The following is a 119,613-nucleotide window of genomic DNA, read 5'->3' as shown; positions in this document are numbered from 1 at the left end:
ATGTCTACAACTGCTACAACAGAAAACACTTCAACTGAAGCTCCACCGACTACAAAAGGTACGACTCCTCCCATTGGTACAGGTGGTATGACCTCTTCTATGCCAACAACTACACCTCCCCCTTCAAACGTCACTTCAGCAGCTCCTGCCACCGGTACAGGTGGTCCAACCTCTGTGCCGATGACTACAGCCTTTACTCCAACAAACAGCTCAACTATGACCAACCCGGCTCACTCTAGCACTGCTTATCCAACCAGCAACATGACAGAAATGACAACGACAACAATGACTTTCACAACCCAAACCATCACGACTGAAAACAGAGGCTCCGGAGTGGAAGCATCTTTGATGCTTTCTGTCGCGCCATTGTTGTTGTACACTCTCTGCCACTGAGCAGAACCCTGTAAATCCAACTAAAGACTGAAAGACCTGAGTAACTCATCTCTTTTTGAGGTATAAAAATTAAATGGATGATGCACTCCAAAGATGGTACCAAATTAACAAATAGAATCTAGAAAAATCACAACTTTTAACAGAACATTAACTAGAAATTTGAGCTGATTCTAGCTGTGCGTTGACTGTATGTGTAAACAAACTTTAGGTATTTGTTGAATCTGCTGCTCAGTCACTGTTCTGTGGGAAGCAGGAATTCTCTTACACTCTTTGTTTTTTAGTATTTATTTAAGGAAAAATGTTTTACCAACTGGTGAAATGTAGCTCTGAGACAAAAAAGGAAACAATGTTTCCCAAAGAAATTTAAAGAAACTACTTTTAAATGATTTACAGAAAAGGGGAACTTTTCTCATGAAAGCGCCACTCGTTGAAGACTTGACATCAAAGTGAAGAGGAAGTTTGGTAGCAATATTCAAAGCATGAAAAACAAGTAATTGAACTGTACTCAAATCTTCTTCCCTCTAATTTGATTGCAAGGGTCATTAAAAAAGTATATACAAAGAACAAAAGGTCATATGAAGGCAGTGGTGGAATATAGTTTTTAATTTTGCACCATAATTTGATTCAAAAAGGAAAGTAGAAATACAAAACAAATAAAAGTTTCTGGATTCAAGCATCTAAATTAATCTTCAGATCGACAGATGGCCAGCAGAGCTTGAAGATAATCTCCTTTGAACTTGCTCTGTTGGAAAAAGTGCACATGTAAACATGACTCTATGGTTTTGTACAATGTCTGTTCAAAAATGACTCTTCTCATTAAAACATTCTTAATACGAACAACACATAATCCCATCAGTGTGTGATTGGTCTGTCAAGGATCAGTACCGTGAGTGTGACCCACCTGTAGAGCTGTGTAGAGAGAGGTTCCTGTTAATTTAAGGAAGGCAGCTCGGATACACAGCAGGTCTTCCTCACAGTGAGACACCAGGATCCCCTGCACTACGGGTGCCTGAAAGAGTCAAAGTGAAGAATTGTTTTCATTTCTTTTATTTTGATGGGACAGCTGACAGAAAATGCGTGGAGGGGACCAGTCCTGGGCCAGAACAACAACAAAAAAATCTTGTCCCATCCTACTCCTGGTAAAATGACTCCCACTCCCATCCCGCTCCCATTTTTCCATTTTCTTTTAGTTTTTAGGCAAAACTTTGAATTTGATTTTCCTCACCATTCTTTTTTAGATTACTTCACAACAGGTACAGCTCATCTGCAGTAAAATTAGGAGCCATTTATTGCCTCAATCCAAACAAAAATGCCTACCTTACTGTAATAAACCCAAACATCTGAAGCTTCATTTTACTGATTTATTGAGCAGTTGGTACTGTTTAGCATAGGCAATAGCAATATTTCCGACTCCCCTGCCAGGTCAGTCAGCTTAATAGATCGGTTCTTACTTCTTACTTTGCTTTGCAAATGAATTCCACTGAACTGAAGAACTGTTGGCTTCTGGAAAGAGTAGTTCTTTTCACTTGTATTACAGTGTAGGCTAATTGGAAATAAACTAGAAAGTAGAGGCACATGTCACATATTATATTTTATCTTCCTGATTAGTTCCCCCTCCCGTTGCTCTCATTAACTTTTTATCCTGACCGTCGCAAACTTGTGCTTAATAGTAAAGTTGACTCCCATTCCATGGGAATCCTGAAAAAATGTCAGCCTATATAGGGGGAGTAAGACTTGTGTGTAAACATGTAAAGGCCAGGAATCAAACCTGCGATTGATGATGCTGATTGAGAAAACTTGTGTTTTTTGCTGTTGCTCTGCCTTGTATTTCCTTGCATGCCCACAAAAAGGAGGGGAGATGTGCTCTCCCCTCTTCAGCTTTTGGCATTCCACTTGTGCAAGGTCAGGGCGCTCCCAGAACAGTGCCATATTGTCAAATATAACTTGTTACACACACACAAAAAAAAAAAAATTAAAAAAAAAATGACAAGAATGGTCCCGACCAAAATTTCTGTTAAATTTCAGTTTTTCTTTACAAGTTTTACTATTGAGCCATTCATCATTGCATGTAAACATTAAAAAAGTTCCTTCCATGGTGTAGCAGTGTATGTCAGTTTACCTGTGTAGGACTTTTCGTACTCCAGCTGTATCAAAGTGGTCAACATGTGAGCTGAACATCTAGTGCCACCTAGTGGCACAAATGCACAAAATGGTGAGGTTGACATACAACTTCTTCACCATCCTTTTTAAGTTTGTAGGAGTGGTCAAAAAACCCAAGGGGTAGTCTTCTGCCAGTGGTTTGTCCATTCTGGACTACTGTAGAAATGTTGCAGTTTGTTTAAATAGAGGACCAACAAGAAACACAGATTGTGAAATTTAGGGCCAATGCTTTTACTCAACAGCTGGTTCCAGTGCCTACATTTTTTTTCTTTTTGCATTTAAAGACACTCACTGAAAATAAACGACAAGATATGATGTTTGTGACTTCTTCTACCCAATAAAAACCTCCTCTCTAACCTCTTGAGACTCAAGCCTTTGTTTGGTGTGTATAGTTTAAGTAATGATTATGACAACTAAACTTGGTCTTTGTAAATTAAGTTATGATTATTATTGTGTGAGAACACTGTTTTTTTTCCCTCACTGAAATGGGTTTAATGTCGTCATATCAACACAAAGATAACATGGGCAGTGTCCCTTAATGCAGCTAATAGGTCAGAGTTAAAAAAAAAGTATAATGGATCTGAAAGGCAGAAATGTGTACACAGGGCCTCGAGGCTAAACCATGAGCTAGCTTACTGTCATTAAACTGATACAACATAACCAACAAACTTCAGCTACAAGCTTTGGTTCATGACACACTGTTTGTCAGTGGCTGATGTCTGTCAACGTGGTGAACACCAGCCAATCCTAATGTTCATCTGAAACATTGGTGAATTGTTGACAAATAGCTCATTTTAGAGTTAGCGTTAGCATAGAAAGCTTGATGCAATACTTTCCATGGCTGTAACTAGGGGCATAAATTGGATACATTAATTCAAAGTTGTGTTAAAATGACTCACCAACCCATCAGTCATAGTGTTTTTTAATACATTTCATTCCCCATTTCCAAAAAAAAAATCAGAATGAGATGGAAATTTGATGCTTCTTACCTTCATTGTAGCTAGTCTTTTGGCGAGGTAGACATAAGGGGCCTGAATGCACTGAACTGTTACAACGATAAGTAATATTATCAGTGACCAATCAACACACAGAGGGCTGAATAATTTCTCATTTTCTGTATCTATGACAATATTTACCTAAAATGGATAAACCCAGTTCAAGATCTCCTGAAAAGCTTTTCTCCACAATCTGTTCCGCCATCTGTCCTCTCTCCAGCTCCACATGCATCAGCACTGTCAGGAACAGACGAAGTCAGTGGAAATTAAGTTGTTACACAGATGGACCAATACAAAAAAAGACCACACCCTCACCTTTGTCAAGATGGTTCATGTCTCTGGAGGTCAGGATGTCTATCCATGGACCTGGATCTGCTTTTTTTCCATTCAGGGACGCACAGAGGGCCTAGAAGAATAAAGACAATGTGCCTGTGATTATGAGAACAATAGTGTCGTGGTGTGCATGCTTTTCAAACAGGCCTAAACAAATTACTCAATACCTCCTTCTTTTTGAGTTGGTAATTAATACACAGCCTGTGACTTGCTGAATCTATAAACTTATGCTTAGTTGTCTTTAGCAGATGTTTAATCCGACTTCCAGCCAAACAGATTAAAATCAAGCTGATCTCAGCCAAGTATGGGGCATGTTTTAGGTCTGCTAAGGTGAGTAAACACGTCTCCTGTCACTAATGTATAGTGTTCTAAATCTGTTGGTGAATAAAAAATCAGTAAAATTAGGGCTGTTTTGAAGCCATTTATGCTTCAAAAAATAGTATAAATTCAAACTTACTGACTCTTTCAGAGGTGAGAAAACACTGGGTCACTGAGTCCGAAGATAATGTCAAATTGATTAACTTCAGTGTGGCTGATGATAGCAGAGCTTGCATCACGAACCCCCAATTGCAGATCAATGTACATGTCTGTGGTGATCACACTTCAAATAACTTCTCTCTGCTATAGATTAAAATCCTACCAAACTGATGCCATTACCTGATACCATCTGTCATCTTTGCTTATTTACATCTGGGTCATTGAGCATTAGCATAATGCTAGTAGCTATTCATTACCTGGCTGTGTCTGTCCTACACAACATTGTGTAGTCGACTTAACAATCACTTTTTTAAGCTTTATATTGTCCCTCTGGCACTCCTGTAGCAGCTTTACATGATTCACAGCTTTAAAAAAAAAAAAAAAAACCTCACACTGCAGTTTTCAAATACCCTTATTTCAGCTTCTGTCTGAAACTTTGTATTTGAGCTGCTGTCTCTTTAAAGCTCCCCACTCCACAAACCCACTTCCCTCTGATTGGTAAGACTTTTGGAGGTCTGTCAGGGGCAGACCTTGGTGTTTAAGGCCCACACTTCCTATACATGACCTCATCATCATTTCATTTAGTCACGTAAAGATCTTGAAAGCGGACCTTTCTGAGCAGTTCACAAACAGATTCAGGGATTTCTACAACATATGAATACATAGTGGTTTGAAAATCTCCTTGTGTTTAGTATGAACATTAAGCAGTGTTAAATTATATTTATACATGAAATGTAGGCAATCATACTACCCCCCTCTTTAAATTCATACATATTGGATTTTTAAAACTATTCGCCTGGCTTAGCTGCTTACTCAGAAAAACACTGTTTCTGCTAATTATAAATAACATTTCAAAATAAAACATCATTTATCAACCATAATTGTTGAAGAAAGGATTGTGTTATTGTGTTAAGTTATTACCTCAACATCTCTTTGGACCGAACTTGCAACACTGTCTTTCTGTTGGAAAAGAGGAGCAGGGCGACACTTTAGATCAGCATCATTAAAACACTTAAAAAATTTGATGTTGGAATGCTCCTCAAAATCATGTCTCATTTTTAATCAAAATTGGAAAATGTGAGAAACGATTGTGAGAAAATAAATCCTCAAATTACATTTAACAAAGCCACAACGAGCTTTGCGAAGTCTCCACTGGTTTCTCCTTTCAGCTCCTTCTCCAGGTCTTTCTTATACACTGGGAACAGACAAAAAAACAATATGAAAGAGGTTTTGGGAGGCAGGGAATTAAATCTTCTTTTCAGTCGTTAAAAAAGTTGCGGGAAAGTTTTTTAACTTACTCTGTTGGAATACTTCACTGGTTTCTTGAAGCTGCTTTCCAGAGCGTGTACACAGCATCTCTAGAAGTGTTTCCTCATCAGTGCCTAAGCCCTGCACACACACACACAGACACACGCACACATGAGTCTTGTGAAACTACAGACAGAATCAGAGGGTATTCAAGCACACAGGCCAAAAAATCTTTACCGTGCTGTACATTAATGAAAACTCTGTCTCACCGCCATGGCCTGCTGTAGGCGGTGAGCCTCATACTGCAGAGGAGGCATCAGCAGATCGAGTAGTAAACCTTCAAGATCTCCTGCCACAGCTTTCTTTACACCAGCAGAAAGATCCTAGAGGGGAAGAGCAAAGAACAACACGTTTATTTTTAACTGTTTGTGTATTTTTCTTTGTTGAGACCCAATTCATTGAATCAGACAAGAAACAAACATATCAATGTTTTGTTTTGTTTTTTAAATGCTGGAAGCTACAGTTTCCATTCTGCTACCCTTTCACAGATCTTGTTTTCACTCTCTGACCTCACAGTAATTCTGGAAATGGAGAGCAACAAAATGTCTGCTGTGTGGAATTTGCTGCAGGAGGATTTGGGTTTGAGTAAGCTGATCTTTGTAACATTTTTAACTGCAGATCAAAGGCGCTGGAGGAGGACACATCGGCTTGTGTGCTTTGACTGATGCCTTTCTGTTATGTGACCTAGACCTACACCTAGACCTAGGAGATCCCAGTCTTTCAGCTTTTGACCCTGAAAATAGCTATGCTAGAGCCCAGGTCCTCTTCAGTGGAAATACACAAAAAGGTCAATCCAGAAACACACAAAAACAAACACAAAGAGCCAAAGATAATAAATGGTAATTTATGTAGCAGCATGTCTGGTCTTTAACAAGCCCAAAACAGCACGTCACCCTGCTGTTAATCTCTCCTCACTGGCTTCCAGTAGCAGCTCAAATCAAATTTAAAGCTCTTCTTCTGACTTTCAAAACATTGACAAGAACAGCTCCTTCCTACCTGGGGTCCCTTATCCAGGTCTGCACTCCTTCTCGCCTGCTACGCTTTGCCTGTGACAGACGCCTGGTGCTCCCAGCCCAGCGCGTCTCCAAATCACTAGCCAGACTCTTCTCCTCCTTTGTGCCCAAATGGTGGAATGAATTGTCTAACGCTATATGATCTGCAGAGTCCCTTTCTACTTTTAAGAGATGTCTGGAAACTCATCTGTTCAGGGAACACTTAGCCACTTGAGCTGACCCTTCTCCTCTTTGTCCTCAGGGAGAGAATGAGTCAGAAGGTCTAAGACTCAGCTCTTGGTGAATTTTCAGCACCAATTACTGAATGTTGTTACAGGTTGAGGTATATTATTGCAGCAATTAATTGTGGTTTGTTGGCTAGATTATTCTATACTAATAAATAAATAAATAAATAAATAAATAAATAGATAAATAAATAAATAGATAAATAAATAAATAATAATAATAATAATAATAATAATAATAATAATAATAATAATAATAATAAATAAAATGAAATAAAGTAAAATAAATCCTGCACTTAATGGCAGCACCTGCAAAGCTGAATAAATTGTAGCACTGTTGTAATCATAATAAAAAGCTGATGGATGGGAATTAGACTACCATGTATACATATTTTTGTGTTTGTGTCAGATACTTCCTGTTTATGTGGTTACACATAAAACAAAATGTCTATTTTTGTTAATATTTTACAATACTTGATGGAATATGGAATCATAGTTTTATGACCCTCCCCAGGAGGTCCCGATCCTTTTATTAATAATTTCTTAGTTTATCCATCACATCCTTCAGCCCTCTCTTTAAAAAATTATGGGTTTTTACATCACATAAGGAGCTGCTCCCTGTCTAAACAAAGGTGTGTTTGACCCCTTTGGAAGCATGTCTGTAATGTTTGATCTGCAAACAGCTTGGAGAGCAAACACACAGGGTGTTACTATTGCAGCTCTACGTTCTGTTTCACTTGAGTGAATGTTGGAAACATTTGATATTAATAGATTTTCATATTCACCTTCTGTGTGCTTTCCTCAAAGGTTTGGGCGATCACTTGTCTCTGAGCGCTGCTTCGATTAGTCAGGATCCTCACCAGAGTTCTTGTGTCTGGGAAAAACAGTGTTTGGTTTTGGATTTTAATACAGAGTAATATTTGACAACAGGGCTGGGAGCGATTAGCAGAATAAAAATAATCAGATTGTGTACACTGCTGACTAACAAACCCAGTACCTTTCTTCTCAAGTGCTGTCCAGATCTCTTTGACATCTCTGTCGGGATGGAAATTGGAGAAGGGTCGGATTGTACCGAGGGTACCCCAGCACATCTCCTATAGGGCAAAGAAGAAGAATGGTTTTACTGAGACCTGGGTGTTAGGGTGCAGAGAGATCATGAAATAGGAAACAAAGCAAGAGATGATGTATTTAATAAGATAGACCCAAGTTTATCTTTTCTTTAGCTCATTTTCAATATATTAGGATCTACGTGAATATCTGTATTGCGTAATTTGTGTTGGCCAGGAGTCATCACCCACATCAAGGATTGTAGATAACACTGAAAGGCATGCAGATAAACCCAGAACACAAGCCAACGGTTTACTATCTACAACTGTGGCGTCTTGGAGTCAGAGGAAAGACAGGGTGGGAATGTCTACTTACGTAAGATCTGAAGTAATCAGGGTCCATGGCTTTGTTTTCACTGTGACAAAGAATGTGAGTGGTCAACACACTGAGATTGATCAAAGAAACATTGATTGAAACAGCATTACAAGATACACTTCTGACCCTAACCTCAAGTAAAGTGAAGGTGCTGCTAGGATTAAGACTTGTAAAGTTGTTGTTTTAATCACAAAATAACAGTTTGGTCTGAACCAAGTGGCCAACAACAAGCGTCTTTGACACTCTAAATTCAAAATGTCCCAAACAGGATTCAACAAATGCAAAATATTTTCCAGATCTTTAAAATAAGTATTAATCTATTCTTTTTACCTGTAACAGAATCCCAGGTGCAGCTGAAGGAAGGTGTGGAGGTGTAGTGGAGCTTTTTTACAACCTCCTCTAATCAGCTCTGTATCCGAGCCACTCCCACTCTTACTACAACCACACCTGCTGAACTTCAACACCCCCCGCTGTCACTGAAGCAGCTGACCAACCACAGCTCTGGATCCTCAACACTACTAGCTTGAAGAATTACTATGACAACCCACCCGTAAACTCCTCGCATTCCTCGCAGATGAGGAATCCAGACGGTCAGGTTTGAGTACGGTTGACCCGTGAAGTGACCACTGATTGATTCCAGAAAATATAAATCATGTCCCCTCAGGAAGTGGAGCTGCATTTTTAAGTTGCACCTTTGTTGTTAAACAGCTTTTTGAAGGAAAGTTATCTCTGTGAGATAGCTGAGGCGGGAAGTCTGGTTTCAGGAAAGACTGGACCGCTCACCCTCATGTATAACCTGATGGTCTATTTAGCAACAAGACCTGAAAACTGGATTGTGTCACAAGAGTGAACAAAAGGTCTTTCACTGCCTGCATTTGTGGCTGGCAGTGATTACATCTGATACTCCAAAACACCTTATCCGCCCTTTTCCTTCAGTCAGGAGAGAGACGGAGAGATCCCATTCACATTCAAAGCTAGAAGACACACAGCTACAAGTGACATTAGTGTTTGTGTCACACCCAGAAAACCTAGTGGGTCTCTGTTTAGTCATTAAGCATTTCTTTTTGTCCTTCCTCTTTTAATCTGTCAAATATGATAACCTGCTTGATGTCTTTTTCATGTTGATCTGCAGAGCTAGAGAAATATGAGACCTGTGTGTTTAGTGCAAACAAAGGTGATCTCCAACAACAGAACGATGTGATGTATCATGAGGACAGTTCAGTTCATTTCAGCTTATAAGTGCTCGGTGCTGATTAAAACAGAAGAAACGTTTTAAACAAATCAAAATTCGGAATAAGTTTAACTTCAGCCAGAATAGCAGTGGTGAATGATGCTGATTCAGAAGTTGAGACAGGCCGCTGTTAGGTGAGGTGATGATCAGTTGAAGCAGGGGTGTGTCTGTAATATTTGTATTTAGTGGCCCAACTGACCAAGGTGTGAACAAGAATGGAGGCACCAGGACTTTTAACCTCGGGGGAGGGAGAAACTGAGGGGTTATCATCGGTTAAGGAAAATCTGTTAGATTTTGTAAGCGTGGGTTTGGTATCAGTGAAGGGAATTTTGGTTTTATCACAGTTGAGTTTGCGAAAGTTGGACCATGATTTTATTTCCTGTGCAGTGAGGGAGGGAGGTGGATGGGAGAGTGGGGGTTGGTTTGGAGGAGAGGTATATCTGGGTGTCACCTGTGTAGCAGTAAAATTTGATAATAGAAGATAAATGATGGATAGATAGGACCCTAGAACAGAACCCTGGGGAACACCTGGGGGTGATTGGGATTTGGAGGTTTTAAATTGGTTGCAGTGTTGTAGTCGAGTCACCAGTTTAGTCTAGTCTCGAGTCTTCAGTGTTTGTGTCTAAATCACACTAAAATGAAATAAAATAAAATAATCAGAGATGTGTCCAAGTCAGTAAAGAACATTTAGCCCTGTTTCCACCAAGTGGTTCAGTTTGGTTCGTCTCGGCTCATTTTGGCATTTCCACCAAGAGATCCCAACAGATCCCTAAATAACTGAGATGCCCTTCTGCAGGGGTGCCAAACTAAACCGATCTGATCCCAAAAGGTGGAGCTACAACACTGCAGTCCAATAATTGATTGAAAGAATTATAACTGACATGGGACAGCGGCTGTATTTCTCCTGACCACACACAGTCTTTGAAACAAAGCTTGACTGGGCTGTGTCTATCGGCATCTAGCTTACATGCCAGCTACCACAAGGGTGGACGGTTGGCTGAGGAAAAGCAAACAGTACCAGGCCTAACCAAACCAACCCATGCTAAACGGTACTGATCTTAACCGGACTGCTTGGTGGAAATGTGGCTTTAGTATCGTATCAAGGTTTCAAGGTTCAAGGACCGAGGTTCAGTTTATCATGATTCAAAAAAATCAAAATATGAAGGAACAAAAAGTGTTACCCAGGTTTGGTGGCTTACAGACGAATAACATCGTATGTTATAAATAAACAAATAGATAATCTTAAAAAAGCAAACAAAAAAACTTGTAGTGAAGAGAAAACTGAGCAGCATGTGAATTTTACTGTGTGATTAAGTGAAGAGTCTCTACTAGAACCCTTTGTAAATGCACAGACTGTAAGTATTATGTTTACGATAAATGCTTAATTACATCAAACTTATCCCAGAAGAAATGATAAATGAAAAGGAATAAAGCATCGACTGATTAATGAGCCCTGGTCCAAAGGCAGCCCAAGCCTAAGTTCACCAGTGCATGAGCTCCAGTTCTGCAGCACTTGTTGGTTAAACTGAGGGAGGTAGCTCAAACTTTGAGTTGAGTGGTGGGCAAAATTATTAGAACATCTGACATATCTGAAAGTATTTTTTTCCCTCCAAATTTGAATCATGTGACATGTACAGACTATTTGCTTGAAGCACAAAAAATATCAGAAGTGACTTTAACGTTTGGTTTATCCGTCTTTAAAAGCAGTTACACCAGCACGTCTTGCCGTAGTGTCATTATATTCCCAGTGAACTTGAACACTAATGTTATCCCATGCCTTCTACAACTCAAGCCAAAGGTTTGGAACGTATAACGGAGCTGTCCAATTTATTTTCCAACTTGCCTTACTTAGTGGGATGGTTAAAGTCTAAACTTTAGGGGCCAGTTCATCCTTTCCAATGTTCCTTTCAATGAGGAAAATGACCAAAATCTCCTTTTGATGGTTCTATTCTATGGTGCATGGAGCATAAGGCCACATTTTGCCCACATTATTTTTGACTCCTTAACTCAGCTGAGGAGTTTCCTTGTTAAACAGATATTCCATGACTTGACTACAGTGCTGTTAGAAACTGAAGAGTAATGCCTTTATGAATCAAAATAGCTACTTAGTTTAATCAAGTTGTGATTGTGTTAACTGATGATTCCATCCTGAAATAAATCATACATTGCCATGGATACACAATACGAGTAATAAAAAAATTAAGAATAAGAAAGAAACAAACATAGATTTATTTATCATTTTATTTAATACTTTAAAACCACTCCCTCTTACATAAACTTTGACATATCTTCAGTATCAAATATTAACAGGTAACACACATCTCCTTGTAACAACTCGACTCATAACAAAAATACAATAAGAAATAGAGGAATAGAGTACACACAACCCATTTCATAACTATATCTCCCACATAATAATCATCTGTTCATACAATACATATAAAATATACCTTAAAAATATACTTATTTGCACACTACACTTTCCTTTGGCTTCATGTGTTATCTATAAAGGTACACAGCATCAGGAGCCTCTTGTTGCTAACTCAAGGAAACCAGAATAAAGCTGTAACATGGTTTGCTCTGTATTTACATGAGCAGGGAATTTTACAAACATCCTCAATAAAATACCCAAACTGTAACTTGGAGAAAGGTTTGAAGTCAAAGACAAAGTCTCAGTCATTGAAGAGAAATGACTGCTTCTTTAAATCTGGAATTGGAATTAAGGTAAAATATTCACAGGACTTTTTGAAGGCACCGATATAATTTACACTACAAAGGCAGCGGAAGTATTTGAGAAATACACTGTAGAGAGAAAAACCTGTTGCTGAACTGCTGAGGAAAGTTTTTTTCATATCAGGTTACAGCAGCTCAATCTCCCACTGTTGGCTCGGTCTCTCCTCACTCTCTGGCATTATCACCACATGGTCCTTGTCATAAGTTTTCCCACCTGGAAAAAAAGGATAGTTTGTTAAATTGTTGTGTTAGGGCTAAAACCAGGACCATTCTTCTGCAAAAGTGTCAAATTAAGTGAGTATCATGCTATGAACCAGTGTCCATGTTTTTTTTCTTTACCTTTGACATCCAGCACCATGCCAGGGAACGTCAGGCTGCTAATGAGGCCTTTCATCTTGGCTGTCCAAGTCTGGATGGGCTGCCGCGTCTCCGTCCACAAAACCACTTTGGCTGCTGGCTCAATGTTACCCATCACCTGGAGGCTCATGGTCGGGGACATCTGTAATGCCCGTTTGCAGTTTATTGTAAGGATGGATTCAATATTAGCATCTCAGAAAGAATTGAAAATTTCTATAGATCATACGTTACCTTGCTCTTAATGAAGCCGTCCTGATAGAACCAGATGTCACTGATGCCCTCCACTTCTGGAGTCACAACAACTCGCCCTGATTTCATCTCCTCCACGCCGCCCTGGATGGACAGGAAGTGGCCTCTCTCTGTGTTCTTGATGCGGAAGAAGGGTCTCTTCTGCAGTAGTACAAACAAGAAAACCTTTGCTTCAACATTTTCATACATATCAGGGCATTGCTAGTTGGTTTTGTTTTATGGCTGATACAACAGAATACAATACAGTACAATAGGGTATGACATGATGAGATAGGGTATGATACCCTAAGGTATGTTAGAAACATGATCCAATACGTACACTGAAAACCATTGTTAACTTTTTGGTCAAAAAACAAGGAACACCTGGTTTATTTTATTCTCTAGACTACACAACATATTATGATACTATGTAAGGGGTGTGAAATGATGTCATCTGGTAAAACACTGTACCATATGGTCTATACCGCAAGATCTGATATACGATACGGTATGATCTGTATGGTATATTAGATATGGTGCGTTAGATTCGTACCATATGGCCCAGTAGATACGGTAGATAGATATGATACAGATGAAATTCTCAGTAGTTGATGTGATTTGTTTCTGTGATGAAAGTTGAAATTCTATTCTGAAGCTGAAGTTATACTGATGTAAGCTAACTGCTAGCATATCAGTGCAGTTTCCCATATACGTTAGCATCAAGCTTGCGCTATTTTGTTGTTTTGGTAAATAAGGTGATTTATACCAATTTAAATGTACTGAATATGAATCTCCTGAGAGAGAGCAATGGACATTTCTTCATGAAGTCAGTTCTTCAGTAAAACTTCAAGCTGAAAATCCTGAATCAGAGTTCTTTTGGGAAACGTTATCTAACTGCTAAGCTAAGATAGCTGCAGCAGACTAGTCAACATAAGGCCCGGCGGCTCCCGCACAATGTAAAGAATTGAGAAGGGAATCGTTAAGCACAAAGGCTAACGATATCAATGGATTGAAATGTTTCTTATCGGTTCTCAACAGGAACCGGTTTTTGATTCCCATCCCTAAATTTGGTTTTATAGACCAAGGGTCCAAGAGTTCACAGATGATGGAAAACAAATGTCAAATATTAGAGGAACAATATTATGCAATTGTGTCAGTTCTGTTCATAGACATATTACATGCTGACTTAGTATGAACAAACATTGTTTTAACAAAATGCATGTGGTTTAACTATTTTGTCATTTCCTGCAATAAATTTAAAGTTTGGACTTGTTACATCCTGCACTTTGGTAAAATTGTTGGATTTAACAGGAAATATTTCTCACTGAAGGTTTAAACCATTTTCCCTGTCCACTTGATTTGCTGTTTTAGAGGGTAACTAGCTACCAAAGGTTTTTTTTTAATAAAAACTGACACAACGAAACATTTTGTCCTTTTAATTGATATTCGAAAACTCCTGTTGTGATTCAAACAACAAAAATGCACATTATCCTGAGTCAAAAAAAAGTATTTGGATGCTTTTTTTGTTGTAAAGAATTATTTCGTGATTGTTAGCTCTGATGCTAAGTGGTTATGTTGGGGAAAAAAAGCTGTACAGGTGATCTGTTGACAAACCTGTCTGACTGGGTACATCGATCCCACAGTCTGCAGTGAGCTGAATTTGGGCCAGTTGGTGATTTCAATTGGCTCTAAGAGGAACTGGCGCCCCCTGTAGTTGCTGTGCTCACATATCACCCAACTGCAAAAGAAGACAGAAAGAATACCCTGATGAATATCTCAACTTTGAATTTTTGAATGATGAAGTTGTTACAACTGAAGGTCTAGTACTGCTACTATCAAAATTCAGCAAACAAGTCTGATCTGAGTGTTTAACTTGGATCGCTTTAGTATCTGCAGTAACAGAAAACCAGACGCCCACCTGCCGCTGTTGACTCTAACAGACAGAATGTGGTTGTTGAAGCCTTCTTCCACCATGCTGACTACCTCTGTCTCTGTGGTGATCTCCCTGCCCTCCAGACACTCGAGGCCGAACAGAGAGATGGATGGAACTGAGAGCGTCTAGACAAGAAGAGATAGATGAGAAGAGGTCAGGTGTGAACAACACAAAGGGTGGAATACAGAGTGGTAGTTTTATTGGTGTGTGTTTTCTCACCAGTGGCACGACTTTGAGAGAGCGGATGGAGCTGCCAGACAGACAGCCCATGCTGGTGAGATTGGGGTAGTCTCCTTCAGAAAGGACGTACAAGTTCCCAGAGAACTTTTGATCCTCATAGAGCGCCCAGCTAAAGCACAGAGACATCAAGTGTGTGCAAGAAGAAATTAGCTTTTAAGGTCTTCCTTAACTAGTTTAAAACTTTCTTTCAGGATAAAATAGGTTAATGCCTACCTTCCTCCTGACACTCTGCAGGACTTTGTCAGTAATTTTTCTGGCACTGCTTCCTGGTTGCGATCAAAGACGTGACACTCACCCTGGAAGTCTGGCTGAGAGTAGAGCATTACCTGACAGATGGAGAGTGTTAAAGGTAAGACACAATCTCAAGCCCTTTACTCTTTTATCTTCCACCCTTTCAAGCACTGAATACAAAAATGCTGAGAGTGAATTATTCATCCTCGTTTTTTTTAGCCGTTGGAGTTCAAGTTTTGTCTACTTGTTCCCTGATTTAAAATTCTTCTTAGGACGCAGTCCACGGCGCTGACTGTTCAGTATTTTACTTGCAGTATTTGAATATTAAAAAGGTCCAAACAGAGACAAGTGTCAGGATAAATGATGCACCCCAAGGATTTGTCATTTCATGGCATGTTTCAGAAGACAAGAGTTTTCTTCTGCATGGAACTAAATGCAGATGTAGTTCCTGACCCAATACGTGTCAAAATAAGAGGTTGAACTTTTGCACTGTGCGGCAAGAGTTAGAACATGGGGGAGAAAAGGAGAAAGTTGGGGTAGTGATGCCTCTACATGTCAGATTTTTATATGACAAAATTCTATCTACAGCCCCTTGGGTATCAGAGATGTGCCTTTGCTTCGAAAACCTCCTGCATTCCAATTTTATTTAAGTTTATTCTGACAGAAACTCATTTTTGTGCAGGGACATGCAAGCCCAGTACATAAATTCAGATATTTACATGAACAAGATAGCAGTTTTCACCAACAAACACAAAAGAAGTAAACAAATATTTGCACATGGAAGACTTCAACAGCAAAAACTCTGCAAGCTAAGACAGTATACCTGAGCTCTGAACCTGGAGCTGCCACTTGGAGCCTGAGAGAAACAGCAAACAAAAAGCATGTCAGACATTTATACAATAAGGCCTTCCCGATAGATTTGTTTTCTACTCTTCACAGTCTTCCTCACCAGCAGGATGGGCTGCACGGAGCAGATGCGATTGTCTTTGGAGCCCCAGTCAGCACAGTTGTTGTAGAAACCTTTCTCTAAGATGTACTGGTGTCCAGAGAAGTCTACATGGGAGTAAGCTACCCACCTGGTGGAGGAGAGAAAGAGTCATATAGTGACTATGCTGTGTGCTGCTGATCTTTTGATTATTATTTATTTAAATACGTATTTGCAGCACTCGGGTCCAAAACAAATTTCCATTAGGGGATCAAGGAGTGTACTGTAATTGCATCATATGGTAACTTACTAAATTGTAATGTTCCCTTTTATATCATATAGTGTTATATGGTGCCATATCAAATCAAGTTCTATCATATCACACTCTATGGTTATCCTGTTATAATAAATTGCTCCTTATAATGTGTCTTATGTTATTATTATCAAGTACCAAAATGTGTTTCACATTGAATCATGATATATTTTTTCATTGTATTGTACAATACTGTATCATACCCTAATGTAACTTATCATAATGTACGGTACACAATTATATTGTATTGTATCATAACGTTTCATATCATATCATATCATAATGTACAGTACTGTACCGTATCATATCGTATCGTACCCTACCGTATCGTACCGTTCCGTACAATTCCATTTTGTACTGGATTGTACCACTGTACCATATACTGTACCGCCGTATAGCATTTTGTATTGTATCATACCATACTATATCCTATAGTATTGTACTGTATCACATTTTGTTATATAGTAACCTATCGTAACCTCTTGTATGGTATCATATCACATCACATAGTATTGTGCTGTACTGTACAGCATAGTACAACGCTATGGTACCATATCATCTATTATCATATAGGACAGAATCGTACCAAAGCCTTGCCCATATCATCCTTTTGTATAGTACCGTGTGATATTGCAGCTTAGCTTATTACACTGTATGGTACCACAGGGCAGCCTATCCTATGGTATCACATAGTATTGTATCATATCATACTAGTACATATGGTATCAGACTTGTAGGTATTGAATCATTACAGGTAAGTATTGTATCAGAAGACAGTTCCCGCCCTTTGGCCAACTTCCAAAAATAAGAACTTGAATATTACGACTTATCGGTCATAGACTTTTTCCAAGCAAATATTTGTGTGTTGTATCGAGTTGTGTTGTGTCCTACTTTATTGTGTCATATCCTGTCTCAACCTGTGTCATGCCAAACTGTATGTCATCCTATCAAAATGAATCCCATCTTATAGTCTGATTAGTGATTCATAAAAGAAGTCAATATAGTGTTATGGTACTTACGCCCCACTCAGCACATGGATAGAGCGTGTGTTGGTTTTATATTGGAACAGTTCAACGTCAGGAATGGCCTCCATCACTTCAAAGGTGTTTTCCTCCTGCATGCCCTCCTGGTCTTCTTCTGGCTGCTCAAACATCACCATTAGAGGGTCCATCAGGTCCTGCAGGGGAATGAAACAGTGGGTTAACTCAGCTGTAATTATATTTTTGGGTCAACATTTGCCTGGATTAAAATTCTACCCTTTGTTCAACTTGGTCTGATATACTTGGTTTCTGATACAAGAGAAAAACTAAGAGACCAAACTCTCATAATTGTGTCTTTGTTGGCTTATTTGAAGGTTAAACTGGTCTGATGATTTTTTAAGAAGAGTTAATCTGCAATTTTAAGAAGTACTCATTAACAAATATTAACTCACCGCTCGTATAACTCTGACAGATCGCAGCTCAGAATCACAGCCACCCCAAACCCTCCAGTCCTGGTACTCCCCCTCCTCCAGCAGGTACTGGTGGCCTCTGTAGCCCTCCTTCTCATAGCCGACCCAGCTGCACAAGCAGTGACACACACAGTTAACACAAATCTAATGATTCTCTGATAATTTTTGACTTTTCAAGGTTGAGTGATTACACAGCACTCACATTCCTCCGAGCACTTTGAGGGAGCCGACGCTGTACATGAAGGCCGTCTGCTGTCTGTCGACTCTGGTCATGAAGTCTTTTGAGTTGGTGGTTATGATCCTTGATTTCCCCGTGAAATAGGGCTTTTCATAGATCATAATCTGGAGAGCAAAGAGTCATTTCAAAATCACTCAGTGTTCAGCAGTTATTTTGATAAGAGAAATATAGCTTTGGTTCAGTCTTCTCAGCAGTTTCTCACCTTTGGCTCACTCATATTTTCCACTCTTGGCTCCCCCTTTAAAAGAAAGCACATCATTTCATAATCTTCACACAATAAACAGAGCAGAGGCCATTCACAGCACTAAAAATACCACTTACTATTTTTAGTGGGTGCAGTGACCCCACATAAGGGGTCTCTACCCCCCAAGCTGCAGGGGTGGGATACCCCCCAACCTCAAGGACTCTGGGTACACCCTGGAAGAAGGGGTGTGCGTACACGAGCCATCTGAGCAGGAGGAAAGGAACAACAGTGGAGTGATTGAAAGCGGCATAAAACAGATTATACAAAGCAATAATCAGAGTAGACGAGCAAACTCACAGTCCAGCGTTAATGATGATGGAGTTCGCCTTGATGGGGAATCCAAAGATCCTGGCGTCATCAGACGTGTCCCTGAAGACAACCTTCTTTCCTTCTGCGTTCTCCTCTGGGAACAGGCTAATGTCTGGGACGCTGTAGTCCTGAGGGAGGACAGAGAGCAGTTGTTAGTGTGTCAATGTGGAAAGTGATATCTGAGCCATGAGGGGATTGATACAGCAAACACAAAGTGAACTCAAGTGATTCAGACATGTTTATGTTGAAGCCCGACCGAGGACAGGTTCAGTATGAACATCCAGAGTAGTTACTTTACATCAGAGTTTCAAATACAGAAAAGTAGAATACTCCCTCTTTAAGAAAAACATGACTCAAAGATTATGTCACTGTTTCCAAACTAACTTCAATGTTTATGTAGCCTTGTTATGTGCGATCTGGATCTATGTTAGTCATGACAGACATTAAAAAAATTGATCAATTTGATGAATACTGTCATGATTATGAATTTTTCGTTTCCCCTCTAGTCTTGAATGTTCTGAAATGTGTTTTCACATTTCAGCAGAATTACTGGATTTGTTCATAAAGATAAAAAAACCTTTAATTGTCAAAAATACAGAATTAAATAATGGAAGTATATTTCTAAAAGGTTTTAACAACTTAAAGAAGAAGTTAAACCAAGCTAAACTTGGGCTTTTTGTGTCGATTTAACTGATTCCTTAAATATGTGTCATTTTGGTCATTTCCGCTTCATCACAGCAACAGGTGCTTGTGTCTACTTTTGACACTAGATGGTGCTATTGAGTTGAAGAACACACCCAATTTCAGCTGCTCATGCTCCAAGTAAAATGGATTTTGAACCCTAACCTTGTCATATCTGATTGCACTGAATAGTTAGGAGTTATAACTGATCTTACCCTAACAGCTCTTCTGAGAGATCCAATGATGAACTTCTTTGCTGGCTTGGTCTCCGTCTCCACATCACTCGTCTCTCCGTTCTGTGTCTCGGTGGCCTCCTGCTGTCCGTTCTGCGGCTGCTCCTCTGGAGGACCAAAGGGGTAGGTGAGCTCGATGTCACCCTCGTCCAGTGCGATTTTGTCCCCTTTGAAGTTTGGCTTCTCATACAGCACCCATCTGAAGAAAAGGAATAGAAAGAGCATGAAGATACAAACCATTTCCTTTAATAGTTGTGTCATAAAATTCACAGCCAGCAATAATATTTAATTTTGTTCATTTCTTCATTGCTTTGATTTAAAATGTTTACACAAATCATTTTGAAAGCCCATTTTATTAGCATCATGGTGGTCTGTGAAGTGACAAATGCAGCTAACAAAATTTGGTGGAATAAAAAAGTCTAATAATCCACTTTGGAAAAAGTCTTGAAAGTAGGATAAAGAAGTATCAGGTTGAATTGTGTCAGGGCCTTCCTGTCTGGCCAAAGCTAATCTTCTGACAATAGAAAGCAGATCCCTCTTTGAATCCTTCCTAATAGGACACAGTCTTCTCCTTTAAAACTCATTAATTACAGCATTAGCAGTGGTTTGGACAGAGCTGCAGAGTGTGACGCTGGTGTTGACAGCATAATTATCTCTTCACAGGAAGCCAAGCTAGTGTTGGCCTGCTGTGTGTACAAGTCGGAGCGGTACAGTGACTGTCACTGCAGACTCACAGTGCCGGCTGTGTGTGTTTGATAAAACATTCCACCTCTGACTGGTGTGTATTCAAACTTGTGTGTGGGTGTGCTAACTATTGAAGGCATTTGCCTGTTTGCGGCACATCAATAGCTGTTTTGTTTTGAAGCCAGCATCCAAAGACATGTTTTTTTTTTTTAATTTGAAAAACTAGTGTTTATTTTCTTGCTCCTATTTCAGGAAAACAAGATGTGTAGGTGGTTTTTGATCCAGCAAAGCCCACATTTTTTTCACTAATGAGATGAATATGCACCTCAGATTCTCAAAGACCAGGGCTAGGTACATTATAAAAGCAGCTCTCAGAATGCAGCAACTGCATAATAACAATTAGAAAATGCTGCAAAACAAGCTGCATACTTCATAAAAAATGCTGGCTTTTGAAAAACAAAACAAAACAAAAACTAACAAAATTAAGTTATGGTGATTAAACACATCCAGAAAATGTCTTCTATTATATCCTGCAAATGTAAAAACAATTATCTCAGTAGATTACATGTCGACTAGTTTCTCAAGCCCAGCATTTTTGAAGGTTATTTTTTGAGGTGATCTGTATTTTTTAACCTTTTGTTTTTCAGTTTGTAAAGGTTGTATTACCCTGTCGGTGTAATTGTTGGGTTTATGTAAATGTTGGTTGAATATTCAACCTTGTGTTTGTCAGATATGCAGTATTATTTTTTTTAATTTTCAAGTATTCCAAAGTCAAAGCCATAAACAGATATGCAAATTAGCTAAGGCTAAGTTTGTTACAGTAGCTTATATGCCATAGGGTTATTTCTACACAACAGCCAGGACACCATGCTCTGATGTGTTAGGGGAAATTAGTTTTAGTTTTAGCACGCTCACCCTCCTCTGACAACCCGGATGGAGATCGTCTCCTGCAGATCCCAGGATGTAGCATCCATGATATCACCGCGCAGCTCGATCCTCTGGCCACACAACCCTGGCCGGTCAAAGATATACATCTGGAGAAAAAGTAACATGATTTAAGAAACATTATTGATTTGCTCTCTTTGCTCTCTCTGCAGCCTCAGAAAGTCTTTTTTTTTCCTTAAGCAGAAAGACAATCAGATTGAGACTTTTCCACATTAGGAGATTCAGAAAATTAGATGGGTTGATTAGAAAGAAAGTTACAACACAAAGGTAAAGGGGATAAAATTGCAAGAATAACTGTGGGCAACGCAAAAAACCCCTTTTTTATTGTTATGTGAAGTTAAAGAATGGAACCATTATTCTTAATGTGTTATCTCAGATTTCATATCGGAGTCATACCAGACATTTGGCATGTCTCATTCACACATCTGCTACAAGAGTAGTGTGCAGGCAGAAATATGTCAACAAATTAAAAAGTAATAAATCATGGATATCTATTAGTAGCATTTTTAATATTGGCAAGTATTTTTCTTTGTGGTTCTTTGTTTCTTAAGGCTGAATTTGGTTACAGCCTCTGCATAAAAAGCCCACAGTTTACAGATCTGACAAGTCAGGTCGGGCCAGGCCCGGGGCACAGAGCAGAACCTAAATGTCAGCTCCTCCTCCAGTGTTCAGGATCCTCCATCAAAGCTCAATGGGAAAACTTATGCTCATCATGCTCATCCGCAGCATGCAGGAGCAAGCCTGACATTTGAAAATTAATAAGGCATGTGGCTTGGAAAAGGTGAAAGTAGCAGGTATGAAGTTATAATGACATCAATCAGGAGCTAAAATTCCACAGGAGGCATGTGGGGAGCTTTTGGTAATCTGGTGAAGAACAAAAGGTTCAACCACACCGTTTGCTGCTTCTACTGGGGTAAAAGTTATGAAAGGGCATTTATTTAAGAACACGTGCTGACAAATACAAGAACACAGAAGTCTGAGAATGAACAGGGAATTACATAATATGAAACCACATGAAAACCCGGTGCTAACATTTCAAAAATACCAGAAGATACAAATAACTAATTTGTTTCTTAACATTGAAGTTAACTATGCAATTTTGTTTTCCTTTGAGATCCTAGGGTGATCCTTTAAACCTGTTTATGCAACACACCAAAATTTGTAATGCCTTTTTATGAGCTACATTAAAAAGGCAAGTGAAAGGTTGAAAATCAGCTTTTTATCAAATAGAAAAATGGAATTTAAAAATTAAATCTCTCAAAACAAAAAGTGTTAGATAGCTAGCTAAAAGTAGCAGCAGCTAACAAACCAGAGCTCCTTTCAAGCTTGTTTTATTTTAAATAACTCATTCATATTGGTGTATAAAATGTATCTATCAATTTATTATGGTGTATTTATTCTATCAATACATTATAAAGGTTTGACTAAAAGTAAAAACTTTAAATCTAAAGAATTATTACTATCCCTTAAACATATATCAGTGTCTACAAATTTGCTAGCTTTAAGCTAAACACTAACATAGCATGCAGACACATTCGTCATTATACACCCAGAGTTGCCTACTCCCTCGTAAGGAAGGTAGCTATTGGCTGTCCTCGAGGTTGCTAAAACACATCATCCCCTAATTGTCCGTTTTCATTAATTGTCATGAACACTTTAGGAGAGAGAATAACTTTGTGGGCGACAAAGTTGGTGAGTGGGCAGCACTGTACACACTATCAAGCTGATGTAGAGTATGTGGGTTGGTAACCCTCTTTACCTTCATAGTGCACCCACCCTAGTGTACCCTAAAAGGTGTTTATTTGCATAATTTATAACATTAACTGTAGGTTAAAATTTGATAAATCAGCTTTTTAATGGAATGGTAATAATGAATTAATGAAGTAAATCTTTCTATCACAAGGTCAAGTGCTAGCTAGCAAGTAGCTGCTACGAAACAAACCTGCACTCTTTTGTAGCTTGCTATATTTGAAAGTACTCTTTAATTTTATCTTTATAACTTATTTACTGCTTATATAAAGGTATATGTATTTCATTATTTTTATATATCTGCAGTTTCACTTGGTTTATTGAAACTTAATGCAGCACACACTGTTCAGGCTCTAAAAGGAACAGCAGTTAACCAATGTGCCTAGATTTCTGTGCAACATCTTCATACTCTGCTTATTAACATTACAGGATCCTTATGGAGTAAAAAAACATTGACTTTAAGTGTCAAGAAATTATTACTTCTCTTAAGTCATGCTAGCTGTGCACTCAGGTACAGGGGACTTTATGCTAAAGCTAGCTTCATTCCAAACTTGTTGGTAATTACATGCTATCAAGCTGATGTAAACTAGGTATGATGGAGGTGCTTTTTACCTCGATAGTTTACAGTGTTAGCATGCTAACAGGTGCCTATTAGCACGGCAGAAAATATGGAAAATATGAAGTCTGTGAATGTTGTTTTGCTTGTATTAAGCCATAAACAAAGGCTTTCAAAAATGTTGGAAATGCACCTGAGAGCATCTTAAGTCAACAGAGTTCTGTAAGGTACAAAAGTTTGTTTCTTCACTCTAATTACTAAACCTGAGTCATTTTTCAGCGCAGGATTAAAGAGGTGACTGTGATGGAGCCCAGGCTGATGTAAACTGGACAGAAAATATTATCTCCATGTCAGAGGTTGAAGTTAATCAGTGAAAGCAGCTGTCAGCTTTGATAGTTAAGATGTAACAGAGATACTTGTTGTTAAGCTGTGGGAGTGCATTTTGAGTTGGGACTCACCTTTCCGGGACGAGGATTCAGCTTCCCATGCTCCTTCTCTTTGGTTAGCTATAGACAAAGACACAACAAAAAAATATTACAATTCTGACTAATAAAATGGAGCCAAAGAAATGCAAATGAAACTGCAGATCAGCATTACTGATAAGTATCACTGAAGAAATAAAACTGTTTCTTTCAGCCACCATAAAAAGTGAATCTGACTTTCAGAATATACACATACTGCGCAATCCAGACATTGTTTATGTGAATCTCAGTCAGGTTAATGGTGTCTGGGGGCGTCAGAAAGGGGAAGTGATAAAAGATGACACCCTTAATAACTGAACAAGCACCACTCTGACAGGTGGAAATACATTCCTAACCTCTACCTGTTCAACCGGATGCTTCGAGTGCTCCCCCAACTCATGACAACAATGTGAGCTCACCTGAGGTCTGGACTGAAAAATGTTCAGTTCACCCAGCAGGTGATGAATTAACTCACTGTTCCACCTGTGCGAGCTTTGATTGTGTGTGTTTCCTGGTGTTTTAGTCACGGCTGGAATGCTGCTGGAATTCTGGGGTGTTTACTCGTGAAACTAGGAATGTGGTAGCAACAGTGGAGTACATTCATGTGTAGCAGAGAGAAAGGTTTGTGTGTGTGGGTGTTAGTGAGGTCTCAGGTGTCTCTGAGCCTCTTCACTCTGGAAGCTCTGTCGGAAACAGGTTATCACATGGATCATGTTACCTGCTACTGATGCTTTGTTGTCAAAAACCTGTATCAGTCTCTGTCCCTTTAAATGTTTAAGTTTTTTTTTACTAAATAAGGTTTGATAAATACACAACACATCTGGGAAAAAGATGTGCTTCTTTTAATAGCAACAGGAGGATTTTAATATATATACAGCAAATAAACAAGCTTCTCCTCCAAAACTCCTCAAGAAAAAAAGGGAAAGAAATCAAAGTTTTCGGTGTGAATGCCATGACAGAGGAAACTATTTGTTTTAACAAAGCAGGCTAAACTGGACAAATAACAGTTTACTGATCAACAATTGTGAAGATGTAAAACCTGGAGATAAATAAAAATAGAGGAGAGGAGAACAGACATCCGTCACAGTCAAGACAGATGTCTGTCTAACATGAGTCTGGTTCTGTCCGAGGTTTCTGCCCGTTAAAAGGGAAGTTTTTCCTTGCCATTGTAACTTGCTAAATGCTGCAAAGTCCTGTACTCATGGTGGATTAAGATAAGATATGACTCCTTATCTTGTCTTGATTTGGGGTTTCTGCTAATACAATATTATAAACATTTACGGGTCTAGACCTGTAAATGTTTTTGTAAAGTGTCTTGAGATAACATTTGTTATGATTTGCAATATACAAATAAAGATTGATTGAGATTGAACACATTGTTATAGATTTTTATTAAAAATGATGGTCTAATCTTCCATTTTTATTTATGTTTTCTGTGTCTGTGCTTGCTGGAGCATTCTTGTTTGAAAAAAGGAAAAATGATGAGTGTTTGCCAGTTTTTAAAACTGTGTTTAGGACTGATGCCTCTTCATGACCTGTACAGTCCAAAAAGATTACCAGCAACAAGACTGGTTACTACTTTAAAATGAACTGATATGCATGTGTTGAAGGTAGAGATAGACCAATATGGATTCTTCAGGGCCGATACCGATACCGATACCAATTGTTTGTAGTCAAGAAAGCAGATAACTGATGTTTGAAGCCGATATTAATTTACAGTCAAAGTGAAAATACTTGTGTCGAAATTTTGATCAATACAAACTCCAACACTTAACTGCATTCAAATGCCTTCAAGCATGAGTTAATTAAACAGCTCCCAGGCTTAGCAGCATGTTTTGTAAGGTTTAATGAAAACTTAAAAAAACAAATAGCTACAGTTTTCTACAGGAAATAAAGTTTTCCAAAATTTCAATGCAACTGCAATAACTGTAATAACTGCACTGCTGAATGGCTCTTTCCCAAGCCATAGCTCTGCTTGTAACCAATCAGATGATACTGTAGGTGGGTCAGTGCTGAGGATTGAGTAGTGACTGCAGACAGCGGAGCGGCTGCATCAGAGCTGCAACAACAAGAAGTTTTAAATTTGTTTCTTATTGGCTGTCGGATTAAAAAAAAGGCAGATGCCGATATGCCTCAAAATGCAAAATATTGGCCCCAATAATCGACCTGGCTGATTATCAGTCTATCCCTGGCTGAAGGTTAAATTTCTGACTTACCAAGTCAAGCAGAAAGACAATCAAAGTCAGTTTTTTTTAATCAATTTTTTAATTCTTTATAAAACTCGTATTTCTTTAATACTTTTCTTCAATCACAAAAATATCTGGCAGAATGGAAAGTGATAATGTTTGGTATATCTATGCCTCAGGGTTGGATCGAAACCTTGGCTGCATAATCCAGGGCTTGCCTCACTGGGGACGCAATCAAACCACTAGCTCATAATGGTGTCACAATTCCTCCAATTGGATGGGATTTTTATTGTTGATACTGAAGCAGGATGAACAGAAAGTCAACATTTACTTTTCAGGTACTGTTTTAGGCTGTGACACACTTCAACCAGGGCCTTGCTTGGTAAAAGAGCAGAACAGATTTGAACTTGAGGACTGAGGAGTCAAACCATGTGCGTATTTATGCTTTTTAGGCATTTTTCAAAATGCCTCTGGTGACCTTCTGTCAGCTCACTGACAGTAATCAGTCAGAGGTTACAATGTCATGTAACGTTACAGATAATAATTTCATGTAGCTACTGATCAAAAGATGATTTCATCACTCTCCATCCTGCAAGAAGTTGTCTTAATTCAGTGGACTCCACAATAGAGGCACCTGTGAGCAAGAGCCACAACTTTAACAACAGTGAGTGATGGTACTCATGGGAAATGTAGTCTTCAACCTGGACTAATTTTACCAGCTCAGTTCAATGTGAATGTTATTTACAGCAGCTTTGAGTGTTAAAGTGATGTTAGTATATGTGAAGATGCTTTACAGAATCAGACATGTATTTTACATGCCTGTTACATGTCACTGAACATGTGTGGTGTTCTGTTTATGTGGATACTCCAGGCCTGAAAAACCTGATCCCCAGCGGTGAGTGACAAATGCTTAGACAAAAGAAGAGCTTTAAGGAGGTATTTTGGCATGTTCAGTCGGGACGCGCGAGTGGGTCTCACAGGTTTTTGTTACACATGACAGTCTGGTGTGAAGAGAGCATTGTTAGGGTAATTTCAGTCACATGAAAGAAAAGGAAAGAGATGATAGTTGTTCAATTTGTTGTTTCCCGTTGAGTACGAGGGCTTTTCCTTTAGATACACGTTACCAAATAATTATCTAAGTTATTTGAGCAAAAGATGGCGGTCTACCCGTGTCTGGTTCAATCCAAGGTTTAAGCCTTGTAAAGGAGATTTTTATTTTGCTAAATTTTTTGATCATTGGTGGATGCATTTTGGACAACTGTTGGAAGAAAGTCAAGTCGTGCACATTTGGGCTGATTCTTTGAACAGCTTAAAAAAATTAGCATTCCCAGGGCTAATCCAACGTCGTTTCAATGTTGCTCTACTTGCTCAAGTTCATACTTCAATTCAAATTTCCTTTTGCTTTCAGCATGCAGCTCAAAATTAAGGATGGGCATCATTCATGTGCAATGATGTGATGCTGCTGCACTGAAGCCAAATCAAATCATAAATCCAATCAGACACTTTTCCCTTCTGCTCCCTCTCCTGCAGCAGCCCAGGCACAAGATCTGCTCTCCCATAAAACAAGTCACCACAGATGGAATGTGCACTTTCAGCAAATCACATATGCAAATAACAAAATGCACATCAAGCGATGACATTCACAAAGCCGAGAACATCTCGAATCAAACCCTCACAGACAAGAACAGATAATCTTCTCTGTCGTCTCCTATTTGCACAGCCACCCTCAAAACTTTCCTCCTGTCAGCTCAGCTTCATCAAATATCAAACAAACCAGTGGAGAGACACAGGGATAAACACCGAGGGCGAGGTGTGGCTGTGTCTCTGCAGGAACGGGCAGATAGCTGGGATGGGTGGGGAGGCCCAGCGGAGACAGAAACAGGAAAAACAGAGAGAGGAGTTCTGCCAGAGCTTAATGATTGAGAGGCTTTACTCCCACCAGCCGAGAAAATGTCACTGATGGTTTAACTGCTTGACTGATTTATAACTCTTCTGAACAAAGCATTAGTTCTGCCAGAGACAAACATCAGTCCTACAGCATCATCCAAAAAGGCATTTTTCAGTCTAGTATGACATTTTAACAACAATAATTCAGTCATGATTTCCCTCTACTGTTCCTCTGTCAGCTAACAGGTGTGATTCAGGATAAAGCTGTAAATACAACCCTGTACACACCCACATGATAACTTCAACTTACTACTGTTATTAGCACAAGCTGCTTATTTTCTGCTTCTCTCAGTAAAAGCCAGGATTTTATATAAAGATGTATTTTTGTAAGCTAAAGCACAGTTTTCTCAATACTTTGATAAGATACATTACCTCTTAAACAGCTGGTTGCCTTTTTGCCTTATTCCTTAATTTTGCAGCTTGGCCATCCTTAAAGAGTGGGTATCGTACTTTTTTTTTTGGCTTTATTCAGTCCCCTTGGTACTCTCCTTCTGGGGTAGTAGTTTAACATGATTTGCAGCTCAACAAAAATATCTTTTTCTCATTATAGTGTTTGAAAAAATAAATAAATTCCAGCATCTGTCTGAAATGTTTCATTTTAGCCGCTGTCTTTTTAAGGCTCCCCCTTAATGGGCTTCAAAACCCCCCTTCCCTCTGATTGGTCAGCTCTCGGGACGCCTGTTGGGAGCTACAGTTAGGTTTTAGTGTTTGAGGCTCACACTTCCCATGTGCCATTAACTAACTAGGAGATCCTAATGTGATGACCTCATCATTTCAACAGGTCTTGTGATAATCTCGTGCTAATTTTAGTACAGACCTAAGCAGTGACTGGACAGATTCATTCATTTTTTACGCAATATGAAAATACTGCAGTTGGAAAATTTGCGCACATTTTACATCATTTTTTACTCTCTTTGTTTAAAATAAAATATAAAATATAAATATGGGAAAACTCAATACCCCCTCTTTAAGGATCCGTTCAAACTTATGCAGTGCATTCTATTCTTTTGTCACATAACTGACGACATAACAACCAAACATTAGACCAGCACATTACATAAGTGCTGGTATTTTAACAATAACCCTTTTCCGTTTACTTTCACTGGCCTTGTTTTAAGATCATGCAAACTAGCTGCTAGGTTGACAGCTTTAATTAGCTGCACCTGTGAAAGTTATCACAGAACTGAATTCAAATTTGTTAGAACTGCTCAAAAGGTATTCAAATCATGTGGGTTTGGCTAATGGTAAGACCAAAGTACGCCAAGTCAATCTAAGTCAATTTGAGCCAATTTAAGTTACATGAAGTTATGTCACACTGAGCTGAGCTAAGCTAAGTTAAGGTAAGATCTGCTCAACTTCCAGTCAAAGGGAGTTTGTCCTTGCCACAATAACTCACAACATGCTGCAAATTGCTTTACTTAAGATTAAATCTGCATCTGTGCTCTTTTTGTAAAGTGCCTCAAGACAACATTTGTGATGAGTTGGCACAATATAAAAGGAGTCTGATTGTTTGATTGACTTAATTTTTTTTATGTAAGACAGGACAGGTTCCGTGGCTTCAATCCATATAGAAAATTTCCTCTAATGTCACAAAAACAACTTTTTTGACATTCTTTCTTCATTTTCATATCTGTAATATAAGTCAGATAAAATCATTTTATCACTATCTTTGCATCTTTGTTTGGTGTGAAGACTTGTTCAGCTGCACTTTTACTTCCAACTTGGGATCTACAGAGGCTCAACTTTACTGTCTAGGGTTGTGTGTCAGCCTCTGTGACCCGGTCAGTAATTTGAGCCATTGTCAGGCTCTGTCCTGGAAAAAGGAGCTGCTGCAGCCATATAACTAAACATCACAGAAGCTAGCTGAGCATTGTTATCAGCTGAACAAACATCCTGTGCAAACACTGAACTGAGCAGCTAGAGACTAACGAGAGGTTAGTTACACTTCTCGAATCCAGCACTCCATTTGTATTTGCATCGACAGCGCAGCAGTATTACCATTCATCATATGCATGTAGCAACAAGTGACATACTGCAGAGCACAGCCTCATTAAAGGGGTAATGTAAGGATCTGGTTTCACTGTCTCAGGCGCCAGATCTGTGGTTTTTTGTTTGCTATCTTTCAGTGCAACTGCACTCTAATTACATAACGGTAAATTAAAATGTGTAATGGTTTTGAGAGAAAGCAACATTTAGTGTTTTATGAGTGAAACAGGAGGAGCAGCTGAAATGGCAGAGTTAGTCCAGCGAGGAAAAGAGGGTGTGTGCACCGCCATGTGTGCAGCACACGTGCCAGAAGCTGTCCTCTCCTCCGCTAATAAAAATCATTTATGACATGTTCTAATCAGCTTACACTTCTCATGCCCACTTGCATGTCAGAGCATGTGTGTACATGCATGGAACACACCCAATTCTGTGACAATCAGTGGGAATAGCATGTACCGGACGAGTGACGGTTTGGATCCGGCTGCTCTTGGATATTCTCACCAGAGCATGCCAACTTAAAGACCACTTTGATGATTTTAATGCACAAAGGTGTTGCAGCTGCCGCACCCGTTTTTACTGCATGTCATGGCCAACAAAAACTCAAATAAAGCAGCTCCATAAATGAAACTAATTGGTGCATGTTAGGTTGGAGGGGGTATGCCAAAACCAGTTCAGGCAATAGAAATCTGTCTGCATAAGATTTAATCTGTCACTTTGGCAAAGGTACTGCACAAATGCAGAAACAAAAACAGACGATTTTCTTTCTTGTTCAGTTTCTTTTTCAGAGCTTCCAGCTTAAGTCTCATGAAACACCAGACTGATATTGCATGCAGAGTTAGAACATTTATCTATTTATTTTTTGCTTTCCCTACAGTAATCCTTCGAGTACTTGCACGCCAGGAACAAGGACGTTGCTGTTGGCTGTGTTTTACTGACCTTTTCATAGTTTGAGCAGCATTGTTTAATTCATGTATCAGCAGGCTGCAGACAAGCAGAGTGCTGGTGTGGAAAGCAAGCATCATTTCAGGTAACAGACTGTACTTGGGTATGACATCATATTGTGTACCATTGGCACATCATATTCTATCATGTATCATATCATGTGCCATATCTCATATCTCATATATAATGTATATCACATCAAATTGTGAATCTTGTGTGTTTTATTTCATGTGGGATATTGTAACATTTCCCTCATCCTTTATTCAGTGTTTATTGTCATGTTTATACCTCATTGTGGCTTTTTTTGTGTTTTGTATAATTATGATATGAATTTATAAATTTATAAATTGGGTTAGTTACGGTATGGTATCCTACTGTAACACATTGTGTTTAATCATTATGTAGTGTATCATATCATATTGTGCAATGCTGTGTGGTGAGGTATCATAAATCCTATCACCCATTATTGATATCTTGCAGCATTGTGATTTAACACAACTTACCATGACTGGTATTGCACCGCATTATGCCATGTCTTATTGTACCGTACCATACTGAAATGTACCATATTGAAATGTACCATATTGTATAGTATTGTGTGTACCATATCATGGTTTAGTACCTTATCAGATTGTATTGTACTGTATGGTAATATAACATATTCTATAATATTATATGTAATGTATCATATTATATTATACAATGCCATGCAATATTGTATCCTTTCATACCTTATGAACTGTAATAAATGATATCATATGGTATCCTGCAGTACTGTATCATACATTATAGTACTGTATTTTTAGGTATGGTATGGTACCATACTGTATAGTAAAGTACAGAATATTTTAGTGTACTGTACCATGTTATTGTAAAGTGACAAACTTTACCCTAACCTATTGTATCCTATTGCATCGTACTGTACCCTATCATATTGTATCATATCTTATCCTGACGTATCGTACTGTATTATATGGTATTGTGCTGTATCGCATCTTATAGTTTGGTATCATAACCATATCATTGTTTAATTTCTTATAGTATTGTAATTTAACACATCTCACTAGGACAGGTATTACATCTTATATCGTACTGTATGTACACAATCCAATTGTTTAAAATCCTGACACTGATACTTTGCTTTGGTATTGACGATACTAAAACTGTTCTGTTTCAATGGATACCGGAATTACACTTATAATCTATTTTCCTTGAATAAAGATGAGGTATAGTAATTTTTTTGGCAACTTCAGGGTTTCCAAACTCAAGTTGAATAGATGAGCCCCATTTATCTGCTCTATGGGTTGGTCCTTTGCCACCGATATCTGATTTAGCTTTTAGAGTCTGTATCAAACCAATAACCCATACCAGGTATATATCGCTAGATTAATAACCCAGTTTTGTAACATTCCTCTCCTTAAACTTAATTTCTGTACTGTGTAAGTTTGGCTGTATCCAATACCCAGCCCAGATAACAGAAGAGACGTCTCAGCTACTTTTGTATTTTTCTGGTAACTTTCTCCTTAAAGTACAGAGAAATGTGCACTTATTAAATGAGATTTATACTTACATAGGCATCAGGGAAGGCTCTGTATTTGGACAGTATATTATTCTCCACTTCTTGGCTCTGGAACTGAGACCCTGCATGCACATTGTTGAACGTTGAAGTCTGCTGGATTCCCAAGTTGCCTTCTGCACTGAAGCTCCTTTGCAGTAAGGGAGTTATACCCATCCCCATTCCCTGAGTCTGGTTCTGGCCAAACATTGATAGGGGAGAGTCTGGGTTGGCGAATGGCCGCTGGAGGTCTATGGAGCCAGTTGGGCTGAGGAGGCGACTGGGGCTGTTGCTGGAGGTCGGTGAGCTGATGCCCATTGATGGAGGCCGACTCATACGCATGCTAGGGTCTTCAGCTCCGGTCAACGAGCCTGATGAGGAGGAGTTCAAAAGGAAGGAGAAACGATCAAAGCGAGACCCAGCTGGGTCTGCTACAGGGCTCATGTCACAGTCCTTTGATGCCACACTTATGCGGTCGTTGGAAACCCCTATTTCAGGCAGCGAGCCAGTGCGGAAGAGTGGGCGGTGGGCCTGTCGGTTCTCCTGCCTCTGGTCGATGGATCCAGCCCTGTAGCTGCTGAAGATCACACTGTTGTCCAAACGGGAGGTAGAGCCAGAAGGCTGAAGCACTCCATTACCGTTCAGCAGAGGGGATTTTAACTCCTCAGGAGAGGAGTCTGAGGACATTCTCATTACAATACTGTTGGTGGCTGACGCTCTGAGGGGGGAGTTTGCAAGCTGCTCCTGCACAGGGATAAGCAAAGGCACTAGATTTAGGAAAGTTAACTCAAAATGCAAGAACAGTCAACTCATCTACTTCTAGAAGTCATGAACACCACAAGATTGGAACATTTGCATCTGTTTTCAGGATAAGCAGCAAAAGTTTATCCAAAATTCCTGTTTTTTAAGACCACTTTATTTTAAGTTAGGTGTTTAGGAATTCAGAAAAAGTAAACACAAAATTACAGCGCTTCTATTTGTAAGATTTATGCAGGAATGCACTTTTCTTAGGGCTGATGCTTTAGCCTGGTGGACTTAAAAGTTTTACACTTCATGCACATTTTAGCACGATCAATTTTCCACGTCTGTTGCAGTTATTTGCATTTCTCATTCTGACACACCTACTTCTCCATTTCTGCAAAATGAGACATGCTTTTTGGCAGACACGTTTCATTTTTGTTCTTTTTTTGCTCAAACTAGACATGCATATAAAAGTAAGGAGCTATTTTAGGGAGTGCACTGCTTGTTAGGATTAACCCCTAAAGAACGAATGCAAGGATGCAATTTTTTCAGTCCCAAAAAGTTAGGGAAATCTTGTTTGGTAAATTATTTCTCTAGGGTAACAATAACTCTTAGACATAAATCTTATACTGTTGCAAAGTCTGTTTATTCATCTTAAAAAATGGGGCAACATGAACCTGCATTTGTATAGTGAGCAGCAGAAATGAGTATTCAGGTTGCACCAATGTTAATTTGCCAAACCATCTCTGCCAATGCCAAACAGCCAAATAATGGTTGTCTACCAAACAGATTCAAACTCTCATCTATGATGCACTGACAAGAGTTAAAAAAGTGAGTTAAAGTGTACTCTACCTGCTGGCTCTGCTTCATCAGCTCCAGTGGAGAACGAGAGTCTCTGATGGTGCTCCTCTTTAATCCCAGGTCTGGAGGCAGAGTGTAAAGTCCGTTCAGGGGCTCAGCAGGCTTTCCTGTTGCTTCATTATTCTTAACCGGGCTGCTGACAGAGTCACGAACGTCCAGGCTGATGGGGCTAGGAGCATCCTCCACGATCGGTGGCAGGGAGGAGATGAGGACCGGGGCAGGCGCACGTGGGCCGACGGTCCTAAGCCTCATTGCGGGTCCCATGCTCTTCAGTGTGTCCACCAGGCTGTCCATCTCAAACTGGTTGGGGGAGTCTACGTCAGGTGAGGCCGGGGGTGTGGAGGGGATGGGAAGCGCAGGGTCGGAGACCAGCTCGACCAGCGTGGCTTTGAACACTCCAGTGAAACGAGCCGAGTCGTCGTCCTCTTGGAAACTGTCTGTTTTGTCGTTGCTGGTCTGTGCTGGAGAGAGGGAGCTGGTAATAGGACCCTGCTGCGCCTCCCAGCTTGACTTGAACTTCTCTGACTCTCCTTTTCTCTCAGTCTCTCCTGCAGGTGCAGCAGGCTCCTCCCGCTCCACTAAGCCTCTCCTCCACTCATCTGCTGGCTCGCTCTCACGGCTCAGGTGAACTTCGCTCCTGTCACTCAGCTGGCTGCTGAGGGTGATATGCTGCTCTACAGCGGCAGCAGGGGAGGAGGAGGAGAAGGAGGCGTTGTCGGCATGTTTGTATGTGGTGGCCTCGAGGAGAGCAGAGGAGGAGGACAGGGAAGACAAGGAGGAGGGGCTGGAGTGGGTATCTGTGTAACTCAGAGAATCCGAACTGGAGAAATTCTCTGTTGTGTACGGTCTGAACTGAGACACCCCCTCGAACCTGTTCTTCCACCTGTACTCTGAGTCCACATCTGCCCCATTGGATTCAGTCAAAGGGGAGCTGCTTCTGACAGGCTCCACTGTGTCCTGGCTGCTCTCTGTGTTCTCAGAGTCACTGATCAGAGACAGTTTGTGGATACGGTACCTATTCTCATCCTCTTTAGGGGACGATGAGCTCCTAATGGACAGTTTGGTGCTCAGGCTGCTGTAACCTGTATTCATTTCGTCGTCCGATTCCTGGTCAGCCTCAGGAAGTGGGTTTTCTGAAGCAGCTGAAGCTGTCAGGGACCTGGTGGAAATAGAAAAAAAATACAAAAAACACTTATAAATGTGCTGACTTGTCCACAGCTTATAAAATCCTGCAGCATTTCCAGGACGTGCTGCTCATGCTGTGCCAAAAATGCAAATTATACAAAGCAGCTTCTAATATCTCAACTCTCAGAGCCAAATTGCTATTCTACAAAGGAAATGTCACTATTTGCTTATTTAAACTTAATGGTTCAATGATGTGCCAGACATTTTGAAGTTGAGGACCACAAAGTGGAACCTTTAAATTCAGCAAAGTGTCAGCTGAATCCTTTATACTGGAAAAAGTCATAAACAAAACACAGACTGGTTTGAGCTCTGAAATTGGTGTGCAAATAAGCAGTCAGCTGACAAGTCAAGGTAACTTTAAGTCAACATGTGTTTCTACTCCTGTGAGTCTCAGCAAGTACAACCACACCAGCTCACAACCAGCACAGTGATATCAGATGCCTGTTGCTTGTTTTTTTCTACAAGGGGTTGGATTTTATGGCCTCATTAGCATTATTTTTCAATGTTAATGCTATCAACATGATGATGTTGATGATAATGATGATGGTTCATTCGATTTAGTCAAGTCTGTGAAGAAGTTAGTTAGAATTAATGTGTCAGGTATGAATTTCAAAGGAGCAATAAACTGAATTCTACGATGAGATTCATGTAAGGATTAGTTTTTACAGATTGGGAAGTAAAGACACAACTCCATCTCAATAAACTTGAATATTTTGCTGCACTATTTGTTTCTTTTGACTGATTATTATAGCTTATAGTTAGTAAAACCCAAATTCCATATGGCATAAATTGGAACATCACAGAAAACTAACAAACTTTTAATAAACGCATAGGACTTGATTGGTGAGTCATAGCGTCATTAAAGGACTTTTGGGTAATTTTGGCAGTGTTGGCAGGCGCCAAGTCCTGCCAGGAAATGAAATCAGCTTCTATGTAATCTGCAAAATGCCACAGTTCCTATCAGATGATATAAAAGGTGGGTGTCTTTACAAATTTGTATAACTAGGGATGTGGCTAAATTGACTTCCAGGTAGTTGTGTTTGAAATGTTTGGCAGGACTAGAAGACTAACAGCCTGCCTCGGCTTAATTACTTTGCTTGTGGATAGGCTGACTAAAATTAGTTTGACTCAGCAGTTCGAGAAAGGTGACCGCCATTGTTGTTGTGATAATTATTACTTCAAAAATTTTTCAACAGCCAACTTTTTTTCTTTTGCTACAAAAGGTAACTTTTTTCCCCAACAGGACAGTTTCCAATATTTCATCCACCAATGATGTGCTTCAAAACACAATCAGAAACAAATGGGTGACATCACTGACACTACAGTATACTTAACAGTCCATAACAGACCATATAAAAAAGGCACCTCTGCTATGGCTTCACTTCTGAAACCAGAGCCTGGACCCACTTTTTTTTTTTTACAAAAGCCCATGCTTGAGGAGCAGCTAAACATCAAAAAAGAGTGACCTTACTCTTCTGTTTCACCATGCTAAGGTAGAATCAAAGAGTCAGAAGTTGCAACATGTAATTGGTTTCCCTTGCCCCGAGCAGTAATGGCTGTCAGAGGTGAAAAAGTCGTGAAGAAAATAAATCTTGTAAGCCTTAGATAGATCCCACTCATCATCTTTTTTGCACAAACTGTAATAAGTTTTCAAAAACTGGCTCAACATGTGATCTGTAAAATAATCTGCAAAATGTATGGCGTCAAAGAAAAAGATATCTTGAATTAGAACTTTTAAAACAAAATACCTACTTAAAATAATTTAAATAGTAATGAAATCTTCCTAATCACTTCCAGTAGTGTCAAAATAAGCACAAAGTCAACCAGGATAATCTTTTAAAGCTCATACAATAATTATACGCTGATCTGTAACACAAGAATGCTTTCACATTTGATAGATCTTTAATCCTCTGCATCACTGGGAGGTTTTAAGGAGTGGTTCGATTAAAGACCGCTCACATATGGCAGAGTTTTGTTTGTCTAACTGACTGCGTGGGTAAGTGCACCAGTAAAAAAAACTGAAGATATTATATAACAGCACAAATAATGCACACAGTGAGTCAGTCACAGTGATTAAACCTGACATTAGACCCCGCAACTATCTGGCAGAGTGGGAGGAATCACACCTTACTCTTTTATAGGGGTGAGACCCACAAGCAAAGAGGTGGATTATTTTAAAGGTCATGAGGATATAATTGCCGTAAGTGAGGCACTTAACTGAATTTGTCGTTTCTTTGCAGGAAGACAAATCTTTGAAAGGTCACAATCAGACATGAAAGATTAAGACAAACAAAGATGCGAATTTAAAAATGAACACTTAAAGCTCCTGTGAGGATCTTTCAGTATGAGTCCTTTTAGCACCCCATCTCTGCTGAGTTACAGCTGTACATGTGACAGCAGTGCTGACAGATAAAATCTTTCTCTAACAGCCCGTTTTGCCACTACCTGTGAGTCTCTGGGGTGACACGTGTCACAAAAACAGGCCGTTTCTGCATTGCATCATTTGGTGTGACACCTACCCTGTGGCAGCTGTTTCAGACCTTATATAATGACTACAGAGAAATAGTCAACCTTCCTTCTGATGGTGTTGTTAGCTCCTGGAGATCATATTGATTATGAATTCCAGTCTGTTTTATAAGCAACTAAAAAAATCTTTACAGGAGCTTTAAGTGCACAAATTTAAATATTTCAACCTTTATTTTCTCTGTTACTTTTTGGTTCAGCTGACAGAGCATCAGCTTCTTTTAACACTGGCCCCATCAACTGTCATCAACTGATTACATCTACACATTCAGTTGGCAAACAGAAAGTGGATGTTAATTTAAACTGCTTCACTTATACCCACTCTGCTCTGCAGCCCTGGGAGTCTTTGCTGTTGCTCTCCCTGCTTGGTACATTGAAATATAGTTAGTATGCATTGTTTACTGCAGCAGTTAGAAGTCAAACTTCTACTTTTGTTTTAGTTCACATGATTATGATTAAAAACTGCATATGACATCCATACTAAATGTGTAAATTTTCAAATTTCTGTTTATCTATTCGTCGAAGAAATCACCAAATTTGTCTGTTAACTACTTCCTTCTAAAATAGTATGAGATTCACACGAGATCTCCATGAGACTTTCTGAAATGATGACATGATCACATCATACCCGTGCCCATGAAATGCCTCTAGAGAGCTGGCCAATCAGAGGGAAGAGGGTTTGTGGAATGGGAAGTCTTAAAGAGACAGTAGCTAAAACGAAGTGTTCCAAACAGAATCTGAAAGAAATTTTCTAAAACACCAGTGTGAGAAAAATATGGATTATTTTGAGCAGTCAATGGTGTATAGCTAATACAGGGTACTGGAGGGACAGTATAAAACTTTTACAAAAAGCACATTACCCCTTTTTTGTGATGAATACAACCTAGGCTACCTTAACCAGCAAGGTAGGTCAATCTGTATAAACATTCTCAAATGTTCAGAGTCACAAAAGTAAGACAATAAGTATCTAATGATAACAGGTAAAGGACCTATCCCCCTGTGACCTGACCGTAAATTACTGCCTCATCCACCATGTGTCTGAGAGCTCCTGCTGGGACACTGAGAGTACATTCACACTCCTCCAGCACATCTTCCCCTGAGGGTGGCTCATAAATCCTGGCAGCTTTCTTCGACATCACTCAGGAACATGTCACATCAAACATAATGAGACAGACAGACAAGTACACTTTAAATGAATATTAAGTATTATGTTTTGGGAACAGGGACATTCCTACAGGCAAGTTCAGTTTCACTCACATGCTGGATTATACAAAGGACTACAGTCTTTATGTTCCAGCACATGAAGTTCAGGATAGGGAACATGAGCCCTGTACATGGAAAGTAAAAAAAAAACCCATGCTGCTCTGTATTTGCATCATTTGTAGTTCTTGGTATTGTCTTGTTATGAATCTTTAGCGTCTCTGCCATTTCTCTAAAAATGTTTAACTCTTCTCAAGACAAACAATTTTCATTCTTCACTGACAGGTATCCTAAAAATGTCCTGTTTTCTGCACCTTTCAGAGAAAAACAGTTTAAATGTAGTGAAAACAAAGTGCACAAAGATGCTTTGGTATTTAAACATTTCTAAATAACACAAAGGAATGAACCGCTGTGGTCTAAGCATAGTGGTTTTAAGTAAGACACGCTGGATGCTAACAGTGCGTCCAGGGTGGGGACTTTCATAATATTGATTCTGAAGTCCTGCCAGATAGTTACCTCTGAATACATGAAGTCAAGCAAGTCAGAAGAAAATACGCAGCATTCTGCGGCAAACTCACATGGGGTCATAAAAACAACATTTTTGGATAGTGCTTTATAAAATGTGACGAGTTACTTGGAAGTCTATCAGTGAGTGCATGTGTAGCAGTTTTTCTTGTTTGGCTTTCCCTCTATTGGCAAAACCAGAGCCAGATTAAAGAATGGTTTACAGAGTGTAAACTGACGACAGCTGCCATCTGTCTGCCTGTCAAACAGGAGAAGCCCTGCAGCATTACAGAGCTTAAGACTGAGTGTTAAACTGTAGTTTACATATCATAAGTCAGAAAAAGTCACTGTGTTAAAGGTAACTGCACCCATCACAAGATTACTGCTAGTGTACTGAACTGTATCACTAAATCAGGGATGTCAAACTCGTGCCATGGAGGGCCAAGAGGCTGCAGGTTTTCTTTCCAACCAAAAACTTCACCAGCTGATTTCACTGATTAGTCCCTGCCCTCTGCTTGAAGGTGAGGTAATCAGTAGAATCAGCTGGTGGAGTTCTTGGTTGGAAAGAAAACCTGCAGCCTCTTGGCCCTCCATGGCACGAGTTTGACATCCCTGCACTAAATGGACAGTTCAGTGCAATTTTTAATTACTAATTAGTTCAGGAACTTGCAAAAGTAGGCCTGGTGCTAGTTCTTGTACAGAGTTCATAACATTCACAAAATACATGTAAAAATTGGGATCTTGTAATTGGAGTCTACTCTTAACATGTCAACAAACGTTCAAGATGGAGTTAGGATGTAAATAAATATCAACAGTTAGCCAAATGCTACACATCACATTTGGCAGTTGATCTATAGAGGAGGACCTGAACACTGTGAAGAGTCTTTAAGTTCATGAAGTCCACAGAAGTCTTTTTAAAGATCAACAGCAACAAAATTGTTTATCTCTAAATGTGGTAATACTGAGTCTGTGTCTCTGCTCTTAAGGGGCAAATAAACGGGATCTGGTGCAACTTTGAAGCAAGCATCATGAAAGAGGGGCATGTAATAAAAACTTCTCTCATACTACCATTTTAAAACATCAGCCAAATTGCATGTTGGGAATTTTTACTCTGTCCATCAGTATTGCTTAGGTGCAATCCCAGTAAACTGTAAGTGACAGTTTTTCCATTCAGCAGATGATCACTTAAAACAACCTGGACATTTTGGGCCAAATAATAAATGTTGACTTACTTGAAATACAAAAAGTCGAACTTTTTTGAAATAAGGATAAATAATTTATTTACATTTTGAATGAATTTATTTATTTTACGTAATCACTCTTGCAGAAAGTTACCTTAAGCAAAGTACTGTATTTTTTTTCTTTGTGCAATAATCTATACCTTTAATATCAAAAATTGGTGTTTAAATATTACAAACTCCATGTCTAAATGTTAGACATAAGCTCCTGAAGACACACACTAAAAGATGTCAAAAGGAAGATGTGAAAAGGTCTAAAACAGAACATATCTATATCGGGTCAAGTTTTGCTGTGCACCTCCGCAGGTTTCTACTGTGGAAAATTCTCCACAGGGTTGTCATTCCAGCTGACTCACAGCTAAGCTGTGAGACTACAGGCAGTCAGCCACACATGAAAAGAAAACAAAGGACGCTGCTCAGACCAACAAGTGGCTCGACTGGCTTCAGGTGTCCTACCACAAACATTTCCACACTCCTCAACACTTCGAATAAACAAAGTCACGAGAATTTGAGGCTCTCTCTGCCTGAAGTTACAAAGGACAAAAGGGAAAGGAGTCTTTGTGGTCGGTCTGGTGTTAAAACCATGTTTTTGGTGATTGCAAAGTTAAACTAAGCATTTTTAACCTCTGGGGCCTCTGGGAGGTGGGTGGGATTCCCCGTCACATTCCTATTCATCCTTCCTGAGGACATCGCTACTGGGAAGCCTGTAAGACAGGCGGGGCTGCCTTAATGCCTTATCTCTCAGAGTGGATCATCACACCTGTTCAACTGAAACCATGTTGTTTTAAGTGAAGGACACAGCCTGTGTATTAGTGCATTGTAAAACAAAACAAGTAACAATGGAGGTGACGATAAAGAGAAACAATCACAAACTGAGGGTAAACTTCACCATGAGTAAAACATCGCCCTTCACTAATCCTGAATCTTCAAAAAGAAAGAAATAAAACTTACATGCCCTTAGGAGCCAAACTACACAAAATGGGCTTAGAAACCGAGTACTTTTTGTTTCCTATTCTTTTTTTTGTCCATCAATAAGAGACTTCATGTGGTCTATTTTGTCCCAAGAAAATCCCCCCTACACACTGTTCAAATTTAGTCTTTGCTGCCATCTTGTGGCGTGTTGGGAACAAGGTACAAACAGAGCAGCATTCCCTAACAAAGATTTTACACTATGAAGGAATGAGGAGTCCTCAAGATTACATTACAAAAATGAAGTTTTGGCATGTCTTTGTCTTTTTTTTTGTTAAAAAGTTATGTTATTAGATTTACCATGAGCCACACTCACTCGACAAACCCAGAAAGAAAGTCTCATTTCTAGATATTTAAAGACTACTATGATGCCAAAATAGATTAAAAAACTACTCTAATGGGGAAAGAAAGTTTGCCTTGATACAAGAAACTAAACATGTGAATTTATTTTTCCCATCTGCAGATTATTTTTATTATTCAAAAGCAATTCAGGTTAGATTACACTTTCTGCAGTGTACACCATTTTTAATTGACTGTAAAGCAACCTGTGATGGATTTGGGTGTCACACTTGAATAAATAATTAAAATAAAAAAGGATAAATCATAATTATAAAAATTATAATAAAAATAATTTCAATTATTTTTTTTACAAACTGTCTTACTTCATTATTTTTAAAGACAGCAATAAATAAATTACCTTAAGTAGTTAAAAAAAGAAAAAAAAATTCTAACCCCACAGGTTTTTTTTTTCCTTTTTCTTAATGTAATCAATTCATTGATTCAGGGCATATTATTGTCTTTTAATTAAGATGCTCTTCTGGATTTGTTGACAGAATGTCGCTCATATTTAGTCTGATGAGATGTTTTACTAGACAGAAGACAAACAATAGCTAGAATTGTAGTTTTTGCAGTTCAGATCCTATAAAGCCAATGTGAGCACAATAACTGATTCAAATTTAAGTCTTCTTCCAAGCAGATGAAGGGTGAAGATTTCTTTGTTTTTAGCTCTAAAATGTGTTTCTAAAATGTCCCTGCATGCCAATTCTGGACCTATTGTATCAAAAAAATGACTTCAGGAATCCGTCGTCTGCATGATCACATGGTTAAAATTAAGTTATCTATGCTCTATACCTGCAACTGTTAACTCTTTTGACATTCAAAATACAGTAAGAGAAGTTAAAGCACGATTAAATACTTAAAGTCACGTTTAACAAAGCGTCTTTCCATCACATGATGATTACCTATCAACCTATTTCTTTGTTCTGTCACCTTAAGACTCATTTGTCCTCGCTCATTAAAATGTTTGGTCACCAGCCAGCCTCAGATGAAGCTGCTGCAGAGCCAAATCATAACTGTGTGCCATCATGAATGTTTTAATAAGCAGAAGAGCCTGCTGGCATGTAAGCCTGTGCTACAGGTTTGTGTTGCTTAAATGGATTAATGACAGCACACATGTGAGGTTTAAAAATGACTCTGACCACATGAACCCTGACTACATCCTGGAAGACAGGCCCTGCAAGTGAGTCCAACAGCTCTTGATTGATGAAGAAGAAGCTTGAAGGACAGAAGCCAGAGAGGAAAGACTCTGGAGAAGCTACAGGTGCTAAAACTTGCTTTGTTTCTCTATGACATGTGCTAGCTACTGTTGCTACATCCCCCATAAGAAATGGGACTCTGAAAGTACAGCATCAAAATACACTTCATGAGGGATCCAGGGTATTAAAACAAAAGTGTTTTCCTACAGCAGCTCAAATCATCCAATGACTTGAGCTGTATCACTGAACACGTGGTACGCTACAAAGGGTGAGCTCAAAGCTCCCCAGGGATGTAGAGACAGCCTTGCTGCCCAACAAGACAGCTTTAACTTTTCCGTTTTTCAATCCAGTGAACTATTTAGCCACTACATTATTATTTGATCAGCACGGTATCAGGCAAAAAGTGAATTTTATGGATGAAAACACTTTCATCTTGGCTGCTTGAGTATATCATCTTACATCAACAAGATAACGAAGCCGGTCAGGTGTCAAACACGCCCCTACGGTTACATGTGGTACATACCAGCGCAGTAATAATAAAGCATCAGTTTTCTAAAATGACACCTTAGTAAATTTATGAAACAACTCACTTCTTGCTGTTCGCTGCATGCTCTTTAACCACATATTAATGAGCAGGTGCAAAGTTAGAGGCTATTTAAAGAGCCTGTTTATCCACGCGTGTGTGTTTTGCTCCAGCAGTGGACTCAAACAAAAAAAACTAAACAAATAACAGGTTAAAAGACTTGAGAAAGGATCAAAAGACTTTAAAAAATATCAAAAGACTTAAAGAAAGATCAACATAATTTTAAAAGTTATGATTAAAGTATTAAAAAGATTAAACAAGCATCAAAAGACTTCACACTCACCCCTCATTCAGGTCAGTTTTGGTCTCTGCCGGTTGTTCCTCTCTTTTTGAGTCTGTGTCTTCAGCTCTGGTCTCAGGAAGGTGTTTGTCCTCGGTCAGGACTGACAGCTCCACTGCCACCTGTTCTAGCACCGTCCCGCTCCCGTCTGTGCTCTGAGTAACTGTATCCGCCCACTCAGTCTTAACCTGTGGAGCCCTATTGTGTTCACTCTCTGTGGCATCTGATTGCAGCTCAGCACAGAGTGTCACAGCACCCTCGACAACCTCCGCTACACCTGAAGTATCTGTGACTGCACTTGTTGTGGTGCTGCTGCTTACTTTTCCTCCCTGGTTTGCTTCAGTAAGGAGGGAAACTTGCTCTGCTGCCTCTCTAAATAAGGGTGTGATCGTATCTTCTGTCCCTGTGTTTCTGGAGGCAGCATGAATACAGTCAGATCTACTTATTTCTTTGTCTACCAGGTATTGTATGTCCTTGTTTGGAAGCTGCTGCTCTCTATTAGGGTGGTCTTCTGTTTCCAGCTTGGTCAGGTTTCCCTCAGAGCCCTCCCCCGGTCCATGCAGCTCCCTGGAGGGTGGAGCAAAGTCGCATACCATTAGAGCTTTCACCTGCCCAACCGGTGTGGCCAGTAACTCCTCCTTTCTGCCCTCCTGTCCCTCTTCTTTCACCTGCAGAGATGCTGGAGCTGCTACTTTTCCCTCCTGAGTCTTTACATCACTGCTTTCAAGCACCTGAATGATCATAGTTTCAGCACTCTGCAGTTGTCGTTGCACTTCAGTTTGGGTTCTAGTTTCCTCTTTCTTTGCTTCTTTGCCTCCCTCATCTCTCTTTATCTCTTTTTCTGCAACCTCCTCTTGCTTTACAAGATCCTCCAGCACCTCGACGACCTGTTTCACTTCTCCTTGCACATCAAGAACTTTAGGTTGCGCATCATTCTCCTGACTCTTCCCATCATTTCTTGCAAGCAACACAGGAGTCACTCCTTCGATACTTGTGACTCTTGAGTCCATTTTGCTCAGGGTTTCCTCTTTTTCTGCAATCTCCTCTTGTTTTGAGAGCTCCTCAAGCACCTCAACAACCTGTTTCACTTCTTGCACATCTAGAACAACTTCAGGTGCAACTTCTTTCTGCTGACTCTTCCCATCATTTCTTTCAAGCAACACAGAAGTTACTCCTACGACACTTGTGACTCTTGAATCCATTTTGCTCAGGTTTTCCTCTTTTTCTGCAATCTCCTCTTGCTTTGACATCTCCTCGAGCACTTCAACAACTTGTTTCACTTCTCCTGTTACTTCTGGAAAAACTGTAGCTGCAGCTTCTTCCTCTTGATCCTTCACATTGCTTACGAGAAGCAGAACCCTCTCTGTTTTAAAGCGCTGAGGTCTTTCGTGTTGTGTTTCCAGAGTTCCCAGAGTTTCTACCTTCTTCTCCTCTTTGACTCCTTCATCGTTCTTGCCTATCCCTTTTTCTGCTGTCTCATCATGGAGTATGATGTCCTTTACGAGCTCTTTCACCTCTTCTTCTACCTGTGCAAGTTCTACAGGTGCAACTTCAATCTCCTGACTCCTTACAGTCGTAGATGTCAACGTTAAACTTTGTTGCTGCGGTTCCTTGGCTTTGATTGTGATGTCCTCTTTCTTGTCCGTTTCCTCTCCTTTATTGTTAATTTCAACAACAACCACCTTTGTTTCAACCTCATCTCTCTTGCTTGTCTCTTCTTCCTGATTTGCTAACTCCTCAAGCAGCCCGACCACTTCTTTCACTCCCTCTGTCACCGCCTGAGACACTTCAGATGTTGCTTCTTTCTCCTGGGTCATTGTGTCAAGAATCTCAGAACTTGGACCTCTTAGCTCATGCTGAACTTCTGTCAGGGTTCTGGTTTCCTCATTCATTTCATCAGTGTTTTCGACACTCTTCATTTTGACGATCAGCACCTTCAGTACTTCCTCATCCACCTGACCTGAGCGTTGTTCTCCAATCTCCTCTTTCTCATCAAGCATCGCCACGACTTCTTTAACATCTTCTGCAATCTCTGGGAACACTTCAGTTGTTATTTCTTTATCCTGATTCTCTGCGACATCTTGTTTGATGGATGTTACCACATGGGTTACTAGAATCTGGTCGTACACCTCAGATTGGCTACTAAGATCATCTTGCTTCGACAGGTCATCAAGGACTTTTTGGACCTCTTCTGCTACCTCTGGAGGCTCCTCGGACACTTTTTCGTCTTCCTTTACGCCGCCTTCAACATGCTCAATCACGTGGGTTTCTAGAATTTGTCGATACACCTCAGTGTGGCTGCTGATATCCTCATCATTTCTTTCCTCACTTCGCATTTTTAAGATTACTGCCCTTGATGCTCCCTCATCTGACTGGCTGAATAGTGTTTCCTCTTGCTTTGAGGACTCGTCACGCAGCTCGACATACTCTGCAAACTCTTTTACTTCTTCCTCGATCTTTGTATCACTGTCTTCCAGAGACGTAATCATCTGGGTTTCTAAAATCTGCTGGATCACCTCAGATCTGCTGATATCTTCGTTCTTTTCGTCACCGCTCTCTACACTGCGCATTTTGACAATCACCGCTCTCCGTCCTCCCTCGTCTGTTTCACTTGAGCGCCTCTCCGCAATCTCTTGCTCCTCAAGCATCTCAACAACTTCTTTAATTTCAGTTACCATTACTTCTTTCTGATTTTCTGCATCATTGTCTTTGAGGGACTTGATCACGTGTGTTTCAAAAATCTGTTGGTACACCTCAGTTTGGAGAATGTTATCCTCATTCTTTGCTTCGTTTATTTCCTCGCTTCTCACTCTGACAAACACCGCCCTCCGTCCACCCTCATCAGTTTGACTCAAGCATCTTTCTCCAATCTCTTCCTTTGAGAGCTCTTCAAGATGCTGAATGACTTCTTTCACCTCTTCCTGAATCTTGACATGATCTTCAACACGCTCATTCACCTGAGTTTCCACAATGTGTCGATACACCTCCGTTTGTCCGACAAGTTCATCTTCGTTTATTTCCTCACTCCGCATTTTGACGATCACTGCCCTTCGTCCCCCTTCATCTGTCTGGCTTGAGCGTCTCTCCGCAAGCTCCTCTTCATCAAGCATTGGGACAACTTCTTTAACCCCTTCTGCCATTTCTTTATCCTGAACTCTCCCATCAAGAGATGTTATCACGTGAGTCTCTATAATCTGTTGGTACACCTCAGTCTGGCTGCTGATATCCTCCTTCTTGTCCTCATTTATTTCCTCACTGAGCATTTTGACGATGACCGCCCTCCGGACTTCCTCTTCTGTCTGGATTGGACGTGTTTCTGCGACATCCTCCTGCTTCACCTCTACATATTCTGCCACCTCTTTTGATACTTCTGAAACCACGTTTGCATCTTCAAGAAACCTTAAAGCTTCTGAACTCTGGTTGATTTTGCTTTCATTCTCTTCATCAGTGCTTTCCCGCATTTTGACTATCACTGCCCTTCGTCCTCCTTCGTCTGTCTGGCTTAGCTGTCTTTCTTCAATCACGTACCGTGTTGTAATCTCCTCACGCTTCTCAGCGTACTCCTTCAACTCTTGCACTTCTTGAGCCTTCACTTGGAGAACATCAGACGTCCAGGTGTCTGAACATTGCTGGAATACCTCAGTTGGACTGCTCATTTCCCTGTTCCCTTCGTCGTTGCTGCCTTCATTCTGCATTTTCACGATCAAAACCCTCAGTGTTTCCTCATCCTGCTTGCTTGTGTCTGTTTCTGTGATCTCCTTCTGTTGCACATCCTCCCTGAGCAGTTCAACAACCTCTTTCACTCCCTTGCTGATCTCTCCTCTTTCATCCACCCGCTCATCCCCGCTGTCGGGTATGTTGTCTTCTTCCGCGCTGTAGTAGATCTCTATGGCGCTGCCGTCATCTGACCCAACGCTGAAATACTGTCCTGAAGACCCCACAGAGGAGCTCTTTATTTTATCGATTTTAAACTCAGGATCCTTCTCCTGATCCATTTTTTCCAGCCCGGGAAAGGCACAGGCACGATCAGAGCTTGTCTCATCTGTGACTAACTCTTTGACCAGGATCGCTCTCCGTTTGGGGTCTGTAACCTGAGAGTCAGTCCCCTGGGACGTGACATAATCTGAAGCAGGAGGGGCTGAGTTTTGGGCCTGAATGAGAGTGTCTTGAATGAGGTCAGAGCTGTCTGCTGATTTCAGCCCAGAACTAGAAACGATTGTGTAACCATCAACTCTGTCTCCCCTGCCTCTAAACGTGCTCGACGTTGAGTATAGGGTGGTTCTTTCTGTGCGACACTCATAGGTTTTGGTGTCAAGACGTTGTATCTCTGTGCAGGTTTGAGGTTGAGAGTTTAGGAGGGATGCCACAACCTCTGAGGTGAAGCTTTGTGGGAAAAGCGACTCGTACAAAGCTCCGTACACTTCACTCTGATCGACAGGAGGGGCACTCCTCTCTGTACTAACAGCTGAAGTTGCCCTGACACTCTCGACAGTCTCAGAGATGGAACTCTTTGTGTGAGAAAGTGAGACTTCTTGATGGACAGGCGAAGAAGCAGAGCTGTCAGGGGTCTTGGCTCTGACAGCACTTAGAGCTGTACTGACAGCAGTGTCGGGAGCATCCAGTTGGTGATTCAGTGATGTAGCTCTGGTGGAATAGGTAAGGGAGTCATTGTCATTCAGGCCATCGCTCGCAGAAACTAACTCAACCACTGCCGCCTTAAGTTCTGCGATGTCAGACAAATCTTGCGGCTGGTTGGCTCGAAGTGTCTGCTTATCAAGAGCAGAGGCAGAGACTGCAGGTGCACTGGAGTCACTTTTTACTGCGTTAACTTGGACAGGAATGTTCTCTTTCCCCTCTGACAAGTCGAAACTGTCCATCTGCAGCTCAGGGATGGAAGCAATGGGTGCTTTCAGTGGCTCTGCATGCACATCCAGGAAATCAGAGCCGTTTGTTAAAGGCTCCTTAGCTGCCACTGCTGGGAGAGTGAAGTGTGAGTCTGATTGGTTTGCAGACACAGGAGGAGGAGAGGGGATGTCAAACTTCTCGCTGGTGTCAAGGACTGGTTGAGACATACTCATTTTCTTCGCCATCGCTCGATCCAGATCCATCTCACCGAGATCTGGAGGAGGCTAAAGGAAGAGGATTCACTGTGTCACTCATGTAATTAGAAACGATAATGAACTACATAAAAAGAAAAAACCTTTATGGAGGTAAGAATCATTGTCAGACTCTGAAAAACCCAACCGTCTTATCCCTAGTGATCTGTCAAAAAACTTAAAAGGTTTTTTAGGCAATGTGTACAGCAGTTTCATGGATACATAGTATTTCTTCCTTGAATTAGCACACTAGCAATATAATTCTTTAATTGATGATAAACAACCTTGCTAGCAAGCAGCAAACACCCTCTGAGCACACACAGTAGTCATGAGGTTGCATTATTATTCATTTTCAGACCAGTTTTCAGTCACCTGGTTTCTCTATGTCAAATATTGACTCTCTTGTAGTTCTTTTTGGTTTCTGAAAACTCCTGAGGGTAATTTCAGGCTCTTTAGCTGCTGGCTATTGAGTACTAGTTGCTAACTCTGTTGATTTTGAAGCCACTTTAGACAGTAGAAGTATGTAGTTAGTAGTATGGGCTGACATCTATAAAATGAGCTGAACCTGTGAAGAATCTTAATTTAGATGAAAATGCAGAACGCACACTGAAAAAAAATGAAATTTAAGTGTTCACATTGCATGCTTAAGTCAAACAGTAGGAAAAACACAATTGTTTCAAAATGCAGAAAAATGCCTAAATTACATAAAAACAATCTGCCAACAGGGTAAAAAAAAAAAAAAACTAATTTAGATTTTTGTATTAAGACACTTCTTAATTGGGGGTTGGTGGATTTATTTTCATTCTCTAAAGGCAGTTTAAACATATATTCATATGTCTTTTTGATCTTTTGATAGCGCAAAACTAGGGATGCACCGATTTGATCCTGGTATCAGGTACTGGCATCGATCCAGCCCCTCAAAGCTGGATCAGGTAACAGTGGGAAAAGATGGGTCCAAAATTGACACTAAGGCTAAACTATGATTTAGTCAATAAGGTATACAATTTTACAATCAAAAAGTTATTTCTGTAAATTCTGAAGATTTTTTTTCAGTAAACTGCTGTTAAACATTTAAACACTTACAGTTTCAATCAATATTAACTTCAGTAAATCCATATGTACAATTTTTTTTGTCTTTTACCTAAAACGCCAGTCTTATCCCACAGTAGAGCATGCAGGAAATATTTGACACTAGTATCGGTTCAGGATCAGGATCAGGATCAGGATCGGTACTAATCAATAACCAAAGCCCAGGTACCAGTATTGGTATCAGGACCAGAAAAGCTGGATCAGTGCATCCCTACTTAAATCAAGACATTTTCCTGGACTTGTCAGGTGAATATGTCTCATTTTCTTAGATTTCATTTTTTAAGTGCACTGACCTTCCTCTCTCTTTGTTACTACTATCAACCCCATTCAGCTAAATGCCTCCCATTGATTAAAGAAACTTAAACAAAAATTCAATTTGATCAATTATAATGATTAAAATCTAACAAAATAGGCCAGAAAGGATGGAAGATCACTTCATAAGAAATATTTTAAATTGCCTCAACTTTCACAATCTTTTTTCCTAACTTTTAATCTTGGGAAAAGTGCTTGTAAAAATGAAATTGTGTCATTACTGAGCTCAAAAAACTCCTAGTCTGAAAGAGTGTGCTTGGTTTAAACGTCATGAAAAATAATTCTGAACCCTTTCATGCTAGTACACATAAACAGAAAAGCATATGTCCACTACATAAAAAAAACATGTACTGTGCCTTTATTCATGTCTACATCAGGCTAAACTCTGATTACTCTGCTACAGCAGTTAAACTATTATCGATACAAAGGTAAGAATCAGGGTTACCTCATCCAGCTCTTCAATGTCTGTGCTGTGAAGGCCATAAGTACTCTTGGAGAGACTCTCCTCATTTCTCTTCTTCCTCCTTTTGAGACCAAAAGAAAAGGTGGCAAACTTTTTGGGCTTGCGGAGGTCCATGTCAGAGTAGCTGAGCTCTTTACCCTGAGTGGGAGAAAGGGAAGGATTAGATTTAGCCTACAAAAATAAAAGTTCAGGAAAACCATTAAAATGGAATAAATGATTGATAGTGTCACTTTTATAGCTTGGTGTGTATAAATAACAACCAAAACTTTATTTATATAGCAGCTTTCAAAACAGAACTTGGAAATTCAAAGCATTGATGTGTGACTTGCAGCACATGAAGACCATATGATTAACTGATCAACCGTATACCAGACATACCCAAGACAACTTAATTAGAGACCTCGCTTCCAAACACTCATCTTTCAGTGGTAAGAATGAGGATATTGCGTAATAAAAAATTATTTCAGGCATTATAAACAAACTTAAGCGTTGACACCCTAACTTCATTCCAAGCAGTAAAAGCTGCCCCACCCTGACAAAAATGAAGGACTACTAGAACATGAGCTGTACTAATCAAGCAGCTCTTTGTGTAGATAGTCTGGTTTGGGGTCGTGATTAGAATAGATGAGGCAGTATTTTTCTAATACTGCTGCATATAATAGAAGTTTTGGAGGAGTAAAGGTTTGAAAAGAAGAAGAAGAAATCTGTGAGAGTTATCCGAAAAATAATCTAGAGCTGCTCGATTTGCCTAGAAAGTCTTTATTTGTGTGTATAACTTGGCTTTGTTTTTACAATTTTTATCACGCCAGCATTCAAAAATCATGCCACAGTCCATGATCAAAGCTTTTCTTATCAGTTTAAAAAGAAAAAAGAAAGCAGTGGTAGTGAAGTGTCCTCGTGCAGGCAATAGAAAAGATAGAAAAGATAAAGGGGATGGTTTTTCCGGTGATAATGTGTGCATGTTATTTTAAGCTGACAAAGGACAACAGAACACCCATCTGTCCGTCTGTCTGTCTTTCTGTCTGTCAGTATCATCTGCCAGGTTTTCATCTGGGTGTGTCTGTTCAAATTCCTCCCCCTGTGATGGATAGTGTCAAAGGTATGAGAAGTAGCAAAGAAAACAAACAAAGTGGAGACCTAAGTCTGTTGTGGGTGGATGCTCTGCTTGTTAGACATTAACACATTTAATTAAGTCTACCTGAAAATATTGTCTGTACAGAAACTAAGACAAAGGTTAAGGGATTAATGCTGGTTTAAAGATAAAAACTACTCTGTATGAACTTTTTGTTTTCAAGTCCTACGTCTTGGCAAATTTGTATTTAAAGCACGGGACAGCTGAAGAGAGACAGGAAAAGTAAGGGGGGTACAGAGTGGGGGTAGACATGCAGCACATGATTAAGGCTAGGAGATAAAATCAGGGACAGCACCGAGTACTAAAACCACTGTCCTATGCACTTGAAAAGGTAACTTTTTATTTAGATGTTACTTAAAGAGGGGGTACCGGGCTTTTCATTTATAAATTATTCTGTCCCTCTGATATCCTTGCAGTAGCTTTACATGATTTACAGCTATAAAACAAAATCTTCATATTTTTCTTATCACAGCCTCTGTCAAAAAAGCTTTATTTTAGCTGCTGTCTCTTTAAGGCTCCCTGCTTCACAACCCCCCTTCCCCCCGATTGGCCAGCCCTCTGGAGGCCTGTTGGGGGCATAGCCATGAGCAGACCTTGGTGTTCGAGGTCCGCTCCTCCTATGTGTCAAGTGAAATCCTTATGTGATGACCTTATAATTTTAGCAGGTCTTGTGGAGATCTTGAGATACTTTTTTTTAATAGTGGACTATTTTGAGCAGCTTACAGACAGATTCAAGGATTTCTCCAACATATGAACAAGTAGTAGTTTAAAAATCAGCCCATACTTAATATGGACATCTAGCATGATTACTTTATGTTCATGGGAAAGCAGTATACCCCCTCTTTAAGGTTTCACAGTGGATACAACACATGGTTGAATTCATTAAAAAGAGTGTTCTTAGCTGAACTATAATGATTAAAAAAATTATGGCACTGTCTTCTCACAAGAAAAGAAACAAGGGGCCTGTAGCATTCCTTATTAGTAGTGAACAAAACAAAGAAGTGTATTTAAGCTCATGCATCAATCTAACACCTGACAATTCTTGCTGAACAACATACTAATTCATTTTCTGTATGCATCCCTTCAGGTACAAATGATGACTTTGAATGACTTCACTGGTAGAAAGGATGAATGCTTTTTTAAGGTAAGTGTAAAATAACCTTTTCATCCAAGCCACGCATCAATCAAAAGACCCAATCTGCACCTTTAGGGCTCTATGTTGATAGTAAATGTATTTTTTTTTAACTTAATTTTGAGTCTAAGACACAATACTTTGAAAATACTCATCCAGCCTTTGCAAAAGTAATCAAATTTATCACTGAGAGATGATTTTGTTATCTGATAAACAGGTCTCAGCTTTGCAGAGGTATCTTCAACACAATGCTGCTGTTTTGTCAAGCTCTGGCGCCCCCTCGCTGGAAGGAAGAAAAGATCTTTGAAGCATTAAATGAAGAATGCAACCATCAACATGTGATCTGACTGAACAAGCTCACTGTTTGTTGTGGCTTTTTTGGAGGTGTGGCGCCCTCTGCAGAGAAGTCCTGCATGCTACAGACACCTACTTTCAATAATTTCTCCTCTCTGTGGGTTTAACTTCAAAAACTCAAGTAGTTTTAGAGTCTTGTTGTTTGAGTGAAAATCAGACATGTTTTTGTGTGTACAGGGGGGACAACAATTTTCTAAGCAGCATCCCCCAGGCAGATGAACCCGTGGAGTTGGAATGCAGAAACCGTTGAGTTCCCATTATAGTGGGCTGTTTTTTCCCACCTTACCCACTCTGCATTTTGCCCCAGGAATGATCTTGCTCAGACATGTTTCTGACCTAATCTGAGAGGAGGAGAGTGAACCTGAGGTCTGCAACATGCCCAAGTTACTCACCGACCGAAACAAACACTGCACGAGTTACTCTGTTTCTCAGTTTTTTGGTCATTTCATATTCACTGTAGATTATGAAATAAACATAAAACATGTGAAGGCAAGAATCAAATCACGAGTTTGCACTTGAACTTCTAAATCGTGAGCTTATCATCCTGTTTTCCTCCCAAGCGTCTGAAAAAGTAGGGAAAATTTTAGATACTCAACAAAGTTGTGGCGTCTACATTCAGAGTCTTGTACGAAAAGAGTGACTGCTTTGATGTTTTAGACACAGTCACTCAATATTTGTTTTGAAAAAGCCTTTGATCACCCCTATCAGGTGATGTTTTTGTGTTGGAGACAAATTGTATTTGCATAGTGTGCAGGGATAAACAGCTAATTAGAACGACATCTTGTAGCTCTGTGAAACACTTTGCATCCATAAACTGCCACTGAAATAAGAAAAATTTGCTTGCTTAGTATCTTATAAAAAAAGTTGTTTTTAAAGAAAGATTTTGGCTTCTAGTTAATGTAATGGAACCATTTTTACTAAGAATAAGAAATAAATATTTGCTTGGATTTCAGTTTTTTCAGGATCTCGCTTAAACGCTCTTTAGTTTATCTCAAAATCCAAACCATCACAGCACGACTTACTGACAGTCTCAGTGTCTATTGTCCTTTCTCAGCTGTCCCATTTAATTTACACATCAAAATAATAACACAAAGACTTTAAAAGGCCCACATGAAATTTGACAGACAATATTATCTGTAACAGTGGGCCAGATCAGTGGTCCCCAACCCCTGGGCCACAGACTGGTCAATTGGTACAGGGCCACACATAAAAAATACTCATCTTTCATTATTTCAGTTTCATTTATTATCTGATTTTGAAGGATGTTTTATTTTGAAAAATTCTCTGCATTAAACCCATCAAGGACTTATTCTTGACGCCAAACCCCCAAGTTAGCAAAATGGACAAAAAACAGGAGAACAGAAAAAGAGCCGGTCCGTGAAAATATTGTCTGACATTAAACCGGTCCGTTGCGCAAAAAAAGTTTGTAACCTCTGGGCAAGATAATCAGAGAAATTTGTATTTGATCACTGATGACATTCCTCTCCTTGCACTTCATAAAATAAAACAATGACTGCAGTTAGTTCAACCCCTACCCCTAATTTTTTAATAGGGGTGGTTTTACGAAATTCTTTTAAGAGGCTCTTGAGTTGCTCCTTTTACTAGAGTGGCAAGGAGATGATGGTAGAAAACTGTTTTTAGAACACAGTGGTTTAGGCTTTAGATAATGCAGTTACATTTTGCTCATGAACCATTTTGTATTTTGAGATTTCATGATGTCTTGAATAATTAACTTCTGACTTCCAGATTTTAGTGAGCTCACCCCTGGGTCCGGATGGATGTTTGTGCCAAACTTGCAAAAGTTTCTTTAAGGCGGTGCTTAGATGTGTTTGAAAAAAAAGTCTGGATACACAAGTAAACAGACTAAGAACACGCCTCTGGCTATGGAGCTTCTATAACAGTAATGCTCTTAGCATCACCACAAGGGGGCAACGTCAAGGTAGAAGAAAGCAATAACCTGAATACTTGCTGCAAGTCTTGAGGTTGCCAAGTTTGTCAGAGTAGCTGACATACTTATATTGCTTCTATTGTGATCATAATGGTTCTCTGTAATTAAAGTCCACATTTCATTCATGACTGTGATGCCAAGGATGACTGCAGATAGTGTGTGCGACAGAAGTTTATTCCAGTCTGCGTTTCACACATAAACAGAAAAATGGATTTGATCAAAACAAGAGACTTAAATTAAAAAACCTTTCAAACAGACAAAACAATGATACTATGAAAAGAGCCTGTTTTGTATAGACACAATTTGGTGAGTCTGTTCAGCAAAAAATAAAATTCAAAAAGAAAGGAAGCAGTTTAGTCACATTTGGTAAATAAAGAAAACCGTTTTGTCAGGCGTCTACCTCAGTAGATTTATAGCTCTGACCTTGATGTTTTTGCAGATATAATCTTATTATACATGTTTCAGTGACTGACAGCTGCTTCTGCGTGTTGAATAAAGAATGATTGATGTTTGTTTTTTACTGTGATAACCTGAAAAAGTTCAGCTTTTATCACTGACTTTTCTTACTTATGGCAACACCCCAAGCAAGGGGGAACCTATGGTTCAACTTTCTTTAAAGAATCCTGTGTTTACGTTCTGAAATGCAGGAAAGCTAAGGCTATTCTCGCATAAAATGTCAGTATGTCTTTAGTATTATGTCTAACATTTTAGATTCAATTTTCAGAGGACAGTTTCACATTCATTGTTTTTAACATAAAAAGAAAAAGAGGAATGCTGTGTGTGACTATAAAACACACACACTCTGTTTTACTTAAATAACCCAAAGGCAGAGTTTTAAAACAAACACACAAATTACTCATATCATGTTCCATAAAGCTACATCTTATATTTAAGTACACAAGCCCTAAAGGGATGAAACTGTTCAAAAAAAATAAAAAAACATTCTTGGATCAAAACACACCCAATGCAGCTTGACTGACCTTTGACCTGGGAGCAGTGGCATAGAGAGATGACTTTGTGTTGTTCTTCTCAACCGAGACATCGCCATTCGCTTTGGTGGAATCAATGGATTTGCTAGGCACACAGACCAGAATTTAAAATTAGTGCACAAACTGAAAATACATCCAAAATAATTTTTTTTTCAAAAAAAAGGTAGCAAATCTGAGTGAATGTCTGGTGTAGTAAATTTTACTAATGGTCCATGAACTAAACAGCATACTGCTGCAGCAAGGTATGTCTGAGCCCATACCTATATGTCACACATGTTGACACATGAAGTCTTTATGCCCAATCGTCTGAGCTTTAAAAAAAAAAGAGGGGAAAATATTCTGTCTACCACATTAAAGCTGTGAATCAATGCTTTTGGAATGCTGAACAGAACCGGCTGAGCAGAGAGTGGTTGTGTTTCTTAGAACGTGTAAACACGTCCGTGTAAAGTTTGGCTTTTCTTTTGAACACAGGCCAATAATGCCAGCAAGGTACAGGTACTGAGGGTGAGAAGTTGCAAGGAGCTAGCTTAAAGATAATTTCAAAACTGGTGAAACCCTGCAGAACTGGATGAAGAAGACAGGAACTCCAATTCCTTTACTGGCCTCTTTGAGCTGTCTCTAAACATGAGTCAATTTCCAATGACTCCGTATGGAAATGCCAACAATTTTCCTTTTTTTAGCTTTTGAAAGTTGTACAGCAGTTTAATCTTATTCCATTGGCCCATTTTGATAAAATTAACTTAAGCCATAATGTTTTGGTGCATTTCTGCCTTGAATAACATTGGGGTAACTGCTAAAAGCTGCTATGTGTAAAAGCTCATCCAAGCGGTCTCATCTCTCAGCTTTTTCAGTCTCTATGCTATTACCTTAAATATCCTTGGCATTCATCTGTCGCTAACTCTTCTAACTCTGTCCACAGGGGGCGCCAAAATCAACAAAAACTGAATGCTTTCGATGTCACAAGCTGTCTCTTAATGTCCTAGGTCTTGAAAACTGCTTAACCCCCACTTGAAACTAAACCACGTTTACGCAGTGGAAACTGGTTGGTAGCTTGCTAAGTAACTAACTTGCTAACTTGACTGCCAAGTTAATGATTATACTAGAGGCATAAACTTCACGCTGTTTGCAACTGCTCACTTCTTTCCAGTGTGAACTCCTCTTCCAAACAGTCATTTTTTTGGCTCCAAACATAAGGCCTCACTTTTTACTAGAATTCCAAAACCAGTGGGTTAAGTTAAGGTAGCTGTAATGGGCATTTGTATACAGCCAGAAGTAACAGACATTAGCAAACATGTATATAAGATTTGAACTTCATGTTCTGTCATTTTTTATGACCCAACATGCTTTTGTTTTCTCTTTTGGCTACCAGAACTCTCTGACTCTTGTCCTTTGACAGTGGCATGGATGTGAGGATGCAGGGCCTTAAAAGTCAACAAACATGCATTATAAATAATGATGAGGTGTCACTAGGTTAAACAAAGCCCACAAAAGGATGAATCACACACAAAAGCCGATTTCCTCTGTGCAATTGGATGATACAGGAAGCTAAATGACAGGCAAACATCTGCAGCGGTGTCATAAATTATACTGTATCTTTAAAACCATGCAAGTTTTCCTTTCTGAGTCGCAGTAAATGACATTCTTATAGGTAGGCTCACACAAGAACATACGCACATAAATTTGGGATGTAACAATAAACCTATCTCTATTATGAAATGATTGTTTTCTCAAAACTTGCCTCATTCTGTATATTTTTAAATTATCTAACTTTTCCTTTTTTTTCCTTTCATACAGCTTGCATACTTAAAATTATTTTATTTTGAAAGATACAAAGTTATTTTTTTTTTCCACTTATGTATTCAGAGTGAGGTGTAAAAGAAAACAGCTTAACGCACAATCTACAGAAAAATGCTCAAAACCTTCAGAGAATAAAAGACTGTTCATTGGTTTAGGAAAAGAAGAAATCATCCCCAGTCATGAGAAAATGTATTGAGATTCCTTATTCATCTCCAACATTTGAATAGTCGTTTACGTACTTATTTTGAGCTATCTCACGAGGTATTGTTCTATGCCCTAGCAGAAAGACAAACAGAAAATCACACTTGCATATGTACAACTTTGTAAATAAACAGCTTTAAATTGTCTGAACATTTTTTTTTTTGATGCAAAACAGCAGCCCTTCTAGCAGTTAAGGAATGAACTTCTACAGTGTAGGAAAATAAGCTGTTTTGCCCTCATCCAGAGATAAAAGGATGAATCATATCTTTGTCTCAGATGTGTTTACACATCAACACCCAGGACACTGAAGAATACACAATACCTTTTACTTTCTGATCTTGCAACACCTGATATACTGTCAAAAAGAATCTTGTGAAATGAGATCTTGATTTGGGAGTAGTTCAACAGGATGTAACTGAGAGATACAAGTGCCTTTGGTTTCTTTGGCTGTGCAGTAAAATATGAGAATGATTGTTTGCATAAGAACAGGAATGAACCAGAGATTAAAATAGGAAGGGAGGGAGCTGAAGTTAGGCATGCTGTAGTGAAGCTCAAACATTTGCATCTGCACTTTAACACTTAACTTCACTAGCTCGATACAGCTAGATCACATGATATCTGTATGCACACGAGTTCCAATAGGGACTTGATATCAGTGAGGAAGCAGGAAAAGTTTGCAATCATGTGATTATTTTCATGTTCACTCTCGAACATAAAGTAATGTTGATAGTCAGCTATTGGTTAGGAAAGCACAATGACAAGAAACATCGGAGAACTGTTTCAAAAGTAACAACATTCATCTCAGATCCACATCTAAAGCAGCTTCACTTTGAGTTAATTGGACTGCTAGCTCTGGTTGTAGATCAACTCGAGGCTATAATTTCTGATTTACCTCCTCAAAGTGCGAGTTAGCTGTTGGTAATGCGGAACATGTATGAAAACTGTTGAAAATTGATTAAATTTATCGACAAAAGGGGCCTTTAGTTCTAACACATCAGAAAAAGAAACATTCTATGTTGGACAACCGTTTTTATTTATATAATGCTATATGGTTATCATTGTTTCTTGTATCAACATGTGTTTTCAAAACAATGGTAATCATATAGACCACATGATATAAATAAAAACAGTTTTTCAACATAAAATGTTTATTTTTCTTACGTATGTAAACTTATTGCTCACCCTGTACAACTCATGTTTTAAGTTCACTTAGAAAAATAGAGTAAATTTATGTTGGTAAGTTAGCAGAGGAACTTTGAGGCTAATCTTTCTCATCTTTGTGCTAGTAAAGCTAACCTCTTATTGCATCTACTGTAGCTAAGCACAAAAACAGGAAATGTAAAAAAAAAAAAACTTCAGAAGTTAAAAAATGTTTTTCATGCCATGTCTCAAGCTCACTTTTAAAAACACATGACTTTATTTATGTTTTTGAGTGAGCTATAAAAGAGCTGTAAGGCTAGTTGGTTCCCTTTGATTTAGCTAGCCATTTCCCCATGTCTAGTTCTTATGCTAGCTAAGCTAACCTGACAGCTAGCTCTGTTTGCTGATCTACTGTGTGCCTTCAGGGTAGTTTAAGTAGTCAATTGCTATATATTTCTAAATTAATGAATCATTATTTCCTCCTAAACTGCACTGTCTTACTGAAATTTCTAGTTGAAACAGAGAAAAAGACAAAAAAGTCAAAGCTGGGTGCATTTTAAAGCTGCTATCTGTGTCCAGGAGCAAAAACTGTTTTTCTCCCCTGCTGTTTGACTAGACATGTTGATTTAAACAAGTGTGTGTCATGCGTAGCCAGAACTCAAGGAAGATGACAGACAACTATGTAGGTCATTTTACTTTTGTTTTTATAGTTGCTGTTTGTTTGGTAAAGTATGTCATGACTACAGAGATATTTTTATTAGACTTTACATGCAACTTGATTTTGTTGTTGTTCAAGTAAAGCTTTACTGGTGTATTCTCATAGGTATCCCTATCATCACATATGCACTTTTAGAAATAAAGTGATGTTAGGAATCATTACCTCAGTAAAGACATACACAACAAAAGGCACACTGCAGCCTTCACCAACATTGTCTGCAGTGAATCATGCCTGGTAGCCATGTCACTCTAGCAAACATGAAAACACAACCTTGTGGAAACAGATATTTGCTGATTGCTCCTTACCTACACATTGAAACAGATAAAGCCTGCAAAACTACTGCATTTAAATGTTTTGTCAATAACTTACTGTTTGCAGACACACTGTACAAACTCTGTTACTACCACAGACTGACATGGACTTCATAGCCTCTATGATGTCACCCATTGGTTTCTGAAGGGGCCTTTTAAAGTCCAAAAGTGCCGGTCATTACATTGGAAATTCTGACTCAACATAACTTCCAGTCAACCTGAACACAAGTAAAGAGGTTGAACAAACCCTCGACCAAGCCGCAACCTCAAGTGTTTCCAAGTTGAATGTTAACAGCTTGGTTCAAAATATCATTGATATGTAGCTCATTTCTTAATCTGCATACAATGTAAAGGGGTGGAACTTTTAAAACACATCAGTTAAGTTAGATGATAAAGGTTACGATATATAATCCAAGGACCACACCCATCATGTCCGTGGGTGTGTTTTTAAGTCGGAAAGTTCGGTGGAGTCAACATTTCCTACATCCTCTGGTACTTTTGGGCTTCGAAACCTTGATGCAGAAAAAAATGGGTCTTGTAGCAGTGACTATGTCTGTTGTTTTATTTTTAAACATGTTTATTTCTACTGTAATGTTAAAAAATATATATACAGAACCTAATGCAACTTCCTGGGCTTTTGCAGCCAACCCCCAGGGGAGACTCGAGGAGCTGCAGTTGTTGTGCTGTTGTACATTTCACAAGGTTTAACAGAGGCTTTCTGTACTGTCTTGAGCAGACAATGCCACAGGGACATATGTTTGTGTCCCTGTTTGTTGTAAAACTTATGAACAGTGACAAGAATGTTCATTACTCAGTTAATATGTTTTTACTGAGTTTCAGAGTATCCAGTGTTGTCTTCCTCTGATAAAATAAACTAAGCTGTTCATTAAATTTGATTTAAAAATAATAATAAGGAAAGGGAAGGAAAGGAAAGAAAACTGAACAAAGCAATTATAAATTAAAAGTATTTCTCTGCATCAGTAAGGTCTTGTACCTCCAGCAGTTTGAATTCCTTCAATGTACGTCACCATAGAAAATTTTACCTGAAACCAAATTATCCTCAAACCTCTTATTCTTTTTAATAGAATTGGCCACAGTAATTAAAAGCAGTAAAACTGCAAAAAATAACAATAAAAAATGACATTCTGCCCACCCTTCTCACTGGGTTTAGATGCTGAAAGGCTAGCTTTTGCTAGCTAGAAGCTTAAACTCTGAACTGTTGGATAAATCTTCATTTTACTCACAAAACCTGAATCTCATGTATGATGCTATGGGAGTTTCAACAAGTACTAAACAAAGAAAACAAAAGTAGTTGAAGCTTTAAATTGAAAGGGATAATTCCATTTGGTTCAATTAACTCTCCAACAGATTACAGAGGACTACCAAACTCACCTCTTTCTTCCTTACCTTCACAGTTATTGATATTTTTCACCTCTGTCATACACTTTGGTTATGTTTACTGAAGTGGCATCCTTTGAGGGAGTTCCAGCATTATGGCCCTTGACATGCTAATAAAGTTACACAAATATAGAGGGTATATGTTACTTTTAGGTTTGTATCTTAAGTAACACAGACTGACAATAACTAATGGGTCACAAAAAGAGTTTATCAAAGAAGTTTTTTCTGCTGTAAGCCTTTAACAAACTCACTTTATGTAACAACAGTTTTAACTTACTTGCACTTCGAGTGACTCATGCCAATTGTTCTAAATAATTCCAGCTATTTAAACCCGGTTGAGTTGTGACATCCAAACTTCAGCTGTGGCTGGAGGTTGTTGCCAACCTGTATCTCTTTGCACAATGATGGTATGTGTGTGCATTTGTGTCACTGATTAGTAGCTTCATGAAAATGCAGCAAGCATGTGGAGCGGCAGGTTTCTCTACAGTACCTCCATTAATCCACAAGTCAGCTCCGGAGCTCACAGACCTCAATAGATACTCAGAGTGAGGGTGTGTTTGACTTGTTTGAAAAGTGAACTTGGCTTTTCATCTGTAATTTCATACAGCAGATATAAAGTTCCAGATATGTCCAATTTGACTTTGACACTCAGTTGAACTGTGTGAAATACGCTAAAGTCAAAACAAACAATTCAACTCTGAGACGTGATTCTCAGACTCTGTAATCCTCAAGACAAAACCTTGGACATGGATTAAAAGTTAATCCTTTGCTAACAACAAAAGCAGATTTGGTCTATGTCTGGAGTGAATTGTAATCAAGGACAATTATCAACACAGTCAACAGTTACAGAATGCATTCACAGAATGGAATCCACGCTAATAGAGAAGCTAGTATAGAGCTAATTAACCTTGTCAAGAGATGTACTGACTGTAATTAACAGTGAGTGGACGAGAGGCCAATGGCATATTGTTCCTTTTATTCTTTTATTTGTCACACAATTATCACAATCATAAGCCTTAACTATCTATTTTTCTAACTGAAAGTTTTGTTCACTCTGGTAAACTCTACCTCTGTGTGCGGCTCTTGTTTGCCCAGGCGGTACTTGCCTTGTCAACCTATCATTTATTTTGTTTTTACCTGTGCAAACACAGGGTGTCATTCAGTCTGGCTGAGTGAACATGATTATATTGCCCAATCATCCAACAGGTGAACTTGCCACTTCACCTGTGGGTTTATCTACTTTGCTTATGCATTGTGTGAAGTTGAAAAAGAGTGGAATGTCTTCACCACTCTGTAAGCATATCAGGCAAATGCCGTAAAGTGAAAAGTGTTTCTAAAGAGGGCTTTAAGGTGCATTATTTTGCATATTTTAAACACTATAAAGTCCAATATTTTATTAACCTCAAAACTACCTTACAAAAAATCTCAAGTTTCAACTAGAAACACTGAGTCACCACCTCTTCGACCTCCATACTTTTACATTCTATTTACATTTTATGATAATATGTAAAATTTGTAAAATTTGTAAAATTAGCATGCTAGCTAAATTCACTTTTTATGAACCACTGTATGTCAATACTCTGGTAGCATTTATTAAATATTATAATACCCACCATGCAAACTACGTTGGTAAGCTAGCTTATGAGATTACATTTTTCATTTCTTTTATTTTTTATCATAGACAAACAAATGACATATTTGTTAGTGTAGTCAGTGGAAAAAAAGGTTTTCGTTGTTGTTGAGCACAAAATATTTTTCATCCAACCAAAGGGAAGAGCAAGAGAACAATCTAGAATCTGACAGCTAAACACTGCCAAAATCCATTTCTACACACTATATCTTTAAGCTATCCTTGTTTTTCTTTAGTAGTTATTCTTGATTTATTTTATATGTCATATGTACATTTTGTTTGGATAAATTTTGCTATTTAAAAGCTAGCTTGTAGTGTTAGCATGCTGCTTCAGCATAAACTAATAGCAAGATAAAACAACAGTGTTTCATAGTGTTGTGGATTTATTGATAATTGTATGTACATTTTTTTTAGCTAAAGTTAAAAAAGAAAACAAGCTTGTAGTGTTAGCATGCTAGCCTGTAGTGTGGGCTTACAGGAAGAAAACTCAATGGCTTTTGGGTAGTTGAGGCACTCTGGGTGAAATTTTGACTTGCTTGAGTAAGTTGTATTTGGGCTGTGCCTACATTCTGAAGACCAAGGATTTGCATACTTTCAGTTCCACTGAAATAGAGCAAAAAGTGGGAAACTCTATGCTTCTTTGAGCTATGTGCCATAGTTATAGAAATGTGTCATATCAAACTGCTTTCCACAATCTAGGTATTTTTTTATTGTTTTTTTTTTGTACTTTGTATGTTATCATCTTCATAGTTCAATGGAAACTTAACTCAACTTGCAATATGCTGCTAGTCTGGCTATGTCCAATTGTGCAACATGCGGTGGGAAAATACTTTGGAAATAGCTTTGCCCAAAACTGGTCAACAATGGAGGTTTTGAAACAGATGCCCAAGAACTCACTGAACACTTTCAAAATGTCTTTCTGGACGTCACCTTTTCAACACCAAAACATTCATCTCAGTGTATCCACAGGTAGTGCCATTGATGAAGTAGAGCACCACAAACAGGCCGTCAATCACCGCTTTGGAGTCCTACCTTTGTTTGACTGTCTGACCCACCTGTTTACCAACATTGGCCAATCACTACTATGTGTTGTTAGAAACTCAGACACAGGCGTCCATATTCTAGGATCATAAAAACTTGAATAAAGAGGTATTGTTTATGAGCCTCCATGTCACAGTTCAGCAGATGGTGTTCTTGGCTCTGCTCTGAGTTCTGACTTTATTGCCCAATGATCCTAAGCATGTCACAATGGCTATCAGTGGTGGAAGATTGGCTGGGACCCCGGTTTTGTTGCACATTTTAATTGTACATAACTGTTGAAATACTCTGTGCAATGCAGCATAATTCCCCGATGATCAGTAACTCATTTAAATTTAGTTTAGTTTGAAAGAAATAGAAGCTAAGAAGCAAATACTTTTTAGAAACGACTGATAGATTTAATAGATATTTAATCATGCCCCTGAAGTGGAATATGACTTCAGTACATGGGATTTCTTATGTATAACAAGAAAACTATAAGCTGCACACTGAGCATTTCACTACACCTCATATGGATGCTAAAAGCTTTCAGAGAACTTACGGATCTTTAATTTCATGTCTTTTTATCTCAACAAAAAAATTTTAAAAAAAACAAAACAAAACATAAGGGAAGATTTCGTGTGTTTTTCAACAACTCTGTCTAGACAATAATGTCTTTTGGAAAATCACAATGAAGTTAATCATCCTCAAAGTTATGCTAATGCTTAGGAAATTGATTTGGCGTGGTTTTTAGCCGTACCCTTTTCAGCTATCATTATCCTAATTAAACACTTACTGCAGGCTATGTTTAAGCACTTAAAACTGCAGTCTTCAGCATGATTAGATCTGGTTGGAATGAGAATAATGTGTCATTTAACTAGCTCAATTGATAAAGTATCATTCTTAAAGTCGACGTAAGGCAACCAACTCAAGGGGCATTATTTGAGACAAAGAGATAAAGAACAAAGGACAATTAGTTCTTTAATTTGAAGCAGCTGTAAGCTCTTCACACTGATTGAACCTAAGGCATCTGCAGCCTAATAGCTCGAAAACGTCAGGGGCTTCTTTATGTTCCTGCTTCTTCATGAGAAGCCATATGACACATGCACAGGCATGAACACAAGCTGAATATTCTCGACTGTCTGCAAACATACCTGAGGAACACCTGCTGGCTCTCATTAGCCGGCTTCTCCAAGGCTGAGCCACTGTTCGACTTTCTTCTGAACCTGAAGAACCTAAACCTTCTCTTCTCCCCTTCGTTCTTGTCTACATCCTTCTCTGTCGTGTCGCGCAGATTAGCCTCGCTTCTGGAGAACAAGTTTTTCAGCGACCTTCTGGATGGACTCTTCGCCATCTCTGCTGCAGCAAGGAGATCCTCGGCGAGGGCAGAGGAGGACTTGCCCGGAGTCTCTAAACGACTTTACTTTTCCGCTCGTTAAAGGCTAATGAAAAGGAGTCGAGTGAAACGGCACGACGAAGGATGGCACTTGTTGACAGATGACAGCTGCTCCCGTCCTGCTGCTTCATATTCTGTGCAGCACGCAGGGCTCAGGTGTGGCGACACGCCCCTTCAGAGCAACACCCAGAATCCACACAACTTCACAATGTCACTGCAGAGCTTGACCCACAAACATCTAATGCAAAATATTAACTCTAGTTTATTTTTTCTTCGTGAATGTCAAAATGCGGCATGAACAGCTTCCAAATTATTTTGGAATTTAGTAAAGACTGATAAAAGTGTCTTTCCGTTTTAACTGGGCCAAATATGGAGTCTCCACATGGGTAGTTGTCTAACAAAACAATGTACAATTACAATAGGCTGTTAAAATATATTTGGACCTCTAAAAAAAAATTCAAGTTATAATAGACAAATTTAGATCTACAAAAAATATTCTTCTGATACCATTTTCACTTCAACTTTGGTCCAGCTAAAAAAAATCGTTCAAAAAAATAAGCCAATAAACAATGATTGAAATTTTCAACAACACCGTCTATTCTAAAAACTGGGTTGGTTAAATGTCCTACAACTGTCTTTTTGTAACGCTGAAGTTTGTCTTTTGGTGAACCAACAGTGACATCTAGTGGTTTCTTTGCAATTCGCAACCCAATCACTAGACAGCTGTCAGAAGCAAACTCATCAAATAGGCTGTTTTGCCATAGGCCACAAGTGGGGCAATTATGAGGGGTCTCTCTCATTAAGGGGCCTTGTAAAATTGAGTTCCTTCTACTTGTTATGTTTAATGTACAAGACGTTTCACTTTTTAGTCAGGCTAAATGGTTAGTACTAATCAGGGAAATTCCTTCTCTGCAAAATTAGGGGGAGTTTTATTCCTTTTATCATCATGACCTCCCCTACGTTAATTTAATGGACTATTCGAACCATAGACAAATGATTCTGCCTTGTTAATCGTTTTGGCGCCATTTCAGTTAGGTACTGATGACGTGTTCGTTTGTTTAATTGGGCGATAGGAAGAAGAAGAAGGAGAGGTAAACTGTCACTAAATTAAAAAGCATCTCTAACACAGAAAATTAACTCGTCCGCTTGACAAATTTAGACGTTGAACAAGTCAAACTAGCTAACACGAGGCCAAACATTTTGTGGTCACCCATTAATTCGGCGCAACCACCGACCTCCAGAGACAACTTAGCTTTCCTGTAGCCCAACACCCAGCAGCAGTGACACCCAGGGCATCCTCCAGCCATGGTGATCTCCCGACCCCTTTCTCAGGTACTGTCGAAAAGCTACAGAGGACAGCAACAGAGCTTTCAGCCCCAACTGCACAGTTTAACATGCTAATTAGCTAGGTCCATTTTGAAGATATAAGAGTTAACCTCGCTGATAGCAAAATAGCTTATCTTAACATTATGTGTTGATTTATTAGATACTATTCAACTCGATAACCCTGAAGAGATGTAATTAAGTGATATGCTTTTCAATATAGACTTATACAACTACAGTTAAGTGGAATTGACTTGTTTTTATTTGTGAGCTCTATGTTTGGGCACTTGTAGTCCTTTTTGCATCACAGCCAAAAAATGTTGGAATATAGGTGAAATGCACAAGTTGGTTTATTGCCAGATTTGATATTCTGTATTTAGTTTTAAAAAGACCACAGCAATAAGCTATTCAGATTGAAGTTTTTTGTACAAAGGTTTACATGTTTTTATTTTCTCTGTAAAAATAGGCAGTTTGGGGAATTGGTATGAATGTGGTTTTTGGCACTTTTGGAGCACCTCTAATCAGAAACTTGACAAATCACAGTTTTTAGCACTTCCACATCAGTTTTATTTTCAGCAACCGGACTTAGCCACTTCAGATATCGACATTTCCACCAGACCAAAACAACTGTACATCATATTAGACTATGCAGGTACGCAGCTGTTACACTTAACATTCTTTAAATATAAGTTCTTGTTAGTTAAAAATTGTATCATTTGTGTATAAAAAAAATTTAATGGAACTAACCTTCCCCTTTCTTTGTGTTTCAGAGATCCTTGTCAAACTTCTCTCTCCTGCATCAAGACAGCCTCATATTTGTAAACCCAAGGGTTGTAAGCTTCCCACCCATCCTCACATTTAGAGTTTTCTATCTCCAAATTTAAAGCCACACGAATAGTAGAATTTAAGCTGCTATTAAGAGCTGGTAGAAATAAAATTGATTTTAAATGTGTAAACATGTTTATTTTTTCACATATGGTCATCATTAAAGCCTGTGGGAAAAAAAACTCAAAACAAAACTGGAAAGAGCCTCAGTCAGAAGGTAACAAATGCACATGCATGCTTGATACATTTTGTTTAATGATTTGTAAAAACAGTAAAAAGAAATAAATAGAAGGGTAAAAAGAAGGTTTTTGTGTTGGATCTCATTGAAAAAAGGCACTGTAAAATTATGTGCATGTACATTACTCTGCCTCATGGGGGCGCTACCAGACTGCTTAGTTTAACCAAAGATAGCAGGTTACTGTAAAAATGTTGGTCAGTTCATATGTGAGCTCCTACACGGTGATGAGAAAATGAAAATGTAGCCTATTTTTTTTCCCTTTTTCAGGGAATTGCAGAAATAATATGTGCTTTAACTCAAATGTGAAAAATAAAATCTTCAACTGAGTTCAAGCTGTTTAGGTGAAATTCAGAAGTTTCTGAAAAACACATGAAAGAAGAACTTATAATATTACTGAATTGATAACTAAGACTTGAGTACCTTTGTATTCCTTAACTGTAGCAGAAGCCACCTACATTGGTTTCACTGAAAACAACAAGGAGATAATGGAGAGATAAGAAAATGAAAACACACGAGGTAAATGATCTCACTTTTACAGCTCAGGTGATAAAGTGAAATCATTGGATTCCTTTCTCTACTGGAATTACCCCTACACCTTTTGATAAATTCAAGTTTTTATGTGTTTTACCAAAATATTTGAAATAAATGTAATACAGGAACTGTTTTATCAAATTAATTTCAAACACAACACTCTCAAATAGTCAAAGTAAAGGAAGCTGATCCGTATTACTTGAAAAGTCACTTACACAAGTGTTCTGTCAATATGGTGATTGAAACCAGATTTCTTTTATCTTTATAAGTCAAACCTTTAAACCCTTTTACTTGATTGTCACAGTGTCACCATCTCATCTCATGGTATTACTCAGTGCTCCACACCCAGGTATATGGCCTATAATGCTGACCACAAAAGTGACTGAGACTGAAAGTCAAACACTGACATCAGATTCGAGGAATTGCTTGAGTTGAAAACATGACGTGAAGGACTCATTATCTGCGCTTCTAAAAAAAAGATTAAAAGTGCAAAAAATTGTTTTTTTTTTTTAATTATTATTTTTATTTATTTATTTTACTTTTTGATTATTGTACGACTGAGATTGACATTGGCATTAGAACAAAGTCTATTTTGTTTTCCTCTTTGGCTCTGTCATTACACCCTCACCCCATAGTACACAGGCACAATCACTCACACATACCCCTGCCTTTTCACATTAACATGACAGGAATCTTTCTGTTGAAGTCAAACTGAAAGTCACGTGAAACTTTATAGTTATAGCACGTACTCCCCAGATAAGCATGGTCATATTTTTTGGTGATTAAATATCGCAAGTAAGAAAGACAAGACACCAACTTATATGGGTCTGTCTTTCAGGATGGCAAAACAACATTTGAACCAATATTTGGGATGGATAGGAAGTGTGTGTGAATTTGAACTTTTACATGTACCATGTGTGAGCACTCCTTACTCTGAATGTATAAGACAGTGATTGATGCAGTCAAAGGTTACATCGATCTGATTTATGCCCAAAAAAGGTGTGGCATACTGCATTCTGCATGATGCAATTCCTGATTTTTGTTGCATTTTATTGAGAGTAGGACTGTGGATTTAAAAGGAATATTGCTCTAAAAACATTTCCTCTTTATTAGACTCAGGAGATCAGTAGGTCTTTGTTGTAACAATGCTTCTTGTTAATAAATCTTACACTATTACAAAGCTTGTTAATTTTACTTTTGAACTGTGTCACATTTATGAGAAACATGCATTTGTGGGACGAGCAACAGAGCTAAAGATGTGGATTATGCTCATAAAAGATTTGCCAGATGTTCTGTGCCAGTGCCAAACAGCTTGGAACTCAGATCAGGTGAAAACAGCCTTTAAATTAAATAAGTTTATTTTTCAGGACCTAAAAAAAATTCATGCTCTTTTCTCTTCTCAGCTGAACAATCAGGCTTGTCCTTTGCCAAAACCCAGCAGCCAGACTCCTGACTAGTTCCAGGAAGAGGGATCACGTCAGTCTCGTCTTGGCTTCCCTCCACTGGTTTCCAGCCCCTTTTGTTGACTTTTTAAATGTTTGCCTCAAAACTTACATTGCGCTTGACTCATCTGTCCTATCTTATCTGTCATAATTATTTTTTAATTTTTTTTATTTGCTGTTTTTTAAGGATACTGTCACAGTTGTGTGTTTAATGCATTTTTAGGCACATGGGTCAGCCTGTGCCGTTTTTAAATGTGCTTTACAAATAAATTTGACTTGACTGTTAATGGACTGACTCTGTGACCACACAGGGTAATTTTGCTTCTCTTTAATACACACAGGGCTTTCAATGAAAGATTGCGTATATGTACTACAGTAAAAGATGAATATATGCCAGTTACGTCAGTGAGGGCTCAACAAGGTCAAATCTGGCATTAAAAATTAGCTAATTTCCGTGAACAACCTGAGTAAACATGACTGTACCCAACTTTTCTTCTTCTTTACCGACTTCTCACTCCTCCCCATATCTTTGTCTAGAACATAATGAATCATTGTGGTATCATTATTTCTAAGAAAGGGAGTAAGTTATGGTACCCTAAAAAAGTTTATGTTTTAGGCAGTGCTTGTAAATTGTCTATTATATTTCAACAGCAAAACACAGGCATCCAGGTCCAGGCTTCAATGTGCACAATGTTCCCATGTGAAGTTGACTTTTGATGATAGCACATGTTGTGTTAAGCTAGAGAAGATAAGTCTTCCCTTTTACTTTATTCTATGGGGACAGACATAGTGAGGAAGAAATAATTTGTATTCCTTATAACTTTTTGAAACGTATTTTAATTGAGCAGCAATTTCTGGTGAACCCCCACGCCCAGCCACCACCTTTTCAAACCTGTGATGTCACATTGATGTCAGATTGGTATTTCAAGCAAAGAAACATTGTTAAAAGCATGATGTAGTCAGAAACCAGATAATTACTACCCTGGAAATTTACACTTGTACCCTGTATCATGTGCCAAAATAAACTTCCTGGAGTAGAATAGACCAGTTTGGCAGGTATGTGATTACATGGCACGTGCAAATGCTCACACCACATCACAGCATGTTAGTTAGAAAACATTTTCTTTATTTTCTCTATTTTCTTGAGGTAAGGCGAACTGAACTTGACTGTTCTGGATGTGTTTTTTACTCTGAGTCGTCTTAAGCTGGCAGTCCTCTTTTGGTAAAAAAAAAATTGAATTTAGAAATTTGTTCTTTTAGGGTTTTTATTTTGGATTTTAAAAAAGAGGGGTCAAGAGAAACAAAGACGGTGCCTACCACACACTGAGCTGGTGTTTAATTTGTAATTGACTGTTAGGATACCAAAGCTGGTCTATGATAGTTATTTTTGTGACAAAGCTTTGACGACAAGAAGCTAAAATTACATCGCTGATAACGAAATCTCTGACAAAAGTTAGGTTTTCAAGACAAGACTGAAATGCTAGTATTGACTGTTGGCCAACTGTGCGTCTGCTTTGGCTAAAGATGCTTAATTAATCTGATAAAAAAATTAAGACTACCTTTGTGCACCTAATTCTGTGTTTCCTAAATCAACCTGTCACTACTGATACTGTCATCGTCTTGGCTTAGCCACCTGAGTGATTGTAAAGTATCCAACAAAAGAAACATTTTCTGTTTGAATTGCTTGGTATAAATTGTAAACCATATTTTTTATATTTTTGTTGGTAGCCCAGCCAAGGACTTGCAACTAGGGTGATGCTGTGTTGGTTTTGGTTGTTGCCATATTTTTTAAGCCCCCCCAAGTAATAACACACCTCCACTTGGGAACCACTAAGCTAGGCTACCAACAACAATGCAAATGTGTTTATTAGCAAAATTTGTAAAATGTTGCTTTACAGGTTGTATATGCTCTGTACCGCCTTGATACCAGTAAAAAAATGGCTAAAACATATTTGAATTATGATGGTTAAGACTAGGCTCAAACTTAAAAGGGCAGAAATGGCTAAAAACCATCTCTGGTTTAAAACTAAAAGCCTTTTTCTTCTGTCTAAAGAGTAGGACTGAATCTAAATAGTTGCTAAAACTAACACCGACCAGTGTCATATCCTTCAAGCTATACTGCTAGTTTCTGTTGTTTGACATGACCCGATTCTGATCTTATTAGTTTTGGTTTTTCAATTTTCATTAGTCATTACCATATGTCGGACAGCCATGATATCCATGACACAGAAAGGCTGATTTATATGTATGGATAAAGTTTGAAAGTTTGATAGTTGTTGTATCACTTGCCTAGCTTAAATGTTATAACTGTTAAATAAATACTACAGAAAGAGAAAAAATGTGGTTTAGGTGAAGTGCCCCTAAAATTGTTCAAAATGTTTGCAACCTGTAGCTTTTATTTCTATTTAAAGTGCTTAATTGAACAATAATGTAAAGATAAAGCTGACAGCCTTTCAGAGGAAAGAGATTTCCTGTCAGCAGCTTCACTGCGCACATTAAAGGTCTGAGTCGTTTTAATTCTGGTCAGTGGTGTGTGGGTGTTAGCCGTGGGGTTCTCCCCCACAGCAGAGATCACAGGAAGAAATACTACAGAAAGAGGAGTTGATGCGTAGCGAAAGGAAATAGAAAGTGGATGAGACCCAGAAAGCTTGAGAAACTGTGATAGAATTACCGTAAAAAGTTAGAAATGCTTCGAGTAACTTTTGCAGAGATTGTTCAAATTAAAACCCTATTTAACGTTTCATAATTGTTGGGATGTACCTTGCTTGCCCATGAATGTAATTCAGTGGTGTAGTTCAGTCACAAGTATTACAGGGCCGAAACCCTAACACCCAACTTCTGCAATGTACTTACAGTAAGCATTATTCATTCATGCCCCCTCCGTTTTGAATTCTAAAAAGTAAAATGACAAGATAGCAGAAGTACATTTGGTCATGTTTGATGATTTTGTAACAGACTGTATTCAATCAGTTATTTTTCTGCTACATCGGTGACTGATAAGTTTCATTTCCTGTATTTTCTAGGAAAACCTGAAAAGTAAACCAGTGAGGGGCACAGAGTTTCTGACTCCCTGAATTATATTTCACAGCATGAGAAAGGTGAAGGCAGGATGTTCTTTCTCAGCCTGTCTCACAGTTGAATGACGCTAGACACTTTTTGTAGAATGTCCCCATTTCTGCAAATCTGGTTACCCTTTTCATAAAGCCAGAGGTTTTCCCATGTGAATGGCATAATGAAAAACACAGAACAGTTGATGTATGTAGAAACAATATCTTTAATATGCTACATCATGTATATATAAAAGTATCAACAAAATAGTCTCTCACATATAAATTTTTAACATCTTATAACCTGTTTCCAAAAATAAACTACATGGACAAACATATTCAACAAGAAAAAAGAAAACTACAACGTGACAATATGGGTACATAACTGGCTCAGTAGTTAAACTGTCTAGAAAAAAAATCCTGCCTTTTTATTCAGCGCTAAGTGACAAAAATAAATTAAAAATGTGCCTTTTGTTGCTAGTTACTGTTGTCCTGTGCTGAATATGAGGTTCTTGTGTCTAAATAAGTTTGGATGCAGCTCACGCTTACAAACATCAACGGTAAAGCTTTTTGTATGAGAAATGGTATAATTAACATAGAAACAGTGTTGGAGTGCAGTAAAAGAGAAGAGAGCCCTTTTTTGAGACAATTAAATGTTCTTTGTTGTAATACCAGTACATAAGAGGTTTTTGCTATTGTTCTTGCTGCTATTTGGTTTCATTTAGAACAGTGCATGTTTAAAACATTAAAATACTATTATTGACAGACTAGCTGTAAAAAGATGTTGAAAAAGTGGTGAATAATGCTTTTTCAAAAAAAAAAAAAAAAAAACACCTTCAAGCCCTCCATTGTCACAATATGTTGAATAGTGATCCAAAATGACAACACTACTTTTTTCTGGTCTTTCATTATAATTTGGCAATTGCTTATTAACACAGTTTCAGGTTACCTGATTTTTCCCTTTGTATCATAAATAAATAAAATAAAATAGTTGCATAAAGTTGAAAAAACAAGAAGGGGATTTGTGCTTTGTAATACATATTACAATTTCCGTGTACACATGCACCCCAAAGCTCAAACACACAAAATATAACAATGCACAGTAAAGACTTATCCACAGGTTTATGCAACATGACTGTTCCTGAGTCTCACTTTTGATTTTCCAAAGAGGTTCAATCTTCTTGGAAATGTCAACACATAAAAAAACACTAGCAGAAAACACAAACTAAGTAAAACAACTAAATAAATAGACAGCTCAAATTGCAGAAAGGTAATAAGTTAAAGCACAGAAAAAGCAAACACTTCTCTACCTGAGTGAAAAAGTTAAAATATTTCACAGTTTAACAGCATCCTCCGTGTTTTTATTTTCTAAACTGACTTTGTGAGAAAGTACAATCACTGAATGCCCTTAATCAGTCTTTGGATTGCTCTTATTTTGGTGCTGCGCTCATTGAATTATGGAGGTTTAGGTTTCCCTTATGTCCTTAAAGGACAATGCAGGAAGCTTTATTTGGCGACATTTGTTTTCTTGGTTGATGGCGTGCTATAAGTCTTTTTTATTTCCCTTACTTCGATTCCCTTTCACTGTCCTTCAGTCTTTACTGTTGGCCGTTTATGTAGATGAACAACACTGGCTCTCTCCTGATAAGGTGTTGATGGGCTGTGGTGTGATGTGGGAATTGCTGGTTGAGCAGTCGGTGCATTGATAGCAGCCGTCAGAGCTTTCAGCAGGATGGTAGCCTCCCTCTGATCCTCTTTCCCGTCCCCTTCCAACGTACGAGCCAACCAGCGCTCCACAGCCTCTTCCACCTGCAGTGCTGATGCCGCCTCTGTGAGTGTGTCAGCCTCTTGACTTGCATCAAACCTCTCCACCATCTCTTTCATGTGTGCGTTGATGGGCGCATTTGAGTTAGCCAGGCAGCAGCTGCGCTGATGTATGCGGAGGGAGAACCGATGGAAGAAGGTCTGGGCGCAGAGTTGGCAGCGGTAGGGGCGGTCACGGCTGCTGTGGAGGCGGCGGTGCAGTTTGAGGTGGATGTATTGGGTGAACTTGGTGTTGCACAGCTTGCACTGATAAGGTTTTTCCCCAGAGTGGAGACGTAGGTGGGTTTTCAAGTTGCTGGTGCTACTGAAGCGTTTGTGACACACCTGGAAAGCATGAAAATGACAGGTTACCAATCACATGGCTGTTAAGCAACACCTTAAGAAAAGTCTGGAAAAACTTGGCAGTGCAGTATGATGTCATCTTATTGAGTCTGACAGTAAGGTATCAGGGTTGACCATGTTATTCCAGTTGTCCTAAGTACTTTCATTAATCATCAGGGACTACCTTTCTTTCTTTGTAGGACCAGTTCTGTCCTTGCAACACTCACGCCCACAGAGTCACACAAGCAAACAAAAGCCTAAAGATGCGATTACATGACAAGGTGGGTAGTGGCTTGATGAAAATCAAACAGACTATGTCTGACCAGAAAAGTAAGTGAGTCAGAGAAGGTGGGCTATTGTTTTTTACACTCTTTATTTTACATTAATGCCATTATGAAATCAGTAAAGACCTCAGAAGACAACAAATGTTAACACCCTCTCAGGTTATGATCTGTAACATACCTGACATTCATGTGGCTTCTCCCCTGTGTGGACAAGGTGATGTTTTTGGAGGTGGGCCAGCTGAGTGAAGCTCTTTTTGCAAAGGTTGCACTGGAATGGTCTCTCACCACTGTGCACCCGAAGATGGACCTAGAATTACAGAAACCAAAGATGATTGGTTAGCTTTAGTGTGACATTTTTAGTTCGGGAATTGAAAAGACATCAAAATGAACTATATTTGCAAAAGATCAGATTTGAAGCTGTACCTTGAGGTTTGAGAGTTGTCCAAAAGTCTTGGAGCAGATGTTGCATTCATACTTGATCTTTCCGTTCTGCTTCTTCAGAGGGTAAGGCAGGGACTTGTGGCCAGGGCCATTGCGTGATGCTGTGTTGGTTTTAGTTGTTGCCAGGCTTAAATTCATGGCTTCCTCACAAGCAGAGGGTGACCGCTCAGGAGACTGATTCTGACTAGCAGGCTTCGGAACAGGGGAAAGCTCTGGGGTGGCTGGGGCACCTCGTGGTGGGGACACATTGGGTGTAAGTTCTTTCAGACCACCTTGGGGGGATGGAGGATATGGAAGAGACACTGGAAGGAGGTTTGGCTGACCAATTGGTGGATACGGGAGTCCATCTGTGCCCAGATAGCTGCTGTATCGGAGGGATCCTCTTGATGGCAACATCCCAGAAAAGGGAGGGGAGTAGGAAGGGAGAAGGAGGCGAGGATAGTGTGAGCTGAAGGGGGGAAGGAGTTGGTAGGCAGGCTGGAGCGGTCTGGACTGAGGGTAAAGTGGGTAGGATGAAACAAGGCCCTCTCTGTGCCCATAGAGACCATGGAGGTGAAGAGGAAGACTTCTGTGTGAAGATGGAATTGAAGGATGGTGATCAGACAGGTATGGGTGATTTAAGCCCACACTTGGCTCCCTGGGATCAGGCTGAGGGGAGGGAACAGTTTCTTGATGTTCAGGTTCTCTATCAATCGACTCCTCCTTCTCAACTTTCTTGCTGAAGTCCATGATTTGATCATCAGGTGTGTCGGGCGGGGTGTCTCGCTCTAACATCTCCACGTCAATCTCATTCTCACCATCTTCATCCCGCTCCTCTTTCACCTCTCCTTTAGTTCTGTTTTTGAGCCATGTCCCCTGAGGTAGGCGTTGTTTCGTGTACTCTGGCTCTTGGTCTTCATCAGAGCTTGCATATTCTGCAAGAAAGGAAATAAAGATATCATCAGTCACATGTCACTATACATCTGCCCACACAAGGCACTCCCTCTTATGGTAAATGATAGTAGTTTCAGTTTTGACATGACTTAAATCATACAGGGCAGGTTTCTGTTTGTCAATCAGTAGTGATTTAGGTGTGGGAGAATAGGTTCGTGGTTGAGCGTGTGGGAGTCCATGTGTCATGTCATATTTGAGCAGCTGTACAGCCAGTTTCTCAGTTTCATTTGTGAAACCTTTTCTTGGTATAGCTGTCTTACCGTATTGGCCACAAGAAAATGTGAAACATCTCTTCCTTTTTTTCCTTCTCTGTATCTATCTGAGAAAGCCTTTCTTGCTTAGGTTCATCGCCATTACTGGATGTCACAATAAAGGTCATCCTGTAACAAGGCCTTTGTATGATATAGCCAATTGTATTTTTGTTGTTTTTTTTACAGGAATTTTTTAATAACCTTTCTACAAACCTTACTTTTACATTGTAGAGTTTTGGCAATCTAAATTTAAACCTTGTCTGAAAATGCACAAAAATTGCTGTCTGTGTTTATGTATTTTCAGCTCAAACTGTTGTGACTACAGGTGGCTTAAGTAGTGTACCACTACCTGAGCAGCTTGACTTAAAGAAATAATAAAAAATTGAGTTAACAAAAAATATCAGCAGTTGTCAAGAACTTAGATGAATAAGGAAAGGTGACACCTTGTAAGGTGCTATAAGTTGATAAAACAATATAATTGTACTGCCTTTGCATTAGTCACTAAGATGAATGGAACTGCATCTGGTAAATCCAGTTGGCATGAGTCACTAGACTTTGTGGCAGCAGAGAATCATTCAGGATGATGAGGGAATGACTTGCTGTTCTACTAATAGCTGACAACAAATGAGTCATAAAGGTACTTTGACCAGGCATTATTCCAGTTGAGTTTCTCTACTCTCCTGAAAATCATACGTCATGTACCACATCTATTCAGATAGAGATTTGTTTTGTCTTTGTGAATGATTATCTTCATTATCTAACATAAATATTTGGATGTGTACGGTAAACCAGACAGAAATAAATAACATTACCCCGGCTTTCCTGTTGATAAGAGATAACATCAAGTTAACAGAAAGCAAATGCAAGGTCTTTAGTCACCTTTAAGCAAAAGAATTTTTCCTGATTACTATCTTCTACTGACGTCTGTTTTGTTGTAACATTTTTTGTCAGACATAGATCTAAGCCTTTTATCTTATCAGTTCTTGTATTCATGTTCTGTCTTACCATGAAACAGCTGAAAATCAGCTGTCTCACTCCCTCAAATCAGAAGTTGAAGGGTTTTAGTTTTGTGTGGAACACAACAGCTTTCATAAAAAATTCCATGCAAATATGTCAACTTCTACCTCCTCAGTGGAAATGACCATCACATTTTTGACACAGGATGATAAAGAATATGCCACTCCTGTTGAACTCACTTGGTTTGATGTCAGCTTGTTGGCTGCAGAGTCTCTGGGCAAACTCCTGGCTGTACCACACCAGCAGCTCCTGATTGGGCTCTACTGGCCGGATGGTGTAGAAGTAGACGTCCCTGCCATTCTGACATGCCACCAGGTTCTGCTCGGCTACCGAGCGGGCTGGGTTGACATAACGCATCCAGTTGCTCCTGTGCACATCGTAGCCATCAATAAAGTTTTGGAGCTGGCCACCACAGTAAATCTGCAGGAAAAGAAAGAGGGGATTTGAACATATTTGTAGAAATTAAATCAGTTATTACTGGTTGACTACTCTGTTGTAAGAGCATCTGTTGGTTTTATTTCACAAAACTCAGAAATATATTTGAATTGCTTTAAAATAAAATATAAATAATAAACTATATACATATATGTGTATATAAACTTTAATTACTTCAAAACATTTACAAAATACAGTCCAAATAATTACCTCTGCCATTAACAGTTAAAATCCTGTCTCCTCTTTGGTTAGTTAAAGTTTATTCGGCTGTCCTGTTCTGTGTGTCCTGAGGGTTTCACTTGTGTGTGTGTTTATGCTTCCCGAGCGTGGAGGCGTGGCTCATAGTCACTCCCCCTCACTCTCCCTTTTTCCTTCCTCTTCTCATTTTCTCTTTCCTTTCTTCTTAGTGTTAATATATCCTTAAGTTACGGTGTGGTTCTTTGAAAACCTTTAACTTGTAAATTTCATTATGCTCATGTTCATCACAAAAATATGTGCGTCTTTTTAAAGCACAACGAAATGGAACTGTCGGCTTCTTGGCAGCCTGCCAAAAAAACACAAGGCATGCAGTTGGCAGCACGCCCTCCCTCTTCCAACACCTATGATAGCGTAATTACTTGAGAACGTCAGACTTTCACTACTGCATGGCAGGAACACCCCCTCACAGGTTTACAGGAAACAAAAGCCGGAAGGAAAATACGTGGGACGACAGCAAAAAGCCCTTTTGGGAATTGACTCAGCAGAATATAGAATTTCCTGAGTGACACAAGGGACGATGTTTGGATGAGAATAAAACAAGAAGGCATGGATAAGATGTCTAAAAGGGGGAAGATCGTCTGAGTGTGTGTTTATTAGACAATAGTCCCTTCCTTTTCTTTGTGTGTGACACATGTCGCATACACAAGTGAGTGCCGGTAAAGCTCTGATGACTGTGTGAGAGTGAGTGCATTGTTACGTGCCACCAGCATCAACAAGTTCCTCAAAAAAATTGACCAAAACCCCTGAGCGCCACTGCAATCCGTGTGAAAGCTTTTTCTGTTTTCTTACTGACGTATGAATTGAAGAAATGATGTGAAACTTTGGTAGCTGAACGACTGGTTTTTTTATTTTTTATTTTTTTTTTTGTTGTTGATAAATATAGAGGAAGGTGAAGACATGACTTGTGCTTTTCCTTACAGTAACTCTAAGACTGTTTCATAACATCTACAGATAGACTTCATTATGAATGTAATCCCCACAATACAGGACTGTCTGTATACATCCTACATTTGACATATGTGTAGTTTTCCTTACCCTCCAGAAGTATTTCCTGTTGGCTTGTTTTGGAACGCTGTCTTTGGTGTAGATGTCTCCTTGGAGGGGGCCGAAGCGAGTCCCCTGAGGAATGTATTCTTTACTATAAACACCCGTCACCTTGAACAGAAAACAAAGAATTCATTAGATCTACTTGAGCCAGCATGTCATATAAGGATAATCTTTAAAGCACAATTTGAAAATGATTTCCAGTTTTTTTTTTTCTTGTTTGAGATCTTTCCATACATTGCCTCTGTTTATGTCCCAAATAATGATGGCCTGAGTTGTTGTGGAGTTGTTGTCACATTGACCCAGACAATCCTGAGCCACGTTAAAACCTACAAGGTGACACACTTTCGTCACTAATAAGTTAAACGAATAAAGAGCATTACACTTTCTCTGACCTACTCCACTGATCTCTGACCTGCTGCCCTCGTAAACAGCAGAGAGACAGGAAGCAGTGTCACCTGATTGTCGCAAGATTTTGATGGATACAGGACTCGGATGGTGACTGTTGCATGAAGTTTAATAATACTAATTCAGTAAAAATTCTGGTTGCATAAAAGCCCTGAGGCATCCTATAGATGTGGAAACTGGTATTTCCTAGTAATTTGTCTTTTAAAGGCCTGTCCATACACATACTATGAATTGCAAAACATAAACGTGGTATTTCTTCTATACCTTAAGAAAATTGCACAAGGACTTAAGATATGACTTGGAGCAAAGCCAGTCCTGTTTGACAGGTTTTAACTCATTTCTGGCCTCATGCGTTTTTTTTTCTTTTTCAACTTTTGTCAGCAAATTTTAAGTTTGTTAAAATGTGTGACATAACATTGCCTTTTTTGGCTTTGTACAACAGCTGTAGGGTTCACACTTTCATAGAAAGTGCCAAGGCTTGGGGTCAAGCCTCCTCAACTCACACCCAAACACACACGCCATCAGGCAACAGCATCTGCCATACACACAGCCTCTGTGTCTTGAGGAGCTTTGTGTTCAATCCTTACATGCCCCCCCACCCCCCTTCCGCTCAAATCTAAACACACACTGTTAATTCCTGCCATTGAAGACTTATCATTCAAAGTTATCCTTCAAGAGATTTTTAAGTCCTTCTGTGTTAACTTCAGTCGTTAAAAATCTAAAATAAAAAACAGGTGAAGGTGGATTTTGTGAATGATGGGTAAGTACTTAATTAGAACAACAGGTCACTGAGGGCGGTAGGAGTGTGTGTGTGTGTGTGTGTGTGTGTGTGTGTGTGTGTGTGTGTGTGTGTGTGTGTGTGTGTATCTTGAGGCGACTGAGGTGATTCCTGGATGCGATGAACCAGTGTGACAGCAACATTGTGCTTTTCTGGTGTTGCGTGACTAACGAATTGCTGTGGCCGCTTCTGCTGCTTAACCGCTTTAGCCAGGTTGGGAGGACGGGAGCTGGGGGGTGTCAAAGAACTGAAGAAAAGACGATGGGCGTTCTTAAATGAACCCACGCTATCACACTCCTGGACGCCCTCCTTTTTCTGCTGCCCTCCCCCCAATTCTTAGTCTTTTCTTAACCCTCTCAGAATAGCTCTTGTGCCCGCCAGGTCGAGGCATGATGCCTGGCTGGCTGCCTGGCCTCAACGAAAGTTAATCATCTGGTTTTAACCTAAATCCCCCCCCCCCACCCCATCACCACCACCTCCTCTAGCTACTCCTATTTCCTGCACCACATCTCTCTTAACTCCCTGCCATCCTATGCATGCCCCATCTGCCACGTGCCCCTTTTGTTCATCCTTGAAGTACCTGGGCTTTTCGAACAAAACAGAAGTCATGTTTGGAAGAAATACCAATGACTGAGGATTGGTAAGTCTAACAATGATCCTTGAAACCAAACCCCCCGCTCAAGAAGTAGGACTCTCTGTTTCCTTTCAGACTCCTGTGTTTACTCATCTAGACCTACAGTCACCTGTGTTAAAAATTCCCTACTGGCTGGGATTCTTGATGACTGTGTGGACAGTGCCTTAAGGTGACATGTGCACACCATCCCATAAAACCACACAAAGGAGTGGCTGTTGTGATTATCACTGCAAGAAGTAAATTTCCCCGGCATTTGAGATGATCTTCAGGAAGGAAAACCACTCAAAGGCCAGTCAAGGTGAAGTAGATTTACTGACAAGCATGTGAGTGTGGGCTTGTTTTCAAGTCACAATTCTTATCTCATATCTCATCATGTGCAAATAAATACACCAGCACTCATATGTTTATCATCAAGTGTTGGTTTAAGAATAAATATAAATTTATTGTGTTTTTAATGAAAATTACCAAGATCAAATTGGGCTGCATGAAGTGTGAGCTTGTCAAGTCAGTGTAAGATGTGCTAGCTTGTAATTAAATGACAGCATGGGGATGCAAAAGTATGCCTCCTTATGCATGCTTTTCTTGTCTGATAGCAGTAAAGGAGGAAGGCACGAGACTGTAAGACCAGTGGAAGAGGAACAACAGCAGAAAGTGTTGCCTGCATTGGTCCCTGACAGAAAGAGGAAGGGGGGGGGGGGTGTAAGTCAACCACAAGCAGCAGAGTGTCTAGCATCAAGTACAACTACAAAAAAAGTGTGATATCTCTCCTTTTTTTTTCTTTCCTTTCTTTTTAAGGTTATTCTCTCACTGGCAGAAGTACAGTCAGTCTAAAATTTTACCAGGAGCTGTGATGACAGTACTTTGACATGTCCAGGCACATACCTGGCTTTATTGTCAGCTGACTGAAATAGCCCAGAGATATTACAGCACACTTACTGACTCACATGACTCACACTAGAGGTAGCAAGGTGAGTGGATTGTAAATAAAGGAAAAAAAGGGAGATGGAAAGTCTTATGCAGAAAGATCACCTGGAGGACGGTAATCTGGTTTCGCACATCAGTGTTTGTTTTATCCTGAGTATCTGCTTGTGTTGTTAAATGTGAGGAACGGGAGTCACACAAGGGCTCAAAGTTTTTAGTGACATGATTGAAGTAGTTAGCCAGAAGACCCTACAAGGCCCCTGACCTCAAGCTGTCCCACACGCACACACACACACACACACACACACACACACACACACACACACACACACACACACACACACAATAGTATGTGTGAAGAACTCATTAGTCAGCAGATCCTTTGTTCCCAGATCCCAAATACAGATGGTGTAACAGAATGTTATGTAATACAGAATTAATTTCTTGAAATTTTAACACAGGCTTTATTTAGACAAAATCCAAGACCTAAAGAAGCAGCAAGGGTAGTGATCCATGTAAGGCAAAGTAGAAGTTCAGGTTTTAGATTCAAGTATACAGCTTTAAACCTCTAGAATCAAAAACCCTCAAAGGTAACTCAATAGCTCTTACCTCATTCTCTGTGCTGTATTCAAATGTAAGGTTGCGTGGGATGGAGGTCATCGCTTTGGGGAGGCTGAAGCTGGGGTCCGACACCTGGTCTGGCACAATGTAGGTGCAGTTCAAGGCAAAGTCCACCTCCCTCCATCGGCTCATGTCTCCTGATGTGCTGTCCAGCTTCATCTTGTTATGAAATATACTGCCGGTAGATAATGGATTCAAGCTTTTGGATCTTGCTTTGGTTCAGTTTTGGTTCAGGTTGCTTTTTGGTTTCAAAGTACTTTGGTTGGGTAGGGTAGGTCCCTTGTCTTAGGTACGCCGGTTAAAGCTCAAGATCTGGAAAATAAAGGGAAAAAATAGGTTTTAGAGCAACAGAAGTGAATGTTTTTATTTGAGGTATTATTTCAATTTATTTAAACTTGAGGTAGATGCTTATTCTAACAACATTACTACAGTTAGATGTTTAATTCAAGAAATCTCATTCATTATTCTGATAGCAGGTCCCATTCATGATGCACCGAAGTTCATTGACACTCTTCTTGGCAATCTTCCCAGAGTTTGCCATTCAGTGTGTGCTTCCATTTTTAATGAATCCAATCAATCATCTTGTCTTTTCCTGCTCATTCCAAAAAATCTCTTATACAATTTGTATTTAAATAGAAAGAGAAAAAACTTACTTTCACATTCATTTAGCTGTAGGATCCTCATCTCTTTGGCTATGCCATTCCTCGATTTTGCTTTCTCCTCTCTTTTCTTTAAGGGGTCCTGTCTGTTAGATCCTTTGGGTATCCGCTCCCACTGTGTCCACTCTGTCATCAACACCAGAAACTCATGAGGCTGGATTGCGCCAAGCTTTTTTAGCTCCATGCCCCGACCAATCACAGCCCGCCATGGTCATGTGATTAAGCTATCGGACACACAACTGTTGGCTTTGGACAACAACATCAGTGACGTTGTACACTTGGCCAGCAGCAAGTGGTAATGCTTACACATGTACACACACACACACACACACGGGGCCACGCGCACACAAAGAAGACATGTTAATGAATGAATAAAAGAGGAGCAGATGGCTGGCCTGTTGCCACTGAAAAACACACTCATAGACTTTTGCTTGGTTTGGCACTTAATGAGCAATCTGCTGCCACTGTATCTCCTTGACCTACATCTTGCTGCACTGTAGAACATCTTTAAGACCCAAAAGACCCCTGCCACACAAAAACATTCCATCCAGAGAAAATAATCCTGTCCTATATATATATATATATTTATAAAAAAAATAGTTTAGACTTTAATGTTTACACTTTAGAGCTCAGCTGGAGCTAGCAGAAGGGGAGCAAACAGTTTTTAACAAAGAGTGATTTTTAAAAATTCTGAGTCCCTTTCAGTGATACACACTCACATGTGCCCTGTGCTAATTTGAGCCATGTCTCAGGTGCAGATGTAGGCCAGGTCATACCAGCACGCAGGGAAGAGACTTAGACACCTGTCTCCTGAGCGTCCCCTTTACTTTCAGACACACACTGACACACAATCTAGTTATATAGAGCTCTAGGTCACCTCATCTGCATGGTGCTCTGAGCAAAGATAGCCCACACAGGAGAGAGCAACATATGGGTCGGAAAAAAGAGAATGTGATTTTTCTGTTTTGTTACTGTTTGTTGGAAACTGTATAAAACAGAAAAGAGACATGAAATTTGTGATTTTTGAATGCTGGGAAAACATTTGAAAGACTTTTTTTCTCTAATATAGAAATAATGAAAGGTCACGGCAGAAAATTTGTGCTTGCTAGATTATTTCTTTGTTGTCAGATTGTGTCTTGAGAATAGGAATTATACCCCTGGAAAATTCTGTTTATTTCTCTGATAAATGGAGCCACAATTGTAAGGAGCATGCATTTGCAGAATGAGCAGCAGATTCGAGTATGAGGCCTGCATTCATTAAAAAATGGTCAAATATTTTCTGCCAATACCCAAAAATGACAAATTATGTTGAGTCTTATTAACTAATAAATGCATAGAGATGTTCTTACTCTGCACATAAAATAAATGGGTACACAAAATCACAATCTGAGTCATGACGTGTTTACCGCCCTTTTTTACCGATCACCTGGCATACAATAGTGCATCAGAAAAATTCTTAACTGATAGGTGCGTCATCAAGAATGTGACATTTTGATAAGACACATATATGCACAGTATCATATTTCTTATCATCAACTAAGTATCCAATTTGAGTATGATAAAGGTAAAAAGGTATCTGTTTCATGGTTATCAGATACATTTAGTCAATTCACAGTTTTTATTAAATTCTACAAAAAGCTTTTTTTTTTTCTGAAAGAAGTCTGTCATGCATTCAGTTAAAAGAGTGTGCTTAGATTTTCTGAGAACGCTGCTCATCATCATTGTGCATTTGTATGGTCTAATGAAGTTCTATTTTTGTTCACAGTGTAGGCATACATTCAAGAAGGAATATTGACGTATTCCAGGAATGTTGCTTCAAACTTTTATACGCATGGTTTAAGTCCCACAAAAATTTGTCAAAATCATCAAACTTACAAGCCCAAGGTCTTATTTAATTTCTTATTTCCTTGTACTTGAACATCTTTTTTGTTTTTATATCAAGTATAAAATTTTACTTAATTTGATAAGCCTGTTGATGGCGTCAGTTGTAAAGCATAAAAAAAGTTTCTGGAAGTTTTCACAATTTACGGAAAATAAGTATAATTTTTTTTAAGAAATTGCACAACAATTTTAGTAAAAAATCATATTAGACTCTAAAAACAAATACAAACTTTTACTTTCTTAAAATACAAAAATCTGATTTTATTTTTGTCAAACTGTTGAAGAAATAGCTTTATGTCAAACTCTTCATCTATCTTTCTTTACAAACTTAGCTTGAAAAATATTAAATTGGCTGCCATATGGCAAGGCTACTATTTCAAGAGTGCAGATTTACTGCCCAGTGTAGTGTGGGGGTCACTGGTGGTGGTAAAAGAAGTGCGTGTGTGTGTGTGTGTGTTAGTAGGGAGGGGAGGTTGGGATTTGGGCTCTTTCACTGGCCTGTGCCTGGCTGGGCTAATTTCTCTAATTTGCAGACAGTCTGGGCTCAGGCTCAAGGCTCAGAGGCTAAAGACTTGCCACTCCAGGAAAGCAGGCGCGCCGACTCATCTCGCTCCTTGACACACATCACATCCGGGACCTTAAATCGTTACAGACACACTTTTCTCAGGGAGGAAAACCTCATCTGCTGGGCAGGGCAGGGCAAAGGGAATCTGGGACTAGTGCTAAGTGGTAGGGAGGGAGATAACGACAGCGGAGCAGACAGAAAGGATAAGTGTAGGAAAGACTTGAGGTCAGCTCTATGGAAGCTGTCTGAGACGGAGAAAATCAGACTTTGTGTTGTGACCTGAAACCTATTAATACTTGGTTGCTGGTATTTTGTAACAGTCTGGTCCACCTGTCGACACACAATTGTTTATATATGCTTTACGGCTAGTAACAGTACAGGGAAAGCTGCCACCTGCTCTACCAAATGTTCAATCAAGGAGTTAAATAACACACTGTAAAAAAGATCCAAAGAGACAGAATATAGTATTCCCGCAGACTGAGGTACAAACATTATTTCAGGTATGAAAACGAAACACTAATAATCAATTTGGCCATTTGTAAAACCTACTGACAATGTTAATGTACCTTACATCTACATTTAATGAAAAAGTAGAAGGTTCAAGACTTTTCCATCTTATTTCGTCACTCTACACTTCATCCCATACACTTCATCACTTGCTTCTCTTTGGTTATACAGTGAATAAAAATGCACAAAAAAACATGATGCTTGCTGAAAATTTCAAGCCATAACATAACAGTAAAACTTTTTTGCATTTATCTGTCTTTGCTTCAAAGAAAGAAATAGGGCAATTAGGGGTATAAGCTTTATAATCTCATTGTTTACCCATCAGTAACCGCTGGTTACTTGATTCTGCCTAAATCTCATAGCACCCAACGTCACCCCACCAATGGGAAATTATAACAAGAAAGGTCCGTGTGGCAACTGTATCTTATCATCAAGGATTAGTGATTCAACGGCAGATAGCTTTCCACAGTGTTTGACTCTTAGCTGTCAGTCATGGTGGAGTTAACATCAAATTGTCCTTACACAGCCCTCCTCTGAGCTCTGCAGTTGACTCACCTTTAAAAATAAACAAGAAAATTCTAGTGTCGCTGTGTCGCCAGTGCTCATGGTTTCAGTTTCTTTGTGACGACTAGTAACCTAAAGTTTCTCCAACCTGCTCCACTGCTGTCACTAGGATTGGTGGACACTATTAAACTATCCATAATGTTTAGCCTGCAGAATTCGCATGCTTACCCAAAATAGCATTTTAGCATAATTGTTTCCTAATAGTATGCTAACAGGTGTTACCTCGCCTTACGGTCTATGGTGTCAACAAGCAGAGGCTGAACTCTTTGTTAACTTTCCATGGTTTGACATGATGTGATCAGTCTTCCCCCGGCATTGCTCAATAACTGGTTAGTGGGTTTGTTTTGACCAATCAAAATCAAGCATCTTTCACAACCAGAGGATCAAAAAAATTAAAATAAGATATTTTAATTGAGATTTAAAATTGTTCTGTAAAACATGGAGCTGTTTTATTGTGTTCAATAAAAGCAAGAGACCTCTGCCAAGCAAGGCATGTTGGGATACATAGCTAGGGTGACCATTTTAGCAGCACCACTGTTTTTTAACTGTTCTACGACATTGTGATTTCAATGAACAGGGTAAAGTACTCCATGGTGAGATGTATTGATTAAAAAGACTCTTCAGTTTAAGGCAGCAAGGGATCCAAGGAAGTGGTTGGCACAAGTTTGGAAGACAACTGTGCCTTCAAAGTATCAGAAGTAGATTCAGCCAAACTGGTAACAGCAATTAGCAAGATTGCCAAAGCCACACAGCCCAAACAGAACGTACTAAAAAGAGCTACACATCTGCACAGAAACAGCACATTGTGGACTTGGCTGAACACAATGAAACCCTTTGTACATTTGACTTATTTTAATTACTAGTGTTGCTTCTGTTCAAGATTTTATGGCACAGACCCATAATGCCCACAATCATCATGGAAGGCTTGACAGAGAAATCATTTCATGTCCACTCACATGTGACTCAATCACATGCCATTAGTAATGTATCAAGTGATAAGTGACAAAGAACGCTTCAATCTTGGTCAAATGTGTGCTACTTTGCTTTGTTCGGCGGTTCAGCAGTAAAAATAATGAGGATATGAACCCACTGAAAGCGGACTGACGTGCATGAAGATTCATGACCTTCACTGATTAATACAGCAGCCGAATCGCTGCTCAAAGAAGGCTGAGATACCTCTCTGGGAAAATCATAGCGTTCACTCTTGATGTTTTCTTTGATGTTGTTATGTTGTATAATCAGGTCTTAGGTCAGTGTTTTTCTTTCAGTCAGAATGAAAGTGGAAATAATCCACACATGGATGACTAAAGACAGCTCATGTTGTTTGTTTACAGCTGCCCGGGTAGAAGTCACAATCACTCTCACCACACCCAAATGTCTGAAATGAAGTGAGAAGTCATGCCACTGAAGCTAAGCCTTTCTTAGCTTCAAGGTGCCCCCAATCCTTCTTATTGTATTGCTGCTCCCCTCATTGTGTTTTTATCCCACTCTCCTGTAAACAGTAAACAGCTGAGCAGCAGATCCTCGAAATAAAAAGAGGATTATTTGGCTGATAATGCATTGTTATGTTGTTGCAGTTGTTGCTAGGGGGACTTCTTGAGGAAGTAGATGATCTATAGGAAGTAGATAGAGAAACATGAAAAAGGTTTGTTTTTTACTCACCCTCTAGATCTCTTTAACCAGGAGGATTATTCCTGCTGGTTGAACCTTGAGTATATAAGATAACTTTATCACATTTCATTACTTGTATGCATTAAATGTTTTCCTGGAAGCTTTTTTGTCCATCAGACCTTGTTAGTTTAAGTGGTTTGACTTCTGTTATGACTGGTGGGTGAGTTTGGTCTTGTCTGCTTTCTTTTTCACAAATCATTGCCGATTATGTTTCCCCTGTGAGTTTTATTTTTTTCATCATAGAGTGAGTGAGACTTGATAGACATCTCTCTTTGTTTAGATACCTCAGAACTTGTCAGACCTGTTAAGGTGCTTTAGGGGGGAAATTGTAATTTCACCGGAAGAGGCCTCAGACTAGCAAAGACCATAAAAAGACAGGTGCAAACCGCTTTCTAGCTTATGGAAGCAATCATGTCTGCATATGGAAAAAAAAAAATCCTATATGGTATGTTAAGGTCAAAGGGTCAAAGTTTATAATCCTGGTATGATTTGAAACACCACGGCATTCTTTAATCTTGATGCATAATCATTGTCAATCCATGACACTTAGTTCCAGTGATTCGAGACATGAACTGATACAAAACCAAAGGAACTGCAGCACTACGGTACTGCTTTGATACCGTTTTCCTTGACTATATTTCAACTTCCTCTATTATTTTCTTCAGTTTTCCTTAGAAATTCTTTGGAAACAATGCAACACCAAACAAAAGAGAAAGTAAAGATAAAGAAAAACATCCATAATACCCAACGGCAAGACTTTACAACATGACTGCAGTTGTTGACTCAGACACTCTGCAGCCAAACAAGTAAGTTTGCACCAAGACTGTGATATAATACCAGCCAAGCATTACATCACTGTTCTTTGGAAGCATTTCATTGTTGGCTCTTCATCTGAATGTTGCATGCTTGGGTTTGCTGGAATCTTTTGTGTATTTTCAAGATATTTACTTTTGATCCTCAAGGCAAACACTGAAAATGTATAAATATAAAAACAAGAAGACCTTGAACAATGTTGAGATGACAAAGTGCAATGTGCAGTCATAGTTCCATGGGTCTTGTGTGGATGTGGTGCTGTGGTTTGACCTGTGTATCACAGGCCTGATGCCATCAGAGAAAAAGCTCTTACTGAGTCTCTGTCCCCCTGCGTATGCTTTAACCAAAAAGTGGCCAATGTCCACAGAAAAAGTTCCTATGAACTTACACTACCTATTCACTCATGGTAACATACCAAATGCAGTGGCAGCACAATCCATATTCATCACACCCAAAATCAAAACCTGATGAAGATATATAACACATTTTCTTTTGCACGTCTAATTATCCTTATAAGGCTAAAACATTCACTTCGTATCACACTTTCTTGGTAGCAACTGCAGCCCAAACCACAGTTTCTCAGAGGCAGTGACTGTGACAGGCCGAAATAGCCCGACTCATTTTCACACCTTCTCTGGGTTGTGTGCCATCACAGAAGAGGAAGCACGGCAACAGATGAGGCAGAGGCCTTCAAAAACAACACCCTTATCTAGATCATCATCATCAGCCTGTTAACGCTGCAGAAAGTTTCAAGACTGGTATAGAGCACTTTTTTTTAACACCTCTAAATTCATCTGAGATTAGTTTTTTTTGTGATGACGTGGTTTGTTTGCAACCACATTTTTGTACCCCTGGATCAAAATATGTCAGCAAAAGCTGCTTAAGCCAGTCATGATAAAATAAACCACGATGGTAAGATTACAATATATGTATTCATTACCGCAAGTGTCACCTCCACAAACACTACCAGCCCTTTATTTCAAGTATTTATCTTCATCTTGGGGTTGGCAACAGTTCTTCTGTGGTACGTACTCTTTGGGGATTTTCTCTTCCTCTTTTTCAGAGAAGCATCTTGAGCATTATAGCCATTGCCTTTTGTACATGCTTTAAGAGATATTTGCAGGGTGAGATGTGTGTTCAAGTTGACGCTGTGATTCTCACAGGTTAGACTTTAATTCTCACACTTTAGAGCTTAGCTGGTGCTAGCAGAAAGGGAGCAAATGGATAGTGTTGCACAGCACTAGCTGAAGATATACAAACTTCCTTTTTCTGAAAACAAATCTTAAACAAGACCCATTAAGCTTTGCTCTCTTGTATTTTTTCAAAAATATAATTTTTGTCTAAGTTTGGATCTGTTTCTTCTTTTTTGCTGATTCACACAGTCGTTACAGAACAGCACTACAAAAAAAAGGTGCAGTGTGTTTCTTTCCCTGACGTTAAGTGACGGACATGCAGTAACATGCTACCAGCACACACCACATTGCCCTTCGCCTACTGCCTAGAGAGCTTATTCTCGGAATTATTGTATTTTGACCTATTGAGAAATTAACATATTTCCCAACCGTGGGACTTTGAATCCTCTGTTGATTGAAAAACCAGACAATCTTCAAACAAAACAGGACATGGATCAAATGAATCATGTTTTCCTGACAGAGTGAGACACTTTTCTTCTCCTTCATGCAGTTTTGAACATGAAAACAAAAGAACATTGTACCACACACCTTAAAGGGATTGGTAAATCAAGAGTCGTGGGATGTCGAACGTGAGAGGACAAATCTTTTTTTTTTTTTTTTTGCACTAACTGAGAAAAACATCTGTGGAGTCTACACTCGATTTCCCTAGTTTGTAGCACTTCTCACAAATAGTAGGCCACAGATGAGTTAAATAATTGACTCTGGTTGACCATTACATAGCTACGCTTCTTTGCTGAAATTTCCTATTTTAGATAGAAGAGACCATTGCTGGGAAAGCTGGTCTAGATTCAGATTCTGGATGACTAATTTTAATCTTAGAAGTGCGTAGAAAGAAGTCTGTCATTTTGGATGATGGGAGAGCAAAGAAAAAGCCAAGATAGGGGAAAGAGAAACCAGGGTTGTTGGAACAGAAGTCTGCAAAATTAAAGAAATCACATAGAATGAACATTAAAAGGAGCACTGGTGAATCCACAACAAAACATTGCTGACGTTGACACGGACAAACCCAAAATTGTATAGACACGTATAGGGCTGACTCATGCTGTCCTGCTCACCTTGTTATAATTCCAACACTGGTAATAACTTCACAGTTAAAGCGAGCAATACAGCAAAGTTAGTTCACATTAAGAAGCCTACTATTAACTGTTACAATGGACACACCTCAACTATAGATTATCGGGGTTACATAGCAGGAATATTCTATAGTGAGCAGGTGGTTATGTGAAACAGAATCCTGACAGATTGAGAAAACATTTGTTCCTGGTGTTGCTCTTGCTGTTCAGAAAGAACTGATGATATGGGGTTTTGACCAATCAGAATCAAGAACTCCTTGCATCAGTATAAGAAACTATACAAGGCCGCAAACAGTCAACGTTATTATAAGTTAAGTAGAATGCCTATTTTTTTATTTAGTTTATTGTTGATTAACTTTTTATTAAAGGCCTTGTGAGGGTTTTATAAGTGATATTGAAATAACCTCACTTTTGTACGCTTGCATTTTTATAACCCACAAATTAAAATTAAATTATCAGCACCAGAATTGAAATGTTACACATTACAAACATGTCTTATGGGTTGAGCTATTTGTGATAATGTACATTTAGAATAGAATAGAATAAAACTTTATTGTCATTGTAACAAGTACAAAAAAATTGAAGTCATAGCAGCAATCAAGAAAACAAAAGTAAGAAAGTGTATAGAAATTGAAAAAAGGTCCATAAGAAAATAGATGATGACAGCTTGTCCATCATTCTCCATCAGCCTCCACCTCCACAGGGTCCAGGACTGAGCTTCTTCAGCAGTCTGTTCAGTCTCTGTCTCCTGTATCCTGTCTGCTCACCGCAGGTGAAGCTCTTCCAACATGGCATTGGTGTCTGATGTTAGCTCCATTTACCATGTCTGTGAATAGCCTGATGCTACTCTGCCCTCTGGTATTCCCTCTGTTGCTGGAATAGCACAGCTAGCTTGTCCATTTTATTGGAGATAGATCTTACGTTCCCAATAACGATGGATGGAAGGACAGGTCCATGTCGTCACTCCTTAGCTCACACCTGAGAACCAGCACGTCATCCTCACCTCCTTCTCCTCACCTTGTGGGAAGACATCAGGCCTTACACCAGTTAGCATTGACATGCTACAGGCTGCTAACAGCTGAGTTCACATGTAAACAATGCAGCCATGGTTACATGTAGGCTCTCCAGACAAACACAGGAGAAAAAGTAATAAATATCACTTAAGCCACAAAAAGTTTGGTGTCCATGACCAACAAATGAGCCATACAAAGTAATGATCCACGCCAAATGCAAAGATTACGAAAAAGAGCCAAAAAAATAACACGGAACGGACAAAGAAGAGAGAGCTGCTGCAAAAGGCAGCCATAGTCAACGGGGCAGCACCTAGCCACACATTTAGACACAAATGCAAGAGATATTCTGCAGTGGTATCACAACTTTAGTGTTTATCAATAAAATGAAGAGTGAGGTTATGTTTGTTCTGCTTGGTGAGGTTGGAGTTGGTAGAAGAGCACTGGTAGGACATAACAAGGATTCACTAACATTGCATGGCCTGCAATCAGCGCCAGAGCCTTCAATGATCTGACAACTTTAGAAATAAATTAATGCAAACACTTGCAGTCAAAATTGTTTCCACCAATTAGATAAATATAGTATGTAAATACACACAATATTTTCACATTTTAACTGAATGTAAATGTTAGAAAAACTTCACCACAACACTGTAGCAGTAATTGTAGATTTGAGTCATAATCAATGCTAATCAAGCTCACATCTGTGTATTTGACTTAGTAGGAAGTCAGAAATGTCTAATGTTACTCACCACAGATATAATTACACATCTACCACCACTCCATCATTAGCTCGTGTATGCTGGCTAATTGGACTTATAATACTTTCATAATCTGTCCATGCCACTTATCAGATTGTGTTCATCTCATCCCCCTTTTTTCTGAACTGATTGGGCCCTACAAGTCTAAATCCCTAATTATGACCAACACATGGAGCTCATGTTGGGAAGGCTGAGATAACCCAAGCTCCAACAACAGTACAGTGTGGGGGTCATTGGGGGGCTACAGAGGGCACCAGGAGATTTAAAGACCGAGCGATGGGGAGAACGGGATAAGAAAGGGGTGACGTAAGGGTGAAGCGAAGTCTGCACGCTTTTGGCTTGTGGTCAACAGGTGGGCCCCGTGTGCCGCCGCCCCCCTTACACCACCTCACAGACCACCAGCTAAAGAGGAGGACTTTAGCCAAGATCTGTCTGGCAGACAGAGAACAGGGGATTTCAGCACCAAATCCAGCGGATCAATAAAAATGTCTGCTAATTAGGCTCTCTAGGGAAGAAGGGAAGGAGGGGGAAGCAGGATGAGAGTGAGGAGGAGAAAGAGAAAAACATGACAGCAGCCAGTGCTGATTCAGAAGTCTAGACAGATAAGGAAAATCCCCAGACAGGCGTGCCTGGCCCGCTGTGGAAATCAGGTGAAGTACACGAGGTAACACCCCACCTCGCGCCAGTGGAGTCTTGCCAAGCATCACGCTCCCTCCCCTCCCTTCCCTTCTTCCATCACTCTCCTCCTAGAGTCAACAGCAACCTCCCAGGCTACCAGGATCAGTTTCTCTGACCTCAATCCTTCCACCTCCTCCCACCTCCTCCTTTTCCCTGCCCCTCCTCCTTCCTTATACTCTGGACATCACCACTTTGACCTAAATCTCTTCATTTAATCTTCTTCTTCTCGTCTTTTGGATAACAATCAACCCCCCTATTGTCTTAATCTCACTGGTCTTTTATTGTCCCTGGGGCGTCATGCGTACCGCAGAACAAAAACATTAACCACAGATCAATACTTGGCATCAGGCCGCGACAACCACCGTGGTCTCTATCGATTTTCACTCATTTAAGGTCCGGCTGCGCTGCTATTGGAATTAATTAGAATGAAAAATGAGGTGGGGTGGGACGTGAAAATCATCTGTGTCAGTTATTAAGAGAAATGATTGTAGAGAGTTACTTATTTACTGCAAATATACATAAAAAATGTAGTCACAACTCAAATTTAAGTGTGATAATTCAGCGCTCCGTCACAATTCAGAAACAGATGAGTGACAGCTCTGCTTAAGATGGACCATAGTATGATTCACAATTTTTCAAATGGGAGAAAAATAACATTTGAACATCTGTGGATTAAAGCAATCTTGAAAAAGCAGCAGCACAATCCAGTCAGTGTAAACACCTTCTTCAAATCTCCCCAAAGCCTCTTGTTATGCTCTCTAAATAAAACAAATCTGCACATTGTCAATTTCTCAAATGGGAAGCTTATGGAATAGCACTCTCAGTTATATTGCAATACGGCTTTGGGACTCAAGCCAAAGATATTAGCTTCAGAGCTGTGGTATAAGCCAAGGATCAAGCTAAGGTTAGCGGGTGATTTGTGTTTGATTTTGAAATGACATCCGGGAAAAATAATCAAAATATTCAGAACAATAACAGATTATGTTTCAGTGCCTGCAGTCTGCACCATCTGTTGAGAAGCGGTGTGTGGAGGGGGGGGGTAATGTTGTTCACTTGTGTGTGTTAGTGAGTACTTGTGTATGCATTTAGCCTTGACATAGCACCACGTTTTATCTCTGCACTCTGCAATATGCAGATGTGGATATTTTCGTCTGTATTTGAAAATGTTGTGACTTCACAATCCAACATCTTATTTTGAGTCCTAGTTTCTTCTTCTTCTTTTTCTGCTTCTCCATTTTCTTTTCTCTCTTCATTTACATTCCCTCATTCAGCCACTTTTACAAACAACTTCTTGTTTTTCCTCTCACAACATCAACAACTCCCTCACCCCTCCTCTCCCTTGTCTCTCTCTCTCTCAGTGGGTGAGTCTGGTGCTGCGTCGCAGTCAGATGACACCGTCTGACTCTGCCCTACTGTAATCTGACATGGCTAATCTAATCTCTCTGTCTTCACAGATTGGCAAACTACCTGGGTCTTTCCAGCCAATTAGGGCCCATCTGCACAGCACGCCATGCCGGCCAAATCCAGCCACGGCAGGGCCTCAGCCAGCCTAGTGGAGCCGCTGCAGGGCTCAGCGATGGCTCAGGCTGTCTGGGGCCCCGAATATCTGCTTCCATAACAGCCCATCTGCCCTTGGCTTGGCCTGGTCCACTTTCATCCCCACTGGCCCCACAGATTAGGGATTCTCTGCAGACTTTGTGGCCAATTAAAGCACTTACTGCAGTACAGTTGTTGGGTAATCACCAACGCGATGATTCATCGCTGTGTGAAGTGGGCTAATTAGTGCTTCGCGAAAAGTCTTACGCTTATCTGTTGCTTGTTTAGGTGTACAGAAAAAATGTTGAGAAGTATAAATTTAGACCATAAATAGAGAAGACTCCTATCAGACAAACTACGCTTAGTGCAAAAGGGGGGGGGGGATCTGTAGATACTTTTTCGTTGTTGTTTTAACAAAAGCAGAATAAGCAGTTAGGCTTTGGCAGAGACATCTAGATGGGTGCAACCCACATACTCAGCTGTGCTTGCTAAATCCAGCTTGCTGTGACAAAGAAATCATCTAGTAAACACAGTTTTCCTTACTTATTTTTATATATAAATTTAGACAGAACTGAGGAAAAAAACAAAGATCTTCATGTCTGTCTTTCCTCTTCTCAAGATTCTACAAATGTTTATTGCATCTCATCTACCTGCCTTTTAAGTTTCATGTCACTTGTGTAATTTGTTGTTGTGACCAGGACTGTAACTTGGAACCTTCAGTCTACAGTGCAGCAGTGCTAACCAGTATGTTACAAGCTAACTTTAGCCCAAACATTGCTGTATACAAACTCAATCAATGGGATTCTGATGACATTTTCTGTGAAGTCTTTTAGAGCTAAATGCAACCAACTGGATGATTCACTCAGCTAACTGTAAAGAAGAACTCAAACCCTTCTTTTATTTATCCCCCAGTGTGGGAAATTTTGTTGTTACAGCAAATTAATGTGAAAGAAAACACAAAGTGCAAAATGCAAATTATGAAATTAGAAATAGTAACAAAAAACTGTGACCCCATGATACAAACATCTTTTCCTTCTCATGAATTAGTAATCCTTTTCATTTATGTCAAAGTATTACTGAGATTTTATACTTATAAAAACTTGTTAGAAGTATCACTTCCTTGTTTTCGATTGTCCAGATCATATTGAGACATAAAAGCTTGAACTAGTTTCAACTTCTTCTTTTATCTGAGATCTCAGAATGAGACTCAACCTTAAGAATTCTTAGAGCTCACTCTCGTCTTGTTTTCCTTTTAGCTAAGATCTTAGAATGAGCAGATGAAAGGCAGTTTTAGGAACTCGGACTCTGAGAGTAACCGGTCATATTGAGACAAATGTGAAACATTAACTCTTGGCTGAGATGACCCAATGGCTCCTATATGACTCAATCTTCTGATTGGTTTTGTTTTAAAAGCTCCTCAAGCTTACAACAAACTCGGTTTATTGGCGTTTTCTACTGATGCCTTGAACTCATGGAAGACCGTTTAGCAAACTCGGAAGTCAATATGTATCTGTATCACTTTTGCAGGGTTTAAGACTTTAATTTAATTTTAACTGCATTGTTAATTTATGGGGTTGTGAACATCTATCTGTTTGATCTTTGTTTTTGTTGCTAAAATCTAGACATTGGCAATTAGGGGAAACTCCAATGTCCTTTCAAGAATACATAAAGGTTTGTATTGAATTGGATGCATATTTTGTCTCTTAATCATTATTACTTCTGCAATTTTGTTTCATAACTGGATCTTGTAAAAAAAAAAAAAAAAAATCTAGAAAAGCAGAGCGCAGACCTCCACCAAGCATTTTGTGATGTCACGCATCACTTTAGTCCTACTTTAATGTTATACTCCCTGTCTGCTACAATTTGGTGTTAGTTGCAGGTTTGTACGATAATTTGTTGCCTGACAGTGTTGAAAATTATGATGACCCAATACGTATTTCATATTCTAGATCTTAGTATCCAGAATATTGCTAAGATCTGGATTGTACTTTTACATCTGTCAGAAATGATCTTGTCTTTGTCTTGTATTGTTTTGCAAAGCAATCCGACCATTTATTGTGGAGTTATATACACAAATGGTGAAAACGACCCTATCTCACAATGATAAAGAATCCTTTAGAAAAGTCCTGGATCCAGACAGTGATTCGGATCATATACAGAATTTAATTCCTTCTTCCTTATCCCATTCTGAACATTTCCTAAAAATTTCATCAAGATCCGTTTGTCACTTTTTGAGTTATGTTGTTCACAGACAAACAAACAGACAGACAAACTCTCTCAAAAACATAACCTCTTTGGCGAAGGTAATCAATACAACTCATACCATTAGCTGCCAAAAAAATTGAAAACATGAGAGTAGAAAAGTAAAATTTTAAATTTGTTCATTCATTATTTTACCAAAATTTAGAGTATAAAAAGTTTAGCATCTGCCATTAGCATATTGTCCATTGTTAGCTTACAAGCTATCAACTCCATCACATTTCCTCACTATTATGGCCAAAATGTGCTTTCTCACTTCTTTTTTTGGTTAAAATTAACAAACATTTCATTTTAAATTACTAGAAATAAAAGCAAGTACATTGACTCTGTTTTTTTCTATGCATAAATGAATATACACAATTGCAAAATAGAGAAGTAAATACACTAAACAAGGTCAGAGGCCCTCTAACAGCTTATTTTCTCATCAAGCCAGTCTCACTTAATCACCTTAGCTAAATTAGTTAGAAATTAGCCCTCTTTCTAACTCCCTGTCCTCCGTCTTTTTCCTCCCCCTTTTCTCCCCAGTCGTTTTCACAGCTTTGTGGATTAGACAGATTACACGTCTGAAACTCTGTTTTTGTTCTTTCTCTCTCTCTCTGCCTCTGTGTTTCAGTCCCCCCATCCTGAGTCCAAGTTAATCCAAGATGCACACTGTCTCAACATGTTGTTTTGCCCCCCGACCTGTTAGAGCTTAATTTATCACACAACAAATAGATCCAGATGGAGTGATGGTATGAAAAGAGGACTTCATTGTATCAGAATCATTTTTTATGGAGCTTTGTGTTTTCAAAATAGTAGAAAAAATGCTTTTAACTGCAGTAACACCTAAGGCTTTAAAATGAACCCCTAGGTGTTTCCACACAGGACGATATCCTGCCTGGAAGTTTGTCACCACATGTGTCATTTTGAGTGGACGTCCTGTTGCACAATACAGGTGTTTTTGTGACTCCTCAGGTTTATTGTCAGTTGACAGCGCTGAACACTATACTTGAATTTATTGCCAGATAATGCTACCTTGCAATAAAGACGGATGAGTAATATGGATGTGGGCAGATTAGTTTTCATCACACATAGATGATAATCACAGGGTTAAATCCAGGGCAAACATATGCTACTGAACTGTTGGTTTAAATAGAAAAATAAATATTGTGACATATTAAGTTTAAAGCTCCTGTGATGAGTTTTTTGTTGTTTATGAAACTGACTGAAACTAACATGTTTTCATGTACATGACATACACAAGCAAACAAAACCATCAGCAAGAGGCTGGATTGATGCATACTTATTTTAAATACCTGTTTCTGCCACCACAGGGTAGATGGAACAAGGTTGGTAAAACATGGTAGTAATCTGTTGTTAACATTTCAGTACAAAAATGAGCGATATGACTTAGTGTTACAGTTGCAGTCTTTAAGAGGAAAAAGACAACTTATTTTTTTATTTTTTTATTTTTTTTTTATTTTTCACTTTTCTTTTAGCATGGTGCTGATGAAGTGGGAATAGTAAGTCAGGGAGGACATGCAGCAGAAGGTAGTAATAGTAGTTGGGTGTTAAATAAGCGCGCCATATTTTGGGTTTTGCAATAATAGATGGAAAAATAAATAACATGTCTTACTGGAAAAGTTGTGGTTTTATTTTTTTACTTGACATTTTACAGTCTTAATTTAAACACATAAGGAAAATAAGTGGTTAAATCAGTGATGTTTTTATTGTTGAACTGTTTTAGCATCTATTTTTCGTAATCAGAATTGTTGTCCTGAAAGGAGTTAAGTTGGAAAAGTATCTTTTCTTCTTTTCTGTTACAGTGAATACTAATGATACACTTTTATTACCTCCGCCAAAGAGAGTCTTGTCTGTCTGACTGTTTGTTTTTTTGTTTGTCTGTGAACAACATAACTCAAAAATTAACAAATGGAACTTGATGAAATTTTCAGGAAATGTTTCAAATCGAACAAGAAAGAAGTGATTAAATTTTGGAGTGGATGCGGATCACCGTCTGGATCCTGGAATTTTTTAAGGATTCTTTATTATTGTGACATAGGGCCGTTTTCACAATATACAACTCAATGATAAATGGTCGGATTGCTTTGTTAAACAAGACAAGACAAGGTCACCATAATTTCAGACAGATGTAAAAGTACGATCCAGATCCTGCCAATATTCTTGACACTAAGGTCCAGAATGTAAAAAAATGTACTGGGTCGTCATAATTTCAACATTGTCAGGTAACAAATTATCGTAAAAACCTGCAACTAACACCAAAGTGTAGCAGACAGTCTGCTGAAAGGGAGTATAACATTAAAGTAGGACTAAAGTCTTGTGTGGCAATCTCTCTGAGTGCTTTTCTGGTTACTGTTGTGTTTTTGCGTTTTATATCTAAATCTACTTTCAGGTGCAGATTTATTCAAAGTCACAAACAACATCAGTTTTACTATTGTACATGCAAAACATTAATCTTCAAACGATTTTCTTCAGTCTATGGGAAGTGATAAGAGACATCAATGCTCTTACCACATTATTTATCCGACAGTTAATGCACGTGGGCGTACGTGGCATGCACGTATGCCATCATTTGACGTGGTGACGCATCGTTTCCTGTGTTCAGAACGGGCGCAGCAGGCGGTTTGTACGAACGTGTGTGTACGTGATGCAGAATGCTTTCACTTTCACTGCCCGACCGCCCGTCGTCCATTGAGACAGTGACTGTGCATTGGGAGCAATAACAAAAGAGTTAACAAAACACACGAAGCAGCGAGTTAAAGCCGACTACAGCGAGAAAGACAAACTCAGGAAGTCTTTAATTAACTCCGACATGGCGTTTCAGTATCCGGCTGCACGAAGAGATGAGACTAAGGTCAGTGTGATTAAAGTCTGAGAGCTCTCTCTGGCTTTCTCTTTCATCCTGTCATATCATAGTGACAAAATCTATATCGAGTTCACAAGCAGAAAAAACGAGAGAGGGACGTGTCATCTGAGTGGAGGGTTGGAGCAAACGTGGAGTGAACGAGGAAACAAAAACAAAACTTCGAGGACGAATATGAGTTACACGAAATGACGTCCTCACGGTGCAGGGTGATTATGACCACCATAGCGCAGATTTCTCAGATTCATTTGCGTGCCTTTCGCTGTAGTCACTTTGCGTTTCCGTTTTTGACCACTGCTGCTTTTCAAACTGAAGCTGGGACTTTACTGTAACTGGGTCATGGTTTCCTTACTTCCTGAGCAGTCAACCTCCAAACACCTAAACATAATATGACAAAGCACATGATTTAAAAATGTGATCTCCTCGTGTGTCTGAACTCATTCCTCTAAAAAGGTCACGTTTTTTGAGTATGCATTTATTTGTATTCATTTATTTTTGCTTCATACTTTTTGATACATTTTACAACACCTTTCATAACATTTAGGGATTAGCATTCTTAGTGACCCTGGCATGTTTTATTGTAACAATTCAACTGTCCATAAACTTTAGACTGTATAATTTATGGATGTAGTCTCCGTGACAACTGGTGGGTCTCTGCGTTGAGTATTTATTTGCAAAGGATGACCGACACAGGATTTTGCTCCCACTCTCAGTCAGCATTAATTATCTGCATAACACAGAAAGAGTCTCTTTTAACTTCAACAAAAACAAATGCAGTCCGCCTCCGCTCCACTCCCCAAGGACGACACAGAAAAAGGGTGTGGGGAGACTGACAGCTGCCAGCAATAAAACAACATGCGTCACAACAGAAATCATACCTGCATAACAAAGAAAGCATCTACTTTAACTTCCAATAGAAACAAATGCAGCCCATCTCCTCTCCTGCAATGACAAATGTACATCTTAGCTAGCCTACACTAGCTTGCACAGTAGCCAACACTAAGCACATGGAAATCAAAAGCTATTAAAAATAACATTTAGGACACAACAAAGCAACTAGATAAAAATAAAATGTAGACAATAAAAAACATTAAACACATCATAGACAAAAAGGGACACATAAAATAAAGAAATAGGTGTTAAAAGAGACAAATTTGATTGGTGAACACCGACTACTCCCCAAGGACGGCACAGAAAAGGGGAGAAAGCAGGGGGCAAACCAAATATAAAAGACAAGACACCAACGAAGAAGAAACTGACCAGAAAAATGAGGCTACACAAAGAAAAAAAATGATTAAAAAAATAATAAGTGACATATCAACCCTGTTACAACTACACACATTTTTTCTAATACAAAGTTTTGAAGCCTGTCCTCGACATGTCCCCTAACAGAAACTAAACCTGAAACTAAACCTTGAACGCAACCTCAGCTCTTTTGTCAGTCAAGTTAACCATGTCCTTATACGGACAAAACTCATGACTAATAATAGCCCCATTAATAATGAGTTGGAAAAAAAATTGCCCCCATCCCTCATTGAGAATTTCTTTTAACCAGACTGAAATCATGTTTTTATTTTTGCTGAAAAAGCCTTTCTTGAATTGATGTGTATGTGATTTCCAGTGTTTTAACAGCCTGCCTCGAGTGGCCGCTCAGAGAACTGCAGTCTGAAGCACTTCCACATAGGTTTCATGTTTTAAGACCAGGGGCTGCCGCTTGTGCCAGACCTTAACAAGTGAAAACAGAGAATGATCGCCTGTTATTTCGTTAGTCTAATAAGCAGGCTAAATATTAAATCTGTTTAATAGAATAGAATAGAATAGAATAGAACTTTATTGTCATTGTAACAAGTACAACGAAATTGAAGTCACAGCAGCAATCAAGAAAACAAAAGTAAGACAGTGTATAGAAAGTGCAAAAAGGTCCATAAGAAAATAGTTGATGACAGCTTGTCCATCATTCTCCAGTTCAGCCAGCCTCCACCTCAACAGGGTCCAGGACTGAGCTTCTTCAGCAGTCTGTTCAGTCTCTGTCTCCTAGATCCTGTCTGCTCACAGCAGGTGAAGCTCTTCCAATGTGACGTTGGTGTCTGATGTTAGCTCCATTAGCCATATCTGTAAATAGCATGATGCTACTCCGACCTCTGGTATTCCCTCTGTTGCTGGGTTAGCACGGCTAGCTTGTCCATCTTACTGGAGCTAGATCTTACGTTCCCAATAACAATGAATGGAAGGACAGGTCCATGTCGTCACTTCTTAGCTCACACCTGAGAACCAGCACGTCATCCTCACCTCCTTCTCCTCACCTTTTGAGAAGACATCAGGCCTTACACTAGTTAGCATTGACATGCTACAGGCTGCTAACAGATGAGTTTACATGTAAACAATGTAGCCATGGTTACATGTGGGATCTCCAGACAAACACAGGAGAAAAAGTAGCAAAAATATCGCTGAAGCCACAAAAAGTTTGGTGTCCATAACCAACAAATGAGCCAAACAAAGTAATGATTCACTCCAAATACAAAGATCATGGCAAAGAAATGGACAAAGAAGAGAGAGCTGCTGCAAAATGCAGCCATAGCCAACAGGGCGGCGCCTAGCAACTGTATGAAGCTGTTGAATGTACTTTACAGTAAAAACTGAAAGCTCAGGGAAAATAAACAAGATGCTTAAAGTATATACTACAAATCAGTATGGTATTTATTAGCTCTACTAAAGTGTATTAATTTCGTAGTACAGAATTAGCCTTTAAAATCCACCATATGTCATTTCTTTGTGATTGAAGGATGTGAAATCCTGATAAGGTGATTATAACCAGCAAATGAGGACATGACCTCAGTGTCCTCAGTGCAACCCCTGCATACGTCTCTTACGTCTGAAGCGTTCCCCTTTCATGCGGTGTAGGATTTTTCAGCGTTTGCAACTGACACTCCATAAAAGAGTGAGTCTTCAGAGCAAAAGAGCTGAGGTGGTGGGAAATGCTCACAAAAATGGCCACAGGTCATGTAATGTACTGTGGAGTCATGCTGAGGAAGAGGAACTCAGGAGACATACACCCGCAAAAACATTTACCCAAAGACAGATTACGAGAAGATTCAACCACAGAATAACGGTACGTGGTGTTCATCGCTGAGCTTGTGCACTTCACTACAATAAAATTCAATAAAATTCAATAACATTCCAAACAAAACTCATAAATGTTGATATGAGGTCATTTACAGACTAAATTACCTTGTTGAGAATATAATATAATATGATTGCTCTGAATATGGGTCATTTCGAGTAACATCCCTTTTATCTGACGGTATCACTATGACTTTATCCAAAAAAGAGAAATTGCAACACTAAATGGGAGTTTACTTCCCTGCCTGGTACAAATCAGATGAGATTGGAAAGATATGATCCAGTCATTGACCCAGAAACTTTAGACTTCTTTTATAGACATATACGTGCACTTCAAGTTATTCCCAACGGTGTTTTCTCAAACTCCAAAACAGACATCATGTTGAAGCAGAGCAAACATGACGAAGCAGGCAGTTTGACGCTGCCTTGCTGTAGTTTTTGATCAAACATTGAATAAAGTTTGTTATATTCAGACAGATTAATGTCAAAGTTATGGTCTTCTAACAAAAATAGCCTCCCATGCCCTGATACACACAGAGGAGAGTTGAGGAGACCTGCTGATCCAGACTGATGTGTCTGTCCTAAAACTGGCTTTTATTTATACAGACCTATTGTGTGTGTATGTATGTATATATGCCACATTATCAATGCTAGACTTGTGGAAACTGAAGATTTTGTGTGGAATACCTGCAGTCACACACTGAAATTTGGGCACTTTGATTTTCTTTTTAATATATTTCGTGCATCTTTGAATTTTATTTCAGCATTTTTTTTATTTTCATGAATGTTATTACAACCCTAAAAACTAGAAAAGCACTCAGCGAGCGCAGACCTCAGCCAAGTATACTGTGATTGTCACGCAACACTTTAGTCCTACTTTAATGTGATACTCTCTTTTTTGAAAATGATGATGACCCAGTACATATTTCATATTCCAGATCTTAGTATCCATGGTGGGATCTGCATTATACTTTTACATCTGTCAGAAATTATCTTGTCTTCGTCTTGTATTGTTTTGCAAAGCAATCCAACCATTTATCGTAGAGTTATATACAAATATGGTGAAAACAGCCTTATCTCACAATAATAAATAATCCTTTAAAAAAGTCCTGGATCCAGACGGTGATCCGGATCACCCCCAAAATTTAGTCACTTCTTCCTTATCCCATTTTGAACATTTCCTGAAAATTTATCAAGGTCTGTTTGTTAGTTTTTGAGCTATGTTGTTCACAGACAAACACTCAAAATCAGACGGACAGACTCTCCCAAAAATATACCCTCCTTGCCGGAGGTAATAAGGCATTTCAATGACCAGTGCACTGAGTTAGCAACAGTAAGCTTTATCTTTTCCTTTTTGGATCAAGAAATGGCAGAGTCAGTGGCAGAATATGCTGATTGGCATTGACAGAAAAGTTTCGACAATTTTTTCAAGGGCACACCTCTCACACTCAGCTCTGCTGCTCATTCTACAAATGCGTGTTCCTTACATATTGTGCTCCATTTAAAAGAGAAATAAACAGGCTTTATAACGGAATACAATTTATTTAAGATTAACATTTAAAATTAACATTTAAAAACAGAGAAATTATCTGCATAACACATTTAACCCTTTTTCTGCTTTATTAATGATTTGCACCAGAAGTGCAATAAACTGTAGAAGTGTGAAGTTATAATCCAAACTACTTTAAAACCACCACTGTGTGAGCTGGAAAGATTATATGTTTGCCTTAAATCCTGTTTGCTTACATTTTAACAAAAGTAGCACACTTCCTTTTTTTCTTTTGTAAGAAAACAACCATGTTGAAACAGAACACCTGACGGTGTCCATTTTTATGCAACAAACTTGGCCACAAGCACTTTCACTTTGACTTGATTTGCTACAAAAGTAAACAAGCTGACCTGAAATTCTCACGAATATTAAGTTGTGCTTCTCAGGAAACCAAGCGCAGCTCTTTGTATAACAACCTTGAATGGTGACAGTGAAGCAAATATGACTGGTGCATCAGGCCAAATGCTAAATTCCAGAGAAATTCTACCCAGAAACACAATTCATCAAAATTTCTGCACAAGAGAGCTACTGTGAAAAACCTGAACACAATGGTCGTGCTGTTTTTCCTGTTTTAATGTGTTTGTAATTGCAACAGGTGGATGACTACCATGGAAATAAGATCTGCGATCCTTATGCATGGCTGGAGGACCCGGATTGTGCCGAGACAATGGTGTGTATTGATCACAAAAGATCTTGAAGATGAAGCTTCATCCAAAAGTTTTGTAATCTCACTCTTCGTGTTGCTTCTTGTGAATCTCAGGCTTTCGTTGAGGAGCAGAACAAGCTGACCATGCCATACCTGGAGAAGTGTGCTGTGCGGGCTCAGTTTCACGAGCGTCTCACTGAGCTCTACAACTATCCAAAATACAGCTGCCCCTTTAAAAGAGGAAAGAGGTACTTACTGAGATTTGAAGTGCTACGATTAAATGTATTGACAGTTTAGAAAAAATAGAAAATGCAAATAAGGTCAATAGTGGAATGGAGTGAGGTTGTCTCTTATTTGAGCTAGTTCAGGGTTAGCTCGCCATCTTCAGGTTAATGGGTCTATCAGAAGAATTTAATCATTCATCATCAGTCTTTACCAAAATCAGTGTCACTCAACCACATCTCTTGAGAATAACCAGCAGTTTAAGGTTCATCTCATTTTATCTTCTGAGTTTACCTTAAATGGACATATTGAATCATAACCCCCCAGAGGAGCTAGTGAACATGTCCAGGGACAGGGGCCAATAGTATTCGCTGACAGCATTGCTGCTCCTGCGACCTGGACCTGGATAAGCGTGGAAGATGGATGGATGGATAGATCACAACTTGTAAACAGTTATCAACACTCCAACAAACCAAATTTCTACCCAGAAAAATTTCTCTAGTCACCAAAACACGTAATAAAATCTTACCTTTGGTGGAATAAAATAAAGCGTAAATTAACAGCTATGACAAAGGGATTTTGTACAAGCCTCATACTGCGATTTTCACAGCTGACAAAAACACAATACAAGCACAAAATCACAGGAATAAAAGTAATGGTTAAAAAAATAATAATTAAAAAAAATCCAAAAAGTAAAATAATGAAATTTGGATTCAAGAAAGTGGATTCAAATAAATATTAAATAAACTATAAAAATAAATGCAAGGGTGATTAAATCAAGCTTTAGTACCTGTGTCACAGTAAAACAGATGAGAGCAGTAAAACAATGAAAACAAAATATTGTTTCATGCTCTTTTCATTTTTTCTCCAGGTTTTTCTTCTTTCTCAATAAAGGTCTGCAGAACCAGAGTGTGCTGTACGTACAGGACACCCTGGACAGCCCTGCCACTGTGTTCTTTGACCCAAACACACTCTCTGAAGACGGCACTGTAGCACTCAAGAGTGAGATCACATACTCTATACTCAATCCAAGACATGAGAAGAAAGAAACAGAGCTCTGACGTCCTCTGTGTGTCTTTTATTCGTCCTTGTCTTCCTCCAGTGGGCCGTCTCTCTGAGGAGTGCGAGTACTTTGCGTATGGTTTGAGCAGCAGTGGTTCAGACTGGGTGACAGTCCACTTCATGACAGTTGATGATCTCAAACCTCTGCCTGATGTTCTGGAGAGGGTGAAGTTCAGCTGCCTGGCCTGGACGCACGATGCCAAGGGGATCTTTTACAACTGCTACCCACCACAGGAGGGGAAGGCTGATGGTAGGGAAGCATCCCTTAGCACAAAGATTTAAATCTTTCAACCAACACTCATAAAGGTAATTACATGCATTGAAGATTAAACCTGTCTGTGTTTCACTGAAGGCACCGAAACTACCACCAACATGAACCAGAAGCTGTACTACCACGTCGTTGGCACCAAACAGTCAGAGGACATTCTGGTTGCAGAGTTCCCAGACAATCCAAAGTGGCAGAGTTCAGTTGAAGTAAGTGAAAAGTTACTAAAAGTTTGAGTTAGAACATTATGCAAAGTTTTGGATCGAGAAAAATCTTCCGTCACTTCTTGTATCTGTCTATCTGTGTAGTCTTTCAGCTGGTTGTTGAGGATAAGCTTGTCTCGTTATGAGCAAATTAAAACAAGAGTTACTGTAAGGATGTTAATAGACAACATCCTCCCTAGGTCACAGATGACGGCCGTTATGCTGTGATGTCCATCAGTGAAGGCTGCGAGCCCGTCAACCGCCTGTGGTACTGTGACCTCCAGCAGCTCCCTGATGGCATCAAAGGTCTGTATCTTTATGAAATGTCAGCGTCCTACTCACAAAATAAATCTTATTCTTTTGAGAAGGATATAGAAACAACAGCAAAAGGCTGATGAAAGGCAAACTTTAAATCATGTTTTCAAAGTCAGCAGTGGGTAGTGGATGCACTGCATAATGAGCTTTGCTTTGCCGTCAAAAGGATAAATGTGATGATTTGGAATGATGCCCCCTTCCCATACATGTCAGGTGTTAAATCTACACACACATACAACCACACACTGCTCTGCAGGTACATCCCCAGGTGATGTTTCCTTTTCCATTCAGGCTCACTTCTCTGAATTTTAAGTAGCAGATGTCATTCTGTATCATGTTCATTTCTTTGCACTACATCATCAGTTCATCACCTGTTGTAGAAACTGGATCTTGGGTAAGTTAATAAACCTTCACCAACTGAGGCATACAGCTGGTAAGACAGTAGGCAACCAATTCAGGCGATGGTCTAAAGTTACATAGTAAACTTATAGTTTCTCTTTGGACCTTGTTTACCTTTTTTAACCCTTGAAGCACCAAGTTAAAAATGAAACTCTCTCTGGCAGCACTACAATACAAATTGAAATAAAAGCAAGTATTGATGTCTTATGTCTAACAAAATTGTCTGCTAACATCTAATAGGAGCCACACTGACTCACAAGACAAGAAAAATGTTAAATTTATGATATTTAAAGACAAAAATGAAACCTGAATTGCTTGTAAAGACTAAAAGACAGCCAAAAGGGGTTACTTTAGTAAATTAAGCAAATTTTTCTAACCCCACTGGCAGACGTTTTTTATTCTTTACAAGCAAATCATTTTGCCTTTTAGTATCTTGGAATATGGCATTTTTCTAGACTTGTCTATAAATGGGGCTCATGTCAAGACTACAAAGACAAGTTCTTGCTAGAAATAAGACAAACACTTAAATTTCAGTTTCTGCAACTTGAAAATTTCAAATAGATAAAAACAGCACAAGTTTAGCTGCTCTTCTTTAATAGTTCATTTTCTATGCAAACATTGAGCGGGTTAGCCCTTTGGCTAGCTCACCTAGCTCTGCGCTGACTCTTCAGGGCAGAAAAAAGGGGAAGGCCAGGGTTTAATCTATTCTTTTGGTGGTCAAAAATGAGTCTGTTTGTCTACTTTTTTTTCCCTCGTTACTCAGTTGAGTGTGCACCGAAACCAAAAAGTGTGTGGTTACAATTAAAAAAACCCTCTGAACTCAGTTCACGTTTGAGAACATTCAGCTGACAAAGCAGAACCGGATAACTTTGCATGGAACATGACTGAGGTGATCACTAACCATCAAAGTAGCTCAATATTATTCAAAACGGCTCTTTAATTTGTTTACTGAGTTTTCAGTGTTGCAGTAGGAAAGTTATTGAGCCAATCTGGTGACACTTCTTCTTTTGATGGGGGAGTACCCTCTCTGATGGAGAAGACGCTCTTGTTGACTTTCTTAGAAAAAAATGTTTTCCCAGGTTGTTTAAAAGTCAGGATCCTCAACTTTTCTTAGAATAATGGAGACGTTTCTCTTGAGTAAAAACACCTTTTGTGTATGTTTTTTCCTCTCGATACTGTCTCTGTGTCCTGCTTTAAAAAGGGAAGCTTAAATATGAGTAAATTAAAGGAAAATTTCTTAGAGCTAATTAAATTATTCATCCATGCAGCAAGTTAATTTTACTCAACAAGAAAACAATATTCCTCAGTCATAACATAAAGAAAACATTTTTTTTTTGAAGACAGTACTCAAAAACAAACTTCCAGAAGCAGAATAATAAACGCAGAATATAAGCAACACATTCTAATTTCATTCTTTTAGTGTTCTCGATTTAAAAAGATAAATACCAAAAAAATACCACTTATTTAGGTAAAAAAAAAATAACAATAATAATTATAATATTGATAATGAGATGTTTTTTCTGTTTTAAAGAAATGTTGTTTGAGCCAAAAATATGAAGCTTTGTGATTTTTATTGCTGATAAAAAAGGAAATTTGGATGTGTAACTGTATGAGGAGTTTTGTTTCAGTTTATATGGTGTCTCCACATTTTTATACATTTTCGTACAAGATGAGACATTCAACTGGCTTACATGTTTTTAACGGATGCGTTTTGTAATAGTCTTGAATCAAGCAACTTGAGGATGTTACTGAAACTTAAAACAACTTTTATTTTGATGAGACTTTTGTTGAGAGACCCATACTAGCCTTTTCAAGAAGATTTTTCTTACTGGATTTTTAAATTTTCTCATTAATCAAGACAAAATAAGTTGTGTTCATGCTCAAAATAGATCTTAGAATTTAAGTCTTTTCAAATATCAAACGGTTACCTCTGCCAAGGAGGTTAAACTTTTGGGAGAGTTTGTCTGTTTGTCTGTGAACAACATAACTCAAAAAGTAACAAATGGATCTTGATGAAATTTTCAGGAAATGTTCGAAATGGGATAAGGAAGAAGTGATTTAATTTTGGAGGTGATCCTGATCACCGTCTGGATCCAGGACTTTTTTAAAGATTCTTTATCATTGTGAGATAGGGCCATTTTCACCATATTTGTATAGAACTCCACAATAAATGGTCAGATTGCTTTGCAAAACAATACAAGACAAGGTCAGGATAATTTCTGACGGATGTAAAAGTATGATCCAGATCCTGGCAATATTCTGGATACTAAGATCCAGTATACGAAAAATGTACTGGGTCATCATAGTTTTTAACACTGTCAGGTAACAAATTATCGTACAAATCTGCAAGTAACACCAAATTGTAGCAGACCGTCTGCTGAAAGGGAATATAACATTAAAGTAGGACTAAAGTGTTCTGTGACTTTCATTATATGCTTGGTGGAGGTCTGCGCACTCTTTCTTTCTAGTTTGCAGTATCTTTGACTAAGCTAGTCCTCGTAATGGCCTGAAATTCTGCACCTTCACATTTTTAGCCTTTTCTTGGTTACAACTATGAATCCCAAACTTAAGAAAAAAACATTGGCTGTTATTGACATTCTAAAATTATTAAAAAAAAAACAAAACTCTATTTTATTCTCCAGGTCTGCTGCCATGGGTCAAACTTGTGGACAACTTTGACGCCCAGTACTCTTACATCACCAATGAGGGCACCGTCTTCACCTTTCGCTCCAACCTTGATGCCCCTCGCTACCGTCTCCTCAACATTGACATCCAGAAACCAGACAAGGAGCACTGGACTACCCTCATACCACAGCATGACAAAGACGTCCTGGGTGAGTATTTATGGAAATTTTCAGTTGGTAGTACATTGGAAGGTCAAGTCTGTCCACTCATTTGGTATCGGTTCTCAGCAGGAATGAAATTCATCTTTACGTTCACTCATCTTTGGCGTGTGTAAGAGTGTGTGAAAAATTCCACTAAGCAAGGTGTACGTAAATTGCCAATAAGTGGAAGTGGCGCAGTAATCCCACAATCAGCCTGCAGACTCTGGTGACACACGTTTTCGCTGAATCTCTGTCCCGAATGTTTCGATAACACACTCACCACGGAGATAGGGAAGTTAAAGGCTGTGGTTGAAGACCTTCGTCAGAGGGAACTCTGCTGAAAAAGTGAAACTTGGTCCATAAGCATTTCATCTTATTTTTTTAAATGACTCATTAGAGTTATGGTAACCGTACCTCAAAATCACTGACTCAGAGCTGTGAATTTCCAAATTTTTGCTGTGTTGAAACAGATTGATATGTAACACAAATTATGCATGTAAAAGTGTTATGTGAACATTTCGTAAAATTGCTCAAGAGCCTAGTTTTAAGCCAAGAAGAACTGCTTCTGGTATCCTGAGATGAAGGCTGGTAAATAAACAGAAGGTGAACAATGATCGGGTGTTGTAGTGAATCAGGGTCCCTCTGCTGCTCACCTGTCAGGCTTCTAATCTGCATAACCACCTGTTCGTTATTCAATATCCTGCTTATTACCTGAGATTTTTTTTAAAGAAAAACACAAGTTGACCCAAACTATTCATATAAAGGCATTTATTTTTAATAATGATTGACTAAAAATGCTAAACCAATTCTTTTAAAGTTATATTTTTGGCTTCTACACCTTTATTTTGAAAGGATAGGACATGGGACAGAGCAGGAAACTGAGAGAGAAAGAGCTGAAATCTGCAAAAAATGAAGCACTGCTTTATAAGAATAAACATTCAATATGCAATGAGTTAAAAAAGGATTCAAAGCTTCGGATGAGAACAAAACTTGTAGGCTGGGTCAAGTGGAATCAACAAACTACAGAAGCTTTACAGAAGCTTGGTTTAAGCATCTAACATTAAGAATAAAGTCAAAACCCCAACACTAACTGCTCCTATTTATTAGCAGGACACTTTTCCTATTGGCATATGTTGATATTGTATTTTCATGAATGAATGGCAAACCCAGCCTTCAAAATAAAAGCCCAAACTAGTTTTAACAATAAGCATAAAAAGAACAGAAATCGAACCATGGATCAAAGATTTTTTTAAAAAGCTAAATGTCTTTAAAAACCCTTTGCCTCTTAAATATCTCACTCACAATAACATTTTTTCTTCTAAAAGTTTATGTAACAATGTTTGTATTATTCAACACTGAAACATTTATACAACAGGTAACCTGTGAGTGTCCTCTCCTTAATGTGACAGCTGTAACACTTTGGATTGACCTTTTTGTGACACTTAGAAATAAAACACCATTTATGGTGATGTGGTGATGTGCTGCATTGTAAGTAGAGTCACTAAGGGAGAAGAGCAGCTGAGCAGTGTGTCCTACATTGATATGAGTAACACTTAGATTGCCCCCTAGTGGCGAAGACTCAGATTTCACCATTTTGAACATTTTGTCTGAACAGAAACACTTAAATTACAAGAGCAATTCTTTGCTTTCCTGTTCAGTTAATCTTGATTAATAATTTTCTTTCACCCCAGGTTCATAAAGGGACTTTTTCTTACTAAAATTAATTAGAAAGTTTGCACAAAAGGACATTTTAATGCCAGCAGTAATGTAGAAGTGAAACCGTTTCCTTTGATAACAGTGTTATAAATTGAACTCCCTTCAGGCTTGGTCTCCTGTGTGAACCAGCACCACCTGCTGGTCAACTACCTCCATGATGTGAAGGACATCCTGCAGGTGTATGAGTTGTCCACGGGTCAGCTGGTCAGAGATTTGCCTCTGGATGTTGGGACTGTGGTTGGAGTGAGCTGCAAGAAGAAACACTCTGACTTCTTCTACAAGTTCACCTCCTTCACCACACCAGGTACTCTGTCACTTCCTGTTTTTTCCTTTTATTCTGGTGAAAGTGATGCTGTCAGAGGCCAAAAACACTTACCTTAAAGATTGCAGTTATCTGCATCTTATGGAGTAACTTTCCCTTTCTCTTTAACCTAATCAAAACGGAAAATTTGGACTGGAATAAAACATTATCAGCTGTTTTATTTTACAGTCAGGGTGGAATCTCATGTTATCTTTTACCAGTAACCTCTTCTAAGAAAGGCATAAATAATAATAGAGATTCAAAGGTGATGATTTTACAAATGCATACAAAGGATAAAGGAACTTAGAGTTTTCAGAAACAGACATGACTTTAAAAAGAATCTCATCAGTCCCTTTTAAGTCTTTATGACAAAAAATTCTCCCTACATTAGTTAAACTCATAGTAACCTCTTTTGTGTACTTCCCAGGTATCATCTACCACTGTGATTTGAGCGAATCAAACCCTGAGCCAAGTGTTTTCAGAGAAGTGGAGGTCAAAGGCATCAGGCAGGAGGACTATCTGACCAGCCAGGTAATTACCTTTCTTATCTTATCAATTTACTGCAGAGCACTTACTGTTAACAGTTTTACTTTCTCTTAACGGGTTCCTGTTTTCAATCATAAACATGTTTACATATTTACATTACCATTCAGAATCGCTACTGTGTTGAAAAACTGGTGGAAAGGGTTAAAAAAGCATAAATATTTATTTGAAAGCTGACATATTTACGTTTTATTGTCCTACTGCCCATTTAAAGGTGTTTTATCCCAGTAAAGATGGAACCGAAATCCCCATGTTCTTGGTCCACGCTAAAGACCTGAAGAAAGATGGGAGTAATCCTGTGTTCCTGTACGGATACGGAGGCTTCGAAGCTTCCATACAACCTCATTATGAGTAAGTACCACAGACGTCTCTTTATGTCAGCACAAATCAATTTAAAGAACTAAAGAATTGAAAACTTTTCTTGGAAAAAAACCCAAAAAGATTGGTAAGCAAACATTTCTAGACAAGATCAACTTCAACAGGAACCTAAAAAAGGGGTCCATATCCTCTGTTTTACTACATCTAATTTTCTTTACTTAGTAGTTATTAAAGTTTACACCATATCATCCCTAGATTGAGGATGCTAACTGAAGCTAAAGATTTTTTACAAGTCTCTGCTGCCATCTTGTGGCGAGTAGGACACAAGGTAAAAAAGGTGGTACTCTGAATGATTTAGGAGTCGCGCAGATCTTTGCAAAAACTGAAATCTGATTGAGTGTTTTTGATTAGTTTAAGTAAAAAATTGCCTTATCAGACTCAACGTGATTCAGAGTCACTGACGAGGCTAGAAAAATGTTTGGTAAGAGATACTTAAAACAAAATGACACCTGAATTGGTTGTAAATAGTTTGAAAAAATGCCAGTGGGAGAGGAAAAATGTATATTTGTTTAGCTTTTTGAATTAAGATAATTCTAAATTTCAAGGATTCATGGATTTTTAACAAACGCATTAAGGGGAAGTGGCAAAAGAAAGAGTTTTTGAAGAGGATGAAGACAATAATATCACACCTGGGGAAAAAAAGAAAGTTTAAAAGCACTGGGTGAAGTAGTCACAAGAGAACCCCCAAAAGCCTCAACTGCAAAATTTTGGGGGGGTCCTTCGAGAAGTATTTCTAACACAACCTTTTTCACAGACTTGATTGGCTGGATTGTAATAGACCAGCTGTGCTTTAAATGGAAATATATATTTTGCCAATGGGTAGTGTGGTACAATGAGATAAGAAAAAAAACAAACAAAAAATATGAAGTTGAACAGAAGAGATTGTTAACAAATGCATAGATAAAAAGCATAAAGATTAACAAAATTAAATACAGAATAACATCATGTTCCTTCAGAAGAAGAAAAACTTTCCTGATGTTTATGTAGCTGGTAACATTGTGATTAAAAATGTCAAGTTATCTTCTGTTATCAAGAGAGAATTGAGGGACAGGTGAGGTTTGATTTTGGAAGTCTGTATTGATGGCACAGATGTATATTGCGCCACCTAGTGACTGATTTTTATAAAGAAACATCACCAAGAACATTAATAACTGTTACTTTTACAGTTCACAAAACATGTCAGAAAGAGCCACTAACTTTTGGTGATTTGGGTAGAATCAAATGCAGCTGTTCTCAGGTTTTAGGGTCAAACGCAAAAGTATTGTTGCGTTTCGGCCTCACGTTGACACAGTAACAGCGTTTTAGTCAACCTAAAATGCAAACTTTGAAAATGGCCTCCAGAGTAGGCTTTTTCTGAAACGCTGCCGACACCGTCGCCTTGTAAACAGTAAGCTGGCATTTTTGGTGGAAACGCTGTTACGATCGTCGTGGGATACCATGTTGTGCTTGTGCTGCTGAATCTGCCGACTGCCTTTAACAAAATGTGCATCTGTTGCTCCAATTCTGCACTCAGTATTCACCAATACACCAGATGATTGGCTCAACTCTATTTCGGTGGAGATCTCCCAAAAGCGGCTTCTGGACAGGACAGTTTTAGCACCAACTACAGGCTTGGCATGCTTACTACAGCCTGTTCAGTCCCTTGGTGTTCGTGTAAACACAGATTTTTTTCACTGCGTCTTAGCATTTTCGGATAAAACGTTGTCGCGTAGACGGGGCCTTAGAAAAAGTTTGCATATCCCTGCTCCACTGAATAGATGTAATTATAGTTCAGTTATAAGATCTTTGAGATTAAATAAGTTGTTTGTCATTGTGTTTAGTGTCGCAAACTTGCTGTATGTGAGACACCTGGGAGGCATCCTGGCAGTGGCAAACATCCGAGGAGGCGGAGAGTACGGCCTCACCTGGCACAAAGGTACACACACTGAGGAAACATCAAACACACTGTAAGTTAGACAAACCCTCTTGAAAACTTTTGTTTCATGTGTTGGTAGGCGGATCTCTGGGAAACAAGCAGAACTGCTTTGATGACTTCCAGTGTGCAGCCGAGTATCTGATCCAGGAGAACTACACCACAGCCAGCCGCATTGCCATCAACGGGGCTTCTAATGGAGGGCTGCTAGTGGGTGAGTACAGGAGCAACCGAGCCGTCACTGCTCTGCTTATGCATCTTTTTCTTACGTCTCAGTCATGATTACCAACTCCAGATTCATCCAGCAGCAGTCAGCTGCCTCAGCTCCAATTAATTAAGCTATGAAACAGCACATTAAACAGCACTCAGTCACATCATTTTCCAGAAGCTGGCTGCCATATGGCGCTGCACAAACTCAGCTCCTGATGTGTGTTCATTTCTAACATACTTTTCACAGCTGCATGTGTGAACCAGCGTCCCGACCTGTTCGGCTGTGCTGTGGCAGAGGTAGGAGTGATGGATATGCTGAAGTTCCACAAGTTTACTATCGGCCACGCCTGGACCACCGACTATGGCTGCTCTGATGACCCTGAGCAGTTCAAGTGGCTCATTAAGTATGGAAAACACAAAAACAAGCAAACAGTCAATCTTACTTTAGTTTGAGATTATGTTTAATTTCTTTTTTTCACATTCTTAAGTCTCGTTTAACTTGTTTCGAAATCTTCCCTTCTTCCTCTCTAGGTATTCTCCTCTTCACAACCTGCCTCCTCCTCCATACTCCGGCCCCCCTTACCCCGCCGTCCTGCTCCTGACAGCAGACCATGATGACCGCGTGGTTCCCCTTCACACTCTGAAGTACTGCGCCGCCCTGCAGTACGGCGTGGGCAGCAGTCCTGTGCAGCATCAGCCTCTGATGGTCCGAGTGGACACCCGCAGCGGACACGGAGCAGGGAAACCCACCACCAAGGCCATCCTGGAGAACTCGCACATCTTCTCCTTCATTGCTGAGACACTCAGGCTCAGCTGGAAGGACTGAGGAGAAAACCAACGAACAGGGAGGTCCAAGAGTTTGAAGATTTTTTTAAGGGGGTTTGGAAACAAAGATCTAAGACATTAGGCCGGTGAAGGATTGCAAAGAATAAACAGCGACCAATACATTAAAACTACATTAACTACAATAACCTTTAAACACAACAAAAAAGATCATGAACCTAATTTGAATCTGTACTTTACATCTGGGATGATGTTTTACATTTTGTCTAAAAGTTTCTTAAAATAAAATCTATCTGCACTTTGCTTCCTTTTTTTCCTTTCTCTCCCCATAATGAAATTTCTTCAAAACCTAAAACTATTAATAAATTCATGTTTCATGAATTATTCTTAAAAATTACACAAAATTAGTGGGAAGATTTAATATAAAAACATGCTAACAGAAAATATTTAATTTTTTTTCCACTAGGTTTCTTGTTTTTTTTTGACTAAGCCAGGATAACGAAAGTATCAGTGCTGGCAGATTAATATGGGAAACAGCAACATCATGTGCTCACAGTTTATCTAACTCTCTAGCATTTTGCTAAATTCACTATGTTAGACCCTTCAACTGTTTGTTTTTGTCTTTGGGTCACTGGTTTCGATAGGCTGAAAAGTTAGGGGACCCCTAGTAGTAATTTTTAAGAACTACAGCAGCGCACTGGTAGTGTATAGTGCAAACAAAATTACAATAAGAATATAAAAAGATGGAATGAATATAACTAGAAAAATAAGTATAGTGTAAAAGTAAGTAATATGCAAGTTCACGAGCACAGACTGATAACAGTGGTAAGAACTATTTAACAGGTGGTGAGGTGTTGCATGTTAGGGTTAGGGTTTTACTGCGCCAGTGACAAGAAAAAAGTTGTTGCATATTTGGAAGACATGTGTTCAGTATTAACAGCAGTGAAAGTGTTACTGGTGATGAGAAAGTCTGAACACAGCTGGAAGAAAAGACCTGCAGCATAGTGACACAACATTGATGAAGAATCCTGTAACAGTACAAGCTTTCAGTGAACTTAGAGTCTCCTGCAAGGGACAAATAACCAGCATTTATGGTAATAGGTAAACTTGGTTAGTGCATTTTGGAAAACC

General features: G+C 39.1%; 4 protein-coding genes and 1 long non-coding RNA gene across 5 annotated transcripts; 2 read left to right on the top strand and 3 right to left on the bottom strand.

Annotated features, from left to right (window-relative positions):
* Nucleotides 1-996: 996 nt before the first annotated feature.
* anxa14 (annexin A14) lies at nucleotides 997-8,727 on the bottom strand. The gene is made up of 13 exons (XM_074687520.1): nucleotides 8,656-8,727; nucleotides 8,326-8,365; nucleotides 7,901-7,997; nucleotides 7,689-7,777; nucleotides 5,876-5,989; nucleotides 5,657-5,747; nucleotides 5,474-5,553; nucleotides 5,280-5,318; nucleotides 3,864-3,954; nucleotides 3,690-3,785; nucleotides 3,543-3,598; nucleotides 1,295-1,402; nucleotides 997-1,135 (listed from the first exon to the last, which is right to left on the bottom strand). The coding sequence occupies exons 2-13, from the start codon at nucleotides 8,350-8,352 to the stop codon at nucleotides 1,076-1,078; spliced, it is 948 nt and encodes a 315-aa protein (XP_074543621.1). The 5' UTR covers nucleotides 8,353-8,365; nucleotides 8,656-8,727; the 3' UTR covers nucleotides 997-1,075.
* A 3,093-nt stretch (nucleotides 8,728-11,820) lies between these two features.
* On the bottom strand, nucleotides 11,821-66,644 carry crybg2 (crystallin beta-gamma domain containing 2). Its single transcript, XM_074686735.1, has 24 exons — nucleotides 66,183-66,644; nucleotides 56,808-56,901; nucleotides 51,244-51,399; nucleotides 44,305-49,430; nucleotides 34,276-35,443; nucleotides 32,698-33,426; nucleotides 24,064-24,111; nucleotides 21,271-21,389; nucleotides 19,654-19,870; nucleotides 18,746-18,885; nucleotides 18,526-18,652; nucleotides 18,407-18,442; nucleotides 18,169-18,308; nucleotides 17,949-18,075; nucleotides 17,536-17,693; nucleotides 16,228-16,354; nucleotides 16,102-16,134; nucleotides 15,261-15,373; nucleotides 15,027-15,156; nucleotides 14,793-14,932; nucleotides 14,489-14,612; nucleotides 12,878-13,036; nucleotides 12,629-12,788; nucleotides 11,821-12,503 (listed from the first exon to the last, which is right to left on the bottom strand). The coding sequence occupies exons 1-24, from the start codon at nucleotides 66,380-66,382 to the stop codon at nucleotides 12,415-12,417; spliced, it is 9,660 nt and encodes a 3,219-aa protein (XP_074542836.1). The 5' UTR covers nucleotides 66,383-66,644; the 3' UTR covers nucleotides 11,821-12,414.
* An 806-nt stretch (nucleotides 66,645-67,450) lies between these two features.
* On the top strand, nucleotides 67,451-97,015 carry LOC141803522 (uncharacterized). Its single transcript, XR_012599571.1, has 3 exons — nucleotides 67,451-67,756; nucleotides 84,737-84,954; nucleotides 96,830-97,015. It is a non-coding gene; the product is annotated as an uncharacterized LOC141803522 (long non-coding RNA).
* On the bottom strand, nucleotides 75,412-84,159 carry prdm1b (PR domain containing 1b, with ZNF domain). The gene is made up of 6 exons (XM_074687441.1): nucleotides 83,989-84,159; nucleotides 80,630-80,749; nucleotides 79,081-79,321; nucleotides 76,683-77,614; nucleotides 76,438-76,566; nucleotides 75,412-75,978 (listed from the first exon to the last, which is right to left on the bottom strand). Exons 1-6 carry the CDS (start codon nucleotides 84,157-84,159, stop codon nucleotides 75,412-75,414), a joined length of 2,160 nt encoding a protein of 719 aa, XP_074543542.1.
* Nucleotides 97,016-101,729: 4,714 nt separating the features above from the next.
* Nucleotides 101,730-118,777, top strand: LOC141802946 (prolyl endopeptidase). The gene is made up of 15 exons (XM_074686772.1): nucleotides 101,730-102,024; nucleotides 107,298-107,372; nucleotides 107,463-107,596; nucleotides 108,442-108,572; nucleotides 108,673-108,882; nucleotides 108,985-109,106; nucleotides 109,301-109,406; nucleotides 112,457-112,648; nucleotides 114,462-114,659; nucleotides 115,084-115,187; nucleotides 115,414-115,550; nucleotides 117,398-117,492; nucleotides 117,572-117,703; nucleotides 117,947-118,103; nucleotides 118,231-118,777. Exons 1-15 carry the CDS (start codon nucleotides 101,983-101,985, stop codon nucleotides 118,523-118,525), a joined length of 2,130 nt encoding a protein of 709 aa, XP_074542873.1. The 5' UTR covers nucleotides 101,730-101,982; the 3' UTR covers nucleotides 118,526-118,777.
* The last annotated feature ends 836 nt before the right edge of the window (nucleotides 118,778-119,613 follow it).

Source organism: Halichoeres trimaculatus, unplaced genomic scaffold, assembly GCF_033239565.1.
Source record: "Halichoeres trimaculatus isolate MK-OKI-2021-1 unplaced genomic scaffold, fHalTri1.1 fHalTri1_scaffold_14, whole genome shotgun sequence".
NCBI lineage: Eukaryota > Metazoa > Chordata > Actinopteri > Labriformes > Labridae > Halichoeres > Halichoeres trimaculatus.
Note: the sequence above shows the minus strand (reverse complement) of the source record. Positions and strands in the feature narration are given on the sequence as shown.

Coding starts and splice junctions, on each gene's coding strand:
- LOC141802946 (XM_074686772.1), top strand. CDS start 101,983: ATGGCGTTTCAGTATCCGGCTGCACGAAGAGATGAGACTAAG. Junction 102,025..107,297: donor CACGAAGAGATGAGACTAAG/GTCAGTGTGATT, acceptor TAATTGCAACAG/GTGGATGACTACCATGGAAA. Junction 115,551..117,397: donor TCCATACAACCTCATTATGA/GTAAGTACCACA, acceptor CATTGTGTTTAG/TGTCGCAAACTTGCTGTATG.
- prdm1b (XM_074687441.1), bottom strand. CDS start 84,159: ATGAAGCTGGACAGCACATCAGGAGACATGAGCCGATGGAGGGAGGTG. Junction 77,615..79,080: donor ACAAGCTGACATCAAACCAA/GTGAGTTCAACA, acceptor CCTTTCTTGCAG/AATATGCAAGCTCTGATGAA. Junction 76,567..76,682: donor GACAACTCTCAAACCTCAAG/GTACAGCTTCAA, acceptor CTGTAATTCTAG/GTCCATCTTCGGGTGCACAG.
- anxa14 (XM_074687520.1), bottom strand. CDS start 8,352: ATGGACCCTGATTACTTCAGATCTTAC. Junction 5,990..7,688: donor TTGAGGAAAGCACACAGAAG/GTGAATATGAAA, acceptor CTTCCCCTCTAG/GATCTTTCTGCTGGTGTAAA. Junction 5,554..5,656: donor CAGTGAAGTATTCCAACAGA/GTAAGTTAAAAA, acceptor GTCTGTTCCCAG/TGTATAAGAAAGACCTGGAG.
- crybg2 (XM_074686735.1), bottom strand. CDS start 66,382: ATGGCGAAGAGTCCATCCAGAAGGTCGCTGAAAAACTTGTTCTCCAGA. Junction 18,076..18,168: donor CTCAAAGTGCTCGGAGGAAT/GTGAGTGCTGTG, acceptor CTGCTTGTGCAG/CTGGGTCGGCTATGAGAAGG. Junction 13,037..14,488: donor CGATGTACCCAGTCAGACAG/GTTTGTCAACAG, acceptor GTACTACTGCAG/AAGAGACCCTTCTTCCGCAT.